Below are 137,082 nucleotides of genomic sequence, written 5' to 3' on the forward strand. Positions count from 1 at the left end.
GGGAGGTGCAGGCTGGGTTGGTGGAGGGGGGACGCAGATACTTTTGCAGGCCACAGAACAAGGAGACAGGTAACAAGCTCAGGAAGGATTTGACATTTTGTGCTCGTGCCCTGGTAAAAGTGCATTCGGTACAGCTGCATTGCTCTCCTACTCTCCCACCCCCTTCAGAGAGGCTGGTGCCTGGGGTAGCCTTATGTGGTGGGGCTGGAGAGAAGGGGGGTGTGCAAGGCCGAGGGCAGATGTGGGTGGGGTGGCCGGGGGACCAGCGTGCGGCTCAGGAAGGCTGCTTGGGCTAGGGTGGTGAAAAGAGCAGGAAGCTGGGTGTGGGAGAAGGGAGGAGAGCAGAGGGAGGTGAGGGGTGGCGGTGGGAGACAACTCCCCTGTGAGGGGAGAGAGGGAGAAGTCCATGGAAATGGCCTTCCAGCAACAGGTATGTCTGTTCCTCAGCATTTGTTTGCTGAATGCCAGTAATGGAGTCCTTTTTATGGCCCCAGACCTGCACCTGGGCAGCCCTATGGGAAGGTCCACTGCGGGGAAGAGAGAGGATTGGCAGAGAAGAGATCACTCGGAGAGTGGGCAGCCAGCAAGAAGAGACCACTGGAGGAGAGAGATGGCCTGGAAGTAGTCGGCCCAGGACGCGCAGGAGTCTGGGGAGGGTGAGGCTACCCTGTGATTTGGGATGGGAGATTGACCCCCTTTGTGTTGGTCTCCTCATCCTTAAGTTGGAAACGACAGGGTTGTTGTGAAGACTCAATGCATTAATGTGTGTTAACACTAGAATGGGGCCTAGGGACTTTCTTGCTGGTCCACTGGTTAAGAATCTGCCTTCCAATGCAGGGGACGCGGGTTCGATCCCTGATCAGGGAACTAAGATCCCACATGCCGCCGCACAACTAAACCCATGTGCTGCAACTAGAGACAAGCCTGCAACAAAGAGCCTGCGCAGCCCAAATAAATAAATAAGTAAACAAACAAACACAGACCTGTGCTTTAAAAAAAAAAAGGGGGGGCCTGGCACACTGTAATGGGCTATAAACATGCTCAATATTTTTGTTCCATGTAAAGAACTCAGCACCTGACTTTAAAATTTTTAATTTTTATTGACGTATAGTTGATCTATAATGTTCTATTAGTTTTTGGTATACAGCAAAGTGATTCAGTTATACATGCATATGTATTTTCATATTCCTTCCCATTATGGTTTTTTACAGGATATTGAATACAGTTCCCTGTGCTATACAGTAAGACCTTGCTATCTATTTTATATACAGTAGTTTGTATCTGCTAATTCCAAACTCCTAATTTATCCCTCCCCATCCCTTTCCCCCCAGCACCTGATATTTTTGTTCATAAGGCCTTGCACGTGTTTCATTATCTCTTTTGGGGGGATTCTGAAAAGTGAAATTCCTCACACGGTATTCAGGGTCTTGGCACGTGTTGCAAATTGCCCTTCAGAAAGGCTGTGCCAACATCCAAAAAGTGAACAGTGGAGTCTCTTGCCCTCACCCCGAACACTGAAGGCAGGCTGCTTTAATCGGTGCCAGCTTGATGGGCATCAGAGTTTTAAGTGTAACTGTCAAGGTCAGTTTTAAGGAGTTAATCGTGACAGCACTTACATCCCACTTACACTTTCACAACTCCAGGAGACAAACCCACAAACCTTGCCTCCTCTCAGCAAGTGGCTGGGCTCTCCGCTCCACCACCCCAGGACTGAAGTCCAGGAGCAGAGAGCTTGTCGGGCACAGAAGACAAGTTCAGCGCTAGACCCATGAATCCGTCAGTGTGTGCTAATAAATCACCCCAAAACCTAGTGACACAAACATCCCCTGGTTTGCTCATAATCACGTGAGGTGCCCTAAATTATGACATTTAGGCTCATCTCTGCTCCACATGGTATCACCTGGGTTCATCGATTTTGTGGCTAGCTGGCAACCACTGGCCTCATTGTTTGGCAGACGGCTGGCTGTCAAGAGGGTCAGTGGTATTAACTAGGCATGTGTTGTCCATCCTCCATCAGGCCAGCCCTGGCTCATTCATAAGGTGATGGCTGCAGGATTCTCAAGAGAAGCAAGACAGGGCAAGTCCAAAGAAGTGCTTTTCAAGATCCCTGGTGGGAAATTCCGTCATTCCACGAGAACTCCCCTACGCTGCCCTCAGAGTTCGGCCAAGGCCTAAGGGTCTTACACAGTGTTCAGCTGGTGGGGCACGACCTGTGGCTCACCCCATCTCACAGCCTGAGTGCAGGGGCCATTCTATTGTCTGGTCTTCCTAGCCTGGGGCCACCTCTGCCAAAGAAATCCCAGGGTGCCCACTGCTGTATGTTGAGTGGAGTAACATTGACTCCCTAAGGTGGGTTCAGGTGCTGACCTAAGAGGCTGTGGGCTGCATCCTCACCTGCAGGAGACAGAGCACGTGACCCCTTGAATCATTGGTGGCATATGTTTTACCTCTACATATGTTATAAACCCACAATACGTTTTTATTATTTTTGCTGTATCTATTTGTCTTTTAGAGAAAATAAGAAATGAGAATTTAAAAAAATTACTAACATATTTCCCATTTCCTGTCCTCTTTCTTCATGTAGCTCTGTCTCCATATTGTATCATTTCCCTTCAGCTCGAAGAATTTCCTTTAACATTTCCTATTTTTCAGGTCTGTGCAGACACATTCTGTCCACTTTTTTTTTTATTGTGGTAAATATATAAAAATTGTTATATAATCATTTTAAAGTGTCCACTTCAGTGGCATTAAGTACATTCACAATGTTGTGCAACCATCACCACTGCTTGTTTCCGAAACTTTTTCATCGCTCCAAACATAGACTCTACCCAAAAAGCATTAATTCCCCATTCCTCCTCCCCTCAGCCCTTGGTAACCTCTGATCTACTTTCTGTCTCTATAAATTTCCCTATTCTAGCTATGTCATATAAGTGGAATTTTGCCGTATTTGTCCTTTTGTGACTGGCTTACTTCATTTAGCGTAATGTTTCTGAGGTTCATTTATGCCGTAGCATGGATCAGTACTACATTCCTTTTCAAGGCTAAATCCTGTTCCATTGTACGGATATACACCGTTTATCCATCCATCCTCATGGACACTTGGGCTATTTCCACCTTTTGGTTACTGCGAATAATGCTCCATCCAACACTGGCACATGTTTGAGTTCTCACTTCTTCAGGGTATATACCCGGAAGTGGAAGTGCTGGGACAAACCCTAATTCTGTTTTTAACTTTCTGAGGAAACACCAGACTGTTTTCCACAGCGGCCATACCATTTTACACGCCCCAGCTCTATCGAGGGATTTACACACCTGGTTTTATACTTGTTTCCACTGATACACCAAAATCTTTCAAGTTTTCAGAGGTTTAACACGTCTCTGTAGGGCCTCTTCGATCTTGGACGTTTCTTCTCCTGTCCTGGCCCGCGCAACAATAGAGTCTCTTGGGCCCTCATCCCACCAGGTCGCCGCTGGGGTGGGGTCTGGAATTCGGCCCTCGCCCAGTCCCGCAAGGAACGAGAGTTCTTGGCGAAGAACGCGGCCAGAGCGCTCCAGGGCGGCAACCACCTACCGCAGCGCCCCCTTCACACGAGCGGTGAGTCCACTTCCCGGCGCTCCGTAGTGACGCGACCCCCCAGCTCTGCGCATGCGTGACCCCGCCTCTCCAGCCGTTGCCAGGGCGACGGGCTCATCTCTTCTGCTCCCCCTCCCCGCGGCCCGGCAGTCGCCCAGGCCTCGCCTCAGTGCGCAGTCTCGGCACCTCCCCGCGCTCCGCCCAGCCCGCGGGGAAACGGTCGCGCGGCGATGACGTCGCGGGGGCCTGGCCGGGCGTCGCGGACTCTGGAGATGGAGGAAAAGGAGCAATTACGGCGGCAGATCCGTCTCCTGCAGGGTGGGTCAGGTCAGGTCGGGTCGGGCCCGGGTCGCGCGTCCCTTTCTTCCCCTTCTCTTCACAGCGGGCCCCTGCCCGCCTCCCCTAAGGGGGTGGCTTTCCGCCCGCGGTCTCGGCGGCTAGGTCCGGTCGGGTGGGGAGGTAGGTGGGGTCGGGCTGGGCCTAGGGGACCCGGAGGGGCGTCCCGAGTGGCCTGGGTCACCTCCAGCTCGGGTTTCGACGGAGGGTGCGAGCGTTTCCGGCGCTGCGGCTGGTGGCGGCGGGGCGGTCGCTTAGTAACCGGCGGGCGGGAGGGGGCCCCCCACCCCCACGCGCGGGCACGTACTCGGCGCTCCCTCGCTCCCCGCGCCCGACAGTGGCAAAGCCCGCTCAGGGCCAGGTGTGTGTTTCTTCCCTGGACAGCCCGTTTTGACGCTCCTTCCGTCCGTACAGTCACACTCTCCGTGATATTCCCGGCCCAGACTCCCCAGTCTTCAGTTTCCAAACTTTTCCATTTTTAGACCTAATGTGGTTTGCTATACTTAAAAAAAAAAATTCCCCTTGTAAAGTTATTCCCACAAAGAGAAGACTTAAGGACTTGGAAAGTGTGTATGGGGGAGAGTTCAGGTGGGCTGAGCCCACCTTCCAGGCACTTCCTGGCCTTCCATCATATCTGCCCTGAGGTGTCACCAGGTCTGGACCTGGCTCTCTTTGGGCCTGGGGGCGGGACATATGGTGGGGGAGCGTTGTAACGGTGGGGCTTGTTGGCTGAGTTGTAACAGCTTGGGTTGTTTCAGCCGAGGCCTGTGCCCCACCTGCACGGGCACAGCTGTCCAGGGGCTTCCTTGGCAAGGCCCCGTGGCGGTCCACTGCACTGCGATTCCCGATGATTAGGCCTCTCCTCTCCTCAGGGGAGGATGGTGTGACATTCTTGTCAAGTGTGGAGTACCCAGGGGTGTCACTTACCTCACCCTCACTGCCTTGTGTGCCAGGCAGGGAGCTCATTGAGGGGCAGCCCTGCTCCCTTTCTATCTGTGGGCAAGCCAGAGGGCCTCCATGTCTCTTGAGGCATTACAGCATAGGGCCTTGCTGGTCTTTTCATACTGAGTGACACTTCTTCTCAAAGGATTGTGAACCTAGCATAATATTCCTGGAGAATAGGGAATATGCCACAGGGATACATTTTAAGGATAAGCAACTAGAAATAGGATTGAAATAGAACTGACGGGAAAAGACTTATGGAGAAGATTGGCCTAGGGAATTTGGGCTGACTTTCAGTGGTTCTCACGCACTGGCAGCTGCCCCTCCTGCACTGGGACGTGACAGGATCCACCGGGGTCTGCGGGGTGTTTGGTCAGCTGATGCCCCTCCAGGGAATTCTCACTGATTTTACTCACTCTCCGGTTAATGGGGCTTGTGCTCCTGTCTCCTCAGGTCTGATCGATGACTACAAAAACCTCCATGGCAATGCCTCTGCCCCAGGCACCTCCGCCGCTTCCCAGTGGCAGCCGCCCGCTTACAGCAGCGGCAGGGCCTTCAGTGCTCGCTGCCCTCGTCTGAGCCAGAGGGGCTTCTCCCCGAACCATGGGCCCGTGTGGCGCAAGAAATACTCCCTTGTGAATCGGCCCTTGGGATCCTCGGACCCACCCGGCGACTGTGCTGCGCAGCCGCCCCTTGGGGCTGGGGGCAGCCAGGGTCCCGAGCCCCAGCAGTACATCCTGGAGAGGCAGGTCCAGCTCAGTCCGGCTCAGAACATGGTCATCAATGTCAAACCACCGTCAAAGCCGGGCTCAGCTGGCACTGCAGGGGTCCTGCGGGGCTCCTTGGAAGAATACGGGGATGCCCCCTGGAGCAATCACAGGCCTCAGGAAGGTGAGGGTGAGCTTCCCGGTGGGCAGCAGCAGCCCTCGAGGCCAGGAAGAGCTAAGGGGAGCTGCAGTGAGGAGGACCCCCTTCTGGTCTGCCAGAAGGAGCCTGGCAAGCCCCGGGTGGTGAAGTCGATGAGTACTGTGAGCAGCAGCCCCTCGGAGCCCCGGCGGATGGTCGGTGAGAGCGCAGTTGCGGCCAGGGCCCGCTTCCCGCCCTCCAGCCCGCCCCAGCGGGGCGGCACGGCCCTGGGCCGGAAGGTGGGCTCACAACCTGCGGCCAACTGCGGCACACAGCTCCTTGGGGACGGGAGAGCGAACGCCGGCCATGCAGATCAGTCAGCTGCCTCTGGCCTGGTGGCAGGCCCAGCTAGACCTGCTGCTGGACCCAGGCAGACCCGGGAGCCCTTGCTGCTGGTGTCCTGTCGAAGCAACAAGTTCCGGCAAAACAACTACAAATGGGTGGCTGCCTCGGCGAAGAGTCCCCGGGCCCCTCGGAGGGCCCTCAGTCCCAGAGCAGTGGCGGAGAATGTGTGCAAGGCCCCCTTTTCTGCAGCGGAACGAACGGAGAAGCCGCAGCTCAGAGGCGACCTGGATGCCAAGCCCAGGAGGTCGGCCGCAGCCTCCGTGCCTGGGGCCTCCCCGAGCAAGTACAAGTGGAAGGCCTCCAGCCCCTTGGCCTCCTCGGCCTCCTCCTTCCGTTGGCAGTCAGAGGCCGGCAGCAAGGACCATGCCTCCCAGCTCTCCCCAGTCCCATCTAGGTTCCCCCCAGGGGACAGACCAGCAGTGGGACCCAGCAGCTTGAAGCCCCTCTTCAGTGAGACCCCGCTCTCGGCTTACAAAGTGAAGAGCCGCACCAAGATCATCCGGAGGCGGGGGAGTGCTAGGTGTGTGTCCCTGCCCCGCCCCCGGCCCTGTCTGGCCAGGCAGGTTCCGCCTTGTATGCAGAGCAGGTGGGAGGGCCCGCCCGCAGGGGTGTGGGAGGTGGAGAGGAAGCATCACCCCTGACGGGGCCTGAGCGCGGAGCTTTGCCTGTGGTGGTGTCACCATAGTCAGTAGGAATGAGGCCAGGGTCACTGCTGTCTCTTACAGCTGAGTGACAGGGCTCAACCTGGCTGGGGGCTGGCCTGGGGCCCCCAGCCAGGTGGGGACAGGTGGAGGTGGTGGCAGCATCCCACCCTTTCTCCTGTGGGCAAGAGACCAGAGACTGCTGGGTGGTTTCTGTTCTGGGCCTGCAGGTTTTGTGCCCAGGCCAGGAGCAGGGCAAGCAAACCCAGGGCGCAGTGTCTCTGTGGGAGGGGGTCGCCTTTCCACCGGGGAGGAATGCTGCCCCTTGATGGCCGGGTGACAGGGTGAGTCACGGCCTCACTGGACCCATGTCACCTTCCCCGCCCTCTGTCCTCTCGGGTCTAGAGGAGGCTCGAGGACGGTGTCATGGCCCAGTGCTCCGTCTGGGGTCAGGGACTTAATTGTGGTGGCTGTCAGTGGCAAGGGCAGAGGGCCTGCCTCTGCCGTCAGACGTGGTGACACTCGCTGACCTCCCAGCAAGTCCCACTCCAGAGGTCCTTCCTGCTGTCTGACCTGGTCTTGGGCCCTGCCCTCCCCGATCGGTGCTGTCTTGGATTCCTCGGGTTCCCTGCCCTCCTCACTTTTTCTGTTTCCGCCAGTGTGGGGAGGGGGTCACCAGGCTGGTGGCAGCGCCTCCTCCGTACAAGGCCTGCCTGCTTTTCTTCTCCTCCAGCTCCAGGCGGGGGCTCGTCTGGCCTGGGGCGGTGCAGGAGGTGCTTGTGGAGCACTGGGTGGGGGTCGAGGCTGCTCTCCTGGGCTCTCCGCCTGCCTTGGCTCTGGGATCCTCCAGGGTTGTGGCTGCGAGCCTGGCCCTGGCGGGGAGGAGGAGGGGGTGGCGTGGGGGGATGGGTGGGGAGCAGCCTTCTGACGGCTGCTGAGGTTGGTTCCCTCCGGGGGCTGAGTCCATGTTGCTGGGATCTGGGCGGGCAGGGGTGGGAGGTGAGCCACTCGCTGGGGGAGCCTGTTAGGAGCCGTCTGTTCTTTGTCTCTGCAGCCTTCCTGGGGACAAGAAGAGCAGCCCCCCACCTGCTACCACGGCCAGGAGCCAGTTCAGCCTGCGGCGGAGGCAGGCCCTCCGGGGGAAGAGCAGCCCTGTGCTGAAGAAGACGCCCAACAAGGGCCTGATGCAGGTCAGCAGGCACCGGCTGTGCTGCCTGCCTCCTGGCCGGGCCCACCTCCCCACCAAGGAAGGTATGACCAGGAGGAGGGGCTCCCTGGGCCTGTGACGGCTCTGCTCCCTGTTGGAACCCACCTTCGCCGTCCACCTTGCATTGTGGGGCCCTGGCCCAGGAGCGCTCAGCCTGGCGGGCAGTGGGTGGCCTGGGCTAGTGAGTGGAGGAGGAGAAGAACCGGGGTACCGTGCCCTGCGCTCTGGGTCGGAGAGATGCTTCCAGGCAGGCGTGTGGTGGTCTATTCAGCACATCCCTCTGTGTATGTGCAGCCGAGTCCCTCTTGGCAGGAGGAGCAGGAAGGTAGATGAGAGGGTGGCAGCCCCGCAGCCCCGAAGTGGGAGGAGACGTGGCTTGTGCCGCCCAGGGCCTCTCCCTCCTTTCCTCACTGCCTGGGCCACAGGTCTACCCCTCCCCTCCCTGCTGGCGCTGCCTTTTCTTCGGGAAGCCTGAGCTGGCCTGGGAGGGGTCGGCTTTGCCCTCTTAATGAGTCCCTGGAGTCCAGCAACAGAACGGGGAGTGCTGTGGGCGTGGCCCCCGCAGGAGGCTGGCTCCCCACTGCTGCGATGGCAGTGCTCTGGGGAGGCTGCAGAGCCAGGCTTCACCTGGGTGCCTGGTCCTGAGGTGGCCCCTCTGAGCGGCGGGGTGAACGTGCGGCAGCGGCTTCTAGACTGACCCGTATGAGATCTGGAGGTGACAGGGTTTGGGGCCGGGCAGGCTCGGCGCTGGGCGCTCCAGCCGGGGCCTCGTGCTCTAGAAACTGTGCTACGCTTGGTGCCTGGGGAGCCCAGCCGAGGGCGTGGTCCTTGGCCTGGCCGGGAGTCTTTGAAGAAGGCTTCTGGAGGAGATGGTGCCTGGGCTGTGCTGAGCATCTGCGCCTAGCCGGCCGTGGGAGGGTGGGCCATGGGGTCCCAGGCAGAGGGTCGAGCGGGGCGGCGAGAGGGCTGTGGGGAAGTGAGGCTGGAGGGTGCCGGCCTCCCACCCATTCTCCTTTGGCCGTATCCCGTGCGCCATGGCAAGTGTGGATTTCACGCCAGGTGACAGAGCAGAGGGAGCCCCGTTAGTGGTTCCTGGTTCCTGCGAGGTGGCTGGATTGGGGGGCGGGCCTTGGCTGCAGGACTGGCTGGGAGTGAAGAGGTTGAAGGTGACCAGCGGTTAGGCTGCCGCGGGTTGACCGGAGAGGACGAGTTGAAGATGCCCCTCGCTTCGAGAGACTGGTGGCGGGGGCGCCCCCAGGGAGCTTGAGGGCAGGTGGGGGGTCAGGTGGCCTCTTGGGGCAGCTGGGGGAGAGGCCAGGAGGTGGTGTCTGTGGACATCTGGGCCTCTGTGGGGACTCATGGCCCCTGTTCAGATCCTCTCTGTCACGGTGTTGTCTTAGCCGGCCGAGATGTCGGGTGTGCAGAGAAGTTGCAGACAGATCTGTCCCCACAGATGAGGTGTCACGCGGGATGGCAGCGTGCAGGCCATGATGGTGGTGCTCAGGGCCGGCTGTGGGAAGTGGGCGGTCCAGGTGCTGGGGGTCCAGGAGACCCAAGGCAGGGGTGGTCCCTCCTGCCCTCTGGTGCCCGCATTTGAGCTGGCCAGCTGCTGAGACATTCCCATCGTGACTTGCCACTAGCAGGGTGTCGGGGCGACAGAGAGGGGGTGGCCAGGTAGGGCCCCTTGTGGAGGTAGTATTTCAGCGAGGCTTGACTGACGGACGTGGTTGGAGGTGGCTTGGGGGAGGAGTGTCCCAGCCGGGGCAGCGTGCTGGGAAGGCCCTAAGGCCCTGTCCTGCCTTCTTGGGCCCTTCCTGACAGCAGAGCTCTTGGGGGATCTGGCGCGCGTCTGCTGGGCGTCGGGCCCCCTTGCTGGGCCTGGAAGCAGGTGTGTGTGTGGAGCACCTGCTGTGCAGGTGTTGAGTGTGGCATGGTCGCGGCAGACAGGGCCCTGGGCCTCTTGGCGCCCTTCCTGCCACCCAGGGGTGCTGAGTCCTGATGCAGGTACGCACACTGGCCTTGACTCTGTCCCTGCCAGGCCTGTGCTGCCCCTGCCTCCAAGGAGTCTGGCCTGGGGGTCGACAGGCCCAAGGCAGGCTGCTGCTGGCCTGTGCAGTGGGCACCCCAGGGAAGGAGCGCCACGCGGTCTAGGAGTGGGCTGGGGACCCACGGACCGAGGGGCCCTCTGCGGATGGGTGGGCAGCAGTGGCATCGGGAGCTCTCCTCGCAGAGCCAAGCTTTCCCACCAGCCGGCCAGGTGGTCCTGGGTGCCCTCTCTCCTGGCTCCAGGCCGGGGGGCTCTGGTGCGGCTTGGGGGCTGGGGTGAGGGCTGCCCCAGGCACGGGAACAGCCTGGCAGCAGCCTTGCTGCAGGAACCACTGGCCAAGGGGCGGCCGGGGAGCTGGAGAGCTGGGTAGGGGCCTGTGGGCAGCGTCCCAGGGCCATGGGCCAGAGATGTTCTGGGATGCTCACCCGGTCGCGGGGTGGACAGAGGGGTGAGGGGCTGGCGGGGGCACAGACGCTGGGCCTGCAGATGCGGTAACCAGGCCAGGTGGGAGAGGAGGTGCCGTGTGTCGTCCCTGGAGCTGCACCTGCACTTGTGAATAGCCTGGCCCCTTTGTAGGCCTAGAGCAGAGTGGGGTGCAGGCTGGGGACGGTGGTGGCTGCCGCCTGCTGGCAGGGTGGGAGGGGGAGAAAGGCTGAGGGCACCGCTGGGTGTGGGGCTGTCAGGTGGGGACTGTGGCACCTGCCAGTGGGGCTGCCACAGTCCCTGCCTTCACGCTCCTCTCCACTAGGAGGCAGATGAATCAGCTCATAGTTACAGACAGTGTGATAACCACGCACAGAATGCCCTGCAGGAGGGGAGAGGGTCCTGTTGGGGGAAGGGCTTGCAGAAGGCTTCCCCTCACTCAGCCACTTGTCCATCCCCCCATGCATCCTCTGTCCTCCACCCCCTCATCCCCTCCCCGTTTCCTGCACAGCTGTGCAGGGCAGTGTGCTGTCTCCTGGGGTGTGTGTGTGCTGGGGCCGTGCTGCGTTGCTGGACACAAACGGCTCCTCGGGTGCTTGTAAACAGACTGAAAAGTTGCTTTCAAGGGGAATTCCTTGTCGGTCAAGTGGTTAGGACTCAGCGCTTCCACTGCTGGGGGCCCGGAGGGAACTAAGATCCCACAGGCTGCACAGCGCGGCCAAAAAAAAAAGAAAAGAAAAGTTGCTTTCAGGTGGCAGAAGCACTCTGAGGAAAAGGAGACAGGCAGCAGTGCTGCAGGGAGCTTCGGGGAGGGTGGGCGGCGGGGACGTCTCTGAGGAGTGACATCTGAACCGAGCCCTGCGTGAGGAAAGGGGCGCGTGGGCACACCTCTGCAGGCGAAGTCACAGGTAGGCTGAGCTTTGCCTGTTCCAGGAGCAGAGACTGGTCCTGTGTGGCCGGTGTCCTGGAGGGTGGGAGGGGCCGAGGCCAGAGGGCAGGCAGGACCAGGGATGGGAAGTGGTGCTCGGCCACAGCAAGGAAAAGGGGGTTCTGTTGGGAAGCCCCTGAGGGACAGTGGAGGCACCTGGGCCTGCATGGGTGTGCTCAGGGACACAAGGTGGCCGCGTCGGGGCCCCAGGAATGTCCAGCGGTCCCGGAGGGGCAGCAGCCAGGATGAGACTGCGGGTGAGGCAACTGAACTACAGGCTGAGGGGTGAGGTCCTCATCCTTGGGACCTGACGGCAGGGAGCTCACTGGAGAGGCTTGTGCTGGCGGAGGCGAGTGTGCTGGGCCGGCGTCGTGAGGCCGGGACAGGTGGAGGTCATTTCCCTGGGCTGACGGCTCCCCCAGCCCCCTCCTCTCGAAAGGCCTACCCGGCTTCCCGCTTCCCAGCTCTGCCTGCCCGCCCTCCCTTGGTGGGCCTGAGCAGGGTGTGTGTGTGTGTGTGTGTGCGCGTGCGTGCGTGCGCGTGTGCAGGGCATGCTCTCCCGTCTCTTGGAAAGTGCAGACCCCACCTACGGGCCACTGGCAGGGCCTCCCTGGGAATGGGGGCAGAGGCTGTCTCTGCATCTACTTGCTTTGAGGCTTCTCTGCCCTGTTTCCCACACAGACTTTTAGTGCCAGATGCAGCCCTCCGCTTGGAGCTGTGTCAGACCTGACCCCTTTGGGACGCCCTCGCTGCTGAGGCCAGGAGGGCTGAGGAGGGGGAGAGGGAGAGGTGGGCTTCCCCGGCTGGGGTCCCCACTTCAGGCCGGCTGTGCAGCCTGGTGGCCAGCAGAGGGCGCACTTGCCCCTCTTATTCTTCATCCACCTTTTTCTGGTAATTGATTGCCTAATTTCCTCTTTATGTGAAAGAAAGCAGATATCAAGTAATTTGCAGCAATAACCTGCTAGTGCTGGGCCAGTATCGAAACTCCCCTGTTCATTTCAAGTGGCAGATAAAACACTAATACGTAATTATCCTTGCAAATTGGATTGTTTTAAATAACCAAAAGGCTATGGCCAGGAGAAAGCGATCCCGTCTCCCTTGAGTTACTATTGCAGTGTAATTGCCGCGTTCAATCAATCTCCCTGGCATTAGAAATTCCATCACAATCAACATTAAGCTTTATTCATTGTGATGGCTAAGAGCCGGGCCATTTCTCCTCTTTTTCTTAACTAGCAAAATTAATCAGGGAAAAGATTTTAAACATTTACCCGTGCGAAAGAGGTCAGCTCTGCCACTGTATTGCTCAGCAGATAAGGGGGCTAATAAAAAGAAAATTGAATTACTAATGTCACCAGGAGCAGAGTATATAAAACCTGGCAATCGCCGGTCCAGGGGAAGGGAGAATCCATTTCCTCGGGACAAGGTGCGCTCATTTTTTATTTGGGCTCATACTATCAGCAGTTTAATTTGAGGGCGCGTAAACAGGAGGAAACAGTTAGGGAATAATGAGCCCGAGGTGTACAGTGCCGCCCGATATATGCTGCACACAGTTTATTTGACACAGCAGATAATCGCTTTAATTGAATTCGAAACTGCATGTTCAGCAGGCCTGTGGCCTCGTGCCTTGGGGATCTGACCTTACAAAGATTCCAGCCTGACTCCTCCTCTCGCTCTGCCCCCCCACCGGCCCTCTCTGGCCGAGCCGTCTGACCCTCCCACCTAGTTCCCTGGGCCTAGAGTCAGACTTTGGCTGGGAGGTGGGGCAGGTGGTCCCTGGGGGTCCCCACGTGACACCCCTACCCCACCCCGTGCTCCCTGGGGGGATAACCGCACCTTGGCTGCCGGAGGCCCCACTTGATCCGCCTCAGTGCCGACAGACCCCAGAGAAGGCAGCAGAGAAGAGAACTTTTCATAGACCTCAAAGGTGGTTTCCGATTGGCCACCCGTTCGATTGCGGAGGTTAGTCGTCACAGCCCGCGGTGTGGACGTGCGCTTTCCAGTGCAGACCTGGGGCTTCGGGGCCAGCTCCGGGACTCCTCTCCCCCGGCCACAGCGGGCCCAGCGCCATGACTCGGGCTGCCCTGAGGTGACAGGCTTCGTGTGTGCAAAGAGGGTGCTGCCTGGTCCACACCTACCCAGCACAACGCTTGCAGTTGTTGGGGGCTGGCAGCCCACCCAGCACACTCGGCCCCAGGCTAGGGGGCTTCCTGGGAGCAACAGGCCACGTGATTCCTCCCAGTCACTTGGAGAGGTCTGCTGTCAGGTGCCAAGGAAAAGCCCCGGGCGGGTGTGCGGGCAGGGGCGTCCTCGCCTCCCAGGGGTTGCCCAGGACAGTGCATGTGTGGCGAGAGCCCACCCACCTCTCCTTCGCCTGCCTCTGCACAGACAAGTGGCCAGCGCGGTGGGGGGGTGTGGGCCTGGCGGGTCGCTCAGGGCTGTGCCGGCAGGGCTGTGGTTGACAGGAAGGGCCCAGTGTTCACAGTGCCGTCAGGTGTGGATCTGAGCGCTGCCGAGGCTTTCACTGAAGCCGGGCCTCACACAGCCGCCTGCCTCTGGCTCAGAGCTTGCCAGCACATGGCGGGCGCTTCCCTCACGTCCCTTAGTCTGCCGTGCCAGCCACGCGGTCTGGAGGATCTGCTGTCACCTGTTTATGGCTGCAGTGGGCGGCCACTCATCCTGGGTCATCGGCAGAAGAGGTGGGTGTGGTCTTGGGCCCTGCCCGTCTTACCACGCCCCAAGCCTCTCCCAACAGGCCCCGCCTCCCCTCTGACCAGATGTACCCAGTGGACACGGGCAGGCGGCGGGCCAGGTGCTAACATGGCAGCCTCACTCTTGGGAGGCAGCCCAGAGCCCACTGCTTGGCGCTGGGCAGCCCTGTGCATGGCCTGTGCTGGCCTCAGGACCGCGGGAGGGCCAGTGGTCAGAGGGAGCACAGTGAAGCCTCGCCCTGGGTCTCCGCGTTCATCGGTAGTGTTTTTTCACCACCAGCGCCCACTGGGAGCACTTTGGGAAGATCAGGAGCCAGGGCAGGTGGGAGGAAGGAGGCAGGCTTGCTGTGGCCCAGAGGGGTGGGCGCAGGGCCGGGGCTGGGTGACCCCTGTGGTGTCCCCGTCGTGTCCAGTGCTCTGGTCCTGGGTCCCGGTCCTGAGGTGTGGGCAAGCCCTGGTTCTAAGCCTCCAGGCTGGTGCTGGCGTTGCCTTGCTCTGTTCCCACAGCTGTGGAAGGCCATCTCGGGGGTTTCTGTGCGGGCTGCGGGGGTGGGGCCGGCTTGGCGGGTCTCGGCTGGGCGGCTGATGGTGCTCCTGTCGCTCTTCTCCCTGCTGGAGTTTCCCGCCGTGGAGCAGTCTGTGGTCCATCATCACTCGCTGGCGTGCAGTTGGGTGGTTTAGCTTTGCTGCGGCAGACGCTGTAAAGGGCGTGAGAGCAGTTCAATCTGGGGCCCTGCTTCCTAAGGGAAAACGAAACTGCTGAATAGGCCCTGCAAAAGGCAGCCGCAGCGATCCTGAGCCTTGCGTGAATGGCCGGCGCGGCGGAGGCCTCCAGTTTTACGTTCGTCATGGCCGTGCTGATTAGTTCTTCCACAAGAGCTGGCGTGGGAGCGCGTATGCGCATTGCCTGCGTGGCGCCTGCCAGGCGTGGGGCCTCTAGGGGAGCTGTGGCCTCCGCGGAGTCAGGGGCACCTGAGTGACTCCATGAGGCTGAAGCCCTGGGAGCCGCTCCTCCCCTGGGAAGGAGGGGTGATGTTCTCACGATGGCCAGAGCTTGCAGCCCCGGGGTCTCGTGGGCCAGGGTCTCCAGGTGTCCGACGAGTGTAGACGGTGTGCTGAGGGTGGCCCGCCCCTGTGTCCTGGCTGACCGAGTTAAACCCAGCCTCTCTGCCAGCTGGGCCTGGCCCGGCCCGAGGGTCCCTCAGCCGGTGCGCTCTCAGAAGCCCACCCGTCCGTGGGCGCGGGGTGCAGGGCAGAGTCTTTCTAGGGCTGCTTTGTCTCCCAGCCTCCCCCTGGGCCCTCAGTGCTCTCCCTGTGGCTGCCGCTGGCCCCTCAGGTGGTCTGTCCCACCTGCTCTCCTGGGCCCAGCGCCTTCCTCCCTTGGGGAGTGGGGGCCACCTGGTGATGGGGGCGTGGGAGCTCCTACCTGCTGGAGGTGGGCCATGGCCTTCCAGGTCCTGGATTGTGGCACCTTCTCTCCACAGCTTCAGCGTGTTGCTGGGCACCCCACCCAGACCCAGGTCCCACTCCTCCATGCTCCCATGGTCCCAGTGCAGGAGCCCGCCCCGGGCTACGTCACGGAGCACCCCTTCCCCCGCACGCCTCGGCCTGGCCCTGTGCCAGCGCGGCCAGTGATGCAGTGGGCTCCCTGTGAGACTCAGAGCCGGGGTCTGGGCTGGAGCTGCTCTTCCTTGGCCCTCTCTTTGAGTGAAGCTGGGGGCGCCGAGGTGGGCAGCTGGGCTTGGGCCCAGAGAAGTCATCTCAGAAAGGAACTCCAAAGACATGTTTCCCCTGTGGAGCTCTCTTTAGCCGGGCTCCCCTTACGGCTTGCGTTTTAAAGGGGGAAGATGCCAGGTGGGGTGGGGGTTTGTGGTCGGCATCCGTCTCAGGCTGCCACCTCCATGCTGTGTGGTCCCCTCGGCTTGGGAAGGCAGGGCAGCAGGGGGAGGGACTGCAGGGCCACACTGCCCCTCTTGCTGCCCTGACCCTGGGGCCGGCCCGGGTGTGTATGTCCTTGACTCTGGGCCGTGAGACAGTGCCCCAAGGGGCAGCACGTGGGGAGACAGGCAGCCGGGGAGCCGAGGCCGGGGCTGGGGGCTGCTGTCCAGGGTCAGAGCTGCCCACATGGCCAGTGGGTCTGAGCTTGGACGGAGCGCAACAGGACCAGATGGCTGGACAGTTGACCTCCAGGTTCTCTTTTTTCCTGAAATATGCAGGTGTAAGCTTATAAATTCTCCCCTGAGCATAACCTTGGCTGTCTTCTGCAAGTTAATTATTTTTGTGTTCCTCCAAAATGTTTTCTAATTTTCATTGTAATTTTTTCTTTGATCCAGGGTTATTCAAAGGGGATTGCTTCATTTCCAGACCCCTGGGGCTTTTGAGTTTCTTTGTAATGACCGCTCCCCAGCTTCACTCCACTGGGCAGCTAGCTATCTGTGTGATTTCAGTCCTTTGAAGTCTGCTCAGACTTGTTTTAAGGACCAGCTTAGGGTCAGTTTTGGTAAAGCTCTTGTGTGTACTTAGAGAGAATGATTCCACTTGGGGAGTTTGGGGCTCTGTAAGGTAAGTTGTATTAATTGTGTTGTTCAGGTCTTCTGTATACTTTCTGATTTTGCGGGACAGGGAGGGGGTCTGCTTTTTCGTGTCACAGAGAGAGAGTGTTAAGATCTTCCACTGTTCTCCAGTTGTCACTTTTGCATTAAGCATTTTGAGGTCATTTGACTGAGTGTAAACCACTTAGAATTGTTATATCTCCCCGGTGGATTGAATCTTTTACTGCTACGAAATGTCCTTTTTTATCTCCAGTAAAGCTTCTGGCCTTAAAATTTACTTTCTCTGAAGCAGGTATAGCTAGGCCAGTTTCCTTTTAGTTAGTGTCACAAAATGTGTGTATATACTCGTGTACACACACACACACACACACACTCTCTCTCTATGCAAATGTATTTATGTGTGACATGTGCAGACATGTTTACTTTCATCCGTTATTATGTTTAGATTTTTTTGTATTTAGCAAATAGTTGTTTTTTAAGTGCAATCTGAAACTGTTTTTCTAAAAAAGGGTTTCGTCTGTTCACATTTAATGCAATTACTAGGGTATTGGGTTTAAATCTGCTGTCTTCCTTTGTGCTTTTTCTTTGTTGCACCTGTTTTGTTTTTTTCTCTTCTTTTTCTTCTTCTTTTGGATGCGTATTTTTTAATTCCATTTTCTCCTCAATTAGCTTATTATACATTCTTTTATTCTTCTTTTGGTGGTTTCCCCAGAGGTTATATTGTGTGTTCTTGACTCACTGTTATTGGTACTTAGAAATTACTGTCTGATCCCTCCCCAGACAACGTAAGAAGCTTGGAGTACTTAAACCCTATTTTCCTCTCTTCCATCAAACGTGGGGAACTGCCATGATTTTAATTCTCCATATATTTTAGACCCTAGAAAAAATTGTGTACAGTCAGCATTGACCTAGACTATGTACTTATTCTCCCTTTTCTCTTCCTCCTTTCCTTGCTGTCTGTTTGAGAAACACCTCTTAATACATCCTGTAATATTGCAGGTGTGCTGGGGACCACTGCTCTCAATAGATGTTTATCTGAAAAGTCCTTGTTCTTGCCTTACTCTCTGGAGAGTGTTTCTGCCTGGGAAGCTGTGGGGCTTTCGGTGCTGGGGAGAGACCCTCCCCATCGCCAGCTGACGGCGTTTGGTGACGTCAGCTGTCCTTCCCAGGAGGGTGGCGTGGCTCTCCCCCCTCTGGCTGTGGGGCTTTCTCTGTCTCTGGTCTTCAGCAGGTGTGCCATGGTGCTTCCTGTACATTTATCTATCCTGCTTAGGGTTGGTGCTATTTCTTGAATCTGTGGCTTGATGGTTTTCATCAATTTTGGAATCTCAGCCATTCTGTCTTTAAGCATTGCTTCTGCTCCATCCCCACCTCTCCTTCTGGGACCTCAGCTGCATTTGTACTGAGCCTTTTCACCACATCTTACATGTTTCCTGTGTTCTTCTCTGTGTCTTCTGTGACTTGTCTCCATGCTTAAATCTGGGTAGTTTCTTCTAACCTATTTTCTAGTTTAGTTATTGTCGTTTCAGCTTTGTATAATCTGCTACAAGACGCATCCGTTGAGGTTTTAGTTTTAGTGACTTTTAAATTCTAAAATTTCTATTAAAAAATAGTTACTAGGTCTCTGCCAAAATTTGCAATCTTGTCTTTTTTTTTTTTAATTAATTTATTTTTGGCTGTGTTGGGTCTTTGTTGCTGCGCGTGGGCTTTCTCTAGTTGTGACGAGCAGGGGGGCTACTCTTCGTTGTGGTGCGTGGGCTTCTCATTGTGGTGGCTTCTCTTGTAGTGGAGCATGGGCCCTAGGCGCGTGGGCTTCAGTAGTTGTGGCACCTGGGCTCAGTAGTTGTGGCTCACGGGTTCTAGAGCTCAGGCTCAGCAGTTGTGGCGCACGGGCTTAGTTGCTCCGCGGCCTGTGGGATCTTCCCAGACCAGGGCTCGAACCCGTGTCCCCTGCATTGGCAGGCGGATTCTTAACCACTGCACCACCAGGGAAGTTCTGCAATCTTGTCTTTAAGCCCTTGAATATATTAATCGTTTTTAAAGTCCGTGTCTGACCACCCAGTTATCTGGATCCCTGTTCATTCCATTGCCTGTTTTTTTCCTTCTTAGTTTTGTGTCAAGTGTGATTTGCTTGTATGTCTGGTTATTTTGTATCGAGTGGTGGACGTTGTGTATGGAGTTCTGGAGCTAATTCAAGGCCAGATGATGTCATGTTCCCCCAGACAGGGTGTGTGGCCCCTGGGGGGGCAGACCTACAGAGTCAGGGCAGTGTGGGCAGTGAGAGTGCCCAGGCACTTCCTGCCCAGGGAGGGCCCCACGCTGGGGCGGGCTCACTGCACCGGCAGGCTGGCCTGCAGAACAGGGTCTGTGCAGGAGCAGGGCGAGGGAGGGGTGGTGGGAGCCCACTTGCCCACCTGTCCCCAGTGTGTGCTTGGTGGGGGAAGAAGGGAGGCTCCCTGCAACCCCCAGCAACCTGTGTGCTGGGGACAGGAGGGGCTCACTGACCCGTGGCCTCTGAGAAGTAGAGGTCTCTGGGTGTGGGGTAGATGGGGCAGCCCGTGGGCCTCCTGCACATGGCCTTGCTCCTGTAGGCCTTGCCCCGCCTCCGCTCCAGGCCCTGGGAGGGGCCTCTGGCAGCCCTGCCTGCCTCCCCATGCAGAGCCTGCTGTAGGGGCTGGGCAGGCCTGGGCACAGGCGATGGAGGCCGGGTGAGGGGCCAGGGGTGCTGCCTGCCCAGGGGCGGGCGAAGAGTTGCAGTGGGGTTGCGTGACAGCTGGGGTGGCGGTGCCTGTGTCAGTAGGGCCTCCGGTGACATCCAGGGAGAGCGCTGGATTCTGAGGCGGCCACCGGCAGAGGGCCCTGGTGCACAGGCTGCCCGAGGGAGTGGGGCAGCCTGGTCTGGACAAGCTGACCGCCTCGGGGCACACTTCTCTGGGCCCGGGCGGGCAGGCCGCCTGAGCATGGAAAGGCCTCAGCCTGGGAGGGTGGGTGTCTCTCTGCCCCGCAGGGCGTGCAGACTGGGCCGGTGGGGCTCAGACGTCCCAGCAGCTCCCTCCCTGCTCCTGCAGCTCACGTGGGCTGGAGCTGCTGGCTTTGGGGAAGGAGCAGGACCTGGTGACACTTGGCTCCCAGCTCTGTTGTACCTGAGGCCGCGTCTCTCTTCTTAGGGTGGTGGGAAGGGTCGTGGGCAGGAAGGGCTTGCTGCCCCAGAGCCGGTGGGCAGCGACGGTGCACTCGCTTGGAGCCCCCTCGGCTGTGTCCCCTTGGTTGCCCCCCGCCACCGTGTCCTCCTGGGAGCATGTTGACACAGAGGGAGCCCAGTCAGGGTGGGCACCAAGGATGGGCCTCCCCCAGGCTCTGAGCTGAGACCCTCTGCTTCCCACCCTGCCAGAGCCCCGCTACTTGCTCTGACGAGGGGGGCCCCGAGGGCGGTGGGCTCAGCTGTCCTGGAAAGGGCGGGGCCGTGTGTGCCTCTGCCGGGGGCTTCGGGACAGGCCGCGTGACCCTGGAGAGGCGCCGTGTCCGTGGGGCCCTCTCTTCGTAGCCCTCCTGCTTTCCTGCCTTCCCTCTCGTGTCCATGGGAAGTGAGCAGTGCTTCCCCCAAGACTGAGCCCTTTCCAGGCAGATCCCAGGCTGAGAAGGCACCACAGCCCAGCTGGGCCCTGCTGGTACCACCTAGGCATCACCTGTGTGGCCCGGGGCTCTCAGCGGCCACAGGTATCCTTTGGATTTGAAGCTTTGGCCCTGAGGCATGGACTTGATGGACTTTGCAAGGAAAATCTGCAGCCTCACGCACGACTGTAAACCTGTCAGCTTCTAGTCATCAGGCGCGCCCTCATTTGTTGGTTTGCCTGAGTGTCTCAGGCCTGGCAAGAGGAGCCCTGGCCCTTCTGGTTACCTCTGGCCCAGGGGTCCCCAGGGGTCTGCACTGTTCCTGCTCCCACTGCCGGCTGGTCCGGGCAGCATTGGGACAAGGCGTCTAGCTCAGGGAGGTGGCAGGTCCCCTGCCGTGGGGTTGCAAGCGTGGAAGCGAGCTGCTGCCCTCTCCACGCCCTCCTGTGCCCCCCGCGGGCTGAACCCTCAGGTGCTGTGCGTGGAGAGGCCTGGGTGGGTTCCGGGGCCAGCGTTCTCTCCGGACCGGGCACGGGTCACTGACTGCCTCTGCCCCGGGACCCATCCTGGGATGCTTCGGGGCGTCTGCAGGCTGTGGCGCTGGCCCAGGGGTCTTGTCCCTGGCACACTCGCCCCCTCCCGTCTCGTTAAAGTTTTTGGGTGTGGCAGGGACCTAAGGGACGTGCTGCCGCTTCTGCCTTTCCTGCCCATCTGTGGATGGGGAGACTTCTGAGATACTCCACCCCCGGCTGGCTCTGCCCAGGAGAGCCATGGGCCGGTGGGCAGGGCCCGTCCTGGCTGCCCCCAGCACTTGCCGGCCGTTTGTTGTCATTCTTCGGGGCGCTGCGCTTTCTAAATTAATTCGGAGCTGTTGTGTTTCCTTCTCACGGTGTATCCCAAGCTGTGCCAATCCCTGATGGGCTCTGGCAGTGCCAGCGGCCGTGCGGGTAGGTGGCAGCTGAGAGTGGGCGCAGCAGCACGGCCGCTGGCAGCAGGTGGCCGCCCGACCCGGCAGGTGGCGTTCTGTGAGGCAGCGCGTGCTTGGTGCGGAGAGGGGCGTGAGCCTGCTTGGCAGGAGACGTCTTGTAGCGCGAAGGACGGCTCACTGCAGGGGTGCCTTCAGAGCGGCTTGCTCGCGCCCCGCACGCTGGGCTGCAGCAGGGCAGCCGCCAGACCCTGAACTGCCACGGGCCGGGGGAGGCGCACGGGGCGGCGGGGCGAGAGGGCGCACCTCCCTGTTTCTGCAGGAGATGGAAGGCAGGCCTGGTGTTGTGAGAGAAGCTGAACTCCGTGGCCCGGGCCTGCCGCAGAGTCTGGGAAGGCCGAGGAGAGAAGCTTGCTCTGTGCCAGGCCCTGCTCGAGGTGGGAGACCGGGGGTCTGAGCAGGCCCGGGCCCACCAACTCCCAGCGTGTCTGGGGTGAGCCCCGCTGGAGCCCACGGTGGTCCAGCAAATCACCAGCGCCATGTGTTCCCGTCACTGCTCGCTCTCCACCCGCGTGGGGGTCTGGAATGTTGAAATGGGGGACGGGCTGGACCCCGGGACCTGCCCGGCTGAGCTCAGGCACCCCGGCTGCCCCTCCAGGCCGTTGTGCCAGTGGGCACCGTGACCTGGGGCGTCAGCACTGGGGGGCAGCCTGCGCCCCAGGCCTTCTCTTGGGAGCCCCTTTGCTTCCCTCTCTTCCTTCTGTTGAGTTTCTCGGGGCTCCCTTTCCCCCACCAGATGGCATGTGCATCAGGTGTGGCGCCCTGTGCGTGAGAGACAACAGAGTGGCCTGCGGGCGCCCACCACCCTGAGTCTGGGAGGCCTCTGCCTGACCTGCCCGGGCTAGCCCTGTGCCCCACAGCCCTTCCTCAGACCCCTTTCCTCCCCCTTCCCCTCCCCCCTCCCCCTCCTTCCTCTCACAGAGGGCCAAGACCCTGTCTTCTGCAGGAGCCCCAGCTCTCACAGATGGGTGGGGCTGCCTTGAGCCCCCTTTCTCAGGGGCCCCCAAACAGCCCTTGGTCCTCACCCGTATGGCCCCAGCTGCCCCCAGCCTTACACTGGCCCCAGCAGGAACTTTTTGCCGGCTGTGTGCTTGGGAACTGACCCTGAGGCGGGTGCTGCTGCCGGCTCAGGGGCTGCATCCTGTGCAGGGACTGGAGGATCCCAGAGGGGAGGGGAGGGGAGGGGAGGGGAGGGAAGGCAGAGGGGGAGGGCAGGGGAGGGGAGGGCAGGGGAGGGCAGGGGAGCGGAAGGCTCACTCTGGAGTCTGCTGGCCCAGCGCAGCTGCAGCCGCAGCTAAGGCCGGGCTCCTCCCTGTGGCCTCCACGGAGCTGAGGGTGGGGAGGCAGGGATGCGGCCCGAGCTCCCGTGCTCGTGCGCTGTCCTCCTTCTGCCGCCGCAGCGCCCGGCGCCGGGCAGGCTGGCTGTAGGGCTGAGTGAGGCCGGGGCCCCCCCCACACCCAGGCTCCCCTCCGTGGCCTGCTCGCTGCCCCTGTGCTGCAGCCCTGCCCCTTCGGCCACCAGCAAGGAACGGGTGAGCAGCCGGAGAGCCCAGCATCCCGGAGCCTGTGAGGGGTACGTGGTTTTCTCTCCGTGGCCGCTGCTTTTGATAGTGGGCTTATTTCCAGGCTCTCTTGAAAGCGTCTCTCTCTGGCCCTGACTCCGAGGAAGCAGGGCAGCGATCCTGAGAGGCTAGGCTGTGGCCAGCAGGAGTGCTGCCCTCACAAGGGCCACCGGCTCTGGGCCACGTGGTGGAGCCGGGCTTCCCTGGGGTGGCTGAGGCCCAGTGTCTGTCAGACACCTGCGGGGCTGTGCTGCCCACCCTGTGTCTGCTGGGGGAAGCCCCCCTCTGTGCTCCCGCCCCTGTGGGAGAGGATGGGGGTGTCCCTGGGGGTCAGAAGGGCAGAGGCAGGCTCGTCGGTGCCCATCCCGTGGTGCCCCGTTACTGTCACAGCACCTGCCGGGGGGGGACGAGGTGTGTTCTGCAGCACCCCCTTCAGGGACAGGGACTGGTCCCTCTCCGTCTCTCGTGGCTTGGAACGTGGGGTATCTGTCCACCTGGGACTCGCGGGCAATTTTCTGCGCCCCTGAAAGCCCCCAGCAGAAGCTGCCAGGGTGGGGTGGGCCTTCACCTCACAGGCTGGGCTTTGTCCCCTCAGCTGGGCTGGCCCGGCTCGTGTGGAGGCCCCGTTGCTGTCGGTGGAGTGTGGACAAGGCCCCTCGATTCTCCCTTGGGGACTTGGGAGCCCCTGTTGCTCCCCTGGGCTCTGGCCTTCTAGAGTTTCAGCCCGGTAAGGGAATGGATACCCCTTCCAGCCCTCCTGGCACATATGGGCCAGGCCCTCAAATGGAGGGACATAGTGATGACGGAGGACTGCCCTTTTGTGAGGGCAGAGACACACGCCAGTAGACCCAGTGCGGGGTAGGTGTTGGCTGGTACCTGGTCCCTCCTGGGCAGTCAGAGGCCTCTGGCCTTTGCGTCTGAGCATGTCAGCCCTAGGCACAGCGTAGGTTAGAGAGGCCTCGGCGTGAGGTCTTGGCCTGCTCGGGGGCCTCTCCTGCTGGGCTAGCTTCACTTCCTGTCCCCTGGCAGGTGCAGGGAGCTGGGCTGAGCACCGTGCCCGGGGCGGGGGCACTGTGGCTGGCTCCGTGTTTACCTGGATGGGGGTCCCCGCAGGCAGCCAGCAGCTCTGTGCTTCGTCCCACCTGGCTCTCAGGGAGTTCGGGGCCACCGGTGCTGGGCCCTGCCAGGCAGGGAGACCTGCAGCAGGTGGAGAGAGAGCCTTGTCTTCGGGTGGGCAGGACCAGGGGGTCATCTGGGCACCGGCACGGAGGGGGGCCGTCTTGAGAGAAGTTTAGGTGCTTCCGGTGGTGCTGGCCCTCCAGAGCCCCTGAAACCCTGGGCAGGAAGGGCTTGCCCAGTCCAGACGCCGGTGCGGACGCTGTTCGTGTTCAGGGCTAACGTATGAGGTGCTGCCTCTGCCTCTTCCAGCGTGCTGTGGAGGGACCTGCCCTTCCCGGGAGGAGCTGAGGGGACTCGCCTGCCCTGAGAAGGGGCGCTTGCTGTGCTCCCTGCTGCTTCCCCAGAGCCCAGAGGCCAGCATGCAGCGGGCTCGCCAAATGTCTGTTGACTGACTGAGCGAGCTCTGTGCAAGGGGCACACTGGTGCTGGTGCTGCCTGGGCATCCTTTCCTCAGCCCTCTGGCCTCTGGGGTGGCTTTTGTCAAGCGTGAGGGTCCAGTTCCCTCTCTGGCTTCCTCTATGGTCTGCAGTTGCTTTTAAAACACTTTTTTCACTGTTTTCTTTCTAAGCTTTTTCACGTCCCTGGTCACTTGATTCCACGTAAGGAACAAGTGGACCTCAGGCCACAAAAGCAAAAGAGGCTGTGAGATGGCAGGCCTGGCTCGGTGTCGGGCTGCAGACAGATGGCTGATCACCTAGCATCGTGCACTGTCAGCGTGGGTCCAGTGAGGGGGCCTGGGCCCGGGACACCCGATCAGAGGGCCGCAGGTGAGCAGGAGTGGCCAGTAGGCCGCAGAAGGGCCAAGGGGCCTCAAGGGTCGCTGTGGTCAGGGCTGGGCTCGGAGCCTAGGAAGGCACAGTCCTCCATGACCCAGGGCCAAGGGAAGAGGGTCCAGGGTGGACCCCCCGGTTGTGAGCTCCGTCTCTGGAGGCTGGAGCTGAGCCTTAGGACCTGCCCCCCGCTGAAGGCAGATTCCTGTCTCTAACATGCACGTGCGTGCCCTCACCTGTGAGGCCCTGGGGGCTCGCATCGGTACATCCATGGCCACCCCATGCGCTGTCCTGGACACTGGCACCTCTCGTGCCCGCGGGTCCTGGAGCCCTGCCGGGGCTGCTGAGCCAGAAGTGGGTTTGCCTTTTGTCCTCAGTAAGAGGTGGATTTTGCTCATCGGGGTCTGAGTGAAAGCGGACAGGGTAGAGTACCCAGTCCCAGGATGTCCTGTCGTAGCTGCTTCTGGCTGAGGTCAGATGGGGCACTGGGGGGAGCAGCTGGCTCACAGTCCGGTGCCTGCAGGGTGTGGCCCCAAGCGGGCAGGGGCTGCTTGGTCTGCTGGGGAAGGGGTGAGCGCCAGCCGTGCCCCTGGACGAGCCTGCATCACGTGGGCGCTGCTTGCAGCACGCTCAGGCCTGGTCCTGTCTCTGGGGGGCGGTCCTGGGAGGGCGCGCTGTCTGCCTGGCACGGACCCTGCCTTCCCTGCCTTTGCTTGGGGCTCATGGCCTTGGGGTGCAGCCGCCTCTTGCTCCTGTGGGCCCCGCTCAGCGAGTTTGCCCCCTACCTGGATCTCCCAGCCACACGCTGTGCTGTCTTCTGGGGCGCGCCTCCCTGGGATGTGCTGGGGCTCCCCTCCCCCTGGGCCCAAGGCCTGCAGGTGGGGTGGGGGCTGGGAGGTGCTCGCTTTCCCCTCTTCCATCCTCTAGAGGGATGGTTAAAAGGGGAGGGAAGACCCACCCCCATAATGTACAGCGACTGTCAGGGAGTAAACTACTCCCATTTCATACAGACGGGTCAGTGTCGTCGCGCGATCGATGGCTCGCGCACAGTAATTATAGGAACGAGCGGCATGTGTCGCTTGAGTGAGTTTGAGAAGAGTAGGGTCTCAATCTTTCCTCTAATAGGGCCCCGACAGTCCCAGCACTGCGTGTCTCAGGCTGACGGTGTTGTCATTAAACACCAGGTACTGCGGGGCGACAGAGGAGGCGGCCGCAGGGCCCGGCAGCTGACAGCGGCGCTTTGTCATCACCCAGCGGCCCACGCTCCTGTTGCAGCGGTGCCGACCGCTGCTGCGTGACGTATGGCCCTGTCGGGCTGCCACTGTGACTTAGTAGTCAGTAAACGTTGTGGGTTTTTTTATAAATTTATTTTATTTTTTATTTTTGGCTGCTTTGAGTCTCTGTAATCGGTAAACGTGTGTCAGAGGCTGGTCCCCAGTTCAGACAGCAGTGCTGCAGGAAGCCCAGCAGGGTGAGGCCCTGGGCCGGGGGCCACTCCCTCTCCCTCGAGGGCCAGACCTCTCCTCCCAGGGCCTGGGGTCCCCTCCCCGCCCCGTTGCAGATGTGTGCACACCGTGTGTGTGTGTGTGTGTGTGTGTGTGTGTGTGTGTGTGTGTGTGTGTGTGTGTGTGTGTGTGTGTGTGTGTGTGTGTGTGTGTTAGCGAGCACGTCCACTCATCCTCCCAGGCAGCCACCTGTGTGTCGGAGTCTGGCAGGGTCTCTCCACGGGCCGCCCGAGCCATTCCTGAGGGACCTGCATGAGTGCTGGCCTCCAGTGGCCCAGGGTGCAGAGCTGGGGTGTCCTGGGTGCCTAGGAGGGGCCTCTGGCTGGCCCGTCGCCTCCTCTGTGACTGCCCCCGGAGGTGAGGGCTGAGCCGCCTGACTGCAGCGGGCTTTTCCGTGTTCGCAGTGTCGGGAACCATCAAGCGCAGGAAAAGTGGAGTGACTTATTAGACTCATAAAAATTCATACTTTGCGATCCCAGTCATCCCACGCGCGAAGCTTGTTAGAGCGCGGTCCCTGGCAGCTCCCGCGTGGCAGGGGCGGGGGCGGGGCGTTTGCCTCCTCCTGCCGGCTGCCATCCCTGCTCATTTGGAGAAACGGACAGGCGTCTGCAAGCACGTGAAGAACCGTTCACGGGGCTGGGGATTTGTCATGATATTACTGTGTTCTCGTGGGTGGGAGCAGGACGGCCAAGCCCTGTCACCTGCGTGCTCCCTGCACCTGCAGGGCCTGGGCAGGGGCTGGCTGGGTGCCGGAGCACTGAATGCAGTGGGCCCAGGGCTGGCACCAGGTGAGCAGTGCGCCCGTGTGAGAATACAGACAGAGGTCTAGGCATGCAAGGGGAGGTCTGCAGGTGTGTTTCTAGCTGTCTTTATGGGACGGAGCGGTGTGTGTCTTCTAGGCTGATGTCAGTGGGAGTTGAGTCCATCTCTGTCCTTCCTGAGAGACTCCTGAGCAGAGGCCCATTGGCCCAGTGCCCCCTGGCCCAGCCTGGGCCCCATCCTGCTGGGCATGGTGGGCAGGTCATTTTCCTTCTCTAGGCCTTAGTCTTCTGATCTCTTCACCGGGGGGCTGACGTGCCCCGTCAGCTCTGCTGTGCGGTGGGCATTGTGGATTCTGTGCGAAGGGGATGCAGGGACAGAGGGTCCTCACTTCTGTTGACAGGGAGGTGACACCTGAGCTGGCCAGAGCCAGTCCTCCCTGGGTCCTTGCCTGTAAACAGTGGAGGGGCCTGGAGGTCTGGGCAGGATGAGGGCCCAGCCCCCTGGGGAACTGGCTTCATCCGCTTCTTCGCAGGCAGCGGCAGGGTCCTCCCAGCAGGTGTCTCGCCCGGCTCCGCTCCTGGCCCGGCCCTTCAACGAGACGTGAGGGGCCCGCGGGGGGGCTGCCGTCCCCATCCACCACCCACCTCCTGGACACACCTGCTGGGGACCACCATTCTGGCAGTTGCTCTGGCTGTGTGGCCTCCTTAGCGCCTGCCTCGGCCTTCCTCTTGCTGCTTCCTGATGGTGGCGGAGCCTCTCCTTGTGGCCCCTGGGGTCTGCTCGCCCCTCCTCAGCCCCAGGGCGCTTTTCACCCCCAAATGCTGTTGTGGCCTTGCTATCTCCAGGACTGTGTCACTGAGGGGACAGCTCAGATGGGGCTGACTTTCGGAAATGCCCTGGTAGACGGGCAGTGTCCAGAGAGGGCGACGCCCCTCATCGTGTGGTCTGGCAGGGTCTCCCCACCCAGTAGCAGTGCACCCTCATCGGGAGATGCAGCGTCTCGCTCGCGTGGCCTTTGCTCTGGCTCCAGTCGTGGTCAGCGCCATCCTGCCAGGCCCGGGGCTCTGCACGCAGCTCGGATGGGCAGCGAGCCTGCAGGTGCTGTGGAGCCTCTCAGAAATGTGCGCCGGCTCCCCTGTGGCCACTCGCCCAAGAGGGCGGCTCGGCCACGGAGGGAGAGAGGCTGCCTGGCCCCCGCTTGGCCGGTCCTGCGCGTCGGCCTCCTGCCTGTGGCTTCCTGTCCTGTGTGAGGCCCGCCTGCTGCTGCCGAGAGGGCCAGGAGCCTCTGGGCCCCCACAGTCCAGCGGCAGGCCCGGCTTCCCTGTCAGATGGGTGGGAAGGTGAAGCCCTGGAAGGGCTGTGTGATGTGTTCTGAGCTGGGTACCAGGGGCCCGTCTGGGCTCAGTCCCTCCCACTGGCTCTCTGGGGACCCTTCCCTGGCTCAGGCTCTGTGAGCTCATTTCCTGCCCGCTGTCCAGACCCACCTGTCCCCCTCGGCCGGCCTGTCCTTGTCCCTGTGCTGGCGCAGAGTCTGGGAGCAAGGTGTCCCATCTCCCTCGCTCTGATGGACAATCCCAGACGCCTCCTGCAGCCTCTCAGCGGTCACGGTCCTGGAGCTGTCGTGCCCCGCACACTTGCAGTGGCAACTCTATACTGACTTTGCTCTCCTGTCTCCCTGCTCCCTCTCGCCTGCTTCCAAAATTGCTGCCTTCCAGATACACCGTCTGTACCCCAAACTCTCAGGCTCTGTGCTCAGGGGGGCCCAAACTGCGGTGACTGGTACTGGACGGGGGGACTGCGACCAGGCCCACAAGCCTCTAGTGCAGGGCTGGGGTGAGAGAGCTGGCGCAGCATCAGGAGGCAGGGCCTTTGCGGCGGTAGCTGGAGACGGGGCAGCAGGAGGGGAGCCAGGGTTACGTGGTCGTTCTTGCCCTCTAGCCATGTGGGGCAGTGGTCTTCGGGAGGCCCGTGGGGTCGCCTGTCCTTTGTAAATGTCCTGGACGGCACTGAGGAGAAGGACAGGCTCAGGGCAGCCACCCCCAGGGGAGGCCAAGAGCTAGAGGCCTCCGTAGCAGTTCTAGAGCTTCAGCTCCCCACTGTGGCTGTGCTGACTGTGGGGCACACGCTTAGCCATAAAGCCAAACACCAAGGCTTCTGAAGACACAGGCTGGTCCATCGCCTTGGTGGAGATTAAGGCCGGGAGAGGGGAGGAGCAGGGGGCCCTGGGGCACGGGGTGGGGATGCTTGGCGATGGGTAATCGATCTCGGTGTGTCTGGACAGACAGCTGGGCGGCTGCGGGGGCTGCTGGCAGCTGGGCTCCTGGGGCTTGTCCCATAGCTGCCTCTCTCCTGCCGGCGGCCCCAGACAGTCTCTGCTCAGAGGGGTCCTGGCTCCCTCTCTTCCTTACTCATTATGCAGTGGTGAGATCGGCAGCACCCCTTCTTCTAGTTCTCTCCCTTTGAAGTTCCATAAAAACCTGAACTCCCTCTCAACGCCCCTAGTCGCGGTGAAACACAGCGAGAGCAGTGACCTCCGTCTGATGGGCTCTGCCATCTGTGGTGGCTCGTTGAGGCCGGGGCCGGGGTCAGCTGGAGGCCGGGCTGCTGCAGACAGCGCCGCCTGACCGGCCACGCGAGCTGCACAGGCCCCGGGAAGGCTGGCGCTCTGCCCAGTTCCGCAGCCTGAGTGCCAGACCGCCTGGGCTCTGCTGCTGTCGGTCCAGTCCCCGCCTCTTGGCCGGTGGCCTCCCTCCCCAGCTCGCTCATGCAGGAGCCGGGCCCTGCTGATAGATGGGCTCACATCCCATTCAGATATGACGCCAGCAGTTTTTTTGTAGTTTGTCTTCCATTGCGGTAGTAAAGTTTTTAATTAGGGAAGCTAATGAGATCGATTAGTCATTAGAAGTGACCTCTGCACGGCAGGGCGGAGAGGGCTGCGTGTGTGTGAGCCTGATAACGCAGCGCCCGAGCGTCGTTGGCAATAAAGGCGCGAAGGGTTTGATTTGAGTGAAACGTGCCACGGGGAATACATCATGCGGAGAAAAAAATTACAGCCCTGGGAGTCTGTAATGAAGGGAATTAAACCAACATCCTATCTAAATAACATGATTATCTACACAAACCCTCAGCCTGCCAGGAGGAAGGGGAGAGACTGCTGCCTGCCGGGGCTGCTGCCGGGGCAACCCTCCAGCACCACAGGGCCGGGGGGAGGCCGGGTGCCCTGCCCACGGGGAGCTCGCCCATGCCTGCCGCTCTGCCTTTGCACTGGGTTCGAGGTTCCAGTCCCTGTGTGCCATGCGTGGTCTGAGGAGCTCTCACTCCTATCAGCCGTAGGATGGGGGGCGACACCAGCCATCTGTCCGCCCTGCTGAGCTCTCTGTGCCCTCAGCGTGGGCACCCTGGCCTGTTCTCTGCAGGGCCGCTGTCCTGAGTGCTTCCACCCCCACAGCCAGGCTGCTCATGGGGAAGACCAGGAGGGTCTGCGGGGCCAGGCTGTGAGGGTCACAGCCCCACTCTGGGGGGCGGGGCATGGGCTGCTGTGCCCTCCCCTCTGCCACTCGGGATCGCGGGGGCTGGGGTCTGATGGGGGCCGAAGTCTGGGAGGTGACACTTAGCCTTTTAAGAGGGGGGCCTACTTTATTACTTTGTATTTTCTTAGAAGTGGTTATCAGGTACTAATAAGTAAAATGCAGTAAGTTAGTGAAAAGTTAAATTTCACAGTGGGGCTGCATTGCAAAGGAATGTTATAAATACTGATGCCCGTTAATAGCAGGAATGAGGGCCAGGCCCAGAGGTGGTATGTCCCAAGAGGAACTTTGCGGAATGCAGAGTCCAGTCCCTTGGGCATTGGGGGCTGGGGGCTTCCTGGAGGAGGTGGCATCTGGTGGAACAGGGAGGGGGATGGGAGAAGCCGATGTTGTGCCTCTGGGCGAGGGGGGGTGAAGCTGGCCAGGCCTGGGGCTCCCGGCGCTCAGGATGAAAACAAAGTTGTTGAGGAGGGGCCCTGCCCCAGCACAGCCCAGCCCTCCTTCCCACCCTGCACACTGGTGCCCCCGAGCTGCACAGCCAGGGCCCTGGGGCTCTAGGGTGCGTGTTGCAGCCCAGACTGGCAGGTGGTGGCTGGTGTGGGAGCTCTCCGCCTCAGAAGGGGGCCGAGGGCGGGTGGCCCCAGCGGCGGCGGAGGGGATAGGCAGGTGGGCTGTCCAGGTGCAGAGGCTGTGGGAGCAGGGAGTGGGTTTGGGGCCGTGGTGTCAGCGTGGGGCTTGGCAGTGACTTAGAGGGATTCCTGCGCTCCTGAGTGCTTAGCTGGGACAAGCTGTTAGCCATTTTCATTGGTCTCTTCTTGCTTGTAAGACCTTGAAAATTCAATTCAACAAACATTTATTTACCGATGCCGCCTGTGTGCTAGGCTCTCCCGTGCATCCCAAATGTGTGGGGGCTGCCTGGAGCCAGAGTCCCTCGCTGTGGCCACTCAGCAGGATCAGGCATCCCGGGTGATGCCCGGTGCTTCTGCCGAGCTTCCCTCTTTCTCCCTGACTGCCCCCTGAGCTGCCACCCTTGAAGGAGAGAGAGAGACGGAGACGGAGATGGAGACTGTGGGGTGCTGGCCTGGCCTGGCGCGAACTTCTGTGGACCCCTGGCGGGCAGCCGCTGTGGGCCCCTGCCTCCAGTCCCGGGGGCAGAGGCGTCCTCTGCTCTCAGCACTCCCTGGGCCTTGCAGCCCCATGTCCACCCCGACCCCGGCTGGGTGCGTGGAGCCTGCACATGCTGCTCCTGTGGTCTGGGGGCTCTCGGGGGGGCTCTGAGCCTGTGCTGTGTCCTGGCCTTCTCATGTGGGTGCACGGGAGCCCTGTTAGAGGCTGCAGTGCCCCAGGGATGGGTTTGGGGACACCTGAGGGAGGGGCTCTTCCAGCATCTGGACAAGGAGGCATAGTGCTGTCCTGATGGCCGTGCAGGTGCGGTAGCTCCCGTGGGGCGGACTTGTCCTGCCTGCTCCCAGGCAGGCCCCGCACCCCACCGCCCATCAGGCTGGGTGAGCCTTGGAGAGAAGGCATCTGGGCCAAGGTGCTGATTGCTGACTGGGGGAGGGCCTGGCTGTGGGCTGGTGGTCTGTTGTGTTTAGGGCTCTGGAAGGTGACTTCTACCCAGTGTTACTGTCACTGTTCACTGAGCAGTCACCGCTTCTCGTGGAGTTTGCAGGTGCTGGGAGGATATGTCCTTGGGGCCCAGGGGAGCAGGTTCGGGTCGTGGAGCACCGGTTTGTGCTGTCAGAGAGCGGGGTGGCTGGCCCTGAGCAGCCAGGAGTGTGGGAACCTGCGTGTCTGGTGCCACTGTGCACCTGCTGTGCTCCCTCTCCTGGGCCACCCTGGACCCCAGGCGGCCTTCAGCTGAGGGTCAGCTAATTCTTGCCCAGGGATCGTAGGCCTGTCCTTGTGCCGAAGCTCTGGTGGTGAGAGCACGTGTGTGTTTTCCTGGCCTTCTTGTCTCTGCCCCTTCCCATTCACCCTCCCCCCACGCCCCTCACCCCCTGCCTGGCTGTGCTGCCCAGAAGCTGTCTGCTGCTGGGGTGGCTGGTAGGGGCCCCCCTTCCAAGCAGAGCCCTGGGCTCCGCGCAGGCAGGTTAGGTGGGGCCACAGGGAGGCGCCTTTGGGAACCAGGGTCCGAGCAGCCTGGCCTGAGGGGCTGGGGTGCTGGGTCGGTCCCAAGAGGCAGCAGCGCCCGTGTTCCCATGCTGCGTTAGCTTTAATTATCTGGGCAGTTAGAGCTGTCTATTATGAAAGCCGGGCAATTAGATGCGTTCCTCATAGCTATGGGGAAATTGCTGGCTATCAAGTGGAAGGGAACTGGGGCAAAACAGATCCCTGTTAATTGCATGAAACATTCAGCAAGAAATAAAGCTGTGGCGTACATCACCCTGCAAAGTGTTCTGAAAACAGGAGTGATTAAGCACATAAACCTACATGGACACCCGGGGAGGGTTCCCAGAGGGGGCGGCGAGCGCTTCACGCCCGCAGCCTCGCGGACCCTCACTGCCCACGGGGAGCACCGGCCTGCCACGCCAGCTGCTGCAGCTGGCCGCACCCGCCCCGCTTGCTCTCCTGGAGGCCGCGCTGGCCGCCTCCGGCTCCGGCAGCCCGGGGCTGCTGAGCTCTCTGGGAGTGGGCGGGGGGTTGGATCAGGGGGTGATGGGAGGCCCCACCGACCTCCACTGACCACCCGTGTCTGGGTTTCCCTGCAGCCTCCAGCCTGCACGGCCAGCGGACCCCTCCCACCAGCAAAGTGATCAAGACTCGCTACCGCATCGTCAAGAAGACCCAGGCCTCACCTCTCAGCCCCGCCCCCGGGCCCCTGGCCCCGCCCTCCTGGCGGGCACTGCGGCTCTCCCTGTCCAGGTAGGAGGCCTGTGGCTGCTGGGCTCCAAAGTGCAGGGCGGGGCCTGAGGACCGAGCACACCCCCAGAAGTGCTTGGTCTACAGTTGTTGGCTGGGGAATGGGCTAATTTTTCTGTCTAGCAATTTCTGCACGAGACGTGTGGCCGGCCTGTGTGTGCCGTGCACTCACGCAGACACGCACGCTCCCCGTCCGCTAGCAGCCAGCTGCCAGCTTGGGGCGGGGGGTGGGGTGGTGGTCTGGGAGCAGCCGCACTGCCTGGGTGTCCCTCAGGGAGAAGCTTCTGGTGAGAGAGGCTGGGCCATCTCACTATCGCTGTACTGGTTGTTACGGGGGTGGGGTGAGGCTGTGTGCCTCTCCGGCCGCCCACACCAGGGTCTGGCCTGCACGCTGAGCGCTGTGGCCTCGCTCCAGGCTGCTTCTGCTGGAGGGCATGTGTGGTGCGGTCGGCTCCCTCTTCTTTTCTGGGTCCCCTGGGCCCAGAAGCAGGAGGGCTGCAGAGGTTGGGGTGCGGCTCCTTCCTTCAATGAGGCAGGGGAAGGGGTGACAGCCTCGGTGGGTTGGAATCAGGCAGTGGCAGGTCCCCTCCCTCTGTCCTTCTGGGGAGCGGTGTGGGAGCCCCTTGGCCCAGTGTGGGCTTCCAGCTGGCTGTGCTGGGCACTCCAGAGCACATGGCCTCAGGCCTTGGGGCCAGGGGGCCATTGTGCCCCAAAGGGCTGGGCCACGGGGCAGAGCAGCTATAGTCCTGGGCAGGGGCCATCCTGCCAGCCCCCCACGGGCCCCCCACTCTCTGGACATGGGAGAGGAGGTGCTGGCCTACTGGCCCATGGTAGGTGTGCCCGGAGGTCAGCGGTGGCCACTGCCCTCCTCCCTTCCCACCAGGCCACACGAAACTTGGCCCTGCTACCGACTTTTCTGGAGGCAGTAGCTGGAAGTATATTTTAAATTAATTTTACTGCACTTTTTGTAGTATTTTTGTTTTAAATAGATTTATAAGCATCTTGGGGGCTATTTCTACAAATTTATGAAGATAATTTTCACTCTCTCGATAAGGTTAAATTTACACCTTCTATTTCCATATTAATTCACGGTGCTAAGTGGGTCTAATTTTCTTCCATTCTCCTATCTGGTGAGCATGGCCTTTCCTAATGCAATTTCCCCCTCACTAAATCACTGTGATTGGGAGTCGTGATCGAGCTAAATTAACTTAAATTAATTTACTTAATAAGAGCCCCAGATCTTCGTGAATGAGGTTCAGATTTATTGATTCTTGCTCCTCTCTCCCCCTCCTGCAGTCGGCCTTCCTGCCCGCGTCGGCAGCCCTGGCCTGGCCCCGCCTCTCCCAGGGGGCCTGGCTGGGGACCGGGGGTGACCTTCGTCAGGGAGGCACCAGCGGGCCTCTCCTTCCTGGCCTCTGAGTGCCACGGAAGCCCAGGTGTGGGTCCAGCTGGCCCAGTGTTGAGTGTGCCAGGCCCTGATGTGGCCACTGAGCAGAAATAGGTGCCAGGCTCAGGGGTCGAGGGCCCCTGAGGAGGGCGGTGGCTGGGGGCGCCCCCGAGGCAGCAGCCGCCTCCTACTTTCAGCCGGAGTGTCGAGCCCATCAGGCCGAGAACAGCCCGGTCAGCAGCAGGGCGGGGGGTGTGCCTTCCCCTCAGTTCTGGAGACAGGTGGGGGCTGCCTCATGGACAGGTGTGTGAGGTCCGCACTCGGGTCAGGTGGATAGGATGGGCCATCAGGACAGGCCCAGCCCAGCTGCCAGCCCCGCCCGGCCACTGCTTGCCTCAAGCTCCCAGCGAAGGTGGTACCGGGCCTTATGGGGAGGGCGTGCCCCTAGATGGCTGTGTGTAGCCCCGCCAAGGGCCGTGCCGAGTGCCCGATGGCTCAGGCCCCGCGGCCCTGGCCTGTGCTTGGTGTCTGGGCGCTCTGAGGCAGATTCCCAGCTGCACCAGGCCCCAGTGCCCTCCCTGGGCATGGAGGTGCAGCCGAGCCCACGCCAGGATGGCCACGTGTGCACTGAGGGCATGTGTGGGCTGTGCTCGGTGAGGCCTCCCTCCGCCCGCCTGCCTCTCTGCAGGCCTGCCTGACCCGTCGCCACGCATCTGGGAGGCTCCTTGAACCCAGAGCCCTGGACCCTGAGGGCCTGGCCTCTGGACGTGGTCTGCGGGGCAGCAGGGCCGAGCGGCCAGGACGCCCTGGGAAGCGTGGGTTGGGCTGCCAGTGGCCTGGGCTTCCTATGCTCAAGGCCACCTGTGCCCTGGTGAGGCTGCCTTCTCAGCAGTTGCCACCCTCCAGCTGCCCAGCTTGCCGTCGGCCGTACACGCCAGGCTCAGCTTGTCGAGGCAGCAGGAAGGGCTTGTCTCCAGGGCCGGAGGCCAGTCTGATGCCCTCCCACCCTCCTCCTTCAGCTCCATCAGAGCTGGGGCTGCCTGTGTATGGTCAGCAGGTCCCAGAGAGGTTCTGGGGCCACCTGGCCTTGGCCATGGCCTTGGCCTCTGTCCTGTAAGCGGCAGGTTCCTCAGCTCTCCCTGGCAGAAGGGGGGTGGGGGGCTCGTGGCTGGACTGAGGCCAGTGTGGGCTACGGGCTGCTGCAGTGATGAGAAAGCAGGGCGGTTCCACCAGGCAGCGGGGCTGAGCCCAGGAACCAAAGGCTCTTCTTGGGCCTCCCAATCTGTGTCCCCCATGGAGAGAGGACACCTCCGAGGGGCGGGCTGGCAGGCAGGCCCCAGCAGTTCTGGAAATCTCAGTGGGCAGAGTTGGGGGCTGGTGGACACAGGTGGGAGGTGAGGCGGGTGGCCCAGCAGCTGAGTGCCAGTGTTAGCGTGAGGTGGCCCTGGACCCCACCCCCCTGCAGACCCCTCACTGTGAGTCTCTGCAGAGAGGAAGCTGTGTGTGCGTGGCGGGGGCTGCCAGCCTGGGGGAGCCCAGGGAGCCCCCGGTAGGCGGCACACAGCGTGTGACCCTGGGCTCAGCCCAGACCCGCGCCTGACGGCCATGGCCTTGGCAAATCCCTGCCCTCCCTGTGCGACGCCACGCTCAGTCCCGCACCGCGAGGGGCCTGGCTTTAGAAAGACTTCAGAGGTGGCGGGGCTGCTGTGAGCCCTCTCCCGAGAGGGATGCAACAGGGCGCTGCCCAGGCCCCTCCTCCACTCTCAGCACGGCCCTCACTCATGTTGGGGCCCCTCGCCTTCCAAACTCTTGGGGCGGAGCCGGCGGCCTCAGGAGAGGCACGTTGCCTTTGAACGCTGCAGCGTTCTCCTCTCCTCCCCACCCTGCTGGCCCTGGGTCAGGGGCGGCACGGCTCCCTGCCCGCTCCCTGCTCTGGGGGGGCTCGGGAGGTGGGCATCCCCAGGCCTGGCTCCTAGTGTCTGGGAAGAGGCAGAGGGTTGCAGGGTCCTTGGCCTCTCCCCTCCCGGAAGCCCGTGTTCCGCCCCATGACTTGAGCCACCGTGGCAGTGTGGCCACCACTGACTGCTGTCCTGGGCGGCAGGCTGCACGTCTGCCTCGCAAGGCGGCTTTGCACTGTTTCCCGGTTTAGACAGAAACCTACTCTGAGCCCCATGTCAGTTTTGGCCTAATATGTGGGGAGCTGAGGGGCCACATGGTAGCCCACATTCACAGCAGGAGTCCTGGGGTCCCCTTCCCCCCACCAGCTGTCTGGTCTGGAGGTGGAGGAGGTTCTGGTGCTTCTGTGGTGAGGCCCTGACTCCAGAAACACCCGAGAGGAGAGTCAGCTGGAAGTAGGGCAGTTAGCCCGTCGGTTCTGTCGGCCGGTCAGCCCTCGTCCACGTTGGGGCAGACGGAAGGTGGGAAACGGCCGGGCAGCAGCTCCTGGACGCCGTGGGCACTGCCCATCCCATTGAGAGCCATGGGCCGGATGAGGCAGCCGCTGCCCTGGCCAGGGGAGCGTGTGGAGGCCGGAGCAGGAGGCACGCAGGGTGGGGGGTGGCTGCCCCTGCTGGGAAGGACTGTGGCCTGAGTGGGGCAGAATCCTCGGCACCACGGCTCCGGCTTTGGGGCTGCCTGCGTGCAGGGGGCGTGGAAGCTGGCCCGGGCAGGCCGGGTCCAGGGCCCCAGGAGGCGTGGCTGGGGCTCGAGGACTGCACAGCGCCGCTGCCCAGAGCTGGCTCCCAGGACCTGGGCAGCAGGGGGGCCCACGAGCACACCCCGGGGCTGAGGCACACACTAAGCGAGGAGTTAATTTTTTTTGTTCTAAGATTTGTGGATTTGCCTGTGTCCTCGCCAGCTTCCAACAAGTTCATTAATCTGAACTGAAGCTGAAATGCGACTTTTATCCCTAAACTGCCTGTCGCTTTTTTGCTTTCCAAATTCATTTGACACGAAAGTGCAGAATAAACAGAAGCCCCTGTGCTTAAGCAGATGAGTCTGGCGGCTGCTCCATCCCGACTACAAATGGTGCTGCCACAGGGGCTGCCGCTCGCTGGGCTGCCTTATTTTATTTTATTTTTGTGTCTGTGCGGTAAATCTTAAGTAATCTCTGGGCAGTTTGACGAGGTTTGGGCTGCGATTTTTCTTTTCTTTTTTTTTTTTTGCGGTACGCGGGCCTCTCGCTGTTGTGGCCTCTCCCGTTGCGGAGCACAGGCTCCGGACGCGCAGACTCAGCGGCCATGGCTCACGGGCCCAGCCACTCCGCGGCATGTGGGATCTTCCCGGACCGGGCCATGAACCCTGCATCGGCAGGCGGACCCTCAACCACTGCGCCACCAGGGAAGCCCACGAGTCATTATTAAAGAGGAATTCGGGGCGAGGATGGGCAGTGTCCCTGTGGGGTGGCCTCGGCTCCACGTCCTCCCTTCACACCTACCCTTGCCGACTCCCTGGAGAGCAGGAGGCCAGCCTTGGCCCTGCTTGGCCTCCTTCTCACCTCTGGTTATCGGGGTGTTGGGCAGCTCGGGCTGCCGTAACGAAACGCCTCACACGGGGCGGCTTATACCACAGGTGTGTGTTCCTCACAGTCTGGAGGCTGCACGTCTGAGGTCAGGGTGCTGGCCGGGCCCATTTATCCTCCAGGTTGCAGACAGCCACCTGCTCGCTGTGTCCTCATGTGTGGAGGGAGAGCAGAAGGCTCGGGGGTCTTAATGAGGACACTAATCCCATCACAGGGCCCCACCCTGACGACCTTATCTCACCTTCATCACCTCCCAAAGGCCCCACCTCGAAACAGCATCTCACTGGGTTTAGGGCTTCAACATAGGAATTGAAGGGGGGAATACAGGCTTCAGTCAGAGAAGGGAGTGTCCTGTGCAGCCCAGTGGAACTGGGGTCCCCACAGCCTTCTGCCCTGCCCTGAAGGGTGTGGCAGTTAGAGGGACCCCGGGGAGAACCCTTCTGGGAAAGCAGTGTTCCCTTCCAGTCGCCTCCACCATGGCCAGAGTCCGGGGTCCCGCTGTCTCTCTGGCGAGGCCCCAGCCTGATGGTGTGCAGAGACCCCTCCCAGCTCAGCCCAGGCCGCAACCCTGTGACGGAGCTAGTAGGGTGCCCAGTGCTGGGCAACGGGGCTCCCCTGCAGATCCCTGTGGGCAGCCGTCCTGTGCGGGCGAGTTCTCTGCCCGCAGCACTCGCCTCCCAATGGGCAGAGGGTCAGGAAGCAAGCAGAGGATGAAGCGAATACTTTCACGGGGTGGCGAGTGCTGGGAAGCGCTGAGACTCACCCAGGGTGGACGGACCACCAAGGAGCCCAGAGAAGGCTCCTCTGGGGCTGGGGCCAGCGAGGTCCGTGTGGGCCACATTGTGAGGGCCTTTCCCGGGGGGCTGGGAAGGAGCCCGGGATGTCTGCTCAGAGGGCAGCGGAGGCTGGTGTGGAAGGTGGGACCTGGGCCCTGCTGCTGGACCCGCAGGGGCTGGGGAGATGTCGGTGGGGGCTGCGACCCTTCCTCCTGGTGGCCCCTCTTCCCAGGCTGTGACTGCTGTGTGCAGGCCCTGGGCACACACCGTGGCCGACCTTGACCTTGACCTGGCTTGCATGGTCCTGGGGGTGCTCGCCTGCCTCTGATGTGGAGGCTGGGGAGCTGCACGCCGCGCCTGGCTCCGTCCAGCCCTGTGCCTCTAGCTGCCCCACGACAGCTCTGCCCGTGGGCAGCTTGTACTGACAGCCGAGGAGGCTGCCGGGCCGAGCGCCGCTCCGGCTGCCTGTGAAGGGGCTGAAGGGGTTTTGGCGAATGGGTAGCAGAGCTCTGGACTGGTTCTTTTACAGCAGAAAGTGCCCGTCTCAAGCGAGGAGAACGTTCCCCTGGTCTCACCGGAACGCCCCCTGGGCTGAGGGTCCCGGATGACCGCTTCGGGCCCCGCCTGATCCGTCGGCAGCGGGCAGTCAGGACTGTCCTGGTTTCGTGTCAGAGGCGGGGTTTCCCCGCCGCCCGCCCCCACCTGGCTTGTGCCCGGGGTTGGGGGCAGTGAGAGTGGAGGAGTGGGACAGGAGGGGTCCCCCAACACGTTCTGTGGAGCCTGGTCTCTGCCCTGACGGGGCTGTCCCCTCCGGGAGAAGGGCCTTCCATCCGGGCTGGAGCTTGGGGTTGTTGGGGTTGTGGCTTTCAGTTGGGTGGCACCTGAGCATTTTCTTTGCCTGGTCCCTGTGTGTTGCAGCGCAGGCCTGGTGGAGCAGAACAGGCGGAGTCCCCAGGCGGGTGGCTAGTGGCTCCCAGCTGCCCCTGGGCCTGCGGAAGAGGAGCCAGTCCACTCGCTCCCCAAGTGTCCGTAGAGGGCCTGTCCTGTGTCAGGCCCCTGCCTGCTTGGAAGCTGCAGCCCAGGGCCCTGCTGCCCACTGACCACCACTCTCTCTGCCTGGCCCTGCAGATGGTTGCCACTGGGCTGTAGCCCTGCTCTGTGGCTTGTGGCCTGAGTGGGCCACTTCTATGTCAGCACATTGGGGGCAGCGCCCTGTTGCTGCTGACCACCCCTCAGCCCCAGGAGAGCTGTGAGCCGGGGGCTGTCGTGTGGGAGGGATGCATGGAGGAGCCAGGGCGGGCCTGGGCCAGTGGGCAGGGCGGGGACGGGGGCTGTCGCCGTGCGCTGCTGGCTCACTCCTGGTCCCTCCTAATCAGTGTCTTGCGTTTAATTTTGGGGGGTAACTTTATTTCACATGCTTCTGAACTTATAGAAAAGTTGCAAAAGTAGTACGCGGAACTGCTGTGTATTCTTCCCTTGAATCCACCGGTTATTTGTACCTTGCCGCCTCTGCTGTATTGTTTCCACTCTCTGCACAGACCATTTGTGAGGACATTGCAGCCTCGGTGCCCTTGACCAGGGCAGCAGAGGTCTCCTCGGCTGTGACGAGACTCAGCTTCGCCGTTTGGGCAGGAGCGCTGTGGGCCCCTCTAGGTGATCGTGGCGTCGAGCCTGTGTGGGCGTCCTGTTCCTTGCTGGGCCTCACCCGCTCCTCCTAGACCCTTAGTGATTTCCAGCCCCTCGTTCCTTGCATATCGGTTGGTCGGGTTCCTGTAAGGAACTGCTGTCCCTCATCTCCTGTTGCCTCGTATATCCATTTAATTATAATGGTGTGGACTCCCGATTCTTACTTTTCAGGCTATAATCTGTTGATGTGATTCACTCGACCCTTCGTCGGCCATGGTGCTGGCCCACGGAGGCCCCCTCTGGGCTGGTCCTGTCTCCTTTCCACGCGGCACCGTCACTCACCGAGCCTCGCTCACCTGCCCAGTGGAAGCTTCCAGGCTCACCTGGGACTTGCCCTCTTCCAGCCCGGAACCAGCCGCGTCTTTGCGGACCCTGGCTCCTGGCAGCACAGTGGCTCCTGGCCGCTCGCAGCCGCACTGCCGAGGGTCTCGTCAACAGTGCCAAGGGGTGACGGGAGCATGTCGAGCGGGTCCGGGCAGCGGGGTGCGTCCTCCTTGCAGGCCTTCCTGGGTCAGAGTCCGCGCACCTGTGCGCACAGCTGTCTCCATGCTGCTGCTGCTGCTGCTTCAGGCCGCCTCCCCCTGTGCCCTCGTGACTCCCCCGAGGAGCCCTCTTCTGGCCGCTTTCATTGTGGTCCTTTTGGCTGGTTCTAGACGCCGCAGGGGAGGTGCACACTCGGCACTTCCGCCTGCAGCCACCCCCAGCGATTACTGACTGCCCTGCTCTCGAGGGCGGGCGGCTCCCCGCTCTCGCAGGGCTCTTTGTGTAGACCCGGGTCCCCTCCCGGAGCAGCGCCCCCTTACTGTTCCAGTTCCCATCGCATCTCGTCGTGGTTTAATTTGCATTTCCCTGATTACCAGTCATGTTGACCGCTCAGGCACGGGATTGTTCTTGTGTTCTTTTGTGTCTTCTTTTGTGCTCACATCTTTTGCCCGTTTTTAATTGCTGGTTTGTCTCCTGCTCCTGAGCTGCGGGAGTGGTCCACTTGTGCAAGGCTCTGTGTCCGCGCCTTTCCTGGCCAAGTCAGCCTCAGCTTGAATGAGCGCCTTGTTTCCTGCCCAGGAGTCTGGTGGTGGGTCCACGGGGGCTCTCGGCCCTCTGGGGGGCTTGTGCCCCGTGGCTGCTGTGCCGCCATCCTCCGCCCCGCATTCAGAGTGTGAGGTCAAGGACTCTTCCCCCCGGAGGCTCTCACCTGGCTCTGCTCTCTGCCAGCATCGCCTCCCCAGCCCCCAAGGGAACCCTGCAGGCCTGGGTCTCCTGGGGGACCTGGAGCCCCAGAGGGGAAGCCTGGCCTTTCTCAACCTCTCCAGGCCCACGGGGAGCGCAGGCTGCTGCTCTGTGCTGGACCCTGTCCTCCACCCTCACTCACATACACCCCTTACCAGCCCCGGGCCTGGGAGTGGTCAGAGGACAGCCTTGCCTGTGCCCCAGGAGCAGCCAAGGGCATCCCTCAGGGTGGGATTGGAAGAAACAGGTAAAGAAATCAGAGCAGGAAGGACTTCCCTCAGGGGGGCGCGGTGGCTGAGAATCTGCCTGCCGATGCAGGGGACCTGGGTTCGAGCCCTGGTCCAGGAAGATCCCACATGCCGCAGAGCAACTAAGCCCGTGCGTCACAACTGCTGAGCCCACGTGCCACAACTGCTGAAGCCCGCGTGCCTGGAGCCCGTGCTCCGGAACAAGAGAAGCCACCGCAATGAGAAGCCCACGCACCGCAACGAAGAGTAGCGCCTCGCTCGTCGCAACTAGAGAAAAGCCCACGGACAGCAACGAAGACCCAACAGAGCCAAAAATAAATAAATTTATTTATTAAAAAAGAAAAAGGATTATGAGAAAAGAAATCAGAGCAGGAAGTTTGGCCTGAGGGTGACAGGGAGGTGTGACCCAGCTCTTGGTGCTGAGCTTTGGAGAGATTAGGGTGGGACCTCTTTAAGGGAATTGGTGGGCGCCAGTAGGGGTCAGGGAGGGACCTGGGGTGACCCTGCCCCCTCCCCTCCTGCCCCCCGCCCCCGCCTGCTTCCCCACGTGGTGCTGAAGCAGGTCTCCTCTGGCAGGTTTTTTAGAATTTTATTTTATGAGAACAGGCAGTTACGGCTCCCCAAGTGCTGTAAAAGTTAATGTGATGGCCTCCCTGCGCCTGGGCTCATTTTTATAATTTTTTATTTTATGAAACAGGACAGAGAGCTTAGTGACTTATTACTATTCATTTCGTTTCAATGCAGTAAATATTGATTCAGTTGGGGGTTTTCAATTTAAACCACTCTGCGATTATATAAAATATTACTGGCCTCTGAAATTATGCTTACCGATCCCTTCGGCTGCTCATTAAGGAAGGAGTGCAGTTGTAGGTCCCTTTGCCCTCATCATTCTAATAAATGGGCTGAGGTGCGTTTCTGCACGGGAGGTGCCGCGGAAACTGCTGGCAGGGGCCTGACAGCAAGGATGCAACTCTTAATTTGGAAGTCCGTTCAAAGCGCGTCTTGCTTATTTATTTCTCTCTCTGCCTGAGTCTAGCAGGCCTTTCAGCTGTCAGCAGCCCTGAGGCCTGAATGCCTGCCTGCGCTCCCCGGTGGGTTTGGGGAGGGCCTGGGGCTCGGGCGACGATGTGGGGCCTTGACCCCTCACCCCCTTGATGGTTTCGGGGAGGTGAGGGAGGAGACCAGCCTTGCCAGGGCACAGCTGTCCCCTGTCGGCACTGAGGCTGGGACGTTGAGGACTACCCGCTCTCCCTCCGGAACCTGGTCCAGAAGTGGGGCCTTTCTTGGCCACGTTAGAGCTCAGCCCCTCGCTGACAGGGCCTGGCCTGGGATGCAGGACCCTGAGGAGAGGGCCCTGGATGCCAGGGCCCAGCTGGTGCACAGGCCGAGGTGGCCCTGCTGCCTTCCTTCTCTTCTGTGCTCTCTGTCAAGCACCGCCACCGGTGTGGGCTGGCACGTGGAACCCCCTGCCCTTAGGAGCCGAGCACCAGGCCAGCCTGTCCCTCTGGGTCCAGGGTCTGTTCGTTCTCTCAGTCCCCGTCCTGCCCCGTGTGGGCAGCTCTAGGACGGACCCGTGATGTCGGGGGACATGGCCAGCGCTGCAGGGAGTCAGCACTAAGGGTCTGGAGCCCTGAGCGAGGGGAGGCTGTGCTCGGCCGGGCCACCCCAGTGCCACGCGGCCCGTGTGCTCCCAGGCAGGGGCGAGGCAGAGCCATGCTCCTCCTCGGCTGTCTGTGCTGGCACTGCGGGGGCATTGACATGGGGTGTGCGGGTACTTGGTGTGGGGTGGGGCCGGGTGGGGCTCACGTGCCTCTTCCCCATCAGTCCGAGCCTCTGGCCCGTCCTCCCCAGTGGCCACACAGCCCCCCGTGACAGTTGCCGCCCAACGCAGCTCTGTGCCACCACTTCTTCCCTGGCCATGGGGACCACTGTCGTGGGCCCAGGGTCACAGGCACTGTAGCCGGAGTGTTTGTGGCGAGACCACATTGACAGGTGGCACCTGTGTTCCATCTGCAGGCGGCGTGGGAGCGGAGGCTGGCGGCCTACACTGGAGCCCCCGTTTGCTCTGTCTCAGGCCAGGGGCTGCTGTTCCGTGGCCATGGTCCCTCCCTCTCCGGGCCCGTGGTGAGCTGGCCCGGAGCTCGCTGGCCCAGGGTGCACCCCTGGGTCAGTGTCCCTGAGGGCCATGCTGGTAGGCAGGAGCTGCCGCACAGGGCTGGGGCCAAGGCCGGGGTGCAGGGCACAGCGGCCCGCTGAGCAGGCCAGGGCGCTCTGCCGCAGGTCCCTCCTGGGACGGCCTCTGTCGTCTGGCCAGCCCCAGCCCTGCTGGTGCCTCGTCTGTGTGTGACTCGTGGGCCCTCGAGCCTTCAGCCCTCTTGCTTCATCCCTTGGCCCTGCTTTTTTGTCGCTGCCTCCACACATTGGTGTCTTTCTCTCCATGGACGGACGTGCGCGTGTCTCCCTTCTGTCCTGCTCCCACTACCCCGTGCCCTTCCTCTTGCAGTGTGGGACGCCGCTCCCTGGCGCCTCAGGCGTGCGCGTGGTGCCGGGGACAGGGAGGTGAGGAGGGCGGGCGTGCCGAGTGGCCGGGGCCCCGGCGGTGGCAGGCTGTGAAGCGCTCTTACTCTAGAACGCCCGCGCCCGGCGCCACCCCGTGGCCCAGCGCCACCCCCCAGCCTCCGCGCCTCGCTGTAGCTGCCCCTCGGGGAAGGGCTCTCCCAGGCCACCCTCCATCTCTGCTGCCTGTGGCCGGGCCTGCTTCGCCTGCCGTAGCGCACTGCGTCTTGATCATGAGACGTGCAGGGGGCTTCTTTGCCCTACGGGAGCTGGCTTGTGTGGCCAAGCCCTGCCCAGCAGCCTCCAGACCGGCGTGGAAAAGGGTCAGGCAGGCAGGAGCCTCGCCCGGGCCTGGCTCCTTGTGGGCCAGCGCTGACGGGACAGCACCCTGCAGGGCCCCGTGCGACACTGCCACTGCCACGGCCAGAGCACAGGCCACGGTGTGGCCTCCCCGTGCGCTTGGTGACAGTACAGCGACTCACAGAGGAAGAGTGGGACAGGCCAGGTTGGGTGTTTCAGGATAAACCTAGAGAGAGCATCCCTGCCGTTCGCCCCGGGGGAAGCTTTGTTCCGAAGGCAGCGGGACTGTTGGAAGGAAGCTGGGCAGGTCCCGTGAGGTCCCTCCCCGTGGGGCCCTGTGGGAGGTGGCCCTCGGGGGTGCCCAGGCCCTGGCCACACCTTGCACTGTGGGCCCTCGTGCGTCTGTGTCGGTGTCCCGGGGGATGAGGAGCAGGGGCAGCTGAAAGGACTGCCCCCGACGGGGAGACAGAAAGCGTCCTTGTCCACCAGTGCTTCCTGGGTGCCTTCCACAGTCAAACGCCGTTTGAAATGCCACTTTTATCCTGGCTTAGAGGCGGTAGTAAAGCATCGTTCAAATATCAATACCGTATTTAACTCTTTGCGTACGTCCAGCCTCCTGCCTGAGCTTACCCCACGGCACGATTCCCCTCGGGGCCGAGCCAGGGCCTCTGGAGATGGGTTGGGGGGAGGCGTTGTTCTAGGGGTCTGGGTAGCTCAGGGAAATGGGCTCCCTGCGTTGGCTGTGGGGTCCGGGGGGCTCCCCTTGCTGGGGACCGTGCCCAAAGGGCTCCCACAAGCAGGTGCCCGCTCAGGCCCCTGGTGGGCCTCAGGCAGCCTGGCCACCACCTCCTCCCCATGCCCCACCCTGTGGCATCAGCCCTGCTCCGCGTCACCCTCAGCTTCTCTGGGCAGGGGGCTCCCAAAGGGCACAGGGGCACCCAAGTAGCTGCTGGGCCCTTGGGGGGTTGGGTGGGCATGTCCTCCCCCTGCCATGGCTCGGCACTTAGCCCCCCCCCCACCCCCAGCATGTCGCCATGTGGGTCCTCAGAGGTGGGCCTTCGGTTCGCCCCTCTTCCACCCCTGGCCATTGAGGGCTCCAACCAGGACCGGGGTTGCTGAGCCAGAATGTCGTCCACCCACTGCTGGGGCGTCCACGTCACATCTTCTCCCCCCTGGCACCCTGCTAAGGCTGTCAGAGGGCCTCTCCAGCCACTGCACGTGCGAACTGGTGGACAGTGGAGGAATCGTGGGGTGTCTCCTTTTAAACATTTGTCCCAAGTTGGAGGGGCTGCGGTTGCAAAGACCTCTGTGAGTTGGGGCAGGCCCGCTGACGGCTGCCCTTGCCCCGGCCACCCCTTCTGCGGGGCAGTCACCGCGGCCAGGCAGGACCCTGAGCCCAGCTCCGGCTGAGCCTGGCTCTGGGCCCTCACTCCCATCTCCTGGAGCCAGAGCAGCAGGCGGGCGCAGAGCCGGTTTATTTTCCTCGGACTTTCTCCGAAGTCAGCAAGGTTTCTGTGGCTGCCCCACCCACTCCCCAGAGTAAGGAGCCCCGGTTTAATTTGCGGTTAGATGTCTGTTAAGATTGCGTCCACTTCCCAAGTCAGCACTTAATTGGCAAGGCGCTTGATTTAACAGCGTGGGAGCCTCCACCGGAAAAATGGCTTGAATAAATCACCGTCTGACGCCAGAAAATAGATATAATCTCAGCATTAACTACATTAATAGTAGCAGGAGCCGAATTAAGAAGGCCATAAAGCATAGGCGGGGGGAGCATGAATTATGGCCCAGGCTCTGTCCCCTTGGCAAGGGGGATCCTCTGGGGGTGGGGCAGGGCAGAGGGGGTGCGCCAGGCCCCTCCCAGTCCGCCCTGCCCTGCCCACCTGCCCGGTAGGGGCCCAGGTGGGTATGCCCAGCTCGGGGCTTGCATGTGGGCGTGGCCAGGCCACCTGTCCCGCCCCGCCTTGCTGGGCTCCGGTGTCTGGCCCTGGGAAGGAGGGTGGGCTTGGCCGCTCTGCCCTCCAGGGCTCCCCCCACCCCACCCCTAGGGCCTCCTTGGGGCCGGGCCCTGGCTGAGCGCTTTCCACCTGGACCATCCTCCACCAGCAGGTGCTAGCAAGGTCTCTGCCGTGTGAGACCCAGCGCCGATGGGACCGCACTGCCGCCACCTCCTCCCTCCCACAGATGGCTCTGCCCCGTGGTGTCTGCAGCCCGGATGTGTTCCCGAGGCAACATTTGGCTTGCCGCGTAGGTGGCTACAGCCTGACCCGGCTGTTGAAGTTGTGCCTCTTTTGTCCACCTCACTGAGGTCAGTCCACCCAGGAGGGACCGCCCTGGTTCTGGGCTTTAGGGAGAGCCAGGGGGGCACCTCCTGCCGTGCTGGTTTGCATCTTCTCGTGTCCTTCTTGGCGTTAACTGCCACTGCCAGAAACTTTTCGACAATTTACTGGAGGAGAATGCTGTCCAGTTTTCATTTCAGTTTTTTTTTTTCCCCCCACACCACGTGGCTTGTGGGAATCTCAGTTCCCCGACCAGGGATTGAACCCGGGCCACAGCAGCGAAAGCGTGAAATCCTAACTGCTAGACCACCAGGGAACTCTTTTAATTTCAGTTTTATTCATACTCTTTGTCAAGTTCAGCATTCTTTATGTGTACTGTTCATTTGTCTCTGGCCTGTTTCTTACAGGTTTTCAAGACTCTCTAAGTATTCGGGGTGGGGGGCACCCTTTTGGATTTTTAACAAACTTTTTACTTTTCTGTGTTCTTAAAACTGTCAGTCTGTTAAGACTTAGTATATCGATTTGCTTAGAACAGCCTTCCTCATCCCAAGATTACATGAGTTCAGTTATTTTCTTCTAGTGCTGTGTTTTCAAGGTTTGCATTTAAAACTGTAACCTACCTGGACTTTACTGGGGACATGGTGTAAGACTAAAGGTCAAATTTAATTTTGCTTAACGCTTATTACCTGGTTGTCTCTGGACCACTAGACATTCAGACTTTTTTTCCAGTATTTAAAAATGTCACTTTTGTCATGTACAAATCTTGTTCCTGAACTTGGCCTTCTGGACAGATCTTTCTCTTTGATTTCCCTTTGCAAAACATTTGTGGTGGTTTGTATTTTCAGTGGTCAGTTCTGTGGGTTTTCATCTTGCGTGCCTACCGCACAGGTCGGGGTATGCCCGTCTCCTGCCCCGGGAGCTCCCACATGCTCCTTCCCGTCACGTCCCCAGCCAGCCACCCATAGGTCCCACTCCTCTGGCCTCTGGCCTCTAGACTAGCTCTGTCTCCAAACTTTTGAACTTCATACCAGTGGATTCATATAGTAGGTACTGTTTTGTGTGTGACTTCTTTTGCTCACCGTTTGTTGTGGACTGAATCATCCAAATTCACAGGCTGAGTCTCTGAACCCCAGTGTGGCTATATTTGGAGACGAGGCCTTTACAGAGGTGGTTAAGGTTAAATGTGGTCATTTAGGGTGGGGCCCTAATCTGATAGGTTTGGTGTCTTTATAAGCAGAGGAAGAGACGCCAGAGCTGAGCACTCAGACGCCACCTGCAGGCCAGGAGGAAAGGCCTCACCAGGAACCAGCCCTGCTGGTGCCTTGAGCTGGGGCTTCCGGCCTCCAGAACTGTGGGCCAACCTAGCCGCCCGTCTGTGGTGCCTTACGGCAGCCTGAGCCAGCTGAGGTGGTGCCGTGTGCAGCAGAGGCGTCTTCTTTTCCCTCACTGTGCCGCACTCCTCTCAGGGTGTGCCACACTGTGCTCGTTTGCTCTCGATGGACGTCTGGGTTATTTCCAGGCTCTGCTGCTCTCTGTCCTGTTGGGCATGTTGCCGAGTGACAAGGAGCCCTCCTCTCTATGGAACTGCTGCCTCAGCGGTGGATGGATGCTGGGCTGTAGCAGGGAAGGCCGGTCTCCCGCACGGCTGTCCTAGCCTGCACTTGTGCCACAGTGTGAGGGTGCTCCGGTCACGGGGGCTAGGGTGGCATCTCACGTCCCGATGACTCACGGTGCCAGCGTCTTCTCCCACTTTGGCAGACCTTCGTGAAGTGCCCGATGGAGTCTTTTGCCCACTTTTGTATTAGTGTGTTTTTTTATTGATTTGCTAGTGTTCTTTATATATCGTGGCTACATTTCTCTATCAGATATCTTCTCACAGCGTGGGGCTTGCCTTTCGGTGCTGTCTAATTTAGCAGTCTTCTTTTATGAGTAGTGCTCTTTGTGTCGTGTTGAGGAATAGTTGAAAGGTCACGCTTTCTTCTAGAAGCTTGGCTATTTTAGCATTTATATGCAGCCTACGACCCTTCGTGAGTTAACTTTTACTCGCCATCTGAGGTGGGGGGTCAAGGTTTTTTTGTCTCCTCACAGAGACGTTTGCTGAGACGAGCCCCTCCCCCCACCAAAATGCAGAGCCAGAGACTGTGTGTCTGGCCTCCGTATTCTTCAGGTGAACCGTAGCAACACTGGCTCAGTTTCTCAGCCTTCCGCAGCCAGCCAGCCTCCGAACCCACCCACCTGCACTTAAGCTTCTCATTCTGCCCTCTGTGCAGGGCTTGCCTCGTCTCGGTGCTGCAGAAACGGTGTCGCGTGGGTTTTGCCTGTCTGCGGGCACACCTGCCAAGGTGTCGCCTTTAGTGTTTTGTTTTGCTTTTTTTTGTGGTCCCAGCCAGTCTTGCTGGTGTCTTGGAGGCTTTGACGGGCGTGTGTTCACCTTGCAGGTAGCTGCCTGCTCACCCTCTGCCTCTCAGGAACTTTTGCTATTGAGCTCGTGGGCCTTTCCCTGGAGTTGCTTGGATCCCGCGTCTGCGCGGCCACCGCCCCCTTTCCCGGGGAGCCAGGCTGTGCTCACGTGTGACTCTCGGAGGAGCCGTCCCACTGGGGACTGTGCGGGAGGGGCACCTGCCCCCCCCCCACTCCTCTCTTCCTGAGTCTCTTTACGTAGCGGTGACATGCGGGTCCCTGAGGGCCGGGGCTTGTAGCATTCAGGGGTCTGGTCGTGTTCCCACTGTGTCACACGCTCCCGCTTGGGCTGCCCTCCAGCGTCTCTCAGCTCGGCCACGTCCAGGTGCTGGGGCCTCTTCGTGACGTACATGCAAGCGTGAATGTCCTAGGGGGTCACCAGAGGGACACGGGCGACTGGTGTGAGAGCCAGAGGTGCAGCGGGGATGCAGCGAGGTGCCTGCCGAGCAGATGGCAGCCCTGGCTCTGGGGCTGGAGGGGAGCTGGAGAGACGGGGAGGGGTGCAGGTGGCCAGGGCCCTCTAACCCTGAGCAGTAGGCCGCGTGGCGCTCTGCGAGTGAGAGGCTGCGAGCCGCGTCCCGAGAAGGGCCAGCTGTAAGGTGGAGCGCGCCGAGCGCCAGCCAGCAGGACTGCGGGGCAGCGTGAGGGCAGAGGCCCCGAGATGGGCTGCCGAGCAGGTAGGTGATGGGAGGCCTGGCCAAGGAGCGCGAGCCCTCTGCTGCCAGAGGTTAGGTGGCCTGGCTTTTCACTGGGGCCTCGGCCCATCCGCTACCAGGGCTCCGTGGGGGCGCTCTCTGGGCTCTCTGGGCGCTGGTCCCCGCGTCCCTGGTGATGGGGGTCAGAGCAGTGGGCACCAGGGCACAGAGGAGGGGTTGCTCTGAGGATGGTGTGTGGGCAGCAGGGGCTGACGCGCTGGCCCAGCTTTGAGGAGGGAGCTTGAGGAAGCGCCCTCGGGGCTTGGTGGGCGGAGTCTGAGGTCTTGGCTCGGGGTGGGACGTGGAGGCTGGGCTGGACCTGAAACCCGGGCATCGCGGATGTTGCCCGGGGGCGTCCTCGGGTGCAAGGGCCGGAGACCGGACGAGCCAGGCGACTGGCACAGGGCTCCTTCAGGGGTGTCCTCAGGGAGCCAGAGAACCTGGGGCTGGCGCTCTACTGCCTGAGCCGCCTTCCCTTGTCTATTGCCCACGTGGAGCGCCTCGCCGATGCAGCCCTGCGGGAGAGGGCTGGGATGGGTGGGCTGGAGTTCACGGGCACAGTGAGCCGGTGAGGGCCGGGGTGGGGGGGCGGGAGGAGTTGGTGGGCAAGAGAGAGCGACATGGGAGGGGCCGAGGGAGCAGAGGAAGGGCCCGCCCTGCCCCTCACCAGCCGTCAGGGGCCAGGGGAGCCCTGGGCGACAGCCCAGCATGGAAGGCGACCCTTGGGTGCAGAGGACCGAGGTCCCGCCCTGGGCTACACCAGCTATTCGGCTGCCTGATCCTGGGCTCCCCCAGCCCCTCAGCCCAGCGAGCTGAACTCTGCCCTCTGGAGTGGGGCCATTAAGGCCCAATAATAACCTGTTTTTTGCAGCTAACATACAAAACACCAATAGCTTCAGCTGAAATGGATTTTTAAAAGTGTCATTTTATGGAGAATTTTACTTTCTATTTTGTTGTTTACTAGGCTCTTAAAAGGAAAGCTTGTAATGCACGCATTGATCGAAATACCAATTGAATAGATGTGAGCACATAAAACAACCCAGCCCCCCTCATGCAGCCCCGGCGCTCGTACTGCGGGCAGCACGATTAGTGTTGCCCACCAGATGCCGGCTGGCCAGGGGCGCCCCGAATCATTTCTGTTCATTAGCGGGGACCCCCTGGGAAGGAGAGGCACCCTCAGAGACGACGCCCAGGTGTCCTGCTGGGTCAGGGGGGCCCGTGGCAGCCAGCCCCCTGCCTGCACCCCCCGCCCCCGCAGTTCCACCCTCAAGTGCTCAGCCTGTGCCCTGGGCCGGCCAGCTCTCTCCAGGGCTGTCCTGTCCTTGTCGCGACCCACCAGGGCCCTCAGGCCTCAGCTCCCACCCGGACCCGTAGCCCCGCAGCCCCGCATCCACTGCGAGCAGGTGTGTCCTGGGAAGCCGAGCCATCACCTCACCCCTGCCCCAGGGTGGCCGGGGCCACACGCAGGAGGAGCACGTCACACGCCGGGAGGAGGGTCCCAGGAAGCCAGGTGGCCCCAGTCATCCTGAGGCCCGCACCGTCCGTCCGTCCGTCTGTCCATCCGCTGAGTCCCTGGCTCCCGGGAGCCTGCCCTGCCACCCCTCCTGGACCCTAGCCCCCGAGGGCCTCTGTCCCTCGCCCCCAGAACCCAGAACGTTCTGTCAGCACCTGCGTGACAGGATGCCCTGCACGACGGCCAGGACCCCGAGTGAGGCCTCAGCTGGGAGGGCGCAGCCTGTGGCGGGGAGCCAGGCCGTCAGCGTTTCCGTGGAAAGCCCGCTTAAGCAGTTTGCAGCCGTCACGGTGGCGGCAGCGGCTGAGCCTGACCTACTTGGGATTCGCCGCGCAGCCGCCTCCCCGGGTGCCCCTTCTGCTGACGGCGCACTCCCCGCTTGCCTGGAGCTGCGTGGAAGCCGCTCCACTTCCTGAAAAATGCTTCCCCACTTGTTTTCTCTGCTCCCGGCCAGCCTGCCTGCCTCCTGGCCCTGCACTGCCCAGCCCCGGCCTCAGTCCCTCCAGCTGAGCCCAGGGGCCTCTCCTGGTGTAAGTGCCCCACGTGTCCTGTCTCCCGCCCACCGAGGTCTCCCGTCTGTGTGTCTCCCCTCACACCTCAGGGCATCCCGGTGTGCGGGACCCGGGTGGCCCCCCAGCCTCCCTCCTGGTGTGCATTCACCCAGCACGGGTCACTGGAGCCCCCGCTCACCGGCATGGCCCCCGCCCCGTGGTGCCCGCTCCCAGGTATGACACAGCCCTGTGCCGTCGGGGTTTGGGGGAGGCTTCCCAGGGACCTGACGTCTGACCTGGTCTCCAGGTAGACCTGTGTGACAGGCACAGGGATGGCACGTGCACAGGCCTGGCTCAAGGGGGGTCGCAGTGGCCGTTGAGGGCCCGAGAGACCCGCCTGCAGGGGGGGAAGGTGGAGCACGGGGAGCTCGAGCAGACGTGCAGCTTTCAAACCAACTGATGGGATGGGGACCCCACCAGGGAGCCGTGAATGAGGGCAGGACCCCAGACTGCCTCTGGGGCGAGAGGGCCACTTCCTCGGTACCAGTGACAGAGGTCCGGGCTGCGTCCCCATCCCGGGGCGTGCGGGGCGTGCGGAGGAGGGGAGCAGACTGTGGGGACTGGAAGGAAGGTACCAGCGAAGCGCTCTGTGTCTGAGGGGCCTTCCTGGAGCATAGCCGCCAGTTCCGCCAGCAACTTGTCCAGGCGCGGGCTCCCTGGGCCTGGCCCTGTCCCCAGCAGGCTCTGTCCCACCCTCTCTGGGTCCACGGGGCCTGTGCCAGGCTGCCTTAGGACTGGGTGCTGAGAGGCCTGGAGCCCTCAGGAGTGGGTACGCCGGAGCGGGGCCCCTTCAGCTCCAGTGTGGTCCTGCCATCCCACCTGAGCAGTGACAGCCGAGGAGGAGCCCGCGGGGCTGTGCTGGCGGCCTGAGGCCGTGTCAGTTTAAAGGCCAGTGGACCTGGCGAGGAGGCCTGGGCACCCGGGCACAGCTCCAGGGTGAGGCTCGCCCTGCCCAGGGTGTCCTGGAGGCTGGGGCTGCTTCCAGGGTCTCCAGGGCCAGGCCGGCTCCCTGCCCCTTGCCTCCCTGCACCTGACCATGCCCTCCGTTAGGAGGAGCCACTCTGTGGGCCTTAAGGTGACGTGGCCTGGCAGGCTGCCTGTCCTTGGCCCAGGGTCTTGGGTGCGCTGGGGCAGGTGAGGTGCGTGGCGTTCAGGTGCTGGTCTGCCTGGCGCTCCGTGCACGCACACCTGTGCCCCAGGCTGCCAGGCTGCTTAGCCCAGGATGCTCTGGGTGGGCCCGTCTCAGCCGTGCAGCCCGAGAAGCGGACCCGCAGCAGGGGCGCCCTGCGCATGGTGTTGGGGGCTGCACAGACCTGCTTGGGCAGTGGCCAGGGAGCGTGCAGGGAGCCTGGGTGTCCAGGGCCAGCCTTTGAAACCGTTGGGGAGTGGGGGAGCCCTGGCAGGCTGGGCACTCGGCCAGTGCCGGCAGTGCGCCCCGCAGGCCGAGCAGAGGTTTTGTCACGCTCATCCTGGCTCCCTGGGGAGAGCTTTCCTGTGTTACCCAGACCCTGATGCCCCATCTCTCGGGGTCCATTTTCCCTGGGACTTTCTACTCACTTCCTGGGTACAGCAGGTGAGAGGGGCCTCAGAGGGCAGAGCCCCTTGGAGTTCCTGGATGGCCTTGGGCCTAGGAGTTTCTAGCTGCTCCCCAGGCAGCGGACACACGGCTGCTTTTCTTTTTAAACCTACTTTTGTGGCGTGTGTGTCTTTCTCCCCATTACTGCCGCTTTTCATTTAAAACGTTATCTCCCCCCCACCTGTCCTTCGTGGCCCCCAGGGGGCCGAGGGGAGGCCCAGCCCTCACCCCAGAGTAGTCAAGGTTATGGTGATAAATCCTGGGGCATTGTCACTGCTATTCGGAGTAAATTGGCTGGCCGCTTTCGGGCTGAAGGAAAGATAATTTGCTGTAGTATTTCAAATGGATTAGAAATGGATTTGAAGGGAAAGTTCATGCCTCCCATCACAAAGGCGAGTAAAAGGACTATCTTAAGGCAGGTTCCCTCCCCGGCCTTCATTATCCTCGCTTAATACCTTTCCTATTTTCCAGCCTTAATGAAATTTCCTGGCGGCATGGGCCTGCCGGACGGATGGGAGCAGCCTTTAGATCTGAGGCTCCTGTTGTAGAAAAGGAATTACAGGCCCTTGCTGCGAGGGCAGGCGCGTTCTCTGGGTCCTTGGCCCTGCTATTATCTCATTAATTTTATCCCCTCGTCTCAATACAGTTCGTTTCCAAAGGCTGTCCTCTCCATTAGGGTAACAATTTACTGGAGTGCTGTGACACCCACGGCAATGAAAGGCTACAAGGTGTTTGGGGCGGCGGGGGGTGGGGCCCAGCCCACTGTTCCAGTTCCCGCCTGCCCAGCATCTGCCAGGCCACAGGTCCAAAGTCCCCGGGACCAGCGGGAGAGGGAGGGGCAGAGGCGGCTCTGCGAGACTGCAGGCCGGGCCGGTTTCCACGGGCTGGGGGCCCTCCCCAGCCCTCGCCAGCCCTCCCCGAGTTCTTTGGGTGCATCCACCTCCCCCAGGCAGCCCCAGGGCACCATCTGGGAGTGCAGCTTCTCCCAGCTTGGCTCCCAGGCTCCTGGGGTGCCCCAGGGAGCTGTGGCTCCAGGGCTGTTCTCGTGCTGCAGCCCTGCACCCAGGCACGCGGGGTCCTCGGGCCCAGGTGTGAGCACAGACTGTGAGCACAGAGCCGGGGCCTCGGAGCAGGAGGCCTGCTGCGCCTCCGCTCCTCCCGGAGGCCCGCAGTTGCCCCACCACTGCACCAGAGCCCAGGGGCATGGCTTTTCGGGTCGGAAAGGCGATGGATCGGTTGGTCGTGTTCATCCATAAGAATAATCAACATTGTCCCGAGAAAGAAATGTCACCTGAGACGGGCGTTTTAGCAGTAAGAGCAAATCGCAGAAGGCAGTGATTAACGGGGCCATTTCTCCTGGGGGTGGGGGGTGGCCAACAACAGCCCCAGACTGAGGCTTCTCTGTGTGCAGAGCTGTGGGATGCAGGCCCTGGGGGGGGGGGCCGCCTGAGGGGTCCGGCACACGCTCTGCCCTGAAGCTTCCAGTTCCTTCTGGCCCCAGGACCTGCCGGCCTCCACCCTGCTGGGTCCTGCCTGGGCGGGGCCTCCTCTTCCTTGGGCTGCCACGTGCCGCTTGAATCCCACGGCCCACGGCGTCGCCTGCGTGGCTGCCTCTGGGGGCGGTGGTCTGTCCCTGTCCAGCCTCAGCCAGGAGCGCATGCCCACCGGTGGGGAGCTTCCTCACCTCTTGAAGGGCCTGACTCCCTTCCTCCCCACCGTCTCTCACGTTTGATGGGGGCCAGCGCCCTGGGCGGAGGGAGAGGCAGGTGGGAGAGGGGGTGCCCCTGGTAATGGGAGGGGCGGCTGAGCGCGTCTTTGTTCCTGGCAAGCGCAGTCACACGATGGCGATGCACAGCCTGTGCGGGAGGCTGGGGACTGTCCCTGAGCAGCCGCCCCACGGTGAGGGCCTGAGTGCCACGGGCAGCCGGCGCGCTGGGGGGCGACCCTGGGTGCACAGATGGGGGCTGCGGAGTGGGGGGCCCCGACGCTGCGCCTCGCCCGGGGCTGGCAGATGAAAGGGCAGCTGGTTTGTGGGCGGGGAGACCTCTGAGGGCTCGGGATGGTGCGGGGCTGGGGGCCGGGGCTGTCGGGGGCCTCTCAGCCTCGGGCTAAGTGAGCTGTGGTGACCACCAGCCTGGGCTCTGCTCTCAACCTTGGAGATCAGGGCTCAGGCCAAGCTGTGCCTTTCGGGCAGCAGCCACAGCTCCTGCAGAGGGCCCCGGGCTCCCAAGACTGACAGCGCTCTGCAGTGAGGGGAGGAGACCCCACCCAGCCCTGCCCCCTCCTCACACCTCCACCTGGCCTTGGTGTGAGCCCAGGGGACAGGGCAGGTGCCCGCTGGACATGCAGATGCCCTGAGGCCAAGGCGGGTAGATCTGCAGTCCCAAGGTCCGGGAGAGCCTGGAGGTCTGGCTCCTCCCCCAGAGGATGCCCACGTGCCCCGTGAGAGGGCAGCTGGAGCCTGTCGGCACGGCCAGCGTGAGCCGGGCTGCCGAGGACCCTTGGCAGGAGTCCTTCGCTCCAAGATCGGTCTCTGTGAACTTAAGTTTTAATTAGGGGAAACGGGGTTGTGCGCTTTCTGGCGGGCCTCCTCAGCTTCCCGCCTCATGGTGCTGCTTCAGGTCCCCAGCACCCGGCTCACTCGGCTGGTGAGAATGACCCCCAACTCGCAGATGGAGAGATGGGGGCCAAGAGGTGGGCCCGGAGGCCTGCCGCATCCCGTCTGCACTTCAGACCCAGGTCTGGGCCCTCTCCCTGGCCCTAGGGAGCCAGGAAAGGGTGTGCTGCTGCCCAGGTGGAGTTGGGGTTCATATGCTCCCAGGGGAAGGGGCCTCAGCGGGAGCACTTTGGAGAACCCAGAGGGAGGGTGCCATGTGTGCCCCAGGACGGGCCCTGACTTCAGCTGGCTCCTCTGCTGGGCCCCAGGCTGCTGCTGGTGGCACTGCCTGCAGTAGGACCACCCTCCTCACACGCCGCCCCTCCTGCTGCTTGGGGGCCATCTTCGGGTAGAGGTGATGCTCACGCGACAGCTGGTGCTCCCTTGCCCAGGTTTGCCAGTGGGGCCCGAATGTACACTGGGTGGGGACAGCGTGATTAGCAGAATCTGAGCTCATAGGGAATTAAGCTCAAGTTGCATAAACAGATTCCTGCTGAAACGCACGGGGTTGGGGGGCGGTGCAAGGCCAAGTCCTTCTGGAGCCCTGAGGCCCTGGGCAGCGGGAGGGCCTTGGACCCCTCGTGGCAGCTCGGGGGAGCAGGTCCACCAGGGCAGCTGCAGGCCCACCATCTGTGGGACCTGAGTCAGGGTGTGTGTGGCCGCTGCGCGCTGTGTGTCTGTCGGGGGACTTATCCAGACCCGTCTGCCCTTGGGCTGGCCTGGGCGTCCGCTAACCCCAGGACAGGCGGCTCAGTCCTCTGCCAGCCTTTGACCTCGAGGAGACTTCAGTCTTTCCCCTGCCACAGCTTGCCGGCGGGAGCAGGGTCTGTGAGCCTGTCCCCTCCCAGTCTCCATGCAGGGCCCTCCGTGCAATGGAAAGAGAGGCAGGGAGGGCGGGCAGTGGAGCTTGCTGACCCCACAGCACGGCCTTCCCAAAGCCGGGGTGGCACCACTGGGGCAGCGCCCAGGAGGTGTTCCCGGGCAGTGGTGATGGCCACAGGCCTTAGAGTAGACCCTCAGGGCCACCTTAGTGCAAGCGCCCAGGGCACAAAGGAGCCCCCTCGAAGCCGTGTCGCAGAGGCGTGCGTGTCGGAGGGGGAGGCTCAGTCCCAGCCTGGTTGGTGGGGTTGAGGGTGCCCCCTCCTGTGCCAGTGGAGGGCGGGAGACAGGTTTCCGCGACCGCGGGCCCTGGGGCTGGGCTGACAGGCGTTCCCTGTCCTTGCAGGTCCTTGGTGCTGAACGGCCTGCGTTCTGCTGCAGCGGGTGGGAAAGCCCAGCCCGGCTCCCCTCGGTGGCGGAACAAAGGCTACCGTTGTATCGGAGGCGTCCTCTACAAGGTGTCGGCCAACAAGCTCTCCAAGACCTACGGCCGGCCCGGCGGCGACGGGGGCAGCAGGCCCCTCCTGCGCGCAGGTGAGGCTCCTGGCGGGTGAGGGCTGTGCGTGCGCCGGTTGCTCCAGGCTGGCCACCTGTCTGAGGCCCCAGGCCTGGGGCTCTCCCGGAGCCGGCCCGGCCCAGGCCCAAGCGAGGGCTTCCCAGACAGTGCCCCAGCCCCAGGGCCACTTCACTCCTGCTCGCAGAGCCTCAGCAATTGCCCCTCACAAGGCTGGCAGCGGCCACGATGGGGAGGCCCCCCAGGGACGGCTTGGGTGCCCCTGCCTCTTGCTTGGCTAAGCCGCCTCTGATTTTCTGTGTTTTGCTCCTGGACAAAGGAGGTGAGCCGGGTATGGTGGACACGGCCTGGGCGAGTGAACACCTGGGGCTGCGGTGCCTAATCGCTTTGGCAACGCCCCGCTGTGCCTGGAGGCCGCCACCACCACGTGCGCCTCCGCGGCCTGGGAAACAGGCCGCAGAGAAGGAGATGCTTTGGATTTGCTTATTGTGCACATTAACTAGAAAAATAGTTTGGTTTCAGTCCAGTTTTACTCTTTTCCTCTGCTGTCGAAAAGGGAGAAAAACGAGGAGAGGTTGCAGGTGGTATGGGGATTGCACAGGCCCAGCTACCCCAGCCCCCAGCCCGACCCGCCCAAAGGGGCAGGAGGGAGAAGAGGCCCAGGCCAGGGAGGAGGCAGGGCGTGGGTGACCCTCCTGGAAGCCCTCCCTCTCTTCTCCCAGGGCCTCTGTCTGTTGGCCTGGGGCGCCTGGCTGCCTAATTCCAGGCCAGGTGCCCCGGGCTCCCCAGGACAGGCGCTCTGCGCCTGCCTGGAGGAAGTTTCCTACCTTGAGGGGTTGGGCTGTGTGACCTCTCAGGGCCTCTGCCTTGACCTCGAGAGCTTGGTGGTGGAGGAGCAGGTGCAGAGGCCTGGCTGGGCCTCCTCAGGGGCCTTGGTGAGACTCAGCCCCGAGGGGCTGCCGCCTTGGGTCAGGGGATGCCCTGAGGCAAGGCGGGTAGATCTGCTGTCCCACCCGGATTGCCTAGCGGGCCCGTAGCACGTGTGCTCGTAGTCTGTGGGGCCCACACGCAGCTGTGGGCATCTCAGAGGGCAGGGACCTCAGACCTCCTCTGTCCATGGCCGCTTCCAGCCTGCTGCTTCCCCTGAGCCAGGCCCCTCCCAGGGCTGCCGCAGCCAGGCCTGCTGGCGGGCTGGACAGGGCCGTGGGTGCCCAGACATCCAGAGAAACGCACAGGGCTTGCAGCGGCCGCTCGGCGGAGTGGCCATCCGGCAGCCCGAGGGACCAAGCCTCTCCGTGGGCCCGACCTCTGGCCCCAGCTATGCCCGAGCCCCCCCACCCCACCCTCACGACCGGCCCAGCAGGCAGGACCCCCGCTCCGCTCCCTGCTGTCCTCCCTTGGGCTGGACAGGTTGTGGTTTGGGGCTGTCCTGGCCCTCGCCGGGACCCTGGGCTGCACGTGAGCCTGATCCGAAATGGGCCGGTGGGCCTGTGGGACGGGGCTGCACCCGCCACCTGGGCTCCTTGCGTCCCCTCGCATCCCTCACGCCTGCATCCAGGCGGAGGAGAGGCGCCTGGAGGCTGAGAGGAAGAAGCGGGTTTGGACTCAGCCTGCCCACAGGCATCGCGGGGCCCCACGTTCGAGCCGCCTGCTGGGCGCTGGGCCCCGGGTCTGAGCCGGCTGCTGCCCCGGGGTGCGGTCAGAGCAGGTGGGAGGGGCCGGCGTTAGGGACTGTGGGGCACGGCCCTGCCGCCTGAGCTGGCAGCTGGCCGGGGAGGGGGCTGCGACACTTCTCCCCGGGGAGGATGCCACGCTGAGCCCGCTGCCCTCCAAGTGCTGAGCTCCGCAGAATCCCACCTCCCCGCTCAGACAGAGCAGCAGGGACAGGACAGCTGCAGGGTAGCGCCCTGGCCTTCCCCACCCGTCTCCCCCCAGCCCTCCAGCCTCTGGGCGATTAGGTGAGGAAGGGGTGGGGGGGGCTCCTCCCTGCTGACCCGCCCCTGCAGGCCACAGCTGCCCATACCCTGCTGACTAGCCTGCTGGCTGCCAAGGGGCAGCCCTGGGGCTCAGCCCTCCCGCCTCAGGGTCGGGGCAGGGAGGTGGGGTTTGGAGCACAGACCACAGGGCAGCCTGTCCTGGGGGCATGAGGCCGGCCCAACACAGCACCAGCTGCCTGGACCCCCATACGGGTGGCCGATTCTTGGCTATAAGGAAGGTGGATTGCTCCCAGCTGTGGGAATGCCTGTGGACCAGTAGCCCACTTAGGTGAATGATAATTAAAGAAATAAATTTTCTCCTCCGGAGTCGACAGAACTTTGACTCCAGCGAGAAAGTGCAGGCCTCCTTGGGAGGGGGCGGGGGCTCCCCCCCCTCCTCCTGGCTGCCGGCCTCTCTGGGACAACATCAGCCCCTGGTTGGGGTGCCTGATCCATCCCAGGCTTCGTTGGGGAGAGCCTTGCCCTGCCCAGCTCCGGAGCCCCAGGGGCAGGGCCTTCTAGCAGGCACACCTTGCTTCCCTGGAACCCTGGGGCCAAGCACTTCCTCCCAGGTCTAAGGTCTGCCCACCCAGAGGGCCCAACCCTGGGACCCACCCCCCCACATGCTTTGGCCTGGAACCTGGCGGGGGTCCTCCCAGGCGGGGGCTCTGATGGGGCTCCACTGGGCCTGGCCTGTGCCTCGGCCCCAAGAGCCAGCAGGGCCCTGCGGTGGAGCAGAAGCCACGAGTCCCCCTGCCAGAGCCGCCTTGCTCAGCCTGGGCTGCAGGCCTGGCTCCCAGGCTTCTTCTGAGCCCCAGGCCCCAGACCGGGGCAGACGGAGGCTGTGGTGGGCAGTTTCCCTGCTGCTGACCTGCCACCACGTGCCCTGGGCAGGTAGTGCGGGGCGGGGTGGGGGTGGGGGCGGTCTGAGTCACTGCCTGGGCGGGGGCTGCCTCACCGCCTGAGTCTGTTTTGGGAAGACCCCTGGGAAGTGCAAGCTCTCCAGAAGGCTCAGTGCCTCCTGCTCTGCGGTGGCCAAGGGTTTTCCGCTGAACCTTTCAGCGCCTCCACACCGCTTTTCGAACAGCTACTTCATGTGCCTGTTTTAGCGCTGCAGAGTACTTGGAGAGGCGCCGCCTGTGCTTGTAAAACTCCTGCGGGGCCCTGCACTGGCATGTTTGTAAGAGCAGAAGTGGACAGAGGAGTAAACCTGCCTGCACCCCCCCTGCCCCCCCCCCCCCCCGCCCTGCCGCCCCGACCAGAGGCCAGGCCTGCGGGCGGGTCTGACAGGCAGGCGCATGACGCCAGTGGCCCCTGGCGGGAGCAGATGGCGCCACGGCGTCACTGGCGGCCTGGGCGACTGCCCCGGAAGCCGCGCTCACCGACAGTGATCAGATTGCACTGTCACCCTCAGGCTGGCAGGCGGAGGGCCACTGCGTGCCATCTGGACTGGCCTCCACTGCCACCCCGAGGATGGGTGTCCCCGGCCTGGAAACCAGACTCCAGTATGGCCTGGAGCCGTCCTAAGACCCCCTCCCCGCCAGCCCTCACGCTCTGAGCCCCCTCTCTCCCTTCTGTGTCATCGCGTTCCCTTCCCCCATTCACACACAGTAACGCAGCCGCCTGGGCCGCCGTGCAGAGCACTTCCCTCCCGCGGGGGTCTCGCGGCACAGCCCTGGAGCCGCCTTTTTTAACTTGAGGAGACCGAGGCTCAGAGGCGGGCGGACACTGGCCAGAGGGCACTGGCCCAGGACGGGCTCACAGAGCGTCCAGGGAGCGGCAGGGCTTAGCAGAGGGTGGGCTGCGGAGGAGGGCGTCTCAGGGTCCGGCCTGTGGGGCGCAAAGGGGTTTGGGTTTGGACAGGCCGAGTGAAGTGTCAGAACACTGGTGGGACTGGGTGTGGAGCTCGGGAGACCAAGCTGAGCGGGCCCTGGGAAAGGACGCCCTGGGGCGAGCCAGGGAGAGGGCCCTACAGGTGACAGGAGGGCCGCCTGCCCAGGCCTCCCACGCGGCTCCGGCTCCGGTGGGGGGGGGGCTCAGGGCCAGGCAGCTTGGGGGCGTCCCTTTTTAAACCTGGGATGCTTTGTCATCGCCTCAGGTCCCTAGAATTTCTGAGTGATGTCACTCGTGCCTCCTGCTGCCGGATCCATTTCAGCAGCTGCCTGTGGGAAACCGGATCTGGTCTGGGAAGGGTCATGTGTGTGCTGAGGAACTGTGGCCATCCTGAGCAGCTCTCACCCTGCCCGGCCCGCCTTGGTCCTGGGGAGTGACCTGGCATCAAAAAGGCAGGCGGGAGCCGTGTATTAGCCCGGATGCCCCTTCTGTAGGGTGAGCTCACACTGCAGAAGACAGTGCCACCCGCCTGCCCCGCATCCCCTGCCCCCAGGGCCCAGCCCCACCCAAACCCCAGCTGCCCTGGCTGCGCGTCCACCTGTTCCCTTCCTGTCGCCACTGACCACTCTGTGAGCAACTCCCCTTCAGGCCACAATCGGTGACCTCAGAGAGGCCTTGCTTGGTCTGTGCCCTTGGGGTTTTGAGGAGTGTCTTACACGGTGCCTCCGAAACTGTGAGGAGCGGGTACCCGCCAGGGCCTCCAGCCACACGACACAGGCCGCCGTCGGCACATGGCTTCCTCAGGGCCTGGGAGTGAGGACTTCAGGATTTGTGGCCATACACATCTTTTTTGTTTTTATCTTACGACGCTTTAAATAAGCTATTCTTAGCTACTGCAGAACCAGGTGGCATTCCCAGACCCCACTCAGGTCACGCGTCCCTGGGTTCTCCTCCAGGCAGAGGGAGGTGGCGGGGAAGCCCCACCACCCACTGTTCCTGGGACCACTTGCCTTGAGGCAAGACTACGGGCCAAGGACTTCCCGGGTGTTGCAGAGGTTAAGAATCCTCCTGCCAACGCAGGGGACACAGGTTCGAACCCTGGTCCGGGAAGATCCCACATGCCACGGAGCAGCTAAGCCCGTGCACCACAACTGCTGAGCCTGCGCTCTAGAGCCCGTGAGCCACAGCTACTGAGCCCGCGTGCCGCAACTACTGAAGCCCGCGTGCCTAGAGCTCGTGCTCCGCAACAAGAGAAGCCACCGCAGTGAGAAGCCCGCGCACCGCTACGAAGAGTAGCCCCCGCTCGCCGCAACTAGAGAAAGCCCATGCATAGCAATGAAGACCCAACGCAGCCAAAAATTAATTAATTAATTAATTAATTAAAAAAACAAAGACCACTGGCCGGCAACCAGGGTGGCCTCGAGGAGCTGTGCCACCAGACCTGGTCCCTGAGCCTTCGTCCCCGTCCGCTTCTGCTGTCTCGCCTCGGCCTCTCCCCTGCACAGGGCTGGGAGGGGGCCTGGCAGGGGCCCAGGAGGGCAAGCGGTTTCCTGGAGGGGTGGCAGTGCCTGAGCTGAGGGTGGGGCATCCCAGGGGGCCGGTGCCAGGCAGGTGAGCAGGGAGAGGGCAGAGCCGGCGCGGTGGGCCTGGAGTGACCCGGCCTCTCTCCACCACAGGCCGCTTGGACCCTGCCAGCAGCTGCAGCCGCTCCCTGGCCAGGTACGTCCCTTGGGGTTGGGGGCGGGGGTGCTCCCCGTCCTCCCGGGGCTCACGGACGTCTGCCCCCTCCCCAGCCGGGCCGTGCAGCGCAGCCTGGCCATCGTGCGGCAGGCGCGGCAGAGGCGGCGGCGGAGGAAGGAGGAGTACTGCATGTACTACAACCGCTTCGGCAGGTGCAACCGCGGCGAGCACTGCCCCTACATCCACGACCCCGAGAAGGTGGCCGTGTGCACCAGGTGCGCCCACTGGGGCCTCCCTGCGGGTGGGGTGGGGGCTTCCCCGGGCTCCTCGCCCCTCAGACCCTCCCTGTTTGCCTAGGTTTGTTCGGGGCACGTGCAAGAAGACGGACGGGACCTGCCCCTTCTCCCACCACGTCTCCAAGGAGAAGGTGAGTTTTCCCCTGTCCCCTGCGCCCGTGGGGCCGGGGGTGGGACCTGGAGGCTCTGCCCCTCCGTCCCGCCACGTGCCCGGTGGCCCCTAGGTGTAGGGCCGGGCCGTGGCGGAGGGGGGCGCACAGTGCGGGGAGCTCTGAGGTCAGGGGTCAGTGCTGGCCGGAGGGCCGCCCACCGCGCGGAGCGGGGGCTGCAGCGGGTCAGAGGAGGCGGGATCCGGCGGAGGCGCTGCTGCTGCTGCAGCTTTTCCCCTTGAGGAACTTGAAAAGAATCAGCATTTTTCTCCCTAGTAGAGCTTCGAAACTCTGCTGTGAGCAATTTGGAAATTCACGTCGAGTTTCGGGTTCATTAGCTCCGGCTCCAAAGCTGGTGCAGGCTCTGAGCTGTCTAACGCAGAAGCCCCGCACCAGCGCCCTGAATTAATGTTATTGTTATTTGTGTGGACGTGCTGGGTGCAAACAAGGTTAATTGAAATGAGAACGCAGTTTCCTCTTGATGCTGACAGCTAGAGGAGTTCCGTTTGGTGCAAGAGTTGGCTTTATTACCCCTTTTTATTAGCGCTAATTTGGGTCCTGTATCAAAACGCACATTAAGGGAATTGTCCGCAGCCGCAGCACTGCCTGCGGCCGCCGCTCCCCGCTCCCTTCTGCGCTGCAGTTAAAAGACAATTAAAAATAGTCTCCTCGCTAAATCACCCTTTGTTTCTCTGCTTTCTCTCCTTCCCTCCTCAGCTGTAGTTGTATTCAGCTGCCCCCGACCCCACACCTCTCCCCAGAAAAGTGGCTTTTTGAAGCTCCTGTGTGTCCTCTGCAGGCAGGCGGGAGTCCAGTGGGGTGCAGTGAGGAGTCCGGCCGGGAGAGGCCAGCAGTGGGGGGTGCCCGGGGACCACGTGGGCAGGGCAGGCAGGTCTGACAGCGGAGGGAGGAGGCCCCCGAGAGGTATCAGGCCTGTGGAAGGTGTGAGACCTACAGGGTGACAGCCGTGTGAGCTCCTGGCAAGGTTCCATCCCGCCAGGAGGCTGGTCCGCTGGAGGGGCAGGGCTCACCCCAGGGGCCCCAACCGAGGAGTCAGCCTGGGCGACTTCAGAGGCACACACCCTCCCCTCCCGCTGTCTGCTGGCCCTCAGGCCTCAGTCCCCCCACGGGGGGAGAAGGGGGGCTGCCCACCCTGTGTCCCCCACCAGGTCTCCCCTGGACCCACCTGCCGACGGGCCAGGGTGCTGGGAGCCTGCCCCCTGCACCAGTCCTCCACAGTGCCCGCCTGCGTTCAGTGCTCAGCAGAGCCCCGTGGCCAGGCTTCACCAGGCCAAGTCAGGTCTCCAGTTCACGGACGCTGCCAGGTGTCCACGCATCAGGCAGCTGGAAACTCTGCTGGATTTCAGGCCCTATGGGCTGACACCCCACCTAGAGCCCCCATGCACCGCCTCCCTCCTACCCCCTAGCCCTGCTCTTCTAGACCAACCTCCTCCTGGCCCATGCCACCCCAGCCCTACACCCTGGAAACCAGGCAGGCTCGGGGCAGGTGATGGACTCAGGTGACAGCACATCAGGGCCTGAGCCAGCCTGCTGGGCTGGGTCCCCCGTCTCAGTATCCTCATCTGGACCGTGTGAGGGCAGACGAGCTCTGCCCGGGCGACCACACCTTCTGGGGAGGCTGAGGGTCTGACTTCAGGGTGGGCGGCCCCTCCTGCTGGCCAGCGCTGTGTTTATTTCCACAGTCAGTGTGTGGCTCATGCCTGGCGGTGGAGCCCTGGGTGGGGCCCTGGGATCCTGGCGTTCCTGCCTGTGAAGTGGGGTGAGGAGGGGGGCTCGGGGGAAGTGGCCTGCCCTCAGCCTCACTGCCTTTCCACCCCCCCAGATGCCTGTGTGCTCCTACTTCCTGAAAGGGATCTGCAGCAACAGCAACTGTCCCTACAGTCACGTCTACGTGTCCCGCAAGGCGGAGGTCTGCACCGACTTCCTCAAAGGCTACTGCCCACTGGGTGCGAAGGTGAGGGGCGTGGGTGGTGGGAGGGGCTCGCGGGTGTGTCCTCGCCCGTCACGCTCACCTGTGGGCTCAGCCCAGCACAGCACCGGGGCTGCCGTTGTGGGAAAGCCCCCAGCAGCTGAGCAGCCCTCGGCGCCGCAGCTCCTTCCGGGAGGGCCCGCCCCCACGGGCCTGCGGGGCTGGGGGGAGGCTGCACGGGCCGTGGGGGACCCCGGAGAGGCCTCCTCGGTCCCGGTGCCCCGAGAGGGAGCCTCCTCACTGGCCTAGGGGCTGCAGCAAGGCCCGCTGCCACCCTTTCCCCACACACTTGTGAGTGACCGCCCTGCCTCGGGGACCCGTGGTCTGCCGTGGGGGACCAGGCCTGGGCCCTGGGCATGGGGATCGCGTGTCAGTGCGGGGCCAGCTCCCCGGCCCCGGCCCCCGCGTTGCGCACCGCACCCCTCCCTTCCTGTGCCCGGCTCTCTGCAGTCGGTGGAGCCCTTCCCCGAATCCTTTTCCTCCTGCCCCAAGCCTAAGGGCTGGGCCGGCTCCGCAGACCCTGGGCCCCAAGCAGAGCCAGTGGTGACCCTGAGGGCGGCCCTTCCTGGAGGCGGGGCCCAGCAGGCAGCTCCAGAGCAGCCCAGGTGGGGGGTGGGGCAGGACCCCCAGAGGCTGGGGATGATTATTGTTAGAGATTCCATTTAAATGAAAATATCAAAGCGGTCTTTAAGGTCTGCCTCTATTAGTGGAAGTGCTTACTGCGTCCCTTTCGGGCTGCGAGGCTGCCCCGTGATGGATAGCAGCTTGTAATTATAGGTGGGAAAAGCGCTGAGCAGGCCGGATCCGCGGGAGCAGAAGCAGCAGCCTGGGCCGGCGAGGGTTAATTTTATTCTAAATAATATAAAAAGTGCTGAGTCGTCACCTTGCTCCTGAAGTGGAAGTCCTCAGATGGGCCCCAGAGAGTTTATAATATTCCACCGAATCGAGTGGAATTGTTAACCTTGCTTCATAAAGCGCTGGCTTGTTAAAGAGGCGCGTTCCCTTTTCTTGTGAATAATTTAGGTCCGGAGTAGGTCTCTGCCCCTTCCCCTTCCGGGTGCCGGGTGCTGCTCCTGGGCCTGAGGCTCAGAGGTCAGCCCCTCGTGTCTCCTCACTTTGTCCCTCTGGACTCAGGACACTTGGGGACACGGCGTCCTCCTGTAGGACGCCTGTCACTTCGGGTGGTCCAATGGCCACATGTCACAGGGTCACCGCCACAGAGCTTTCTGCGCAGCCCCGAGTCCCGTCACTCCTGGCGCTGGCGGTGGGGTCGCCTTGGTCCCTTGCTGTCGGGTCCGTGGAGCAGCTGTTAATGCGTGTGCTGTGGGGGACGCCACTGTGAGGCGCGGCGCTAACAGCCCTGCTGCTCTGTCCACCGCACTCGGAGCACCGTCACCAGCGCTGCCCTCAGAGGGAGAGTGCCCCTTCCCTGCCTGCACCCACCGGGAGTGGGTAGCAGTGCAGACTCCGCGACTCCCACCGGGACCTCACTGTCGCTGTCCAGTTGCTCACGTGGTCCCCAGGGTGCCTTCTGGCGCTGCAGGACACGCACCCCGCCCTGGAACGGCCATCCCTCCCGGCACCCTGGCTCCTCTTCCTTGTGTTCACAGCTTGTGGTCAGGGTGCTCACTGCAGCTGGGGTGTCGCGTGTCTCCCGCGCCTCCTGCTGCAGCTCACGCGCAGTCTCATTCGCGGCCACCTCTGTACCGACAGCCCCCGCCCGGCTGCGTCCCGGCCCTTGTGCTCCCTCACATACTCTCCTCGACCTCCTTCTCACCCTGCCCCTGCGTGTGTCAGGGTCCGGGCTTCCAGGGGCGCTCTGCCTGCTGGAGAGGCCCCTCCGCCCCTGTCCCCTGCTTCCTCCTGCCCTTCGGAGGCTCTTTGTCCTGGCATATCAGTCTTTGGAGTCACAGACAGCGTCTCCTTGTCACCGCCTGATAACTTGCCCCGGGTACCCTTTCTCAGGCTGAAATCCTTCCTGTTTTTATGGGAGCGTCCTTCCATTTTTCTCCATGTGGGTCTGGTTCCAGGATCTGCCCCCACTCAAGGCCACGCGCCCCTCCTGTACCTTCTCCAGTTTGGCTTTACGAGCTGCAGTGAGGCGGGGTGGAGGTGAGGCTCCGGTTGGGGCTCAGACCCCAGTCCACTCGCGGCCGTGGCCCTGCACAAGTTGTTCACCCTCTGGGCCTCGGTTTCCTTTCTGTAAAATTGGGATAACGGTAGTACTTACCACGTAGGAAGCTTGTGAAGATTAAGACGTTAGTGCAGGGGGCTTCCCTGGTGGCGCAGTGGTTGAGAGTCTGCCTGCCAGTGCAGGGGACACGGGTTCAAACCCTGGTCCGGGAAGATCCCACCTGCCGCAGAGCAACTAAGCCCGTGTGCCACAACTACTGAGCCTGCGCTCTAGAGCCTGCGAGCCACAACTACTGAGCCCCCGTGCCGCAACTACTGAAGTCCGCGCACCTAGGGCCTGTGCTCCGCAGTAAGGGAGGCCACCGCAGTGGGAAGCACGCGCACCGCAACGAGGGGTAGCCCCCGCTCACTGCAACTAGAGAAAGCCCACTCGGAGCAACAAAGACCCAATGCAGCCATAAATAAATAAATAAGTAAGTAAGTAAATACGTACATACGTACATACATTAGTGCAGTGCTTCACAGCCCTTTGAGCAGGCCCTGGGGTGTCAGGGAGGCTCCGGTGTCCCTGTTACCCAGCCTGTGGTGTGAGGTGCGACCTCGCTTCGTTTCTTCCACGTAGTGAGCCTTTCCCCGCAGATACGTGCTAAGCTGTCCGTTCTTTCCTCTCTGATTTGTGGTGCCACGTTTTAAAGCCAGCTTTATTGAGGTACGGTTTACATATCGCCCCGTTCATCTGTTGGGCAGGTGTACGATTCAGTAGGTTTTAGTAAGTTTACGAAGTTGTGCAGCCATCACCACCCCCCGGTGCTGGAGCGTTTCCGTCACCCCAGGACATTCCCTCAACCCTTTCTGTGGTCGGTCCTGTCTCTGCTGCCCCCCCCCCCCCACCCCCAGGACACACTAACGTACCTCCGTCTGCGTGAACCAGTCTTTTGTGGGCAGCGCACGCGAGGGAGTCCTACCATGCAGGCTTCGGCGTCTGGCTTCTGCCGCGAACGTGTTTCTGAGGATCGTCGTGCTGTGGTCTCGAGCAGCACACGAGCGGCCCTCCACTGTGTGCAGAGACCGCTTTCTGTTTCTCCGCTCGTCGGGGGATGGGCACTTGGGCTGTGGCCAGTGGGGCTGTTGGAGTGAGCCTGCTGTGAGCGTCTGCGGGTCTCAGTGTGGACACAGCCTGCAGGGATAGCCGCCTGCACCGGTCCAGCTCCCGCCAGGAATGAGTGAGGGTCTCATTTTGTCACCTCCTTGCCAGCACCTGCCAGCCCTGTCACCCGTTTAAGTGCACAGGACAGTGGTTTTTGGTGTATTACATTTTTAATTTTGTAACTGTAGTAAACTAAATATAACATAAAATTTGCCCTTGTTGAGTATACAGTTCAGTGGCATTAATTACATTTATAATACTGTACAACACCACCACTGTCTATTTCCAAAACTTTTCCATCACCCCAAACAGAATCTCTGTAAAGAGTCGGCAGTGACTCCCTGTCCCCCCTCTCTCTCCAACTCCTGGCAACCACAGATCTACATTTCGTCTCCATGAATCTGCCTCTTCTAGATATTTAACATAAGTGGAATCTTACAGTATTTGTCCATTCATGTCAGGTTTCTCCCGCTGAGCACCACGCGTTCAGGGTTCACCCCTTTTGTGGCTGAGCGACGGCCCATTGTGCGTCCAGACCACACTCGTCTGTCCCCTCCTCTGGGGATGGACACGGGGGTTGTACCTTTTGCATGCTGTGACCATCAACGTACGAGTGGCTCTTCAGGTTACTCCTGTCACTTCCTTTGGGTAAAGAGGCACCAGGAGTGGAATTGCCGATTATACGATAATCCTGTATTTAGCTCTTTGAGGGACCACTGGACTTTTCCGTAATGACTGCACTGTTCGCGTCCCCACCAGCAGCGCCCGAGGGTTTCGCTTCCTCCACATCCTCACCCGTGACTTACCTTCCTCATTGGTTAATAGCCATCCAGCGTGTGGCATCTGACTGTGGTTTCAGTTCACAGTGCCTTAGAGATTAATGATGTTGAACATATTTTCACATGCTTCTTGGTCACTGGTCTATCTTCTTTGGAGAAATTGCTCTTCAAGTCCTTGCCTTTTTTCCTTTTTTTTTTTTTTTTTTTTTGGCTGTGCCCCGTGGCACGTGGGATCTTAGTTCCCCGACCAGGGATCAAGCCCGCACCCCCTGCATTGGAAGCATGGAGTCTTAACCACTGGACCACCAGGGAAGTCCCTTCTGCCCATGTTTGAATTGGGTTGTTTGGGAGTTTTTTGTTGTTGTTGAGTTATAGGAGTTCTTTATATATTCTGAATACTAACCCCTTATTGGAGATATGATTTGCATATTTCTCTTCTGTGCGTTGTCTTTTCACTCTCTTGGTAGTGTACTTTGATGCACGGAAGTTTTTCATTTTGTTTAAGTGCAATTTATTTATTTGTTTTTCTATTGCCTGTGCTTTTGGTGTGATATCTAACTTATTTTTGTCAAGTCCAATGTCATGAAGCTTTTCCCTTGTGTTTCCTTATAAGAGTTTTATAGTTTTAGCTCTAAAGTTTAGGTCTGTGGTCCATTTTGAGTTAATTTTTGCATATGGTATTAAATAAGGACCCAACTTCATTCTTTTGCAAATGGATATCCAGTTTTCCCAGCACCACTTTTTAAAAAATATTTATTTATTTGGTTGCACCGGATCTTAGTTGCAGCAGCCGAGCTCCTTAGTTGCGGCACCAGGGCTCCTTAGTTGTGGTGTGCGGGCTCCTTAGTTGTGGCATGCGAACTCTTAGTTGTGGCATGCATGTGGGATCTAGTTCCCTGACCAGGGATCGAACCCAGGCCCCCTGCATTGGGAGCACGGAGTCTTATCCACTGCGCCACCAGGGAAGTCCCAGCACTGCTTGTTGAAAAGACTGTCCTTTCCCCATTGAATGATCTTGACACCATTGTTGAAAATTTATTGACCATACTTGGGATGGTTTATTTCTGGCTTCTCTTTTCTACTACATAGGTCTATATGTTTGTGTTTTGATTACTATAGCTTTATAATAAGTTTTGAAATCAGGAAATATGCATCCTTCAAACTTTGTTCTTCTTTGCCAAGGTTGTTTTGGCTATTTGGGGTTCCTTGAGATTCCATGTAAATTTTTGGATGGGTTTTTCTATTTCTGTTTTTTTTTTTTTTTACAAGGCCTTTTGGATTTTAATAGGGATTGCATTAGCTCTGTATATCACTTTCGGTAGTATTGTCATCTTAACAATACTAGGTCTTCCAGTATATGAATGCATGATGTGTTTTCATTTATTTAGACTTTCATTAATTTCTTTCAGCAGTATTATGTAGTTTGCAGTGTATAAGTCTTTTGCCTCCTTGGTTAAATTTACTTACTCCTGAGTGTTGGGCTTCCCTGGTGGCACAGTGATTAGGAATCCGCCTGCCAATGCAGGGGACACGGGTTCGAGCCCTGGTCCGGGAATATCCCACATGCCGCAGAGCAACTAAGCCCGTGATCCACAAGTACTGAGCCTGCGCTCTAGAGCCCACGAGCCACAACTACTGAGCCCACGTGCCACAACTACTGAAGCCCGAGCGCCTAGAGCCCGCTCTCTGCCACCGCGGTGAGAAACCCCCGCACCGCAATGAAGAGTAGCCCCCACTCGCTGCAACTAGAGAAAGCCCGCGCGCAGCAACGAAGACCCAGTGCAGCCATCCATAACTAAATAAGTAAATAAATAAATCCTGAGTGTTTTATACTTTTTGATGTTATTTAAATGGGATTGTTTTTTAATTTCCTTTTTAGATCATTCATTATAAATGTATAGTAATGCAATTGATTTTTTTTTTTTTTTTTTTTTTGCCGTACGCGAGCCCCTCACTGCTCTGGCCCCTCCCGCCGCAGAGCACAGGCTCCGGACACGCAGGCCCAGCGGCCATGGGTCACGGGCCCAGCTGCTCCACTGCACGTGGGATCCACCTGGACCGGGGCACGAACCCGTGTCCCCTGCATCGGCAGGCGGACTCTCAACCACTGCGCCACCAGGGAAGCCCCTGCAGTTGATTTTTGTGTGTTCATTTTATATCCTAAAATTTTGCTGAATTCACTTATTAACTCTAACAATTTTTTTGTGGATTCTTTAGGGTTTTCTACATACAAGATCATGTCATCTGCTAACAGAGATAATTTTCTTCCTTTTTGATTTGGATGCCTTTTAGTCTTTTCTCTCTCCCTCCCCCCCTCCCTCCCTCCCTCCCTCCCTTCTTTTCTTCCTTCCTTTTTTTTGCCGAATTGCTCCGGCTAGAGCTTCTAGTAGTACGTTGAATAAAAGTGAACAACGGGGCTATCCTAGCTTTCAGTCTTTCACTGTTGAGTATGCTGTTAGCTAAGGGCTTGTCGTACGTGGCCTTTATTATGTTGAGGTTATTCTCTTCCAGTCCTAGTTTATTTGGTGTTTTTATTATGAAAATGTGTTGAGTCCTGTCAAATCTTTTTTGTGTCAATTGAGATGATCATGTGGGGTTTTTCCCTTCATTCTATTAAGCTGGTCAATAAACATATTGATCACATTGATCAGTCACAATTATATTGATTGATTTTTGGATGTTGGACCATCTTTGCATTCCGAGACTAAATCCCACTGGATCACGAGGTATAATCCTTCTAATATGCCACTAGTTCAGTTTTATAGTATTTTGTTGAGGATTCACATCTGTATTCCTAAGTAATATTGATCTGTAGTTTCCTTTTCTTGTAGTGTCTTTGTCTGGTCTTGGAATCAAGGTAAGACTAGCCTCATAGATTGTTTTGACTGTTGTAAGTTAGGAAGTATTCTTGCCTCTTCAGTTTTTTGGAAGAATCTAAGAAGAATAGGTATCAGTTCTTCTATACATGTTTAGTAGAGTTCACCTGTTGAAACCATCTGGTCTTGGGCTTTTCCTTGTGGGGAGGCTTTTGATTACGGATTCAGTCTCTGCACTATACAGTTGACCCTTGAACAGCACGGCGGGGGGCAGTCAGGGGCACCAACACCCTCCGCCCCCCGGCGCAGTTGAAAATCCACATACAACTTTACAGCTATTCCTCCGTGTACACGTGGTTCCCTGCCAGCTGCTCTTGGTGTGATGAGTCGTTTCCTATTGAAACCTGGATGTTTGGGCTGTTATGAGAGTCTGGATCTTATTTAAACCTTCTGTTTCAGCAGGTTTCCCCTGAGTCCACTCCAGGAGGCGGGCAGGGGGCGTGCAGGTAGAAATCCTGGTTCCCCCACTCGGCCTTCACTGACCCCTGCGGAGGGGTCTCCCTGGTGGTCCTGGGTGGATGGCAGTACTCGCTTCCCACTCAGCCTCCTCCGGCACCATCCTAGCAGGGCAGGGAGGGATGCCAGGGTCAAGGCTCGCCACTCAGCCTTTGCTGGCCCGGGTGCGAGGGAGCCACCCCTTATCCGCACCCACTGACACTTCCGAGTTGTCAACTTCTTCTGCTCCAGGTCAGGATGACGAGGCAACAGGAAGTCCCAAGAGCCACCACCGCGTCACTTCTTGGGTCCCCAGGTCCCTGGTGGCCTGCCTCCTCTCCACCTTTTATGGTCTTCCTGCGGTTGTCAGGGTTTTGGTGGTGCTTAGTGGAGGAGTAGGGACAAATATGTCTCCTTCGTCTTCCAGGAAGTGGCAGTCCCTTCTATTTCTTATTTTGCCAGTTTTGACTTATTTTCCCCCAGAAATTGATCTGTTTTATCGAGGTTTTCAATGTATTGGTGTGCCTTTGTGTGTATAACATTCCCCATTGCATCTTGAGCTCTTAACCTTTTCCATCTGTATTTACTTGGCATTTTCTCGCCTTTTCTCTGGGCTGTCTCGCCCGAGGCTTGCCCATCTAATTGTCCTTTTCAGACGACAGGTCTCACCCTTGGGATCAGCTTCTGTTGCTGCAGGGCCCTGGTCTCGCAGTGGCCTCTGATGCCCTCAGAAGGAGTCCATCGGGCACCTTGACTGGGAGGGGGCGGCTTGTTCTCTGCATGGGCCCCGGCACAGAGTGCTCGTCATTTATCGTGTGATAAGCATCTTCTTTGTGATCGTGTAGACTTACCGAAAAGTTGCAGATAGTGCAGAGAAGGGTCCGCGCACCCTTCACCCAGGCTCCTGCACTGCTAGTATCTTGTCTTTTTTTAATATCATTTTGGTAAGTGCCATTTATTTATTTATTTGGTTAGTTAGTTATTTAAAATATTTATTTATTTATTTTTGGCTGCGCTGGGTCTCTGTTGCTGCACGTGGGCTTTCTCTAGTTGTGGCGAGCGGGGCCTACTCTTAGTTGCGGTGCGCAGGCTTCTCATTGGGTGGCTTCTCTTGTTGCGGAGCACGGGCTCTAGGCATGCGGGCTTCAGTAGTTGTGGCTCGCGGGCTCTAGAGCGCAGGCTCAGTAGTTGTGGCGCACGGGCTTAGTTGCTCCGCGGCGTGTGGGATCTTCCTGGACCAGGGCTCAAACCCGTGTCCGCTGCATTGGCAGGCGGATTCTTAACCACGGCGTCACCAGGAAGACCCTCGTGTCTTACGTAGCTGTAGCTGTCTGTCAGAACTAAGAAGTTAGCGCTGGCGCGTTACCACCAGCTTCACTTGAGGCTTTGTTTGGATTTTACCCGGTTTCCCCCTAGTTTCTGCTCTCTGTTCTAGGATATCACACTGCATTTGGGTGCCAGTATTGGAATGAATGATGAAGTGGTTGAGGCAGGGCCCCCACGGACAGTGGCCAAGAGCAGGCGCACTCGAGAGGCCTGCAGAGGGGCCAGTGGTGGGCAGAGGGGGAGGGGGAGGGGGTTTCCAAGCTGGAAAAGGGGGCAGCTTTGGTTTGGGGGGTGGAAAGGAAACTGGTGAGTCACCGGGGACGTTGATGGGCCCCCCAGTGGAGGTGTTGCTGGCTCCTGAGGGAGGACCTGGCCCCCGCGGGAGGGCGGAAATGAGTGGGCGGGACCCAGGTAGAGTGTGAGGGCCAACGGCCCCTGGGCCGCACCAGCATGTGGGGTTGCTGTGGACAAGCCAGATGGAAGAGTCCGACATGTTGCTGGCCAAGGAGGAGAGGACCCGCAGCCCCACGCCAGCTCCTCCACAGTCAACACCAGGCCTGGCGCAGTCGGCCAGCGGGGCCGTGCCCTGGACAGAGTGGCCCCCAGGAGCCGTGGTGGCTGAGCGATGAGCTCAGGTGTGTGGCTCAGTGGTCCTCCTGGCCTCGCCCCCGCAGAAGGGCTTCGGGAGGGCAGGCTGGCATCTTGGGGACAGTCTGTGCCGCGGGCTCTGCCGCCCCCGAGGGGACCAGGGCTTTAGAGCCCTTGGAGAGCGACGGCCACAGGCACGGAGTGTGTGGCAGGTCGCTGTAGTCGGAACCTCCAGGCGACTCCCAGAGGCTGTGCCCACACGTCCCTCGTGACAGCGCCCTCTGTTATCGTTTTGATCATTTTAAGGATTGAAAGCTACCTTGCATTTTTTAATTTGCCTTTCTCTGATTTAAATGAAGCAGAACGTCTTCCCTAATGTTTAAACCCCTTGTGCCTTCTCTTCTGAAAAATAGCTGGGGTTTTGTTGTTTTGTTTTTAAGTGAATGTGGAGACATTTCTCCAGTGTGTCGGTTTTCTCTTACTGACTCATGGGAAATTTATAAAATATAAATGTGAACATAAAAATATATCATTGTGGGACTTCCCTGGTGATGCAGTGTTTAAGAATCTACCTGCCAATGCAGGGGACACGGGTTCGAGCCCTGGCCCGGGAAGATCCCACATGCCATGGAGCAGCTAAGCCCGCGAGCCACAACTACTGAAGCCTGTGTGCCTAGAGCCCGTGCTCCGCAACAAGAGAGGCCGCTGCAGTGAGAAGCCCGCACACCGCAGTGAAGGGTAGCCCCCGCTCGCCGCAACTAGAGAAAGCCCAGGCGCAGCAACAAAGACACAATGCAGCTAAAAATAAATAAATAAATATTTTTTTAAATTAAAAAATATATATCTATATGTAGCAATGTAAAATATTCTGAATATTAATCTTTTGTCATTCACATTAGTGGCAAGTATCTTCAGTTTGTCATTTATTTTTTTACTTCTTTGTGATGTTTCTTTTTAATATTTATTTATTTAGCTGCACTGGGTCTTAGTTATGGCATATGGGGTCTTTAGTTGCGGCATGTAGGATCCAGTTCCCTGATAGGGATCGAACCCAGGCCTCCTGCATTGGGACCACCAGGGAAGTCCCATCTTTGTGATGTATCTTGACGAACAAAAGCTCTTAATTTTTTTTTTTTTTTTTGCGGTACGCGGGCCTCTCACTGTTGTGGCCTCTCCTGTTGCGGAGCACAGGCTCCGGATGCGCAGCCTCAGCGGCCATGGCTCACAGGCCCAGCTACTCCGTGGCATGTGGGATCTTCCCAGACCAGGACACGAGCCCGTGTCCCCTGCATCGGCAGGCGGACTCCCAACCACTGCGCCACCAGGGAAGCCCAAAAGCTCTTAATTTTAATGGAAATATTATTATTCATCTCTCTTTACAGTTTGCACCTCTTGTGCTTGTATGAGACCTCCTTCCCCACTGCATCCTGTGGTCGGATCTTTGCCATTTAAGACGTTCCCCACCAGTCCAGCTGGAAGTGATTTTGTGTCTGTGTAGGGGACCGGTGTTGTTTCGCCCACACACCTTGCATTGAAGAGCCCCTTTGCCCTGTGCATCTGTCATGGGCCCCTCTGTAGTCAGGTTTCCTTGGACAGTTGGTATCTGTCTCTCCAGTGAGTCTTCTGGCCATGATCAAGGCACACCGTCTCTAGTTATACAGGGTTCTCCTTTGATGTCGTTTAATAAAATTTTTGTTTTTGAATTTTATTTTATTTATTTTTTTATACAGCAGGTTCTTATTAGTTATCTGTTTTATCCATATTAGTGTGTACATGTCAATCCCTATCTCCCAATTCATCCCACCACTACCACCACCACCCCCGCCACTTCCCCCCGCTCTGCCTTGGTGTCCATACGTTTGTTCTCTACATATGTGTCTCTATTTCTGCCCTGCAAACCGATTCGTCTGTACCATTTTTCTAGGTTCCACAATTATGCATTAATATATGATATTTGTTTTTCTCTTTCTGACTTCACTCTGTATGACAGTCTCTAGATCCATCCACATCTCTACAAATGACCCAATTTCGTTCCTTTTTATGGCTGAGTAATATTCCATTGTATATATGTACCACATCTTCTTTATCCATTCATCTGTCGATGGGCATTTAGGTTGCTTCCATGACCTGGCTATTGTAAATAGTGCTACAGTGAACATTGGGGTGCATGTGTCTTTTTGAATTATGGTTTTCTCTGGGTATATGCCCAGTAGTGGGATTGCTGGGTCATATGGTAATTCTATTTTTAGTTTTTTAAGGAACCTCCATACTGTTCTCCACAGTGGCTGTATTAATTTACATTCCCACCAGCAGTGCAGGAGGGCTCCCTTTTCTCCACACCCTCTCCAGCATTTGTTGTTTGTAGATTTTCTGATGATGCCGATTCTGACTGGTGTGAGGTGATACCTCATGGTAGTTTTGATTTGCATTTCTCTAATAATTAGTGATGTTGAGCAGCTTTTCATGTGCTTCTTGGCCATCTGTATGTCTTCTTTGGAGAGATGTCTATTTAGGTCTTCTGCCCATTTTTGGATTGCATTGTTTGTTTTTTTAATATTGAGCTGCATGAGCTGTTTATATATTTTGGAGATTAATCCTTTGTCTGTTGATTCGTTTGCGAATATTTTATCCCATTCTGAGGGTTGTCTTTTCGTCTTGTTTGTAGTTTCCTTTGCTTTGCAAAAGCTTTTAAGTTTCATTAGGTCCCATTTGTTTATTTTTCTTTTTATTTCTATTACTCTAGGAGGTGGATCAAAAGAGATCTTGCTGTGATTTATGTCAAAGAGTATTCTTCCTATGTTTTCCTCTAAGAGTTTTATGGTGTCTGGTCTTACATTTAGGTGTCTAATCCATTTTGAGTTTATTTTTGTGTATGGTGTTAGGGAGTGTTCTAATTTCATTCTTTTACATGTAGCTGTCCAGTTTTCCCAGCACCACTTATTGAAGAGACTGTCTTTTCTCCATTATATGCCCTTGCCTCCTTTGTCGTAGATTAGTTAACCATAGGTGCATGGGTTTATCTCTGGGCTTTCTATCCTGTTCCATTGATCTATATTTCTGTTTCTGTGCCAGTACCGTATTGTCTTGATTACTGTAGCTTTGTAGTATAGTCTGAAGTCAGGGAGTCTGATTCCATCCAGCTCTGTTTTTTTTCCCTCAAGACTGCTTTGGCTATGGGGGTCTTTTGTGTCTCCATACAGATTTTAAGATTTTTTTGTTCTAGTTCTGTAAAAATGCCACTGGTAATTTGATAAGGATGGCATTGAATTTGTAGATTGCTTTAGGTAGTATAGTCATTTTCACAGTATTGATTCTTCCAATCCAAGGACATGGTATACCTCTCCATCTGTTTGTGTCATCTTTGATTTCTTTCATCAGTGTCTTAAGAGTTTTCTGAGTACAGGTCTTTTACCTCCTTAGGTAGGTTTATTCCTAGGTTCTTTAATTTTTTTGATATGTAGGCAAATGGCATTATTTCCTTAATTTCTCTTTCTGATCTTTCATTGTTAGTGTATAGAAATGCAAGAGATTTCTGTGCATTAATTTTGTATCCTGCATCTTTACCAAATCATTGATTAGCTCTAGTAGTTTTCTGGGGGCATCTTTAGGGTTCTCTATGTATAGTATCATGTCATCTGCAAACAGTGACAGTTTTACTTCCTCTTTTCCAATTCGTATTCCTTTTATTTCTTTTTCTTCTCTGATTGCCATGGCTAGGACTTCCAAAACTATGTTGAATAATAGTGGCAAGAGTGGACATCCTTGTCTTGTTCCTGATCTTAGAGGAAATGCTTTCAGTTTTTCACCATTGAGAATGTTTGCTCTGGGTTTGTCATATATGGCCTTTATTATGTTGAGGTAGGTTCCTTTTATGCCCGATTTCTGGAGAGTTTTTATCATAAATGGGTGTTGAATTTTGTCAAAAGCTTTTCATTTAATAAAATTCTTGCTTATCTTCGTTAGATTTATTCCTGTCACATTTATTATTTTTATCAAGAACACATTTTTAAATGTTATCTTCTCACTGCTCATTGGTGTATGGACAATTTTTTTTTTTTTTTTTCGGTACACAGGCCTCTCACTGTTGCGGCCTCTCCCACTGCGGAGCACAGGCTCCGGACGCGCAGGCTCAGCGGCCATGGCTCACGCGCCCAGCCGCTCCGCGGCATGTGGGATCTTCCCGGACCGGGGCACGAACCCGTGTCCCCTGCATCGGCAGGCGGACTCTCAACCACTGTGCCACCAGGGAAGCCCTGGACATACAACTTTTAATATTGATTTTGTTTCCAGCAACCTTGCTAAACTGTATTAGTAATTGTAGTGAATCATCCATAGGGTGGATTCTCTTGGGTTTCTCTACATAAACAGTCGTATCTTTTGAAGTAACGACCATATTTTCTTCCTTTGAGTTTAAACGCCTTTTCTTTCTTTTTCTGCCCTGCCTGTAAGCCCAGTGTGATATTGACTCGTCATGGCCGTGGGCTTCCAGCCATGCCCCTTGGCAAGTGAGGCTTTCTGAAAGGTTCTATATTAAGCTAAGGAAGTTCCCTTCTATCACAAATTTGCGAAACTTTGAATTGATGCTGAATTTCATTTTTTTTTAATTTATTTTTGGCTGCGTTGAGTCTTCATTGCTGCACGCGGGCTTTCTCTAGTTGGCGGCAAGTGGGGGCTACTCTTTGTTGCGGTGCATGGGCTTCTCATTGCGGTGGCTTCTCTTGTTGCGGAGCACGGGCTCAAAGCACACGGGCTTCAGTAGTTGTGGCACGTGGGCTCAGTAGTTGTGGCTCACGGGCTCTAGGGCGCAGGCTCAGTAGTTGTGGTGCTCGGGCTTAGTTGCTCCACAGCATGTGGGATCTTCCAGGACCAGGGCTCGAACCCATGTCCTCTGCATTGGCAGGCAGATTCCTAACCACTGCACCACCAGGGAAGTCCCTAAATGTTCTCTTATCATCTAGTTCTGGTCAGGGTTTGGTTCTAAGATTATTCTGGCCCAATAAACTACGTTGAGAAGTATTCTCTGCTTTCCTTTTCTGTGGACCAGACTTCTAACTTTTGAGGTATATCCTCTTTACTAATAACATGAGCCTGTAAGGCTGAGGACTTCTCTCCAAGTGCTGCTTCAGCTGCATTTCACGAATTTTGATGGGTTGTTTTGGTGTTATCATTTGGTTCTAAATATGACCTGATTTCCATTGTTTCTTGTTTGACCAATGAATTATTTAGCGGTGACTTTCTTAATTTCCAGCTCTGCAGGGAGTTTTGTGTGGTTGGTTGGTTTTGCCCCTTCCTCAGTGACCTTGGTCTAAGGGGGACGTCGGGCCTTTGAGACCTGAGACTAGCCCTGTGTCCACCACATCTCTGCATAGATTTTCCTCCATCATTTCACTTTCTCGATAGCTCTCGGACGATTTGAGAAAGTTCTTTACACTCTAGCCTAGGATTCGGTTGTTCTTGGGAGCTAGTTCAGACTAGTTCTTGGGAGCTAGTTCAGCTAGTTCAGACCAGCCATCTCTAGTAGGAAGGTCAGCCAGATGTGAACCCCACGCAGGATTTCACATTTCCTAGTAGCCACCTTAAGAAAGTGAAACAGAAACAGGTGAGATGAGTTTATTTGACCCAGCAGATCACAAATGTCAGCGTGCGACCAGGGAAGAAAGCTCTGTGCCGCCTTTTACCTGGGGCCCCCTGTGCGTTGCACCTGTCACACCGTCCAGGCTCAGAGCAGCCGCGGGGCTCGTGGTCACCGCGGGACAGTGCAGGTCCAGCGCCCTCTAGCCATCTCTCTGTGTGCAGCCCGGTGCTGGGCCCTCTCCACCCAAAGGTCCTTCCTGTCCCCTCTACCTGCCCCGACCCCCTTATTCCCCAGGAGACCCCGAGGGGCAGCCCTGCATGGCCCCAGCGTCTCCATGTGTCTCTTTTATGTGTGCAACAGCGAGGGCGGGGCCACTGGGTTCGGGATCGTGTCACTGGCCAGGCCCAGGGCAGAGGGCCCTGTGGAAGGGAGGGAGGGAGGGAGGGAGGGAGAGCAGGCATTGGCCTGAGCCTGCCTTCTGCTCGAGGGCAGGGCTGAGTCTGCCCAGCACAGGGATGTGGTGCAGGGGTGCTCGGGCTGTTGCCTGCCTGTCTTCATGCCAGCCCCCAGGCTCCAGTGTGAGGGGCTTCTGGTCCCTTGGGGGCAGCGGGGAGCCAGGTGTGGGGCCAAGAATGGGGTCAGTGCCCAGATCCTGCTCACAGAATGGGTACACGCCCCGTGGGGTCCTCGGCCGGCTCTGTCCTAGGTGCTGGGAGCAGAGCTAAGATCAGGGACTCTCGGGGCACGTGCCCGGGGAGAGGTGATGGGGCCCGGGAGGAAGACGCTCTCGAGGCTGTTGCCGTGTATTTCCAGTGGCTGTGCCGGTGGGCACCCTCGAGCTGCTCAGGCACCGGGGCTGGTTTTAAACTCCCCCCTGGGTGGGTTTCACAGGGACTCTGCTTGCAGTGGTTCCCATCCGGGCCTGTCTCCAGCATATCGCCTGTCACCTGGCCCATGAGGCTTGCTGTACCTGGCTCTCTCCTGCTGGGTCGGGCCCCCTAAGCCAGCTGTTGGGTGTGGGGAAGAACAGGACCCCCTCCCCTAGAAGAGCCAGGCAAGAAGTGGGACACAGCCCGGCTGCGGAGTTGGGCCCTGCAGCCCCAGTCCTGGGGGCAGGAGGGCCGAGGAAAGGCAGGCCTTGGGCTTGGCGGGCAGAGCTGAGGCTGCCTGTTGCCCGAGCTGCTTGTAGGCCGCCCCCACGGGGTGTAATTAGCACCGTGACAGGTGTGGTGGATCAGGTGTGCAGCCGGCCTCCACCCTGGGCCCCCAGGCCTAGCGCCCCCACCCTGGTCCTCTGCCAGGATGGGTGGGCTGTGGTCAGGAGGAGGAGTTAGCGCCCTGGGAATCGCCACCTCAGCCTGACAGGACCCTCAGCCCAGGCGCAGGGCTGGACTGGGCGGCGCCCTCGACCCTTGGGCTGCTCAGGGGCCCTTCTTGATGGGTGGGGCGTGGGCTGCGGGGCCACTCTGGCCCTCGGGCCTCAGTCCCCCAACAGGAAGCCTTTGGCCCAGGCCTCAGCGGGCGGAGCAAGCAGGGCCACCCCAGTGGCGCAGAGGCCTCCACTGGCTTGCCCAGCCACACCCCTTCTCCCCGCAGTGCAAGAAGAAGCACACGCTGCTGTGTCCCGACTTCTCCCGCAGGGGCGTCTGCCCCCGGGGCGCCCAGTGCCAGCTGCTCCACCGCAACCAGAGGCACCTCGGCCGGCGGGCAGCCACAGCCCCGGCCCCGGAGCCCAACATCACGCCCCCCAGGAGCAGGGCTTCCACCAGCCACGGGCCCAGGTGACGGGGACAGTGGGCGCTGCATGTGTAAGCGCAGGGTGGGGGGTGGTCAGGAAGGAGCCCCCCACCCCGCCGCCACCCAGCTCTGTGGGCTTCAGACCCTAAAAGAAACCTCAGTCCAGAGTCGATCAAGTGACCTCGAGGTGTCCCACCCACTGGTCCCCAGGCTGGGCGGAGCCAAGGGCATCCCTGGCCCAGACCAAGCCATGCAGGGCTGCCCAGCCCCCGCCCTGGGGAGGAAGGTGGGGGCTTCTCAGCTGCCCCCTCCAAGTCCCCAGGAGAGGGGAGGGTCCCAGGTGATGCTCACGGCTGGGGCCCCTGTTGTGCTCACCCCCCTGTGAATGTGGGAGCCCGTGTGCATGAGGAAGGCTGCAGAAAGTGAGGACAGGGTCAGCGTGGCGTTGCTGCAGGTCCTGTAGCGCCGCCAGCCTGTCCTTGGGCCGAGGGCCAGCCTTGAACCCGCACGGTGATGCCTGATGGCTGCCGGGGCGGGGCGGCGCCGGGAGCCTTGCCGCCGGGACAGGCAGTATACAGGTGGCCGGCCGGCCGCCCACCCTCACGCCTCTGCTCCCCTTCATTTCCCGCAGGAAGTCCTTGGCCGCCCATCGCCCCACCAGGCAGATGTCCAGCTGCCCCACCTCCGCGGCAGCCGGCTCGGCCTCCACCCCGCCTTCCCCACGGCTCTTAGCTGCAGCCTCAGCCTCCTCCTCCTCCGTCTCCTCCCCCCACTCCTCCTCCTCGCCCCCCTCCCCCTCCTCCCCCCCGTCCTCCCCCTCCCGCCTCTCCCCCTCCTCCCCCTCCGCCTCCCTGCCCCTGGACCTGGAGGAGCTGTCTGTGCCGGAGGAGGCTGCCTCGGCGGGGACAGGCTCCGGCAGCCTCTGCAGGCTGCCCTCCTTCATCTCCCTGCAGTCCTCGCCAAGCCCAGGAGGCCAGCCCAGGACCCCGACCCCCAGGAGCAGCCCCACCAAGGACTCAGGTAGGCAACCCGCCCGCCGGAGCGCAGCTGCACTCTTGCAGTGCCCGCCTCAGACCCACTGGGTCAGAATCTCTAGGCGGGGCCTGGATGGTTCCGGAGAGCTGGCGTGGGCTGGGCGCTGCCGTGCCCTGTCCCTGGCTTGGCAGGTGTGCACCTGCGGGGGCCCACAGGGGCAGGGCCGGCGAGGTGCGAGCACAGCAGCGCCGCCTGCACAGACCGCGCCAGCCGAGGGCTGATTTAATTAGAAAGCACCCATTTCTGTTCATTTGTTCTGGAAGATCACTGCAGGCTCCTGGAGAGAACAGATGTTCCCTCTCCCCCGATGAACATTTGGGACTTGGTAAATGGCTCCACTCAGCCTTGTTTAGGAGAGAAAAGAGGATTTTATGGCTGCAAACGACCCTTTCTGTAAACATTTTACAGCTCTCTGCGCGTTTGAGTGACGATAAACCCCACGCAGCTCGGCGGGCTGCAAATTTGCGACCATACGGCCGTCATTTTATTGTCATATTTCACGGTCGTAGCGTTAATGGAAGACGCTTGCTGCAGCCTTTGCTAACAGCTCTGCTGAGCTCGCTCACGCCTGCTCAAGCCACCGCGTCCCAGACGCCAGGCTGCGGCCGGGCCCCCCACCCGCCCACCCTGCCTGGCTGGTCACCAGCTCCTTCCATCGGGAGGACACACTGGGGCACGGGGGGAGGGAGCAGACAGCCCGAGGCAGCCACCTTTGAAAATTCTTTTTTTTTTTTTTAAAGTAAGATAAGGAGCCCTGCAACCAGCCCCAGAATCAGAGGAAGCAGGCAGGGTGGGTGAGAGGCTGCAGACCCCCACTGTCCTGGGGGCCCCCATCAGCCTCCTTCCCTGCTCAGGCCTTGCTGACCTCCCAGGAGCTGGAAGAACAGGCAGAGGGGGGCCGAGGCCCTCGAGCAGAGGCCGGTAGAGTCTGCAGGCCGGGGGCCCTGGCTGGCTGGGCTGACCTCTAGGCACTGGCTTAGCTGAGCCAGTGACTGGGGTCCTCGGCCCTGAAGTGGGGTCCCAGGAGGAGAGGCGGGCTGGCAGGGGGCACGTGGACAGTGCCGTGCCGATGGGCAGCCACACAGAGGCATCTGTGGTCAGCGGGGCTGCTGGCCTGGAGTGTTCACAGGAGGGGAGGGGCATTGGCACCCAGTGAGCGTGGGCCACACAGGGCAGGAGCCTGCTCTGCTGTGGGAAGCCTCTACCACCGCGCGCCTCCCGCCCCGGCATGTCACCCTGCACAGGGGCCTCAGCCCCGCCCCTCACCCAGCAACTGCTCACACCCACCCTGGCTTTTCACGCCAGGGGCTCCGTCTGGCAGCCTCAGACTTGTCCAGGTGCGAGCCTGTGCTGTGTGTGCGTGCAGGCGGCCTGCACCTGGTGTTTATAGCTCAGCCTGGACACTGCTGTGGCTCCCGCCGTGACCCACCCACTCCCCAGGGGCTATCCCACCTGGCAGGCCTCTGCTCCCCCACCCAGGGGAGCTCTCAGCCCCACAGGCCAGGCCTGCACCCTGCTAGACGCCGGACCCCAGGGAGGGCAGTGGGTGGTGGACGAGAGGACGATGGTGTCAAAGCCCCTCTCCCCATTGCTAGCGGTCCCTGACCCAGAAGCTTTGGGAGGGGGGGCATTCCTCCTGGCTGGGGGACTCCTGGTGCCTGACCTTTGCCCCTCTCGGAACAGGGAAATCGCTGCACATCAAACCCCGTCTGTGAGGCCCAGGGAGCCGGCCCACGCCTACCTCAGCCCTTCATCCCTGGAGAGGAAGGAGACTGCCCGCCACCGCCCCAGAGGAGGGACCGCTTGCCACAGAGCGCCCCCCAGGGGCTGCAGGGCCGTCGCTCTGCCCGCCTGGCTCTCAGCCCTGCGTGATCAGTGCCCAGGCCTCACCTCCCTCGGGCTGGGCTCCACCCACCCGCCCACCCCGGGTTCTTCAGCCTTGCCCCGAGGGGTGCCCGGCAGGGCTGACCCCCAGGCCCGTCCCCACTGTGGGTGCGGCAGCGGCCATGCAATGTGCGCCCCCCACCCCCACGCCGGTCCCCCCGCAGACCTCCTGCCCAGGGAGGGACTGCCGGGCAGGCCTCCCTGGCGGGTGTTTTGTGTTCAGCAATAAAGGTTCTGTCCTGTGTCCTCGTGGCTGTCCTGACTGCCACCCCACCGCTGCCCGGCCTGCCCAGAGGCCCCAGAGCGTCCCCAGGGGTGCCACCCCAGGGTGGCCTGGAGGCCTGAGATTGAGGGGAAGGTGAGGGGCAGGCCACAGACCCCCCTCCAGTGGCCCCCCACTCATTCTCCACCTGCCCGCCTGGCCCTGGTGAGGCGGAGGCACAGCCCCTCCGTGCCTTCGGGCAGGAACATGGGCCACTTCCCTGCCGCCCCTAGATGGCTCAGAGGGTTGGGGCAGCCTGTCCCCCACGGCTAGGCCAGTGTGATTTGTGGCTGGGAGAGACCCAGGAGGGGCCTGCCTGCATGTTGGATGCCACCGCCTGGGGCCAGAGGACCTGCCCCAAGCTGGCACCTGGCCTGGGACAGGGCGGCCCGAGGGAGGAGGCAGCGTCTCTGGCCCCTGGGCTTGGGGAGCCCTGGCGGAGAGCACGGGGGCCTCGGACAGGGCCTGGCCCCCTGCTGGATGCCACTGCCCAGGCTTCTAGGGGTGCATGGCCACTCAGGGTATTCACCCCTCACCCCCAGGGAAGTGAGCTGTGCTCCGCTGGCGAGCGTGTGCCAGCAGCCCCCTTCTGGGGCGGCCGCCCCGGGATCCACATCACAAACCACCCCGTGTGCTGGGGGCCCCTTGCTCCCCAGCCTGCAGCCTCACGCTTCTGCCAGGAGTCGGGTCAGCTGCACGGCCACTTGTCCTCCACCTGCTCCTTCTGGGCCCAGGTTGAAAGGGCCGCGCTGGCTGAAGGGTAAGAGGGCCACCCGTGTGGGTGCAGCTCGGGCCTCCGCCCACACTCCATCCTCGATGGCCAGTGCCTCGCATTGGCCAACGAAGGCCCCTCGGCCCAGCCCCGGCACGGGAGGGACGGACACTCCGCCCCGGGAGGCCAGGGTGAGCACCCGGGGGTCCTGCTCTCCACCAGCCCTCGTCTGTGTGATGGCGCGCCCCTGCAGCAGCTCAGAGGTGACAAGAACCAAGGCCAGTTCGTGGCAAGGGTCCTGCCCAGCGTCAGCGTGCGGTGGCGCTGTTCAGTCTAGCAGAGCAGGGGTCCTGTCGTCTCGTGCTGATCGCTGGGGCCTGACGTTTGCCAGTTCGGCAGGATGGTGGATTCTGGAGTCAGACCCAGCTGTGAAGAAAGGGCCCCCAGGGGTTTCCGTGGTGGCGCAGCGGTTGAGAATCCGCCTGCCCGTGCAGGGCACACGGGTTCGAGCCCTGGTCCAGGAAGATCCCACATGCCGTGGAGCAACTAAGCCTGTGTGCCACAACTACTGAAGCCCGCGTGCCACAACTCCTGAAGCCTGCACGCCTAGAGCCTGTGCTCCGCAACGAGAGAAGCCACCGCGATGAGAAGCCTGCAAACCGCAATGAAGAGTAGCCCCTGCTCGCCGCAACTAGAGAAAGCCCGCGCACAGCAACGAAGACCCAATGCGGCCAAGAAAAATAATTAACTAACTAATTAATTAATTAATTATACAAAAGGGCCCCCAGCCCGTCAGGGAACTGAGTGGACCAGCTGTGGGCCAGCTAGCTTCCCCAGCCTGGCCCTGCGGGCAGATATTGGCAGAGCCCGTATCCTCATCCAGCCACCCCTCGGGTCTCTCGGTGGTGGCCTCGGCCCAGGGCCTTGGAGGAGACGTGGATTGGTGCGGCGGGGGCCAAGGATCCTGGGCTAAGTGATGACAAAGGGGAGACTGCAAGAGCCGGAGATGCAACCTGCCCCGCTGCCCAGCTCCTCCTCCCGGCTAGGATGGGCGATCCTCCCCAGGCTCCCTCTTGAAGCCCACAGTCAGCGCCACCACAGCGGGCAAACTTTCGATGATGGGAGGGCGGGGGATAAATCCTCCCTCCTCCGCCTGGGCAGATAGGACACCACCGGGGACACAGCTGTTGGTCCCTCCTGATCTGAGAGGCCGGCTCAGACCCTCACCTGCTCACTACCTCCCTGTACTTCCCTCCACGGTAAAAGAGGGTACACGCCCCTGAGACTGCAAGGTGGGCACCAGCTGGACAGGAGGTGAGCAGGTGTGTCCATGGCGGGGGCTCCCGACAGACCCGTGGGCAGCTGGATGCCCACCGCCTGCCTGGGACTGCCACTGCTCTCCGGAGGCTACTCTCCCCAGCCGCTCTCTCCTCCACGTGCATACCTGTGCCCTGGCCCCACTGCCCACGGTACAGCCCACCGCCCGGAAGCAGCCGCTCTGACAGCTGCAGGCCACCGTGGAAGGCTCAGGAAGGGCTGGGCACCCCGGGAAGAGGAGTTGCCCCACCAGCGGCTGCTCTGGGCCCGTGTCCTGGGGACCCTCCAGCCCCTGTGACCCCCTGAGGACCTTGTCAGCCTCAGGCTCAGCCTGGTCAGTCTCTGTTCCCAGGCAGGAGGAGGGGGCAGTGGTCACTCTGGGCTCCTCGTGCTAAGGGGCAGGCCACTGGGCGCCCCGAGGTTGAAGGCGTGGGTTGCCGCCCCACTGCCCTGCAGCAGCCCCGCCTGTGTGAGGGCTGTGGAGCCCAGGCACGGCCTCCTGGAGCCTTTCTTGCCTTGTCAGGAGCCCACTGCCCTCTTCAGGCCTGTGCACCCCCCGCCCGCTACCCTGTGAACTGCCCTTCGCTCTAGTGAGGCACGTCGTGCAGCCTCTCAGATGATGGCCCCAAGGACAGGGAGCCGTGGCGGGCAGACCCTCTAGGTGAGGCCTGAGGTCAGGTGACCCGCAGGTGGCATGGGCCTGGGCCACCACACGAGGGTCCTCAGAATCTGGGCCCCTAGCCCCAGGGGAGGCGAGGCATCCGAGGTGGGGGGTGCACTGGGGAGGCCTGGGGGCCGCGAACGTGGCTCCCACGTGGAGTCCGGAGGAGGTGCTGCCTGGGCACGGCCCGGCCTCTCCTGGGGGCTGGGAGGAGTTGGAAGGGGGCGTGTGTGGCGCTCGGGCGGCCTGAGCCCTTCCCCGGGGAGGCACCGCCCACCCCGCAGAGTATGCGACCCTGTTCCTCACTGAGCACTGGTGAGGCCCTGGGTGGGGAGAGCACCCGCAGCGCTCTGAGCTCAGGAAGAAATCCCTGGAGGGAGGGAGTGGGGCTGAGCAGAGGCCTTCAGCTGCGCCCTGCCCCAGGCCGAGCGGCACCTCTGGCCCCAGCCTGGAGAGCCTGGGCCAGCTGTTCGGGGACGGGGACGGGAGTCCTGGGGCTTCACCTTGTGAATTCCGTGAGGCAGCTCGGTAGCAGGCCGTGCGGACCCTGCAGCGCCGCACTTTGTGATGGAGCGTTTAACCCTTGCAACAGGGCTTGCCCAGAGCCCAGGGTGCTGAGCTGGGACTTTGACGCAGCACTGCCCATGGGCGGCCCTGTGGTCCCCAGAGGTGGCCCACAGGCGCCTGACCACCCCCAACATCAGGCCAAGCCCCCTGGACCCTCCCCTTTCTCACCTGCTGTGGTGGCCCCTCCTCATCGGGTGGGCGGGGCTCCTCCAGAGGCTCTTGTCGCTGGCCTGGCCACCTTGGGGCAGTCATGGGGTGCAGGGAGCCAGGGCGGCCTCCAGCCCCCTGAGCCCGGGGCCTTGGTCCCTCAGACTCCGAGAAATGGTCCTGACAACCTGAGGGAACTTGGGGGTCTCTTTCCCCAGAGGAACCTCCAGACTAGACAGACAGAGAGAGAGAGACACACACACACACACACACACACGCACGCACGCACACACGCACGCACCCCCGACCTTGAGACCCTGGCCCGCGGGCTTCCTGACGACGGCGCTGAGACAATAAAGATGCCGTTTGATGCTGGACTTGTGGTGATTTCCTGCACAGCAGTGGGAAACAGATAATTTGCTTATTATTTTATGGTTTACTCCCTGCTCTCATCCCCACGCTGGTAGACTGTATTTGCCAGAGATGCTGTACCAGTGTAGTGTTTTTCCTCTACGTGACCTGTAGGAGACTGTGTCTGTGCCCCCATGGGATGTGGGCTGAGCACTGCCGCACCTCACAAAAATGCCAGGCATGTCCGCCAGGCTCTCGGACACTCCCGCTGGGAACCAGCCACCATGCTGCGAGGAAGCCCAACCAGCCAGCTGCCGTGTGGAGGCGCCAGTCCAGCTACAGCCCCCGTCATCTGCCAGCTGTCAGCTGTCCAGCCGCTCTAGCCTTCAAGTCCTCCCAGCTGTCGGGGTCAGAGAGAAACGTCCACTGCAGAGCCCATGAGCACAGTATTGGCTGCATCACGCTTCCCACACACCAGGGCCACCTCCCTGGTGAAAGGCAGTGGACACTGCCCGCGGGCAGGCAGTGCTCAGTAAAGACTCGTGGGGCACATTTAATGACGAGCCCCACGGGGCTCCCTGTGGAGTTCCATGGGTTCAGGTGCTGATTGTTTGGTGGGTGTGAGAGGCCCCCAGAAGACGTGGTGGTGGTGGATGGGAAGAAAGTGAGCCTTTTCTGGGCAACATGGCATTGGCGTGATCTCTCCCAGCCTCCACCGTCCAGGGAGCTGAGAAGACAGCCACGGCCAGGGCACACAGCACACCTGTATGCTGTTTCTGTGGCCTTCTACCAGCCATTCCTGGCAGACAGGATGGACCCTGGTCCCTTGCGGCCTCTGCTCCCCAGACTCTGCTGTGAGCGCCTCCTTGAACTTGCCCCACCCCAGGCCAGCAAGTGGCAAAGAGGAGTTTGAAGAGAAAGGAGCCAGCCTGGAGCCCACCACCTGAGTCAGGAAGGGGCGGCCCCTTCCCTGGGCTGGGAGAGCCTGTCTTGCCCACCGTGCAGGGCGCTGGGTGGTCGGCGAGCCCTCCAAGGCCTGCATACGGGGACTCTCGGCCCCTTTCCCACCTGCCTGGCTGTGACTAACGAGAGACGAAAGCTCAGCTGAGACCGTGCAGAGTCAGGGAGCAGACTGAGGGCTCCCCAGGCTTGGGGACCGCCAGGAGCTGAGGCCAGGCCTGCTGGCCCAGACCTTCTGGGAAGCCAGTCCGACCCCGAGGCAAAGTCCAGGACCAGGGAGCTTACCGGGTGCTTAAGCCCGTCAGGGACAGGGGTACCCTACTTGGTCCCAGGCCGCCCCGAAGGCCCCCGTGCCTCTCCCCAGTTCTGAGTGCCGTCTTGCAGCAGGCCTTGCACTGGGTCCCCTCCCCCAGTGGAGGAAGTGAATGAACGACCTGTGTGTGTGACTGAGTGAGGGGTTGGCTGCCTCTGGGCTGGGGCGGGGCCCAGCATCCTCGAGCATCACGTTTTGGGGCTGGATGTGGCGGGAACTGTCCCTGACTTGGTGTGGCTGAGCAGAGGACTCGAGGGGGTTCAGGGTGGGCTTGGGATGGGCCTTACTGCATGTCTCAGGACAAGACAAGACGACTGGGCGGGACTGGGGGTGCCACAGAGCCCAGGCACGGCTGTAGGTCAGTGCCTCTCGGCCTGAGGCCAGGAGCTGTGAGGAGGGCCCCCACGTGCACAAGCCTGGCTCCACCCCAGCACCCTTCTGAGCTTGGGACCAAACCCGTGGCTGGTCCAGCGGCCTGGCTGGAGCCACGGTGTGAGGGGCAGAGGCCAGGTGTCCAGACACAGCAGCCCAATGCAGACGCGCTCTCCCCCTGGGACAGGCAGACGTACCGCCAGCTCGCCATCACCCCTCTGCGCTGTGGCCTCCCTCTGAACGCCGAGGGCTTAAAAGGGAGCCCCAAACCTGGCAACGCATCTGGCCTAGAGCCCAGACCCCCCGCCTGGGGCCTGTGTTCTGCCACTTGCTGGACCATCCCTGTGGGACGGGTCCTTGTTCTCCGCATGGCCCTGCCTCACAGCCCAGCCCCACCCAGAGGGACGTGGGGGAAAGGAGGAAGGGGCAAGAGGTGCCCACTGTGCAGATGGGGCCGGGTCACCCCCATGACATCTTAAGAGGTGCGATTTCACTCCCCATTGTATGACACTTTTCTTATTATAAAATATTAGATACTCATGCCAGGAACAAGGTAAAAACCCTGGGGGATAAACGCCCCCAGCACGTGGCTAGGCTGTCCCTGGTGACGTCTTGCCCACAGTCCCTCCAGACCTTTGCTTCTATGCGCATACATGGTTGCATTTAAGACTGAGTTTTTAAATTATAAAAGTCACATAATAGTATAGAGGATTGGGGGCCTCTCTGGGTCACGCCCTCCCATCTCAGCTGACCCTGGAGGGCCGTGGCAGGGACCGCCCCTTGCTCTGGGCGCACCCACTGCTCCACAGTTCTTTACCTAGTCACCACGCCCTGGGCAATAGGCGCACCTCCGCTCCCTGAGCCCAGCCCTCCCGGTTTCTCCTAGCACTGGAGGCTCCCCACCTCCGCCGCCCCAATCCCCGCCCCCGCCCAGCTCTGCGCCACAACCCTGCCAAGAGGCCAGACCCGCGCAGGTGGGCAGCTGGAGCCCGGACGCCTAATGCGGTGCGAGCCTAGCGGCCCTCTGAGCCCCAGGCCTCACCCGTCCCGCGGCTCAGGCCCCGGTATTAGGGTCCCTGGCGCCCCCACTTCGCCGGCCTGCGCGCGACTCCCTCCCCATCTGCGCCGCACACCCTTGGAGTCGGGCGTCCCGCGGTGGATCCCGCCGCACGAAGGTGCCAGCAACTTTGTTGACTAAATTCCTGAACCCGCCTGAACCGCGGAGCTAAAAATAACCGGCGCTCCCGCGCAGCGCCCGGCCAGGCCGCGCAGTGTCACCTGTGTCGGGAGACCGGAATGTCCCGGCGCCACCACGCTAGCGGGGCTGGACGCGGGCTCCCGGCCGGCCGGAAAGAAACCTGGGAAGAGGCTGCTGGGTCACGGCCAGCTGGACTGCAGGGGAAGGAGGCACCGAGGAGCACCCCCTGCTCCCCGAGCCTCTGTGGCCGCCCCGTCGCGGACGCGAGGCCTCGGAGGCCTCGGGCCCGGTCCCGCGCCCCCCGCGCGCCCCGCGCCCTCTGCCCGTGCAGTCCCCCGAGGCGGCCACCAGAGGGCCCTGCCCCTCCTCTCCCTGGCGGCGGGTCACCACCCCTTCCCACAGCTGTTCCCCGCAGGAGATTGACAGCTGGGCTCCGGGTTGCCATGGGGATAGGCAAATGAGAGCGACGGGTCTGGGGCTCCGATTGGCCCGGAGGCGCGTACCCCTCCCATAAAGGCGGGTCCAGGCGCCCGGCACTATAAGGGGGAAGCGCACAGCTCGGCGCTCGGCGGTGGAGGCGGGGCCGGGCTGTACGCGGGCGGAGCGAGGGGAACCCGAGCAGCCGGAGGCGGTGGCCGCACCGCCACTCGCCGGGCCAGCGCCCGGCCGCCGGCTCGGGAACAGGGGACCGCGGCCGGCCTGCACCCGCCGGGGAGCGACCCAGGGCTGCCCGGCGGCGTCCCCGGTGGCCACCCCTGAGTTGGCTGCGTGAAACTTTTCGCCGCGAGCTTCAGCTAGGAGCCCGCGCCCTCGCCGCCGCCCCCGCAGGGACCCGCCGCCAGTGGGGAGCGAAGGGGGGGGAGAGGCCCGTGGCTCCCCCCCCGGCCTCCTGTTGGGGCTCAGCCGGGCGAGGCGGCGGGCCCCCCCGGGCGATGGCCGCGGAGCTGGCGATGGGCGCTGAGCTGCCCAGCAGCCCGCTGGCCATCGAGTACGTCAATGACTTCGACCTGATGAAGTTCGAGGTGAAGAAGGAGCCGCCCGAGGCCGAGCGCTTCTGCCACCGTCTGCCGCCCGGCTCGCTATCCTCGACGCCGCTCAGCACGCCCTGCTCCTCCGTGCCCTCCTCGCCCAGCTTCTGCGCGCCCAGCCCGGGCACCGGCGGCGGCGCGGGGGGCGGCGCGGCGCAGGCCGGGGCTGCCCCGGGGCCGGCAAGCGGGGGCCCCGGCGCCGTCGGGGGCGCCTCGGGGAAGCCGGCGCTGGAGGATCTGTACTGGATGAGCGGCTACCAGCACCACCTGAACCCCGAGGCGCTCAACTTGACGCCTGAGGACGCGGTGGAGGCGCTCATCGGCAGCGGCCACCACACCGGGCACCACGGTGCGCACCACCACCCAGAGGCCGCCGCGGCCTACGAGGCTTTCCGGGGCCAGGGCTATGCGGGCGGCGGCGGCGCGGACGACATGGGCGCCGGCCACCACCACGGCACGCACCACGCCGCCCACCACCATCACCACCATCACCACCACGGCGGCGCGGGCCATGGCGGCGGCGGCACGGGCCACCACGTGCGTCTGGAGGAGCGCTTCTCCGACGACCAGCTGGTGTCCATGTCCGTGCGCGAGCTAAACAGGCAGCTCCGCGGCTTCAGTAAGGAGGAGGTCATCCGGCTGAAGCAGAAGCGGCGCACGCTCAAGAACCGCGGCTACGCTCAGTCATGCCGCTTCAAGCGGGTGCAGCAGCGGCACATTCTGGAGAGCGAGAAGTGCCAGCTCCAGAGCCAGGTGGAGCAGCTGAAGCTGGAGGTGGGGCGCCTGGCCAAGGAGCGGGACCTGTACAAGGAGAAATACGAGAAGCTGGCCGGCCGGGGCGGCCCCGGGGGCGCGGGCGGAGCCGGCTTCCCGCGGGAGTCCTCGCCGGGAGTCGGGGCCAAGGGCGCTTCCGACTTCTTCCTGTGAGCACCGGACCCCGAGCCCGCGCCGCCGCCGAGATGAGGCTCGCGCGGGCGGCCCGGGGCCTCGGCTCGGACTCCGCGGCCCAGGGCGAGGACGCATGGCCGGGCCGAGGCGCCCGCCGCGCGCGTGCGCGCCCGCGTTAACGCCGCCGCCTTCCGGCCGGGCCGGCCCCGCGAGACCCGCTGCGACGTCTGCAGGCTCCAGACTGGAAGCCCCTTCCCGCGGCGCGGCCTCCTCGCTCCCGGCCCGCGCACCTTACCGGGTGACCGTCCTGACGCTGCCACGACTCCTCTGCTCGGAGCGCGGCGATTCCCGGGAGAGTTGGGCCGGGTCGAAGTCCTTCCTGGCGTCCGCTTGTACATACGTGAGATGCGGTTCTGCGCCCGACCTCACCCGGACCGCCGCGAGGGCCTCCGCCGCCGCCCCGCGCTCCTTCGCGCTCCTTCGTTTACTTCCTTTTGGCCTCCCTACCCTGCCCTTTTCTACTCCTTTTTAAAGCGGTCTTGTTTTCGAAGTATTTATATTTGTTTTGTTCGGTGATTAGAAAAGAAACCCTTAGAGGAAGCTCCCTGCTTCCCGGCCGGGGTTGCCCTCGGACGTCGCGTGTCCCAGCATGTGTCGCTCGCTCGGAGGGGCCTGGCCCCTGCCTGCCCTCCTGCCTGCCTGCCCCCCACCCTGCCACTGGCGTCCCCTAGAGATTGAAGCCGAGGAGCATTATCCATGCTGTGTTCAGTCCTGCTGCCCTACTGTACTCCACGGGGGGAGGGGGGTGGGAGCTGGCCCAGACTCCCGAGCTGCTATTTCTCTATGCACCAGATCGTATTTATGACTCCCGCGAAAATATATCTTATTTTAACCCTCAAGAGAAGTGAAAGAAAAAAAGTAATGCACAGTATTTCTAGCAGAAAAACAATTTTTTTAAAGAGGAGGTTTCGCCTGAATCTCCTGGCATGGGGGCGGGTGGAGAAAGTGTTTTTATTTTAATTTAAAATGTGTTTCGTTTTTTGTGGATTCTTCTTTTAAGAGCTGATCACTTTTTGGAGTAGCCGGAAGAGGGGGTGGGGAGGCCGGTGCTCCGGCCCCTGCAGGCCTCCGGCCCCGGACCGCAGCCCATCCTGCACTCCTCCAGCACCTGCTTCTGCTGGGCGCAGGAGACTCCAATTCGTTGCAAGTTTCGTTGTGTTGTTGTATTCGTTGGGTTCTTTTTCCTTTTGCTACGAAACTGAAGAAAGAGAAAAACACACACAAAATAAATCGGTTTAGATCCAAAAATCACTGGAGCCTGGCTGGTTTTTACGTGGCTTTCGTTTTTGCCATATTTCTTCCTGAATAGAAAGAAAAGGAGGTCCCTGAACTGGGCCCTGCCTTAGCTCTGGGTGACCCGCCTGGGCCGACAGGGAGAGACTGACCAGAGTTGTTAAAAAAGGCTGCTGTCAGGGCCCGACCCGCAGGCACCTGCCCTGCCGCCCCTGGGCTGCCCCACTGGGAGGAGGGCCGCACAGGGCGGCCCCGGCCCCACTAAGGCAGGACGCGGCCCGGTGCGTGAGGCCGTCCTTGGGGGTGACCCCACACACAGCGCCGATGCGTCCTGGTGGCAAGTGCCGTCCTCAGCTCTTCTGAGCCTGCAGTCTCCCACCTGAAGGGCCGAGGCCTGGACTGCAAGGGCACCAGGGAGGGCGGCACCTCTGGGAACTTCACGCTGAGACCTGGGGCCGCCGTAAGATACTTGACTGTTACCTCTGTTCACGACGGGAGGGGGTGGAGTCCGGTGAAGTCTGCGGTTTGCACATTTGGAGAAGAGCTTGCCACGGAACTTGCCAAGCTCCCCGCTTTTCTGTCTGGGGACAGCAAGGCTCCTCCTCGGGGCCGAGACAGCTGCAGGTCCCGCGAGGATGTCGCCTGAGTTTGTTTTAGTGCCTCTGTCTGCAAGACAGAGAAAAGCCGGGGGCTGCCCCCTCCCTCTTTGCCTTAGAATGAAACTTAGAACTGAGAGGTTGGGTCTCTGTGAGGGTTTGAGCGAAATCCCCAAACCCAGGGGCTGAGTCCTCCAAGCCCCAGGGAGGGGAGCAAGCTGCCCTCTCCGCGGGCAAAAACGCTGGTGCAGAGAGAAGGAGAAGTGTGGGCGTGGGGGAGCGAGTTAAGGGGAGCAGTTGGGGAGACTGCAGCATGGCGAGGGGGTGGGGAGCACGCGGCGGGTCCCGGCCAACCTCAGGACGCCCCGCGGCTCAGACTCTTGCCGACGCGAGGGGCCCGGAGTCCGGGTGCGCGCGAGGGCCGGTCCTCTGGCTGGTTTAGATGAGGGCGCCTTAGTTTCCACTGTTACCGCCTGAGGGGCCGTTGGAGAGCCATCCTCCGGGCAGAGAAAGCGGATGGAGGGCTGAGGGCCGGGCAGCCTGACGGTCGGTCTTCTTCTGCGGGGAGGGGTTGGTGGGCAGGGAGCCGCGCTCATCCCTCTCCCTCCAGCACCCCAGGCCTCTCAGAGCCCAGTACTCGGGGCCTGGACCGGGCAGTGGGGCTGGGGTGGGGCGGGGAGGCTCGGGAAGTACCCCCGCCCCCGCGCCCCAGTGCTTGGGTTCCTCTGCAGGGCGGGCCTGAGCGAGGGGCTGAGCGCTGGGTTTGGTTTCCCTTTCCTCTTCTATTTTCTTTTGCTTTTTCCTCCCTGCTTCCCTCTTTCTTTTTCCTTCCTTTCTTCCCCCACCTCTTCTTTCCTCTGGTTTTCCCTCTAGGATAAGATGGAGAAGACAAATGAACACGGAGGACAGGGAAGTTATTGGGGGAGGCAGGAGGAGCGCTTATTTTTGTGTTTAGAGACAGATCTTTTCCGAAAAGCTTTCAGGGGATTCACGAACTCCTGCAGGAAAGCAGCCAGCCTGTGGAAAGCATCTCTGAGCCCCTGGAGCACCTCTGAGTCCTCCAGGAGTGCAGAGCTTAGGCCCCCTACCTGCTCCCTCCTCCTAGCCGGGCGCCGTCGGGCAGGTGCTGGGGGCGGAGCTTCTGCCCACCAGGGAGGTGCTGCTGCAGCCAGGGGCGGGGCGGGGCCCAGGGGTGGGGGCGGGAGAGGGAGGTGCGTGGTGGAGCGACTCCACCTCACTGGGCCTGGGGCCGCGAGAGCAGGGGGACCTCGGGCGTGTGACAGCCAGTGCTCAGGTGTGTCTCTATCTGCCTGTATGAGTGTGATGGGACTTGTGTCCCTGTAGGTGTGGGGAGGGCACTGGCAGCACCGAGATCCCTGGAGCCACCTGGACGGGTCTGAGAGGGAGCTGGCGAGGCAGCGAGGGCCCCCGCCTGGGGTAGGGGTGACTGCAGTGTCCAGGCTGCAGGACAAGCCTCCACTCAATGCCAAGGTCCCTGGGCTGCTGTGCCAGCCTGGATGTTCAGGGGGCCATGGTGGTGCCCTTGCCTTGGTCACTCCTGGCAGGGCCCATCCCAGAGCCTCGCACGCTGTCAGCTCACACCTCCATCCTCTGCCCTCCGGGAGGGGGCTCCCCAGAACCAGCATACAGGCAGAATCTGCAGCAGCGGCCTTGGGGCCCCAAGCACCCTGGCCACCCCCTGCCCCTGCCCCTGCCTCTGGGGGGATCCCTTCTTCATTCCTTCGTTACTTCATTCAGTTGGAGTCCCAACTCTGTGCCAGGCCCAGTGGGGACCACAGCAGGGACCAAAAGGACAGCCCTCACCTGGCATTCCAAGGGAGAGACAATCACCCACACACACAGCAGCGGCTGAGTGCCTGGAGGAAAGGAGGGGGTGGCGGTTCGGGGTAGGGGCGGTCTAGGACATTAGAGCAGATTTGGGGCAGCCTGGAAGGCAGCATGAGGACGTCGTGTTCCCAGAGGGCCCAGGAGTCGCCCTCCGGAGGCCTGGGGGCTGAGTGAGCGGACTGTGACCCGTGGCCCTGGAGAGGACAGGGCAGCATACACACACACTGGACACGTGCACACTCTTTACACTCGACATACACAGATCCACGTGTAGATAACAGTGCAGCTGTGGCTCCCACACACGCACTCAGTGCACTCCACACACTCCCCTGCATGGCTGCCCCACTGCGGATGGTGGGTGGCAGGATGGAGTCCCTCTCCCCCTCCCTCACCTCTCCCCCGCCCTGGCCCACCACAGCTGTGCTCACCGCCGACTGCTGGGATCCCCAGGGCCACCCCTGCACCGACAGCCCCAGCTCCCAGCCCAGGGAGGCTGCCTGAGCTGAGGCCCCAGCACCCCACACCCCATCCAGGCCCTGCTCCGCCCCTGCATTACAGGCCCTCACCCCACACACAGGGCACCCAGCTAGGCCTCATTTTCCCCTCGTGCAAGGATCCCTATACCCCGAACACATGCGAACACGGCACAGCTGCTGCCCTCGTCCTCCAGCTGGTTAAGGATTCCGGGAAAAACCCTGAGCTGGGATTCGAGGGGACCGAGGCGGGCCCTGGGCCCCTTCCCCAGCTGCTGGCCCTAGGGGATGCCCAGGGCTGCTCGGTACTGGGGCCCCCACTTCTGCTCACAGTCGGCAGCGCCCCCTCCCCCGCCTCTCTCCATTTCCACACCAGCCCAGCCCTCTGCAGCGATGGCTGTCCGCTGGCCCCTCCCCGGCCTCCTATTTATAGCTGCTCCTGGGAGGGGCCGGCCAAGGCCAAGGTGTCCTCTTCCCTGGCCTCCCCCCTCCCCAGGATGGGCGCACGCAGACACGCACACGCAGATAGACACGGCCACACGCGTGGCTGAGACACGTGCAAATGCACAGGCCCACGTACACACGCACACACAGGACTGGACGTGCCCGGGAGCACACAGATCCCGGGACCCATGGCGGCACACGCGGGACCTGCACAGACACACACGGGACCGCGGGGGTTTTCTGTCCCAGGCCCAGGCCCTTCACCCCACGTCCTGGCCCTGTGACCTCATGAGCTCTGACACTGGCCACCCCAGGGCAGTGCCACCCTCCGCTACTGCCCGGCTCCGGGCCCTACGGCTGCCCCACCTGCCCCTTTGTCCTCTCCCTCTGGCCAGCCTGGGTCCTCCGTGCCACTAGTGCGGCTCCAGATGCCCTCCCGGATGGAGGCCTCCTCCCGCTGCCTGGACCAAGAGCAGAGCCCTCTTCAGGCTCACCTCGCGTCCCCCGCCATGTGGTAAAGGCCAGGCCCTGCCCCAGTGGGAACCATCACCAGCTGCACTGGACTGGGGGCTCCATGTCCAGAATTCACTCTCTCAGCGGGTACCAGGTCCAGACCCGGGCTGGGCCTGCGTGATGCCGGGCGGGCCTGGCCTAGAAGGGCGCAGGGAGCTGTGAAGGATTCCGAGCTGCAGACTGACCTGTGGGGACCTGGTGGGGCCGGGGCTGTGTGACCTGCCCACCAGGCAGGGCTGGGAGCCTGGGGCCCAAGGAAGGGTCAAAGCACCCCGTGGCACCGGCCCTGGGACTCTCTGGCCCCAGGCCGAGGGACTTGGGACAGGGTGAGCATTGGGCATCAGGACAAGTCACCCAGACCCCAGTGGGCCTGGGTCTTCTCACCTCTAGCCACTCGGGGAAGCAGACAAGTGGCAGGTTTGAGCTGGCCACAGAGACGACAGGCTGCGTTGTCCCCAGCACTTGAGGGGACAGTGGGGGACAGGGAAGGGCCACCAGTCCCGTGGAGGTCCAAAGCTGCCCCCCCCCCCGCACAGCCCGTAGCCCTGCCTGCGGCTCTGACTCCACAGTACCAGCTCTGTCACCTCCCTGGGCCCAGCTACACTGTCAGCAGTTCCTGAGGCCACAGAGTCTGGCCACGGGCCAGGGAGGCCCTGCTGGGGTGCAGGGAGGCTGGTCTCACCCCTGCTCTCCCAGATACAAGCCCAGCCCGCCTGGCCACCACGGGGACAGCACACCGGATCGAAGGAGGGCCAGCCTGGAGAAAAGTCTGCCTTTCCTCCAGGGGGAGGGGACTCATTCATTCACTCAGAACTATTCATGGGGCACCTGCTGTGTGCTAAGGCCTATTCTAGAAGGTGAGGACAGAACTGGGAACAGGACAGACAGCCCACTGCCTGGGGGTCCTATTCTGGTGGGAGGCTGCCCTCCAGCCTGGGGGCCGGACCAGCAGAGGAGGCGGAAGGGCCATCCTGCGTTTGCTGCTGGTGAGCCGGCGGGGTAGCGCTGGGGCCCGGGAAGTGGGACAGTGGGCCCAGGTCACTGTGGGGGAAGTTTTGCTAAAAGGAGAGCAGATCAACAACGGGGCTGGGAAGAAAGTTAGAGAAGGTGGGCGTGGATCTGGGGGTGAGGGCGCGGGGCTGGGGAAGGCAGCAGGGCGGGAGCTCGAAGGACCGGACCGGCGGGGGCTGCAGTGCTGGGAGCGCTGGGCTGCAGGGGAGGGCAGGGCAAGGCGGGCAGGGCCGCTGTGGGGCACCCCTCGCTCCCACCACACCCTCGCTGGCGCCGAGCTCCCGGCACACCTGCCCTTGGGCCGTTCACGAGGCTCCCGCCGCCACCGCCGCAACCTCGCCCGCGGCCCCAGCGCAGCAGCGACGAGTAATTTGCCGTTGGCGGGCTCAGCGCCGGCCTAATTCGCGGTGACACCGCTCAGCTGCTGAGGGCTCGAGTTGTCACAGCCGATTAGCCGCGACCCCGGAGGAAAGAAGGCTGGCAGGCGGGGGCGGAGGAGGGGACGCGGAGGGGCAGGCGCAGGGGAGGGGCAGACCGAGTGCTCCGGGCGCGCTCTCCCGCCCCCGTCTCCTCCTCCACCCCCTCCTTCAGGGAGCTTCCGGGCTGACCTGGCGTCCTCGCCTAGGGAGGAGAACGGGTCGGGAACATTCTCGGGACTCGGGCGCCAAGCTAGAATCCTGCTAAAATGCAGACGCCCTGAACCTCAGGGCGGCAAGAACCAGCATTTCTAGGGCGCTCGGGGCTGAAGCCACAGGGCAGGGGGTGTGGAGACCAGAAGGTTTTCTTTGGGGGCCGGGTGGGGTCGCAGGAGGAAACAGGTTTGGGAGGATGGAGGGGCTGCAGGGAGACGCCCCCAGGAGTCAGGGGGTGGTGCTGCAAGAAGCAGACTGTGGGTGTGGGACCTCGGCCCAGTGTTGATGGGCGCAGCGTGCGGGAGGCGTGCTCCAGCTGCCTGCAACAGCAGCCTCCTCCTAGCCCTCTCGGCCCTGGCACTACCCCGAGCCTTGCCACTTCCTCCACACTGGCCTCCCTGCCTCTGGAGCGCTTGCTGGCGGACGCCCCAGTTAGGTGTCCTGAGGCCAGCTGGGATCGGCCGTGCCGGCCTCAAGGGGAACTGTTCCCCATCGCCGGGCCACTGCCTTCCCAGATAGCCACGCTCTGCCGCCCCCCCACTTGCCTCTGCCCCCCATCCCACCGTTCCCTCCCTTCCCGGTCCCCACAGGGCGGGCGCCTTGGCCTCTGCCTTGTGGCCTCGGCCGTGTCCCTTGCGGGCTCCACCTCGACACCTGCATCACTTCAGTGGGGGCCCAGCCCCCAGGAGGCTGCCCCCCACTCCTCTCCCACGGGCCTTCCCCTGACTCTCCTCCCTCCCACCCTGTCCTCAGAGAGGGGCCCAGGAATGCCACGGTGGAGTGTCCAGCATGTGCCAGGTTCCAGATCGCCCGATGGTCTCCTGGGAATGGTCCTGGATGGGCGCTGGGCTGAGGGACTGTCCTCAAGGTCGTTCAGTAGGGCCCAGCTGGACCCCAGAGGCCAGTCGACAAGGATGCAATGGCCAGTCCCTCTGTTAAGGAGAGTTCTGCTGCCCCTTCTCCCGCAGTGTCAGACCCAGGGGACAGGGGCGGGGTCCCCTCGAGGCCGCCTCAAGCTCTCTGCAGGGCACAGGTGCCCCAGCGAGCAGCTGACGACCTGGCCCTGGCAGGGGGCACAGCCCACTACTTCCCTGAGACACAAGGGGTTTCAAACACCACTGGCCATGGTTAGGGTCCACCCAGACCTGACCCCAGCTTCTCCCTCGTGCCTCTGGTCTCTGCTCGTCAACTCCAGGCAGGGGCCGCCTGTGGCTCCCCAGCGCCCTCACCCCCAGCTCCTGAGGGATCTGACTGTACCCCTGGGGCCTCAGGGCTCTCTGACTCCTGCCCCAGGTGCCTCTTCCTTCCTCACCGTTCCCGCTAACTCCCACCTGCTCCCAGCATCCCGCTTGCCAGCTCCTGCTGGCCCACACTCATCCACCCCAGATACGGTGGTGAATGGAGTGGGCTCAGCCCCAGCTCCACCCCCACTGCCTGGGGCCGCCACACAGCTGAAACCTCCCTATCCTCGGGGGACCCCATCGTTTGCGGTTTGGGAAGGGGCTGGGGCGTGGCCAGAGGGGCACCGGAGGAAGGTGGCAGGGCTCCCTGGCCTGCACCCACCACCGGCCCGAGGCTTTCCTCAAGTGCTGCCGTGGGGGTGGGAGCCACGCCTTCCCAGGGTGGGGCACGCGACTTCGTGACTGTGGGTGTGAGTGGCAGAAGGTGTCAAAAAGTGGCCCTTCCAGATGTGTGCCAGTGGGTGAGACGCTCTGGCTGGGTCACTGCAGGACACGTACATGGATCAGTACGCAGAGCTCGTGGAAGCACAGCCCTGGGACCTGTTACTCCAGGGTGGGCCGGTGTGAGCACTGCCGCCACCTCGAGCTGCAGGGGCAGAGCTGGGGGGGGGGGCTCTGCTCTATTGGGAAGAGAGCCGGTCAGCAAGTTAAATAAGTAAATGATAGAGTAAGTCAGAGAGCGAGGTGAGGTAGGCACAGGAGACAGCGCAGCTGGGTGGGGAGGAGCAGAAGGGAGGCGGGGGTGGGGGGGTGGGGGGGTGGGGGGGAGGGGTGGGGGGGAGGGGTGGGGGGTGGGGTGGGGGGAGGGGTGGGGGTGGGGGGAGGGGAGGGCGGGGGGGGAGGGGAGAGGGAAAGAGCCCTCCCGACAGAGGCAGCAGCAGGTGCCCAGGTGCAGAGGTGCCTGGCTGGGCCTGAAGGGGAGGTGGGGCCCACAAAGCTGCAGGGGAGGGGCTGGGGGAGGGCTGAGAGGGAGCAGGGCAGGTCACAGAAGCCTGGTTGGTGTGGGAACAGGGCAAGGCTGCCCCCCCCCCACAACCGCTTCTCGTCCTTAGGGACAGATCTTGGGGGATGGAGCTGGAGGCCACCACCAGGTGCAGGGAGAAGGCTGGCCAGGCCGTTGAGTTCTCTCTCCCTCCCCTGTGCTGTAGTTCAGAGGGGCAAGAGTCCTCAGTCCTCGCAGCGGGAGCGTGGGACTATGATAATAGAACTTGCTCCCCTGGTTTGCTTGGGGATGAAATAGGGCAGGTACAGCCACGGCGGGGGCGTGGATGGTCCCCTCAGCCTCTTGTTCCTCCTGACCGGCCATCATCTCAGCCCTCCGGTTTCTGGGGGTGCTGCACTAGGGCATGCACTTCCCCAGGCTGCCTGGGGTGAGACCTGGGCCAACGGCTGCCCCGTTCTAGCGTCAGTCTCCTCTGTGGTTGGGGGTGACACAGATGTCCCCCATGGGTGTAGTGAGGTTAACTTTGGCCCCAGAGCCTCCACCCCCACAGTGATCAGAGCCCCTCCCTCCATCCCACCAGCCCTCCAAGAGAGCCAAGGCAGGAGGCTGGTCTGGGTGCCCCCGAAGGGCAGCCCCTTGGGCACTTTTGTGGGCGCTTGGAGACAGCCCACCAGCACCATGACACTCCAAGGGCTCAGGAAGCACTGGGTGGTGTGGAGGGTTCTGCCTGGGGTGGGTGAGCCAGAAAAGGCCTCAGTGACCCTTCTCTAGAGTGGAATAGGGGCTGCCCATGCCTTGGAAGTGGGTCATGGCAGTTTGGGGTGGGCAGAGGCCCGGCCTAAAGGCCGGGTTGGGTTGGAGGGACACCTCTGCAGGCTCCCCTGCCCCAGTCACCATCCACACCAAGGCTGGAGCCAGGCCTGACTTTACTCCCAGCTCTGCCCCTCACCAGATGGAAGTGGGGGGAGGGAGTGACTTCTGTGGGTTCAGTCACCTCATCGGTAAAAAGGACAGAGCTCCCCCTGCCCACACAGGGTCCTTGTGAGGGACAAATGAGAAAAGGCAAGTTCTCTGTCAGTCTGGGAAGGCTTCCTGGAAGAGGAGGCGCTGTATGGAAGGGAGGGCATGGAGCAAGACATGCCTCTCCAGGTGCACTGGGGCAGGGTTTGCAGAAGGGGTTGTCCCCAGTCCATAGACACTTTTGTGGAAGCCACCGCCTGAAGGAGCTTAGCGCCAGGCTCCTGGTCCTGCTGGGAGGTGGGCAGGGAAGGAAGAAGCATAGGAGGGACACGCAGAGGTGCCCAGCCGTCCGCCCCTCAGATTTCCTCCACCTCCAATCTAGGTCTGTCCCTCCACTGCCGTTGTCCAGACCTGTGCACCAGGGGTTATTCTTGGGGGACAGTCCCGTTCCCATCTCTCAGCACTTCCTACTGAGTTTGGGGAGCTGAATTAAGCTGAGTTCAGAAAATCTGGTGCATGGACAGGGCACTTAGGGCCATGTCGAGATTATGATCCAGGAAAGCATGACTTTTAGCCACAGGCCCACAATCCAGGGTCCAGGTCTAGACCCCAAGACTCCTACCACCACAATCCAGACCACTATTGGGGTAGCAGCTGGAACCTGGAGTCAGGACTGGCCACCTGGAGTGAGAAGACATTTGATAAATATGAGTAGGCTGGCTGGCTGGACGGACAGACAGAAAACTGGATGGGTGACTAGGAAGATGGAAGGAGAGATGGGCGGGTGACAAGATGGAGGGATGGTGGCTGGATAGAAGGATCTATGGATGGTTGATGATGCGTGGACGAATACAGTGATGAATGGATGGGGGATGGATGGATGGGTGGGTGGATGGGGGATGGATGGGGGATGGATGGGGGATGGATGGGTGGGTGGGTGGATGGCTGGGTGGATGGGGGATGGATGGCTGGGTGGATGGGGGATGGATGGCTGGGTGGATGGATGGCTGGGTGGATGGGGGATGGATGGATGGGTGGATGGGGGATGGATGGATGGGTGGGTGGATGGGGGATGGATGGCTGGGTGGGTGGGGGATGGATGGCTGGGTGGATGGGGGATGGATGGCTGGGTGGGTGGATGGGGGATGGATGGGTGGGTGGATGGGGGATGGATGGCTGGGTGGATGGATGGCTGGGTGGGTGGATGGGGGATGGATGGATGGCTGGGTGGATGGATGGATGGATGGGTGGGTGGATGGGGGATGGATGGATGGGTGGGTGGATGGATGGATGGATGGGTGGGTGGATGGGGGATGGATGGATGGGTGGGTGGATGGATGGATGGCTGGGTGGGTGGATGGGGGATGGATGGATGGGTGGGTGGATGGATGGATGGATGGCTGGGTGGATGGGGGATGGATGGATGGGTGGGTGGATGGATGGATGGATGGCTGGGTGGATGGGGGATGGATGGCTGGGTGGGTGGATGGGGGATGGATGGCTGGGTGGGTGGATGGGGGATGGATGGATGGGTGGGTGGATGGATGGATGGATGGCTGGGTGGATGGGGGATGGATGGATGGGTGGGTGGATGGATGGATGGATGGCTGGGTGGATGGGGGATGGATGGATGGGTGGGTGGATGGATGGATGGATGGGTGGGTGGATGGGGGATGGATGGGTGGGTGGATGGGGGATGGATGGCTGGGTGGATGGGGGATGGATGGATGGGTGGGTGGATGGGGGATGGATGGCTGGGTGGGTGGATGGGGGATGGATGGATGGGTGGGTGGATGGATGGATGGATGGCTGGGTGGATGGGGGATGGATGGATGGGTGGGTGGATGGATGGATGGATGGCTGGGTGGATGGGGGATGGATGGATGGGTGGGTGGATGGATGGATGGATGGGTGGGTGGATGGGGGATGGATGGGTGGGTGGATGGGGGATGGATGGCTGGGTGGATGGGGGATGGATGGATGGGTGGGTGGATGGGGGATGGATGGCTGGGTGGATGGGGGATGGATGGATGGGTGGGTGGATGGATGGATGGATGGCTGGGTGGATGGGGGATGGATGGATGGGTGGGTGGATGGATGGATGGATGGCTGGGTGGATGGGGGATGGATGGATGGGTGGGTGGATGGATGGATGGATGGGTGGGTGGATGGGGGATGGATGGGTGGGTGGATGGGGGATGGATGGCTGGGTGGATGGGGGATGGATGGGTGGGTGGGTGGATGGATGGATGGGTGGGTGGGTGGATGGGGGATGGATGGCTGGGTGGGTGGATGGATAGATGGATGGCTGGGTGGATGGATGGCTGGGTGGGTGGGTGGATGGGGGATGGATGGCTGGGTGGATGGATGGCTGGGTGGGTGGGTGGGTGGCTGGATAGGTACATGGATGCTGTAGAAAGCTACAGGGCAACTCCAAACTATTATTCTCCCACCAGAACCTTCTCACATCTCTCCCCTTCTCTCCTCTTTTCAGAGCCCTCCTCAAATCTTGCACTTGCATTTTCGAGAAACCTGTATCATCACTGGGGCCCCCAATGCTCCCCTCTCCTCTCCCACGCTTGCTTCTCTCTGGACTCCTGTCACCTTCTAATATACCTACTGCTCGATTTACTGTCTCTCTTGACCACAGAATATCTGCTTCAGGAGGGCGGGGTCTGTGTGACTCCACTCTTGGCTTCCTAGAGCTGACACCAGTGCCTGGCACAGAGGGGGTGCTTAATAAATAGGTGTTGAAAGGAGAAAACAAAGGAAAGAGGGGTGGCGAGATGGACTGACCTTGTAAGGCCCCCCTCCAGCCCCTTGTTCCTTCTCCGTACAGAGATCACCTTGCCCACACACGGCTGCCCCCTAAGCTGTTCTCTGGCTCCTGCTTCCCTCCAGGTAGCCTGGGTTGCTCAAGAAGTGCTGAGACCCGGGCTTCCCTGGTGGCGCAGTGGTTGGGAGTCCGCCTGCCGATGCAGGGGACGCGGGTTCGTGCCCTGGTCCGGGAAGATCCCACATGCCGCGGAGCGGCTGGGCCCGTGAGCCATGGCCGCTGGGCCTGCGCGTCCGGAGCTTGTGCTCCGCGGTGGGGGGGGCCATGGCAGTGAGAGGCCCGCGTACCGCAAAAAAAAAAAAAAAAAGTGCTGAGACCCTCCCTCTCGATCCCCGCCCTCTTCTGAGCGTTGAGGGCGCCCTGAGCCACTGTCCGTCTGCGACCCCCGCCCCCCGCCATCTCTGCCCAAGACTGAAGTCCGCGCTTCACCTGCTACCACCAGAGTGAGCCCAGGCGGGGGCCTGGCAAACAGGCGGGGGCACAGGACGGGGTCAGGCCACCCCCCACTGGCCAGTTCTCTGCTCTGTGTCCGCTGATGGGGTCCTTCATCCTGCAAGTACCTCCTGGGTACAGGTGGCCTCCTGGCCATCAGTCATCACGTCCCTTCTGCTTGCCAAGACAGGGGACACTCAGTGCTCTGCAAACAGAGATGTCCTCTCACCACACGCCCCACCACCACCACCCCCCCGATCCGTGCCCACAGTCAGCTTCCCCAAGAGCAGGTCTCTGGTCCCCTGTGGCTGTCAGAGGCCACAGGGCGGCCAGTGGCTCTGACCACAGATGGTGCCCCAGGCCCAGAGCAGAGCCTCTGGCTTCTCCCCTGCTGGGCATCCCTTCTCCGGCTTTCTTGGCTCTGCTGTGCTCTTGGTCCCACGGACCACCTCTCTCTCCATTGTTTCTCTGTCATTCTGGTCACTTTTTGGGAGACACCAAGAGGTGACACCCCTGCCCTCACCGCCATGTCTAACAGAAGTCTGGGCTCCCAGGACTTGACGGGGCCCTGGTGTTTCCACACTGAGCCAGGCTGCGCAGAGCTCAGACCCTTCCGATTGCAGGGCTTTGCCCAAGGTGGGAGAGTGGGAGGGCCCTAGCAAAGGGCTTGGGGAGGCCCGTGGAGGACGGCCTGAGCCAGCCAGGTCCGGCTGCAGCTGCCTTTGGGAGGGGGCGGGCAGAGCCTCTGGCAGCTGGGCAGGTGTGAGGCCTCGGCCCTGGGCCTGCAGGCTCCCTCGTGGCTGCAGGTCAGTGAAGGGGGGTGTCACTGCCTCCCCATCCCCTGTCCCCATTAGGGGGACAATGGGAGAATAAGCACTTTTCTTTCTTCATTTCCCCGCTGTCTGCTAATATCATATTGATGGTAATTTCCTTTAATGGGCTATTTGCGGTAATTATGATGCACGGAGTGAGTAATTGTATCTGACTCCCAGCGCCCACCATGGCTGCAGGGATGGGCAGGCGGGGGCGTACCAGCCTTTGGCCCTCTCAGCCGGGACAGCTCTGCCCTCTGCCTGGGACCGACCTCCAGCCCTTGACCCCTCGGTGCAGGGGTCCTCCTTGGCCTCGCTTGTCTGGGGAACGCCAGGCTCTCAGCTCCCCAGGGTTGGTGGGGCCTCCCTCCCAGGGTGGGCCAGGGGCCCAGGGCACCCCGACTAGAGCCAGGATGAGGCTGCACGCCTCAAGACAGCGCACCCCCTCTCTCCCTCGCCAGGGCGCCCCGGGCCCCCGTCTGGGGCTCACTTGGCCTCCCTGCTTCCCCGCAGGGCCTTGTGGGGCCTCCTGGCTGTACGGCATGGCTGGTGGGCTTCTGAATCTGCTGGGGTGTGACCTTCCAGCAGCGATTTCCAGGCCCACTCTGGCTGCATGGGGGGCGCAGGCACACACTGGGGGAGCCTCGGTCACTGCAGGGTCATGCCGGGCAGACACCTGGGGACCCTGCCCCAGCCCCACATGTTAGGGAGCTGCTGCCAACCCCTCAGACCCTCCTCAGAGGCCCTGGACACCCCCAGGGTTCTAGCCGCTGCCCCCACCCAGACCCAGCACTGCCAGTCTCTCTCCTCCCCATGCCTGTGCCTCCAGGTCTCTGTCACCTACGAGGCCCAGCTGGGCAGAAGGCACTGGGGTCCTCAACAGTGTGGCCTTACTGTGTGCCTGGGATAAGCCATCTGGGATAGAGGTCAGAGATCAGGCAGAGCTCTACCCTGGGTTTCCCCACACAAATGGTGACATCAGGAGACAGAGGAACCCCAGAGCCCACTGAGTCTCTGTTGAGGACCTCCAGCCTCTACCAAACATCTTCCCAGGCCCCTGGGGCCCACACCCTGCACTGCCCTTCCTAGATGAGGGCGTCCTCCTTCAGCCTCGCCAGGCTGTGTTCGGGACACATGCCACTCAAGCCTGTGAGAAACGTCCCAAGGCAGGTCCCCTCACCTCACCTTCACCACCACCACCATCACCCTCACCACCACCATCACCACCACCACCATCACCATCACCATTACCACCACCATCACCACCACCACCACCACCACCACCACCACCACCATCACCACCACCACCAGCACCACCACCAGCACCAGCACCGCCATCACCACCACCACCACCACCAGCACCACTACCACCACCAGCACCACCAGCGCCACCAACACCAGCACCACCAGCACCACCAACACCACCAACACCACCACCAGCACCACCATCACCACCACCACCATCACCACCACCACCACCACCACCACCACCATCACTTCTGCCATCACCACCACCACCATCACCACCACCACCACCACCACCACCACCATCACTTCTGCCATCACCACCGCCACCCATCACCTCCACCACCACCACCGCCACCATCATTTCTGCCATCACCACCACCGCCACTACCATCACCACCACCACCACCATCACCACCAACACCACCAACACCACCACCAGCACCACTACCACCACCAGCACCACCAGCACCACCACCACCAGCACCACCAGCACCACCACCACCAGCACCACCACCAACACCACCACCAGCACCACTACCACCACCAGCACCACCAGCACCACCAGCGCCACCAACACCAGCACCACCAGCACCGCCAGCACCACCATCACCACCAACACCACCAACACCACCACCAGCACCACTACCACCACCAGCACCACCAGCACCACCACCACCAGCACCACCAGCACCACCACCACCAGCACCACCAGCACCACCACCACCAGCACCACCACCAACACCACCACCAGCACCACTACCACCACCATCACCACCACCACCAGCACCACCACCACCACCACCACCACCAGCACCACCACCAACACCACCACCAGCACCACTACCACCACCATCACCACCACCACCAGCACCACCACCACCACCACCAGCACCAGCACCGCCATCACCACTTCATTACGCGCTATCAGTGCCTACTGTGGACCTCGCTAGATTCATGATCATCTAGCTGGGAGATAACACACAACCTCTCGTATTTCTGAGAAAAACTCAAGGCCAAGTTGACTATTTCTGCCCACAGAACAGTAAACCGGGAGGAGTCTCTGGGGCTGGGGTCGTCTGGGAGGGCCTTGAGCCTTGCCACTCTGGTTGGCGGTCTGGCAGAACACATGATGAGCTGAACAGCATAGCAGACAGATCTGGGGTGAGCACACCAGGTGTCCCGGCTGGCCCAGGGCACACGCCTGCTCCAGGCCCCAAGAGAAGAGGGCTGGGCAGGGGTGTGGCCTCCACTCTGGGGGCTCCAGGCCACACACCCACCCTGCCTGGGATAACTTCAGGTAACTGCTGTCTTCAGGCAAGGCAGGTATGGGTAGAAACTTGGGGGCCAGAGATGTGGAAAGGGGAGGACTCGCCCCCAGGGACCTGGGCAGGAACCGGGCTAAGGATATGGGAGTGCCCCCTACCCCCCCACACACACACTCGGGACTCCCGCCTCCCTCCCCTACCCCTCCACTCACCCCGCACCCCACCCTGCTGCACATGGCCAGGGTCTCCTCATATGTCTTTTCTGGTCAATAAACCTCAGCTCCTGGGGGCCTGGGGCTGTGGGCTGACGGTGCCACCCCGCCCCCACCGGGCACTCCGTCATAATTAAGCCCGCACAGCCTAATTAATTGGGTGGTCAGGATGCTAATTAGCCGCTCGATGGAGGCTGGAGGAGGGTGAAGGGCAACCTTGGCAGTGGTGCTCCTCCCCGCAGGGCTGGCTCTCTCCCAGCTGAAGTCTCCCAGCCTGGCCCCCACCCTGAGGCCCTCACCCTCAAGACAGCCCCCATGGCCGCTCTTGTCCCTCTCCAACCACCTTAGACGGATCAGCCCCTGGCCACTCTTTCCCCCTCAGCACCCCTGCCCAGAGGAGAGCCCAAAGGACTAGCTCATCCAGTGACAGAGAGCCCCCTCCCTCTCGAGATGGCTTTCCCAGGGAAGATGTGTCCTAGGGCTTCCAGCCACCAGCACTGACCGTGGCTCCTGGCCATGAGGGCAGCGTGCCCATACCTCACAGCAGGGCCCTTGCCCCTCTCCAGACTCCTGGCCCATCTGTGACCACCTGGGGTCCTCTGGACTCTGGCTCTCCCTCCCTTCACCCCAAGCAGCCACAGACCTACAGGGGACGTGGACACAGTGGCCTAACAGGCAGGTGACTGTGGCCAGGCCCCCATACATTTGAAGCCCCTTCCCCACTGGGTCATGGGGGTGAGTAGAGAGGCGGTAGAGAGTAGGAAGGCTGATGAAAAAGGGGGAGAGAGGGGAGGCTGGGGGTGGGTGGGGAGCCCAGGGATTGGGGTACCTCTGAGGGACTTCCTGGCATCCCTGTGCAGCCCACAATGCCTGTGTTCCACTGCAGTAAGGCTTGGGGGATTCCACCCTCCCCCCCACAGGAGGACCACACCCCTCCTCTCCCTGAAGGAGCCAATGGGCAGGTGAGGAGGGTGGAACGGCCAAAGGATGGCCACACTCCCTCTAAGCCTCAGTTTCCTCATCTGTAAAGTGGGTGGTGATGACAGGCCTCCCTCCAGGGATATGGGGCTGGCCCCCCTTGTGGTTCTTTGCTGATCAGCCTGATTCCCTGGCGAGGAGAGAGGAGGCATGGCCACGGGGGCAAGGGGAGCCCCCACTGCTAGCGGTCCTGAGTAGGGGCCATGCAGAGTGAACCAGTGGAGGAGGAAGTCGCCTCCAGGCTCCTTGCTGCTCTGGGGCTGCAGATGTCGGCGGTTGCAAACTAGGTTCCAACCTGAGGAACCTGATGGGGGCGCTTGGAGAGCCGGAGCCGGGCAGCAGGGGGTTGGGGGCCGGGGGGTGGGGGTGGGCAGGGCCCGGGGCGCGGTGAGGGCCAGAGCAGGCCAGTGCTTGAAGCTGAGGAGGCCCCGCAGTGGAGACTCCCGGGAAGGAGGATCCCAGTAGCTCTTCTTCTGGCTCCACGTAGAGGTCCGGGCACCCGTACCTCTCGACACCCTCCCTCCCCTGCTTCGCCCTCGGCCCCAGGGGCGTCATCCGGGACGAGCAGGGGCTCTGCATTCCAGCCCGGCGTGGGGACGGGGGACGGCTGGACGTGAGGAGGGGCTGGGGCGCTCTCCGGGCCCTGGCCCCTGGCCTGGCGCGGCTCCACGGCAGACAGATGGCAGCGGGCGGGGTGGGCGGATAGGTGAGGGGGGCGTCAGATGGTGCCGCCCCGGGCGGACCCCCGCCTCCGCCGAGGAAGCGTGCTGGGGCCCTGGGCCCTGCGCATCTGGAGGGGCCGCGTGCCCGCTGCGCCGCGCGGGTGGCAGGAGAGGTGACACGCCGAGCTGCCACCGCCGGTGCCCGGGGCTGTCCCGACGCGCCCCGGCGGGGCGAGGTGGGAACGCGCGGGCGGGCGCAGCTGTCTCCTCGCAGCTGCTCGGCGCCAGGCCGGGCCGCCAGTGCGCGTGCGCGGCCGGGGCTCCCAGGGCGGGGCGGGCGGCCCGGGGACCAGCCCTTGTGACCCCTCCCACGCGCCCTAACTGTCCCTCGCGTTCCCCAACAGGCTCTCACTGGCTCTCGCATCCCCCCATGGGCTCTCACTGCCTCTGTGCCATGGCACCTGCCCGGAGCTGACCCTGCGGCCCAGGTGAGCTGTTCACTCTCCACGCAGGCTGGGGGTAAGGAGGGCGTGGGGCCGTATAACGATTTGAGGTATTGTGCAGGAAACCCACAGGTAAGGCAGAAAATAGACGTTCTTAAGATAAAAGAAGAGGAGATGCAGCAACAAAAAGAAGCTCCCGTGGCCCAGCTGAACTGAACCCCAGTCACCCTTGTCTCCTTGTCAGAAAGTGAAAAACATCCCGGTTTTCCTGGGGGCTTTTCCCCACGGAGAGCCCTACGCCAAGGACGGAGCTTAAAGGGCACCCTCAGGGCATGGTTGGTGGGCCCTCTGGGTCCATCTTAGCTTCTTCCAGGCCGGCTACTCCCAGGATGAGGATGAGTATGGGGGCAGTGGGGGGCACACAGCCTCAAAGCACATGACTGCCCGGGACATCCACAGGACAGGGTGGGAGTCCCCGGACAGTGGCCTTGCCCCCGTGTGGTGGCTCTAGGGGCCCAGGGGAAGCAGGTCCCCTGACTCTTGCAGCCAGCCTGTGAGCACCTGTGAGGCCCCCAGTTTGGTGGAGGCGGGTGCTGGAGACCGAGGAGGAGTTCGCAGCTCCCCGGCAGGCAGCAGGCAGGGCAGAGCTAGCGGCCGGCGTTCCCGGAGCCCAGGATCTGCTCCCCCCTGCAGCCTCACCTCCGGCCTTGTCTCCTGGGGCTGAAGAGGCTTCCGGGAAGGAGGTGGAGGTCCCAGGAGCTGGCTCTCTTGTGAATAACTGAGACCGCCCTGGAGTGAAGGCAGGTGTGTGAAGGGCTGCTGTGAGAGGAGCATGCTTCCTGTCCAGCCCTGCGGGGAGGCCAGGCCAGGCTGCTGGGTCCCCACGCTGAAGGGGGCCCCCTGCCCTCCCGCCGCCTTGAGTGGGCCCTGTGCTGAGTCCGGTGCAGCAGGCAAAGGGGTGGGGGAGGGGCGGCCAGGGGCGGGGCCTGGAGTGTGGCAGGGATCCCCAGAGGGGCAGTGCCTCCCAGGCCCTGGAGGAGATGGTGCTGTGGTGCTGCAGCCCAGGGATCACTGTGGGCAGCGGGGTGAGGTCACTGGGGTCAGGCTGCAGAAGGGTCTGGAGGGTCTGAGGACTTCTTCCTGCGCCTGGTCCTGAGCGGGGTGTCCTGCAGCCTGCGACGGGGCACCTCAGACAAGGCTCCTGGAAGGAGTGGCCAGCCAGGAATTACAGGAGTGAGCGTGGGGTAGGGCACGGGATGCTTAGCCCGGAGGCAAACGGCTGGTGTGAGGACCTGGGACAGGCTCCGGCCTGTGGCCTTCTTTTAAAAACCACTAGGCCCCCCACCCCCAAAAGAGAAAAAATCCACTAGGCTCCGTGCACTTTTATTAAAACGAATAAATTTCATTCCACCCTGCATTTGCTATGTTTCTCAAAACAATGAAATTAAGGTGTTTTCCTAATCAAATCTGTTTAACCAAAGTGGAGTACATTTGTCGTAAATAACCTGTGTTGGTGGGGCTGAGGTCCTCAAAGGCTGAGAAGGGCCACACGTTCCTGTCCTCCGGAGGCTTTAGTTCTGTAGGGGTCCCCGACCTCGTGTGGCTGATGGCGGCCCCCTCCACAGTGCCCACCCAGCACCGGGAGCAGTCCAAGGTGCATACTCCCCATCCCACCCTGGGGATCCCAAGGCCCGAGGGCAGGCCTGGGAGTCTGCATTTTGCAGATGCCCCAGAGATCCTGCCACCTACTCCGCTGGGGACACCTGGCATCAGGCCAAGCATGTAGGAGGCCAGACCCTGGGCTGGGGTGGGAGGGGGCAAGCTGGGCTGGAAAGGAGAGGCGATCTTGCTGGGGGGGACATCCATGGATGAGGGGTCGCGGGCAGGGTGGCAGAACAGCCCAGGGGCCAAGGACCCACCCAGAATTTGCCTTCAGGAGTCTGGGGAGGGCCTCCTAGGGCCCAGGATCACATGGCTGATCACAAGGGCCTTGGAAGGAGGAGGGACAGTGTTTGGGAGGGAGGGCTTCCTGAGGAGGTGGCACTGAAATGACCTCACAGGTGACCTGCAGCCAGGGCAGAGAGGCCAGAGGCTAGCCAGGGAATGGAGAGGACAGGGCCCCGGCCAGGTGACTGTAAGCAGTGCCGCCACCCCCTCTGCCCTCTCCCTTGCTCACCTCACCTGCCCTGGCCAGTGATGGCCCCCCTTGGTGGGCAGTGATGGACAGCATCCTCAGTGGGCCAGCCCTCCCGGCCCTCCCGTCGGGCTCTGGGCTCTGCGGAGGGAACTGGAGCTGTGGGGTTGGGTTTCAGGCCACTCCACCGCGACATGAATAATGCAGCTGGCTGAGATTGGAAGGTGACCTCAGCCTGGGGGGTGGGGACACCCCCAGAGCCTCCAGCCTGTCCTAGCCTCCCCTTTGCCAACCAGGACACCAGGTTCCCAGCCCCTGCCCTGCCTGGGCATCCAGTTGGCTGCCCACCTATACCTCAGCCTCCCTTGGCCCCTGCTAGGCCGTGAGTGGTGGAGCAGCAGTGCAGCTGAAGCTGCTGGGGGCAGGCAGGGGGCACAGCAGCCTGGGGAGGGGGGCACCCCTCTTCTGTGTGGAAAGGTGGGATCTTCCCCAGTGGGTCCCACGGTGCCCGTCGCTCGACTCCCAGAACACGGAGGAGGGATGCTGCCCGTCATGGCCTGTGGATGGTGGAACACGTCCCACTCCTGGACCATGAGCTCTTGCTCTGACACCTGGTGGAAAGAGGCCAAACATCATTATGAAACTCCCCAACCTGAGGACAAAGAGAATCTCCTAAAAGACTGGGGGAGGGGGTGGCCCAGGTCACATACAGAGAAGAAAAGCAGAAAGGGGAAGAGTCAGAAGACAGCAGAGCGTCCCCTCACAGCCGACTTGCAACCAGAATCCTGGGCCGGCTGCCTCTTGAGGTGGGTTGTAGAATCAGGACAATTTAAGGTGTGCAAAGACCCCAGAGGTTTGCCTTGCAGTGTCCCTGGGGAAGTGAGCAGACAGCAGCTTGAGAGAAAGCCAGGGAGGGGGAAGACATGGGTCCCCAGAAAGGGGGCCCCGGCATAGGAGAGAGGCCCAGGGAAGCAGCCACAGGAGTGGCACTCATCCCAGGCTGAGGGCACACTGCAGACAGGGGTGGGGGGAAGCCACGTAGGGAGGGCACTGAGCCTCAGGGAGGAGGGGGCGGGTGGGGAGGGAGAGGGGGACTGGCTCCAGGATCCTGTGGGCTGTAGGACACACAGTGTCAGCCGTGGACAGATCTACACTGCCACAGTAATGACCAACCAGAAACGGTGCTCTAACCACAGCTGGCAATGATGAGGATGTGAACAAATCAGGGGCTGGAGACCCTGGTTTTGAGGAGGAAGGGACTGGGGACGACTAAAGCTGAAAGATCAAGAGAGCCACGTTCACAGATTATTTGGAAACATGGAGAAAACACCGCCGGAAGTGCTGGCGAGGGTGTGGAGCAACTGGACCTCCCATCCATTGCTGGACGGGACGCGAAATAGTGCAGCCACTTGGAAGGCAGTTTAGTGGTTTCTTATAAAACTAACATATCCTTACCACAGGATCCAGGGTTGCTGCTCCTTGGCATTCACCCAAAGTAGCTGAAAACTTATGTTTACACAAAACCTGCACCTGGATGTTTATGGCAGCTTTATTCACAATTGCCCAAACCTGGAAGTAGCCAAGATGTCCTTTAGTAGGTGAGTGGATAAGCTGTGGGCCATCCAAGCGATGGAATATTAGTGCTAAAAGGAAATGAACTATCAGGAGGGATAAATTAGGAGGTTGGGATTGACATCCACACACTACTACGTAGAAAGTGGATAACCAACAAGCACCGACTGTGTAGCACAGGGAACTGTACTCAATATTTTGTAATAACCTATAAGGGCAAAGAATCTGGAAAAGAATCTACATATTGATATATAGCTCTGTGTGTGTGTGTGTATGAAACTGAATCACTTTGCTGTACCCCTAAAACTAACATGATATTGTAAACCAACTACACTTCAATTAAAAAAAGAGAGAGAGAGAGATTTCTTCAAAGCTACCAAAAAAAAGAAAAAGAAAAAGAAAGAAATGGGCTACCAACCATGAAGAGGCATGAGGAACCTTAAGTGCATGTCACTAAATGAAAGAGGCCAATCTGAAAAGCTTACATACTGTGTGATTCTGTCTCTATGACTATTTGGGAAAAGGGAAAACTAGTATAGAGACAGTAAAAGGACCAGCGTTTGCCAGGGGTGTGTGTGGTGAGGGGGAAGAACAGGGGGAGCGCAGGGGGTTTCTAGGGCAGGGAAGCTCTTCTGTATGACATTGTAGTGGTGGGTACACGTCACAGAACGTACAATGCCCCACCGAAGGGAACCCGAAGGAACGCTACGGCCTTTAGTCAATAATAATAACGTATCAACGTTGGCTCATCAAGTGTCACACTAACTAACGCAACGCGTTGGGACGGGGTTGAGGGTGGATGCGGCAACGCTGTGCTGCCTGCTCAGTTTTCCATAAATATAAAAATGCTCAAAAACATGCTTTTTTTTTTTTTTTTCGGCCGCGCAGCTTGTGGGGTTTAGTTCCCCATCCACAGGTTGAACCTGGGCCACGGCAGTGAAAGCGCCAAGTCTTAACCACTGGAACCCAAAAAAGTCTATTAATTTTACATCTACACCTATCTATCTATCTATCGATCGATCGATCTATCTATCTATCAAAGAAAACAGAAAAAAGATGTGGGCCTGGTATGACCCTGTCCCCATTGGAAGGGATGGAGGGCTAGGGGCCTCTCTGAGGGGCTGGGATCCACCTACCCCAAGGGGACGGACCCAATCCCCGTCTCTCCTGCCTCTGGGCCCTGCTCCCTGGACGAGCTGAGCTGACCGATGGATCACCCCTGTTTCCAGGAGGCCGTAACTCCAGGGGCATCTTCATCAGCGCCAGGCTGTCTCAGGCCCGTCAACCACCTGCTGCCCACAAATGAGTCCACCCGCCAGCTCCCCTTGGCGGCACAGTGCAGGGGGTGGGGGTGAAAGGGGAGGACCTGGAAGGGGCTCGTGCGGGCTGCGCCCCAGGAGGACACCTCCGGCAGGAGCAGCTCCACAGCATCGCCTCTCCCCCACCCCCAGCCAGCTCCTTGCCCCGGAAGTGTGCAGACCCCACCGCCAGCGCCAGGTCCCTCTCTCTCATACCCACGTGATCGTCCTTCAAAGACACCAGAACTCACCTTCTCACCGCTCACGGCCCTGCCGAAGCCTGAGCTGAACAGCCTCCTTGGGCTCTGCTGGCCCCTGGTCCCCCGCCTGTTGCCCCTCCTGCTCCGGACCCTGGAGTTGGCAGGTCCCCTGCCCAGAACAGCCCAGTCTGTAGGCCCCGCAGGACTCTGCAGACAGAGGGAGGACAAGAGCGGGCCTCGCCCTCCCCCTCAGCCAGCGGCGGGCCGGGCCTGGAGGCGCAGGCGTCCCTGAGGCCTGCACACACCCCAGTCTCTCTGCACAGGACCTCAGCGCTGACCCAGGTGTCTACACCAGCCGTCTACACAGCCGGGCAGCAGGGTGGGTGGCCAGCTCTCAGGCCTTCTGCACCCCTGGCTCCTCTGCCCCGTCCCCGCCCTGGGTCCTCCCCGCAGGCTCTGGGCACGAGGTGCCACGTGTAATTACGCACTGATGCCTCGGGCCTCGCATCACTGGGCAGTGCCCACTGGGCTTGTGGTCTGATGTCCCCCATCCTCTCGAGCTTCTGAACTCTCCATGCCTGGGTCAGAGCCCTGGCCTCTGGGCAGTGCCACCCCCATCCATGAGGGAGGGTGCAGCTGATTAAGGGGCCACAGCGATGGTGGGGTCTGGGGGTGAACCCCCCCACCTGCTCTCCTCCCTGTTCCTGCAGCCTCTCCCGGGAGACCCCCAGCCCCCAGCAGAGCCTGGCAGGGCCAAGGTCAGCTGTCTGTGATTGACAGCGTCTGTCCACCCAGGGCTGCGGGGGGAGGTGCGTACACGGCTCAGTGAGGCCCATCTTGTGAGACAATAAATTTGGCCATTGACCCAGCAAGCAGACGTCGATAAATGAATGGTTAATATAAACATTGTCCTTCCCCAATTAATCCAGGCGCAGGGGTGTGGGCACAGGGCAAGTGGAGGCTGAAATATGAGGACGCAGGGCAGGGACAGGTCTGGCCAGCCGGCCCTCAGGGCCCTTTTCTGCGGGGGTGGGGCTGCTTCTGTCCTCAGGGGGGTCCCAGACAGCTGCCTGGCCGGTGTTTGGAGGGCAGCCAGATTTAGCAAATAAAAACCCAAGAGGCCCCGTTACAGTCAGATTTCAGATCAACAACAGCTTAACAATTCGAGTTATAAGTGCGCCCCATGCTTGATTTGGGGACTACTGACACTAAGAAGTATTCATTGCCTGTGTAAAATGCACATGCCCCTGGGTCCTGGGCTTCACCTGAAGACCCTGGGGAGGGAGCACGGGACAGGCAGGAGGGAAGCCTTGTGACCCCAGAGCCTGGCAGGGCCCACACCGCCCCAGGCCCAGTCATCCCCACCGGCCTCCCACAGTCATGACCAGCAGGGCACCAAGAAGCCGAGAGCCGGTCCAGGGCGTGGGCGCTCCAGAAACGTGGTCTTGGAGGACTGTTGTCATAATCGCGGTCCAGCCCGGCTGTGACCTGACACCCCTTGGTGACCCTCACCTGCGTGACCGCTGCTTCCCCACCAGAAGGAGGCGGGAGGCCCCTTGGGGACTGCTTCCCCATGCTGGGGGTGGACACCAGCCACCTTTGCAGTGGGCCTCTCTGCAGTGGGGCCTTGAGTATCTCAGGGCTCAGGCCCCTCTGGCAGCTGGGAGTCCCCAGTCATGGCTGGACACTGCCCAGTGGGAACCCTATAAATAAATAAACCTCGTCATATAAATAAACCACAGCCTGCTGGGCGGTCCTGACCGGGGCAGCTGGTGTGCCTGAGCAGGCCATCACCTGCATCCAGGCCTGCACGCAGCCTCTGGAAGAGGGAAGGAGCTGCCAGGCGTTCCCGGTGGCTTCCTTCTCCCTGGCCCAGCACCCATGCCGGCGGTGGCTCAGCCCAATGAGACCAGCAGCTGGACCCTCCTGGGGGCTGACTGGCCTCCCATGCACCCTCTAGCCCAGGTGATGGGCAAACAGAGGCCCAGAGGCCCAGAGACCCAGCATTGTCAGCCTCAGGCCCCCTCCAGAGGGCGGGCCGCTAGGGGCGGGGCTGTGACCGGCCTGACCCGGACGCTCCAGGCCAGGCACCTGGTCTGGCCACCAGCCACCCGGGGCTTGGCTGTACTACTGCCCCTCCTGGCTTGGGAGCTACCTCCCCGCTACATGCTCCCAAGCCCTCCACGGTGCCCTTCCCGAACGAACAGTCCTACTGAGGGCCCCCGGCCCAGACCAAGGTGGAGGGGGCCGCAGACCCCAGGGTCCATGATTGATGGGGTTTGGGGGCCGAGGCCCCGCACCGAGGTGGGCAGACGGGGAAGCAGCTGTCAGCACCTAATGGGTCCCTTGACACACAGGATGGAGGATGCTGGGGGAGCTTCCGATCTGTCCCTGCCCCCCAACAGGGCCCCCAAGGGCAGGGCAGTTCCGGCCTGGCAGGCAGGGGTCAGAACTGCGGTCTGAAGACCCACAGGACAGGGCTCTGCCCGCCGCTCCTTGAGTTCTTTGGCGGCCAGTTCCGGTGGCCCTGGAGGGGAGTAGGAGAGGGGTGGGCCCCTCCCAGCCTCACGGGGGAATGCTGAGCTCAGCGCTGCCGGCTGACCGAGGGCTTGAGGGACCATTAAAAACCCTCTCCGCCTCTGGCCGCCTGGAGACATCAATTTGCTGCTGGACGGTAGTTACCGTTACCGCTGCCGCCTCCCCTCCCCCGTGCCTGCTCCATCAGACCCTCCACCCACGGGGTCTCCCTTGGCTTCCCCCGCCTCCCTGCCCTGGGTGAGGCCTGCCACTCCCTGGGCAGGATACCTGCCCTCCTCCAGAGCTGCGGGCACACACGCCATGACGCCGCCGAGCCTGGCGGATGTGTCCGCTCTCCGGGAGGGGGCCAGGGGCTGGGGGAGGGGTTGGGGGACTTTAAGCGGGGCAGAATCTCAGTTTGGGGAGATGAGAAAGTTCTGGAGCTGGAAGGTGGTGAAAGTTGTACCACAATATAAATGTGCTTAATGCCACTGAACTGTGCTTATAAAAATGCTAAGATTTTATACAGATTGTTTACCATGTTAAAATAGACTTAACATAAATTTCACGTATTCCTTCTGTTCCCATGCTAGCCAGGCCCTCCTTTGAGGACTGTCGTGGGTGGGGTGGCAGTGGCCGAGGGGGCAGGGACGAGGGGGGGTGGGGAGGCTGGTGTTCCAGGCCAGCTTGGGCCTGGGGCCCCCCAAGGAGAAGCCCAGGCTCAGGAGGGCACCCCAGGCTGTCCCGGTGAGCAGAGCTGGGGACCAGCGCTGGGACTGAAGGAAGCAGGGCAGGGGGGCAGGGGAGGGTCCTCCAGAGGGAGGGGCACTTTCTCGTTGACACTGGTTAGGGCGGTGATGATAGGAAGCAGGGCAGCTTTTAGCTGGTCTGTTGGAGTTTCTCAACTCTGCGTTTAACCCGCCCCCTTCTGCCTGCACAGGGCAGGCTGGCCGCTCCCCTCAGCACAAGACCATCTGGATGCCCGGCTGGGAAAGGGCAGGCCCGACCCCGCGGGGCGCTCCTCACAGATCCCCGCGTTGGCCACAAGCTGTGTCTACAGTGTAGGTGGGGGGCCCTCAGGCCTGGGAGGCGACCTGGGCAGGGGCACTTGTGATTGCCCGTAAGGAGAGGTTCTGTCCCAGGCCGGCCAGTCTGGCCACCCCAGGGCTCACGGCTGCCGTCCTGCCGAGCGGGAGGTGAGGGCTGCTGACCTGGCAGTGTGGCTGCTGCCGGGCGGGGAGATGGCAGGCTGCCTGCGGAGGCCGGCCGCGCAGCTGCCGGCCCAGAGAGGATTTAAAGGGTAGCTCGCTCCGCCATCCATCCACCCCGGCGTCTCTTCCAAGGTGTATAAAACTGCATGTTCTCCCAGTTAGAGAAATGGCCACATTCCGGGATAATTGATTGATTTTTCCTCTTTAGGAATATTCATAAACACCGGTTCCAAGAGCAGGTGAACCCAGCCCCCCTCCCAAGTCAGCCACCGGGGGGGGGGGGGGCGCAGCTGGATGCCCTCACACAACCTCCCTCCAGGGCAGAGAGTGCAGGGGCCCCGCCCTGCTTCCTCTCACCCCCACTGTGCACATCGCCCATGGCAGGGGATGCACTGGCAGACAGAAGGTGGGCTTGCCCTTCGGGGCTCCCAGTCAGACCCTGACAAACTGCTCTGAACAGGCCCAGAGGTGAGTGTCTAGGTCCACCGACTCTGCCCAAATGCTATGTGACACTGGACAGGTCTCTGAACCTCTCTGGGCACTACAACAGAAGTCCAAGCCCTGCCCCATGAACCTGAGAGGCTGTGTCATGGTCCAGGGCTTGGAGGACCAGTGCCTGCAGACAGAAGGTCGCTCAGTCACCATGGAGACTGTGGGTTGAAGGACCAGGGGTGGTGGTCCCGGTGGTAGAGGGGCCCTGGGCTGCTGATTCAGGTTGCCCACCCTCCACTGCCTCTGACCAACTGCTCCGCTGCCCGGCCATGACCCACTCCTCACTGGCCCTCGGCCCGTTGGTGGGCCAGGCTGCCAAGCCTTCTCGAGCCAGGTTTGCCCCCAGCTGGCTAATCTCCTCTTGGAGCCCCTGTTCTTTGGGCAGGAAGCCCTGTCTGGCGGGTCAGGCTGCTCACAGAAGTGCAGGACGACGTGGTGTGAACGCTGCGTGGGGAGCTCGGGCCCGCTTTCTTGGGGACAGTGGGTGGTGGAGCCTCTGACCAGACAGGGCCTGGCTGCCTGCCGTCAGGGCCACTAGGCCTCCTCGTGAACAGCTCTGTGACGGGGAGCTCAGCCTTCCACGGCCCCCCACTATCTGAGACAGCTTTGCCTCGTAGAAAGTTCTCCAAACTGAGAGTAGTCTGGCCCAGGAATTCCTCCCAGTGCCTGTCCCTTCCACCCAGCAGGCCATGCCTCAGAAGTGAGGGGTCAGCTGTCCTGAAAGCCCTGCAGGAGTCCTGGGCGTGAGGCCTCGTGGAGGCCCCCAGGCAGCTTTGGGGGCCCACTCTTCTGGGGCTTGGAGGCCACCAGGGAGACGGGCAGGTGGAGAGGCCCAGGAGCCTCCAGGTGACTGCCCATCTGCCCACCTCGCTCTCAGGGCCTGCCCCACTGAGGCTGCAGGGCCCGGCCATCGTCCTGCCGAGGCTCCCTGGAGGGCTGAGAGCAGCACAGCACCGGATGACCTGCTATTGATGGGACGGATGCGGCAGGCTGGCCTGGGTCAGCAGATCCATGCCCCGCTCAGGATGTCAGATCAGACAGATGCTGGCCTGGCTGGGCCCCGGGGGAGGCGGGGGGCCGCCCATGCAGCGTGGTCAGGGGGTGGGCGTAGAGGTGCAGACACTCCCTTCCTCGTGCCACCAGCCTCTGCTTGGTTGACCCTCAGGCCGGGGCATCTTTTTTTTTTTTTAGAAGTTGGTGTAGGAGTTTATTAATTAATTTATTTTTATTTTTGCTGTGTTGGGTCTTCGTTTCTGTGTGAGGGCTTTCTCCAGTTGTGGCGAGCGGGGGCCACTCTTCATCACCGTGCGCGGGCCTCTCACTGCTGCGGCCTCTCTTGTTGCGGAGCACAGGCTCCAGACGCGCAGGCTCAGTACTTGTGGCTCACGGGCCCAGCCGCTCCACGGCATGCGGGATCTTCCCGGACCGGGGCACGAACCTGCGTCCCCTGCATTAACAGGCAGACTCTCAACCACGGCGCCACCAGGGAAGCCCAGGCCGGGGTATCTGGATGCTGCCCTGGCATCATCCCAGTGGGCAGAGCTGAGGCCTGGCCGGCGGTGGGGAGCTAGAGTTCCCGTGGCCTCAGCGGGCCAGCCCCTGGCCCTGTGCAGACTCAAGACACCCCGACACACTGTCCTTACCTGGCAGGGAGACCCTCGACCCAGCCAAAGTGGGAACTTGGCTGTGACCTCTGAACCCTAGCAGGCACACTGCCAGCCTGTACTGAGGGGCCCTCTGACCTGGAGGGCCTGGCTCCCTCCTGCATTGGCTGGTCCTGGGCATCCCAGACCTGCCCAGGTATGAGGGTGCAGGCAGAGAAGTGACAGGTGCCCGGACGGAGAGGGCATGCATGCACGAGAACCAGAACGAGAGGGGCACCTGGGAGACAGGCCAGGAATGGAAGGAGCAGAAGGGAGCCGAGACCCCGAGGAGAGACCAATACAAGGGGGGCAACGGACACACCAGGACAGAGAAAGGGCTGGGCCGGGACCTGGGCCCCCACCGCTCACTCCTGGGCGCCCCTCAGAGGCGGGACCAGGCTCAGGTCACCTTGGGCCGCTCGCCGCACTGTCTGAGGGGTTCACGGTTGGCACGCGCCATCCCCGACCGATTATTGGAAGTGGGTCCCCTTGGTGGGGTCTGGGAGCCTCTGGAGCCAGGCGGCCAGGCCACCCGGAAAACTGCAGACAGGGTCTCGGCCCCTGCCCACAATTACCCTCCCGCCCCGGCCAGCACCGCTAATGAATTGGGATTTGATCCACAACATCACAGCCGGCCACAGCGCGACTGTCTGGCTCCAGCCGGGCGGGTGAGGGGCAGGCGGGCAGCGGAGGCAGGCCCGGAGCCCACTGGGCCCGCTGCCCCGCCTGCTCAGGGCCCGGGGCAGCCACCCCTCTGGGCCAGGATCCCCACAGCCAGGCAGCGGGGAGGCCCCCTGAGTGTGCCGCTCCCCGTGGGCCATCTCCTGCAGCAAGGCCCAGGGTGGGGAGGTGGGCTCGCAGGCCCTGAGGGGTTCCTCCAGTGGCCTCAGCCCCCCGGGGCTGCACCCCGCCCCGGGCCGGCCCCCGGCACCACCCTCTGCTGCGCCCAGCACCCACCGTTAGGGCCAATCCCCGGGCCAGCACCGCATCTGCCCTAAACCCACCCCGGGGCTGGCCTCCTGCCCCACACCCGTGGGCCCTCCCCTTACCTGCCTGGCCTCCCGTAACCCACCCCCTCTCAGGGGCAGGCACCGGGACTGAGCACCGTCTGGGCAGCGGGGACCGGCCGGGCGGCACCGCAGGACAGGCTCCGGAGCCGTGCAAATGAATGAATGGTGAACAAGTGAGGCGAGCAGAGCCCCAGGAAGACTCAGGGGGGTGGCAGCTCGGAATGACTAGACACCAGGGTCTGGGTGGGGTGTGGGCACACGGTGGGCGAGGCCACGGGGCCGTCACTAGAGCAGGTCAGGCAGGGGTCCCGGGGAGAAGCGCCAGGTGAGGGGGCAGCCCTCTAGGCCCTGGGCTTTCCCCGGGGTGCTGCCCGCCTGAGGCCGGGCCCGAGGGAGCCCCTCCAGGGGGGTGGGTGACAAGGTGACAGGAGGGGTGCTGACTGCACCTCCTTAGAGGGATCAGAGGGAGACGGGCCACTGACGGATGCAGCTGGCAGAGCAGGAGAGTTTTAAGGCAGGGCTCCAGGAGAGAGGGGAGAGAAGGAGAGATGTGCCGATTTAATGTAAAGTCAAGCAGCCCAGCCTCCTGGCCCGGTGCAGGCCACCTGTCGGGCATGGAGGACCTCGGACAGCACGGTCCCCTCCTCTCAGTGGGGAAGGAGTCCCCTTGGCAGTACCCGGGTCTGGGGTCAGCCAGGACCCTCCTGCTGTCCCGACCCCTGGCCCCTGAGGCCTCCGTGGAGTGACAGAGCGCAGGGCCTCCGGCCCCTCCCACAGCTCCCCACTCCCCCTCACGGGCCTGGCACCTCTCACCACCCAGCTCAGCACGGTCACCACAGCAGCACCAGCCTGTCTCCACAGCCAGCAGTACCATCGCCAGCCACACTGACCCTCACGGCCACAGACCGCGGGCAGCCCTGCCGAGACCACAGCCAGTCTTCTGCCCACGCGGCCAGTTGCGTGGACACCGACATCACAGCACACCCCCCGGGCAGCATCTCCCTTCCTGTCTACCCCACCTTCACCGTACTGCTCCCTTGCTCAGTGTGCGGGGACCCCTGGGTCTGCCGGGGGAGCCCCTGGCCGACTCAGCTGGACACTGGGGTCCAGGGCTGGGGCCTCCGAGGGGCCCTGAGGTAGGAGCCCTGGACCAGGCGAGTCTGAATGCCTGGGGGGCGGGGAGGCAGGTGTCTTCTCAGCAGTAAGCACCGTGGGGTAACGAATGGGGGTGGTGGCCGCAGTATTTAACAGCCGTGTCGGACCGTGCGGCTCGGCCTGTAACCGGCGCATTATGAAGGCTAATGGATTTTTGAGGCCAGATTGATTTTTCATTAATTTGGTAAAAATCTTTTTTCTCTCCCCTATAATTCTGTCTTAAAACGTTCCCCCTGACAGCTCGATAAGTCACTCTTGTCTTAATGCACGTCTGGCTCACCCGTCCAGGGGCCGAGGGGGAGGGGAGCGTGGAGCCTGGGGGCCTGCCAATCATCCCCAGGTAAATACTGCATTATGCATGGGCCTGGGGAGGCTGCCCTGCGGGGCCCTCTCCCAGGGTGGGCCTCGGCCCTCAGGACCCCCTGCAGGCCACAGGCTGCTGAGGAGAGGGCACAGCCCGCATCAGGACAGAGATAGTGTGTGAGACAAGGGGGGAAACTGAGGCAGGAGCCCCCACTCCCAGAAGGGGTGGCCTGCTGAGGCCTTCCTCTTGGTCAAGGTAAGGTGAGACCTCTGGCCCCAGAGGGGCTGACCTTGACAGGGACCTGCCCAGGCCTCTGTCCATCCTCCTCCCACCAGCTCAGGCCCCCCTCCCACCCCAATACCGGGGGCCTACCCCAGCCTGGTCTGGGCTGCCTGACCAGCAGGGGCCCCTGCCCCTCCTGGACTCCATGCCCACCTGCATCCTCCAGAGAGACCTCAGGGCCCCCAGGGCCTGTCGCTCCAGCCACCACCCCTCAGCAGGGCTGGCCTGGCTGGGCTGGGGGCAGGGAGGGAGCTGACTACTTCCTCTTCTTCCTCTCCTCCCCTCAGCCCCTCCGCCTCTGCTCTCTGGGGCACTGCTCCCCTCTGACCTCCCCCTCGAGATTCTCCCGCCAGCCTTCTCTTATGGGGTCTCCAGGCTGTCCCCCACTCCTCCAGCCCCACCACCCTCTCCCAGGGCTTCAGGTAACCCTCCAGGGCTCCCCCACAACCCACCCTCTCCCTCCAGCCCCAGACCATGCCCAGCGGCTCCCTGGACACGCTCCTTGTGCCCACTGGCAGCCCAAGTCCAGTGGGTCCACCTTGAGCTGACCCACCCAAACCTGCTCGTCCTCCTGGAACCACAGCCCCACCACATCCGGCCCAGCGCCACCACATGGCCTCACAGATGTGCTCCTGGACCCACAGCCCCAGCACACCCGGCCCAGCGCTGCCACATGGCCTCACAGATGTGCTCCTGGACCCACAGCCCCAGCACACCCGGCCCAGCGCCGCCACATGGCCTCACAGATGTGCTCCTGGACCCACAGCCCCAGCACACCCTGCCCAGCGCCGCCACATGGCCTCACAGATGTGCTCCTGGAACCACAACCCCAGCACACTCGGCCCAGCGCCACCACATGGCCTCACAGATGTGCTCCTGGAACCACAGCCCCAGCACACCCGGCCCAGCGCCGCCACATGGCCTCACAGATGTGCTCCTGGACCTGTGAGCCCTGGTCCTCAGTGTTCAGGCCGCCGGGGGCCCTCCGGGAGTGGGGTGCAGTCCTGGAGTTACGCCCTCCCCCAGGCAGGGGCCCACCTGGTGGGGTGAGTCCCGGCCCCCAGCCCCACCCCAGGCACCTCGGCCCTGCCTCTCTCTGCCAAGCTGCCTCCTGCCCCTTCTAGGCTCTCCTCATCCCCCCTGTCCCCAGGGACCAACCTGAAACTGGGCAGGGGGGGGTGAAGGCCCCTTGGGCTCCCAAAGTTCCCTGCGCTTGTCGCTGCCGCCGCCCTGAGATGCGTGTCTCAGCCCCATCAGTGGTCAGCCCCCCAGGGCCGGGGCCTGGCTTCACCTCTTAGTGCCTAGAGCGCAGCTCAGTGATGCAAGCTGAGCGGGGTTCTGGCGGCCCTCCTGAGCTGATCCTAGGCGCGCTCTGGACCCTGTCGTCATCATGCCAGCACTGACTGGCCCCAACCCGAGGTCCTCTGTCCAGAAGAAGGGACGATGGTGAAGGAGAGCCTGGCCAGGGACTTGTAAAGGTGGCGTGTCGTGGCCGTTGAGGGAATTAAGACCGAGTCAGCGGTGACACTGATGTGGCTGTCGGCCACGGCGGTGATGGTGTTGCTGGTCAAGTGACGGAGACGCAGTACGGGGGACATGATGTGTGGATGCCGGGGACAGTGTGGAGGTGACGGTGCTGACGGCCGTGGGGACGGGGTGGGGGTGGACGTGCTGCTACTGGCCGGCAGCGGCCACGGTGCTGGAGCTGTTACTGGTCCGAACGTTGGCTGGAGCAATGGGGCAAGTGGAGCAGGCGAAGGTGGCAAAGGGGAGTCTTGGCAGGGGGAGGAGGGGAGGGGAGGGGAGGGGAGGGGAAGGGAGGGGAGGGGCAGCAGGTGGGCGGAGGCCGGCTCCTCTCTGCTCCTCTGAAGGCCCAGGAGCCTCGGAGGGGATCCAGGAAGTGAGAAGGGTCCTTCCTGCCTTTCCGGGGCTGACCCCGCCTTCCCGGCCCGGTGCTTCCTCCTGCGCTCCCTGGTGGTGGCCTGGGCCAAGCGTGCGGGACCTGGAGCCGGCCTCGCGGTCTGCATGGCCTGGGAGGAGTGGCTGTGTGTGTGTGTGTGTGAGCGCGTGGTGGCTGGGCTCACCCCGACCCCGGCTCAGTCCACAGTCAGCGTCCGGAGAGGAGGGAGTCACGGCGGGCACGTCCGCTCCGGGAGGGACGCAGGACTCCCAGACGTCGCTGCCCCCCACCCCGCCGCAGCAGGGCTCTGAGCTCTCAGGTAGGGAAACTGAGACCCAGCGATGCGTTCTTCGCAGGCTGGGACAGGGCGCCCCAGGGACAGCCCCTTCCAAGTGGGGCCTTGGGCTTCAGCTGGGCAGTTCTGTCTCGTCCTTCCCCGCCCCCTCTGGGAGCCCACCTGCCCTCCTTCCCACACATCCTGCCTCAACTCCACTCAGGGGCAGGTGAGGACCATGCGCACCTGGCCCCGGAGCTAGGTGCCACTGAGAGAGTGCAGGCCCTGGGGAGGGGAGGCTGGGGAAGGGAGGAAGGGGGAGGGGAGGAGGGGGAGGGCCATAGTGGGGGTTCTCATGAGCTTAAGCTGCACTGGAGCAAGCAGAGGAGGCTTCCAGACACTGGCACAGCTGCGGGGGGCGGGGCAGGGCTGGCGGCCCAGAGTCAGCAGAGAGCGATGCATCAGGCCAGAGGCACAGGACTTCTCCCAGCCGTCAGAGCAGAGTGCTGGGTGTGCTCTGGTCCCCTCCACTCCTCCCCTGTCCCTCCTGGGCTATGAGCCCAGGGACCCTCTGTCCCAGGAGACTGGCCAGGCAGAGATGTTTGGCCGGGATTCCGCCGAGGGGTTGCAGGAGCACCCCCTGAAGAGGTGGCTCTGTCGTGGCAGGTGCAGGGAGGGGAGGGGTGTTTCGGGGCTGCCCCGCAGGGGCAGGGCGGCTCTCCTTTCCCTCGCACCAGGAGGCACGCGGCCACAGAAGGGGCGGCTGAGGTTGCCCGGGGAGACCCTCACCCCTGGTGCTGGGAGATGGGGGCTCGTGGCGGGGGCGGGGTTCAGTGTCCTCTAAACCCGTGCACTGCCCGTTCCCTCGGCGGCCACACCGACTACTGACCCTGACCCAAGTCACCTCCACTCCACTTCCTGGGACGGCCCCAGTCGAGCCTGGGGGCAACTATATTTGGGTCCGTCGCCCCCCCAGGAGCTCGGTGAGGTAAACTCACCTGCACGACAGCTGAACGCACAGACCCCGGCCACAGGGAAGAGGGCAAAGCTTGCTAGGGTGCCTGGCCCTGGTGGGGGGGGGTGGATGGGGTGCTGGCTGAGCCTGGGCAGCCCCCCAGGCCTCAGAGCCCCCTAACACACACAGCCAGGGGCGTGGCCGGGCTGCTTCACACGGGCTCTGAGCGACCCCACGGCCCTGTGCAGGGCCTCACCAGCCGCCGAGAGAACGGTCTCCCACCTCCCCCTGGGGCTGAGCCCCCAGGAGGCAGCACTCAGGACCCATGGCCCATCTGAGGGGTGGTGAGATGCCTCAAAGGCACACAGCCACCTGGGAGCCAGCCACAGAAGGCTCTGAGCCCCCAGGACTCTGAGGCCGAGGGAGGTGAGCAGGGTGGGGGATGTCTGTGGCTGCCTCATCCACTCGGTCCGCCTCTAGCTGGACAGTCCCGAAATGCAGATGTTCAGGCCATTGTGACCGAGTGCCCCAGCCACATGCTTCAGAATCTGGGGGTGGGGCGGGCTTTCCAGAAGTGGGAGATGCTTCTCCTGGACAGCTGGGCTGAGCCCACCCCTCTAATCCAACACCTGAGGCCCTGTTGTCCATCCTACGGAAGGACAAACTGAGGCCCAGAAACATGGGGACTTGTGTGAGGTCGGCTTATCGGCTTCCTGCTGCTGTTCTAACCAATTACCCTAAACTCGGAAGCTTAAAACACCGGAAACTTGTTCTCTCCCAGTTCTGGAGGCCAAAAGTCTGAGATGGAAGTGTCGGCAGGGCCGTGCTCTCTCGCAGGCTGGAGGGGAGGACCCTTCTTGGTCCCTTCCGCTCTGGTGTCCCCAGGTGCTCCTAGGCTGCTGTCTCAGCACTCCAGTCTCTGCCCGTGTCTTCACACGGCCTCTCCTCTTCTGTCTCTTACTGGGAAACGTGTCAGTGGATTCAGGGCCCACCGGGTAATCAGGATGATCTCATCCCAAGATCCGTAACTTGAATACATCTGCAAAGATCCTTTTTCCACACAAGGGCACGTTCACAGGTTCTGGGTGGCTGTATCTTTTGGGGGCCACCGTTGAGCCCTCTGCGGTCAGGCAGCAAGTTCAGCTTCTCCAACAAAAGCTCTGTCTCGGGATGCTGGGAGCAGTGTGCCTCGGGCTTCTCGGGCTTGGGTCCCTACGGGACACCCCAACGCTGGAGCCCTACCTCCCGGCCTCCATGAGGGCCGGCAGACCTCTAACCCAGCCTTCTCAGCAGGGCCTCGGGGACTCGGCCCCACCAGGAGCTCGGGGTCGGAGCGGGGGTCGGAGGGCCCTGGGACCACCCTGGCGGCCCCCACCCCCGCGGCGGCAGTGCAGCTTTGGTGAGCCGCACCGCCTCTCACACTGGCCCTGGGTCCCCGAGTGCTACCTCCCGTGGGCTCACCCCAGGGGCTGGTGTCCAGTGGGGTGAAGGCTGGGAACCACCTCGTGGTCATGGTTAGTGGGGTTCCGGCTGGATTGTGCCATCGATCCAGGTCCTGTTCTGGAGGCTCCTGGGCCAAGCCTGCCTTTTGGGGGATTGGGGCGGAGGTGGATGGGCCTGGGCTGGGTGCGGGTGGGGGTGGGGTGCGGTGGGAGCCCTGGGAGAAGTGAATCGAGGGGGTACGGGGGAAGAGCGAAGCCAGGACGAGTCCCCCCAGCCGGCGGCCCTGACACCTGTCCTCCACCTGGCCCTCCCCTGTGACCCCTGCGCCCCACCCCCTCCCTGGCCCTCCCGCCGCCGCCTCGGGGCTCCCTTCCTTCCGCGCCCACGCCTCTCCTCACATTAATCTGCTGCGCTCACTGCTGACCCAAGCGAAAGGGAGTTTGCCTTTTCCCCTCGCGGCAGTTTTCTGTTGGCAAAGCAAAACGATCACAGCGTGCGCTCAGCCCAACCTCCCCGCGCAGCGCGAGACCGCTCTGGAAAATGAGACGTCCCTGCGTGGGGCGGGGGCGGCGGCCGGGGCGGCCCGGGCGCGTGCCGGGGAGCTCCGCGTGCACGCTGCTCAGCGCACGCCCTCAGCCCCACGCTCTCCCAAGTCCTCCCGGGCCCTCCCCGCGCTGGACACGGGGACAAGGACAGTGTCCCGCTGCCGCCTCGGAAGCTCCCGGCCCTCACCCTCCCTCCCCGGGTGGCACATGCACGGGACACTCGCACCAGGCGGCTGCACCTTCCCAGGTATTTGTGGAGCTTGTGGATGAGCCGGCGCCGTCCCTGTCTGTGGCTCACGGCCCATCGGGGGCATCGCGACAACGGGATGTGGCTGGACCGGAAAGTGGGGGGTTTAGAGCCGTGACCGACCTGAGACGTGGCCACATCTGAGGAAGGCTGAGCACATCCCAGCTTGGAACTGAGGGGGCAGAGAGCACAGGGTAGAATGGGGCTGGGGCGCTGTTACGGGGCAGGCATCTGGGAAGGGCCGGAGCCCCTAGACACATCAGGGCAGAGTGGATGGGCCGGGCAGGCGTGTGCCTTCTCACCCCCAGCCCCACTGTGTGCGGATCCCCACGCGCCAGCCCGTCAGGGCAGCCCGCTGCCACTGGGGAGAGGACTCAGCCCAGGTGGGCCCTCAGGGCATAGCCCCTCTCCCAGCCTGGACAGTCCCCTGGCACACACGGAGAAGCCCCTCAGCCGCCTGCTTCACTCCTGGGCTGGGCCAGGCGCTCACACAACCCCAGGCTGATGTCGTGTGTAGCGGGACTCACCCTCGGGTGCCAGACAGGCCACTGCCAGCTTGTTCTGAGTCCTGCCCCCACGGGGGTGCAGTATTGCCCTCATGGTGGGGGTCAGGCCACGACTGACCGCCGGGGGTCCTGCCAGGCCCAGAGTCGTGTCCATGACCTCATCCCCAAGGCCTCCTGGAGCCAGCCCAGGACTCCGCCTGTGGCCAACTCAGCCGTCCAGGGACACTAGGGAGATGCCAGGGAGACTGGGTGGGCCGTGTGCTGTATGCTGTGTGCTGAGGTGTGCTGGACACAGGGTGGCAGTACTCTCGGCGTCCAGGAACAGCTGAAACGTGTGGGCAGAGCCTCCGCTGGCCCTGTGGGACGCCGGTTGGTCTGTGCCCCACGCTCAGCACCTACTTTCCCATCTGGAAAGTGGGTTCACTGCTTCCTGGAGAGCTGGAGTTCCCCTCGATGCCCAGCCCCACCTGGCCCAGGGGAGCAAAGGCCCTGGCTTGCCTGAGGGCCGGGAGGCAGGCCACTTGTGCAGGGCAAGGGAGGGGCTGGGAAGGCCCTGGTGGGGCGTGCACCACCGGCTGTCCGCATGGGGAGGGTCTGGTCCTTGGCAAGGGGCCCTCCCCACCTGCCTGGGGCGAGAAGCAGGTAGCAGCTCCGTGCCCAGTCCCAGCCCCTCTTGGGTCCAGATCGGCTGCTGGAAGCAGGCAAGTTGCTGAGTCCTGGACAGGACCTGCCAGCCCTGTCGTCCCCGATTAGCGGGTAATGCTTCCTTGATGCACAGTTTTATTAATCAAATTAGTAAGTGCGGAGGTGACCTTGGCCGGTTCTGCTGAGAGGGGCATTCTCCCAGGAGGGGCAGGTGGGTCGGGGAGGGACGCACCTGGATGCCCTGTCCCTAGGCTCCGGCAGGTGGCGCAGCCCTGCCATCCCACTCCGAAAGCTGCATGCCCTCATCACACCCACTTACCCATTCCCTCACACACACTCTCACCGCCCCCTCCCCCCCCCCGCCCACTCACTCCCCTGCCCCAGTAATGCTAAAGAAGGTGGTGGATGGCAGGGGCCAGGGCTGCCTGGCCCCCCCACAGGGTTGCTCCTGCCTGGGGACCTCACAGAGGGGACAGGGATGATACCCGGAGACGGGGGTGGCTGGGCCTTGGTCTGCAGGGGGGCTTCCTTGCTCTCCTGGGTCTGCTGCTCGCCCTTCCCCAAACCTGCACTGCACTTAAGCGGGCAGCGGCTGCCCCCTGGTGGCCACGGGGACCCCTGCCCCCCCAACCCTGCCTAGGGCTGCAGGCGGCACCCCGTCCCACCTCTCACTCCTCTTTTTGGGGCCAGATCCTGAGCCACACCACCGCGGGACCCAGGAGAGTGTGGCCGCCGTGGTCTCTGGGGGCCGTCCACCAGTACGCATGGCTGGGGGGGAACACTGAAGGCTCACGGTCTGAGGAGCCCAGTTCAGTGCCAAAGGGGCTGGGGAGGAGTCCAAGGGGGCTAGAGTGGGCTGGGGGCACCCCTCAGTGCTGGGCTCAGGTGCAGGAGGATGAAACGGCCCCACAGACACCTGCCCGAGGCTGGAGCAGGGGCCTCGGACGCCCAGGCTCGACTGCAGGGCGAGGACAGGTGGGGCAGAGCCTGGCAGGATGGGGTGGGGCCTGGCGGGGTGAGGGCGGAGACAGGGTGAGGGCGGGTGGAGCTTGGCCAGATGGGAAGTGAGGGCGGGAGATGGGCCTGGCTGGCAGCTTGGTAAAGGACTGGACTGCAGGTGCAGGGCTGGGATCAGATCTAGGCCCTCAACGCAGAAGGGGTCAGGATGAGGGGACAGGAGGGACGGAAGCAGGGATGGGTCCCCGCTCTGTCCACGGAGCGACAGTAAAAGGTGTTGCAGTAGTTGGCCTTGGCTGGGACCCCGACCAGATGGGAGGCAGTGCTGTGGGCACTCCAGGCTGCTGTGTGGAGGGAGGGGCAGGGCGGGAAGGCAGCTGAGCCTTCTCCAGCCTGCTGGGCGCCAGGTGGGCCAGTGGGAGGGGTGCCCAGAAGGAATCACGGGGGGCCAAACAGAAGCTTGGCTTGGGGCGCAGCCAGTCCTGAGGGAGGGTGTGGACAAGATATGGCATGCTGGGGGGGCGGGGGGATGGGGAGAGCTCAGCTGAGGGGCCTCAGGAGCCCAGCACGGGGGGCAGGGGGCATCTGGGCTGCAGGGACCCGCTGGCAACACGTCACCCCAGCCTGCCTGGCTCTCTGGGGACGGCTCCTTCAGGATCCAAGAAGGGCAGCCGGACACCCCCACCCGGGAAGCTGCCCTCAAGTGGGCACCCGGGGCGCAGGAGGACAGGGCAGCCCAGGGGCAGCCTCCTGGCACTTGGGAGTTGGGGTCCAGAGGCGACTGTGACACTTCCCGTATGGGGGGGGCAGCACCTGGCCCACATCACTGGGCTCGGACACACCTCATCTCACAATGTCTTTAATGGGCAGCTCTGGGCACTGGGTGGGGCAGCAAACTGGCCCGAAGGTGCTCTGGGGTCAGGAAGGCGTGCATGGGGTCCTCACTCCCAGTCAGCTGGAGCCTGTGCTGGGGCTGGGGTGTGGGGAGAGCTGGCCCCTCACTGCCGGCCTGGGCAGCCCGGCTCAGGGGTGTGGGGCTGGGGACAGCCTCCTTCCAGCCTTGCCCCTCTTGGCCTTGCGGTTCCAGCCAAGGAGGGGCCTGGGGCTGGCTTGTGCGGGCCCTGGTGTCTCCCAGCCACACTCCTTCTGGCTCCTCAGAAGCGCCCCCAGGGCTGGCCGGCGGTCCCCCTGTGTTCGGGATGGAAATGGGTATCGGTCGGCACCCTGGCCTGGCCTGCTTGTGGCCAGCCTGGTGAGTGCGACAGGGACGAGCTGGGTGGTATTCAGGGGGCACATGGCGGGGTCCCTGGGAGGGCGGCCATGCAGCAGGGCACCCCGGGGCCTCCAGGAGGGTGGAGGCCAGCTGAGGGGTGGGCTGGGGCCTTGTCAAGGGCAGGAGCTGCTACCAGGTGGAGGCCGCAGCATAGGCGGCTGCTGCCTGGAAGGTCACCCGAGTGCCCTCCTGGCATCTGCGGATGTTGGGGGCTTGGCGGAAGGCCCAGGGCCGGGGCGGGACAAGGAGTTAGGGACCACCCCCCCAGGGCCCCGGGGCTCACCGAGCCAGGCGGCTCGGCACCAGGCAGCAGCGTCAGCACCTGCAGGCTCACGCCCTCGTCGCCCACGCCCTTCAGCTGGGCTACCACATCTGCATGCTTCCACCACCTGCACGGCTGCCCGTTCACTGACACGATGTAGTCACCCTCCTTCAGGCCGGCCGCCTGCAGGGAGGCGGGGAGAGTCCCGCGGGCACCCCTCCACCTCTGGCCAGTCCCATCTTCCCCCTTCCCGCAGTCAGCCCCGGGGCGGGGCCCCTTACCGCGGCCCGGCCCCCTGGAACGACAGCCGCGATGAGGACGGGCGCGTCGCCCCGCAGCGTGAAGCCGAAGCCGCCCTCTCCTCGGGCCACGTGGATGGGCCCTGCCAGCCGCCAGCGGTTCCTGGCTGAGAACACGGACAGGGGCCCCTGGGGGCGGCCAGAGGTCAGAGGTCAGAGGCCTGGCTGGGCTGCTGCCCTCGGGGGAGCCCCGGCCTGGAGCACCCTCGCCCCGATCTCCACATTTGGGGACAGAAACCAGCAGGGTCTGCAAGGGGGCCGGGCAGGGTTGGGCCGCCATCGAGGGCCTGCCTGAGAACGCAGGGCAGAGCCGAGGTGGGGGTGGCCTGGGAGGTGCTCACCAGACGATGGAAGATGTCAGCCACCTTCACCCGGGAGAAGCTGGGCGCCCTGCCCTCCGGCCTCCGCTGCGTCTTAGCTGAAAGGGAGAAGGGGGAGGGAGGGCGTGGCTGAGCCCAAGGCTCTCGGCCCCAGAACCCTGGGAAGCAGCCGGGTGCGGCTCGGCCAGAGCAGAGTGGGTGACCCGAATGCAGCCCGTGCACACCGGCCCCTCTGTGGGCCACCAGCAGGAGGAGCCCCGGGGGGTGGTTCTTGGGGGTCCCAGGTGCAGGGAGAGGGGGGCGTGGAGCTGCCGTCACGGCTCCCCCGCCAAGTGCCCCGCTCCTCCTTCCAGGGCCCATAGCTCTGTGGCAAATGGCTGTTGCTCGC

At 61.8% G+C, this 137,082-nt stretch overlaps 3 protein-coding genes and 1 long non-coding RNA gene across 4 annotated transcripts in view; 2 read left to right on the forward strand and 2 right to left on the reverse strand.

Annotated features, from left to right (window-relative positions):
* The first annotated feature begins 3,815 nt into the window (after positions 1–3,815).
* ZC3H3 (zinc finger CCCH-type containing 3) lies at positions 3,816–85,592 on the forward strand. Its single transcript, XM_082675217.1, has 12 exons — positions 3,816–3,892; positions 5,306–6,623; positions 7,799–7,995; positions 33,223–33,376; positions 58,026–58,213; positions 63,679–63,721; positions 63,796–63,957; positions 64,040–64,109; positions 65,971–66,102; positions 82,573–82,757; positions 83,345–83,733; positions 85,432–85,592. Exons 1-12 carry the CDS (start codon positions 3,847–3,849, stop codon positions 85,461–85,463), a joined length of 2,916 nt encoding a protein of 971 aa, XP_082531343.1. The 5' UTR covers positions 3,816–3,846; the 3' UTR covers positions 85,464–85,592.
* A 7,832-nt stretch (positions 85,593–93,424) lies between these two features.
* MAFA (MAF bZIP transcription factor A) lies at positions 93,425–94,447 on the forward strand (the record flags this gene model as incomplete). The annotated part of the gene is made up of 1 exon (XM_082674693.1): positions 93,425–94,447. The coding sequence occupies one exon, from the start codon at positions 93,425–93,427 to the stop codon at positions 94,445–94,447; it is 1,023 nt and encodes a 340-aa protein (XP_082530819.1).
* Positions 94,448–94,634: 187 nt separating this feature from the next.
* On the reverse strand, positions 94,635–114,186 carry LOC309835101. Its single transcript, XR_014297936.1, has 4 exons — positions 113,950–114,186; positions 96,652–96,855; positions 96,182–96,367; positions 94,635–95,666 (listed from the first exon to the last, which is right to left on the reverse strand). It is a non-coding gene; the product is annotated as an uncharacterized lncRNA (long non-coding RNA).
* Positions 114,187–135,417: 21,231 nt separating this feature from the next.
* RHPN1 (rhophilin Rho GTPase binding protein 1) overlaps positions 135,418–137,082 on the reverse strand; it is a 9,425-nt gene continuing 7,760 nt past the window's right edge. Inside the window, exons 12-15 of the mRNA XM_082674805.1 lie at positions 136,716–136,792; positions 136,357–136,503; positions 136,097–136,258; positions 135,418–135,728 (exon numbers count right to left, since the gene is read on the reverse strand). Of these exons, the coding sequence (XP_082530931.1) occupies positions 135,564–135,728; positions 136,097–136,258; positions 136,357–136,503; positions 136,716–136,792 (551 nt within the window). The 3' untranslated portion in view covers positions 135,418–135,563. The remainder of the gene's footprint in view (positions 135,729–136,096; positions 136,259–136,356; positions 136,504–136,715; positions 136,793–137,082) is intronic.

The sequence above is a fragment of the Grampus griseus genome (genome assembly GCF_964374135.1).
Source record: "Grampus griseus genome assembly, chromosome: 17".
NCBI lineage: Eukaryota > Metazoa > Chordata > Mammalia > Artiodactyla > Delphinidae > Grampus > Grampus griseus.

What these genes read in the sequence shown, in the direction of transcription:
- ZC3H3 (XM_082675217.1), top strand. Translation starts at nt 3,847, where the DNA reads ATGGAGGAAAAGGAGCAATTACGGCGGCAGATCCGTCTCCTGCAGG. An exon ending in CCACCTCCCCACCAAGGAAG is followed by an intron (nt 7,996 to 33,222) that starts GTATGACCAGGA and finishes GTTTCCCTGCAG; the next exon opens with CCTCCAGCCTGCACGGCCAG. An exon ending in TCCACCAGCCACGGGCCCAG is followed by an intron (nt 82,758 to 83,344) that starts GTGACGGGGACA and finishes CATTTCCCGCAG; the next exon opens with GAAGTCCTTGGCCGCCCATC.